Genomic DNA, 144,179 nt, shown 5'->3' with positions numbered 1-144,179 from the left:
GTTTTACCTCCCGTCACGGATCCAATCCGTGAGGGGAGGTGGAATTACTTACCTAAGGCCTTGGCGATATCCCCCGATGGGATCTTTATCCATGGATCTTTCCCCAGCTTTGGTGCATGCGCCCATTGCCAAGATGGCAGACGCAAGCACAGAAGCTGGGAGGGCCCGAGAAATTTAAAATCTCCTTGCTCCTGGCTATTAAAGGTACCCGAGAGCCTGGAACAATGTCTGAGGGCCCCAGTGAGTGGTCCCAGGTCACATGATCGCCGTTATCCAACGGATAATAGCGATCACATAATAGTTAAAAGACAGTTGAAGTTTGATGATCCGTTCAGTTTGGCCCCCCTGTGTTTACAGACAGAAGATTAGGGTAACAATGGGTAAGTTTCTGAACACTGGACAAACAGGTGGATCCATGCTGGAGTACAAATCCTCATTTTCATGTGCTGTTCTGGATTATAGTTTTCCAGCAGGTTTTGGGGTATTTTGTAGCTTCCGAATTGTATCGTGTGCACACATCATCGACCAGAATCAGACACAAATGCTGGTCTAAAACCGGGAGAGTCTCTACAATGTGTAGAGGCTCAGGCTTTTTATTATAACACATGATAACCGCCTTTAATGGGCGTGCAACAGATTACATCAGTAACATATAGGATTCTCATTTGTCGGATCATATAGAATCCCCCACCTCTCTGCCCACCCTCTACTAGCCAGGATGTGGCATGGACTCTGTCCTAGCTCCAGTCATTTCTGTGTGCGTGGCAACCCATTGTTTTGAGAGGTCTCTGTGTGGGGGGTAATATGGCTAGGAAAACACTCAGTGTTGGACAAGTATATACATATAATCCTATAACCTTTAACTCTTAGAGGCTGGTTGTGCAATTCCTATGTACTTAACTAACATTACATCACACATCCATTGTCTAGCAAATACCATGATTAGATTGTGTGTGTGTCCATTAAACTCCTCAGATCTAAAAGTCATTACAACAGCAAAATACATTTGGTTTATACAAATCGATAGACATTTTATACTAAATAATCATCATGTCTATCACAATCCCCCCTTAAAATGTCTATCCTCTAACTCTCTATCTGATTTTCACAGTTCTCTGCGCATGAGCCTATAACTGGAGCGCGTTGAAGGTTCGTTTTAGGGTCTTCAAGGGGGTGTAGGACTTGTCCACTCCTTCTGGGGATGCATCCAGCAAACTCATGGTGGGAGCGGCTTTTCCAGCATCAGTTTCACATTTCTCTCTGACACAGAGGATAACACAGCAGACTAGAACAGAAAAGGTAATCATCAGTTCACATACAACAGCGACGCCCGTCTGTGCCAGGATCCTTTACCACCCGCTCATCCATGGCGAGTGCTGGTCCCAAAAGTTAGCTCTTTTTAGTTAGTGCGGTCAGCTTCTTTAATGGCAACTGCGTCTTTACCCACGGGTCACGTGTCGTCTAGGATGTAGGTACAACAAGTCTCCCCTATCATCTTACAGACACTCCCCTTTTTAGCTAAAGTCATATCTAAGGCCATTCTACTTTAAAAAGTCATAGTCGAGGTAGGTCCTATTAGTCGACTAGTCCCTATAAGGCGTCTCTAGTATAATTTATAAACCACTGCTAATTATAAAAAACATAATTAATCCAGTCAACGTTTATTTACCATAATGATCAGGAAAATGGACTCGAATCTAGTTTTAACGTGGTCTCTATTTTTTAAAACTCGTATGTACACGTGTAGATCAAAACTACCACCAGGGGTCTCTCTTCTCGCTCTAGTATAATGTTACAATACTAGTAGCGTGCACAGGTACGCACGGCCTGGGACTCCCTAATCTTCACCCACACCAATGTCCCTCCTGGAGATAGTCCTAATGGTGAACACGTCCAGGTCGCCTCACCCTGACCCTACACTACCTAGTGACAAGACTGGAAGGAACCGCCGTACCTATGCGGAAAACAAGGATAGACCAACATGACAGGATAACCACAAAACACAGACTGAGTTGGATCGAGATAAAGTAACTAGAGATGAGCGAGCACCAAAATGCTCGGGTGCTCGTTACTCGGAACGAACTTTTCGCGATGCTCGAGGGTTTGTTTCGAATAACGAACCCCATTGAAGTCAATGGGCGACCCGAGCATTTTTGTATTTCGCCGATGCTCGCTAAGGTTTCCTTGTGTGAAAATCTGGGCAATTCAAGAAAGTGATGGGAACGACACAGCAATGGACAGGGCAGGTGAGGGGCTACATGTTGGGCTGCATCTCAAGTTCACAGGTCCCACTATTAAGCCACAATAGCGGCAAGAGTGGCCCCCCCCTCCCAAAAACTTTTACTTCTGAAAAGCCCTCATTAGCAATGCATACCTTAGCTAAGCACCACACTACCTCCAACAAAGCACAATCACTGCCTGCATGACACTCCACTGCCACTTCTCCTGGCTTACATGCTGCCCAACTGCCCCCCCTCCCCCCCACAGCGCACACCAAAGTGTCCCTGCGCAGCCTTCAGCTGCCCTCATGCCACGCCACACTCATGTCTATTTAGAAGTGCGTCTGCCATGAGGAGGAACCGCAGGCACACACTGCAGAGGGTTGGCACGGCTAGGCAGTGACCCTCTTTAAAATGGGCGGGGCGATAGCCCACAATGCTGTGCAGAAGCAATGAGAAATAGAATCCTGTGCCACCGCCATCAGGAGCTGCACACGTGGGCATAGCAATGGGGAACCTATGTGCCACACACTATTCATTCTGTCAAGGTGTCTCTGCATGCCCCAGTCAGACTGGTAATATGCACCTTAACAGTAACCGCGTTGGTGGTAATGTGGTGGTGACTGCGGACCTAGTAGCGCGGTTTTATTTTGTTGGTTTTCGGAATGTGGCCAGGATTAAGTGGGCCGTGGCGGGGGGATGGTGGGGGGGCTCTCTTGTAGTGTCGGTAAAGGTGAAATTCTTGGACTGCCACCAGATGAACCAATGCAAAGGCATTTGCCAAGAATGTTTGTTTTCCCTGTTGGAGGAGGAGGGGGATGTTTTTGAGGCACTACGTGTCCTCTACACGTGTCCGTGGTTATATGCACCTTAACAGTAACCGCGTTGCTGGTAATGTGGTGGTGACTGCGGACCTAGTAGCGCGGTTTTATTTTGTTGGTTTTCGGAATGTGGCCAGGATTAAGTGGGCCGTGGCGGGGGGATGGTGGGGGGGCTCTCTTGTAGTGTCGGTAAAGGTGAAATTCTTGGACTGCCACCAGACGAACCAATGCAAAGGCATTTGCCAAGAATGTTTGTTTTCCCTGTTGGAGGAGGAGGGGGATGTTTTTGAGGCACTACGTGTCCTCTACACGTGTCCGTGGTTATATGCACCTTAACATTAACCGCGTTGGTGGGAAATGGCCTCGCCGCCATCATGTCTTTGGGAAGCCTCTGTTTCCACACCCCAGAGACATACCATTAGCAGTGGTATAGGCAGAGCTCAGAATTCGTAACATTTCAGCCGTAGCATTAGGACAGGCCCCACTAACATATCACTAGCAGCATTATAGCGGGAGCGCAGTCTTCGTTCCATGTCAGCAATAGTAGCACTCAAGACAGGCCCCAGTAACAATTCCGAAGCAGCATTATAGCGGGAGCGCAGTCTTCGTTCCATGTCAGCAATAGTAGCACTCAAGACAGGCCCCAGTAACAATTCCGAAGCAGCATTATAGCGGGAGCGCAGTCTTCGTTCCATGTCAGCAATAGTAGCACTCAAGACAGGCCCCAGTAACAATTCCGAAGCAGCATTATAGCGGGAGCGCAGTCTTCGTTCCATGTCAGCAATAGTAGCACTCAAGACAGGCCCCAGTAACAATTCCGAAGCAGCATTATAGCGGGAGCGCAGTCTTCGTTCCATGTCAGCAATAGTAGCACTCAAGACAGGCCCCAGTAACAATTCCGAAGCAGCATTATAGCGGGAGCGCAGTCTTCGTTCCATGTCAGCAATAGTAGCACTCAAGACAGGCCCCAGTAACAATTCCGAAGCAGCATTATAGCGGGAGCGCAGTCTTCGTTCCATGTCAGCAATAGTAGCACTCAAGACAGGCCCCAGTAACAATTCCGAAGCAGCATTATAGCGGGAGCGCAGTCTTCGTGCCATGTCAGCAATAGTAGCACTCAAGACAGGCCCCAGTAACAATTCCGAAGCAGCATTATAGCGGGAGCGCAGTCTTAGTTCCATGTCAGCAATAGTAGCACTCAAGACAGGCCCCAGTAACAATTCCGAAGCAGCAGTATAGTGGGAGCGCAGTCTTAGTTCCATTTCAGTAGCTGCAGTATAGCCAAGGCCCAAGTTACATTTATGTAGCTAAAGTGTAGGCCAACCCCACACACCTTTCTGTACCATGAGTGCAGGCGAAGAACATACAAATTGCTATGATTACACTGTAGGTGAGGGCCCCAAAAAATTGGTGTACCAACAGTACTAATGTACCTCAGTAAAAATTGGCCATGCCCAACCAAGATGGCAGGTGAAACCCATTAATCGCTTTGGTTAATGTGGCTTAAGTGGTAACTAGGCCTGGAGGCAGCCCAGTTTAACGAAAAATTGGTTCAAGTTAAAGTTTCAACGCTTTTAAGAGCATTGAAACATATAAAAATTGTTTCTAAAAATTAGATGAGTGAGCCTTGTGGCCCTAAGAAAAATTGCCCGTTCAGCGTGATTACGTGAGGTTTCAGGAGGAGGAGCAGGAGGAGGAGGAGGAATATTAGACACAGATTGATGAAGCAGAAATGTCCCCGTTTTGGATGGTGAGAGAGAACGTAGCTTCCATCCGCGGGTGCAGCCTACGTATTGCTTACGTATCGCTGCTGTCCGCTGGTGGAGAAGAGAAGTCTGGGGAAATCCAGGCTTTGTTCATCTTGATGAGTGTTAGCCTGTCGGCACTGTCGGTTGACAGGCGGGTACGCTTATCTGTGATGATTCCCCCAGCCGCACTAAACACCATCTCCGACAAGACGCTAGCCGCAGGACAAGCAAGCACCTCCAGGGCATACAGCGCTAGTTCAGGCCACGTGTCCAGCTTCGACACCCAGTAGTTGTAGGGGGCAGAGGCGTCACCGAGGATGGTCGTGCGATCCGCTACGTACTCCCTCACCATCCTTTTACAGTGCTCCCGCCGACTCAGCCTTGACTGGGGAGCGGTGACACAGTCTTGCTGGGGAGCCATAAAGCTGGCCAGGCCCTTAAAGACTGTTGCACTGTCTGGGCTGTACATGCTGCTCGATCTACGCACCTCCCCTGCTACCTGGCCCTCGGTACTGCGCCTTCTGCCACTAGCGCTGTCGGATGGGAATTTTACCATCAGCTTGTCCGCCAGGGTCCTGTGGTATAGCAACACTCTCGAACCCCTTTCCTCTTCGGGAATGAGACTGGGAAGGTTCTCCTTATAGCGTGGGTCGAGCAGTGTGTACACCCAGTAATCCGTAGTGGCCAGAATGCGTTGAATGCGAGGGTCACGAGAAAGGCATCCTAACATGAAGTCAGCCATGTGTGCCAGGGTACCTGTACGCAACACATGGCTGTCCGCACTAGGAAGATCACTTTCAGGATCCTCCTCCTCCTCCTCCTCCTCCTCCTCAGGCCATACACGCTGAAATGATGACAGCCCAGCAGCATGTGTACTGTCAGCAGTGGGCCAAGCTGTCTCTTCCCCCTCCTCCTCATCCTCCTCATCCTCCTCCTCCTCCTCCTGAACGCGCTGAGATATAGACAGGAGGGTGCTCTGACTATCCAGCGACATACTGTCTTCCCCTGGCTCTGTTTCCGAGCGCAAAGCGGCTGCCTTTATGGTTTGCAGGGAATTTCTCAAGATGCATAGCAGAGGAATGGTGACGCTAATGATTGCAGCATCGCCGCTCACCACCTGGGTAGACTGATCAAAGTTTCGAAGGACCTGGCAGATGTCTGCCAATAAGGCCCACTCTTCTGAAAAGAATTGAGGAGGCTGACTCCCACTGCGCCGCCCATGTTGGAGTTGGTATTGCACTATAGCTCTACGCTGCTCATAGAGCCTAGCCAACATGTGGAGCGTAGAGTTCCACTGTGTGGGCACGTCGCACAGCAGTCGGTGCACTGGCCGATTAAAGCGATGTTGCAGGGTGCGCAGGGTGGCAGCGTCCGTGTGGGACTTGCGGAAATGTGCGCAGAGCCGGCGCACCTTTACGAGCAGGTCTGACAAGCGTGGGTAGCTTTTCAGAAAGCGCTGAACCACCAAATTAAAGACGTGGGCCAGGCATGGCACGTGCGTGAGGCTGCCGAGCTGCAGAGCCGCCACCAGGTTACGGCCGTTGTCACACACGACCATGCCCGGTTGGAGGCTCAGCGGCGCAAACCAACGGTCCGTCTGCTCTGTCAGACCCTGCAGCAATTCGTGGGCCGTGTGCCTCCTATCTCCTAAGCTGAGTAGTTTCAGCACGGCCTGCTGACGCTTGCCCACCGCTGTGCTGCCACGCCGCGCGACACCGACTGCTGGCGATGTCCTGCTGCTGCTGACACATCTAGATTGCGAGACAGAGGTTGAGGAGGAGGAGGAGGGTGCTTTAGTGAAAGAAGCATACACCGCCGCAGATACCACCACCGAGCTGGGGCCCGCAATTCTGGGGGTGGGTAGGACGTGAGCCGTCCCAGGCTCTGACTCTGTCCCAGCCTCCACTAAATTCACCCAATGTGCCGTCAGGGAGATGTAGTGGCCCTGCCCGCCTGTGCTTGTCCACGTGTCCGTAGTTAAGTGGACCTTGCCACTAACCGCATTGGTGAGGGCGCGTACAATGTTGCGGGAGACGTGGTCGTGCAGGGCTGGGACGGCACATCGGGAAAAGTAGTGGCGACTGGGAACTGAGTAGCGCGGGGCCGCCGCCGCCATCATAGCTTTGAAGGAGTCCGTTTCCACAACCCTATACGGCAGCATCTCAAGGCTGATAAATGTGGACGGTTAACGCTTGAGCGTGCGGGTGCGTGATGGCGTACTTGCGCTTGCGCTCCAACACTTGCGCTAGCGATGGCTGGACTGTGCGGTGCGAGACATTGCTGGATGGGGCCGAGGACAGCGGAGGTGAGGGTGTGGGTGCAGGCCATGAGACGGTTGTGCCTGTGTCCTGAGAGGGAGGTTGGATCTCAGTGGCAGGTTGGGGCACAGGGGGAGAGGCAGCGGTGCAAACCGGAGGCGGTGAACGGCCTTCGTCCCACCTTGTGGGGTGCTTGGCCATCATATGTCTGCGCATGCTGGTGGTGGTGAGGCTGTTGGTGGTGGCTCCCCGGCTGATCTTGGCGCGACAAAGGTTGCACACCACTGTTCGTCGGTCGTCAGGCGTCTCTGTGAAAAACTGCCAGACCTTAGAGCACCTTGGCCTCTGCAGGGTGGCATGGCGCGAGGGGGCGCTTTGGGAAACACTTGGTGGATTATTCGGTCTGGCCCTGCCTCTACCCCTGGCCACCGCACTGCCTCTTGCAACCTGCCCTGCTGCTGCCCGTGCCTCCCCCTCTGAAGACCTGTCCTGTGTAGGCGTTGCACACCAGGTGGGGTCAGTCACCTCATCGTCCTGCTGCTCTTCCTCCGAATCCTCTGTGCGCTGCTCCCTCGGACTTACTGCCCTTACTACTACCTCACTGCAAGACAACTGTGTCTCATTGTCATCGTCCTCCTCACCCACAGAAAGTTCTTGAGACAGTTGGCGGAAGTCCCCAGCCTCTTCCCCTGGACCCCGGGAACTTTCGAATGGTTGGGCATCAGTGACGATAATCTCCTCTGGTGGGAGAGGAATCACTGCTGCCCAATCTGAGCAGGGGCCCGAGAACAGTTCCTGGGAGTCTTCCCGCTCCTGAGCATGTGTCATTGTAGTGGAGTGAGGAGGCTGGGAGGAAGGAGAAGCAGCAGACAGAGGATTCGGATTTGCAGCAGTGGACGGCGCAGAACTGTGGCTGGACGATAGGTTGCTCGAAGCACTTTCTGCCATCCAGGACAGGACCTGCTCACACTGCTCATTTTCTAATAAAGGTCTCCCGCGTGGACCCATTAATTGGGCGATGAATGTGGGGGCGCCAGAAACGTGCCTCTCTCCTAATCGCGCAGCAGTCGGCTGCGACACACCTGGATCAGGAGCTCGGCCTGTGCCCACACCCTCACTTGGGCCTACGCGTCCTCGGCCACGTCCACGTCCTCTAGGCTTACCCCTACCCCTCAGCATGCTGTATTACCAGTGATTTGATTTCCCAGGCAGGAAATAAATTGGCGCAAGCCTGCAGGCCAAATATAATGTTTTCGCTTTTTTGCAAAGGGAAGGACCCACTGCGTATATTCAATGAACAAGAAGTTTAATATCTGTGGTGTGGCCCTCAAAAAGTGTCACACAACTATAGTGTAGCAGAGTTATTAACTCTAGCAGAGCAGGTATTTGCCAGTCAGGAAAGACAATGGCGCAAGCCTGCAGTAAACCGTAGCTGGTTGCGTCTGATTTTTGTACGTTGTCCACGCAGCACACACGTACACGGAGACCTTAGGACTGACACAGGCAGGCCAAATATAATTTTTTGTCCTTTTTAGCAAAGGGAAGACCCCACTGCGTATATTCAATGAACAAGAAGTTTAATATCTGTGGTGTGGCCCTCAAAAAGTGTCACACAACTATAGTGTAGCAGAGTTATTAACTCTAGCAGAGCAGGTATTTGCCAGTCAGGAAAGACAATGGCGCAAGCCTGCAGTAAACCGTAGCTGGTTGCGTCTGATTTTTGTACGTTCTCCACGCAGCACACACGTACACGGAGACCTTAGGACTGACACAGGCAGGCCAAATATAATTTTTTGTCCTTTTTAGCAAAGGGAAGACCCCACTGCGTATATTCAATGAACAAGAAGTTTAATATCTGTGGTGTGGCCCTTAAAAAGTGTCACACAACTATAGTGTAGCAGAGTTATTAACTCTAGCAGAGCAGGTATTTGCCAGTCAGGAAAGACAATGGCGCAAGCCTGCAGTAAACCGTAGCTGGTTGCGTCTGATTTTTGTACGTTCTCCACGCAGCACACACGTACACGGAGACCTTAGGACTGACACAGGCAGGCCAAATATAATTAATTGAATTCGCTTTTTTGCAAAGGGAGGGCCCCACTGCGGATATTCAATGAACAATACGTTTAATAACTGTGGTGTGGCCCTGAAAAAGTGTCACACAACTTTAGTGTAGCAGAGTTATTAACTCTGGCAGAGCAGGTATTTGCCAGTCAGGAAAGACAATGGCGCAAGCCTGCAGTAAACCGTAGCTGGTTGCGTCTGATTTTTGTACGTTGTCCACGCAGCACACACGTACACGGAGACCTTAGGACTGACACAGGCAGGCCAAATACAATTTCTTTTCCTTTTTTGCAAAGGGAAGGACCCATTGCGTATATTCAATGAACAATAACTTTTAGAACTGTAGTGTGGCCCTGAAAAAGTGTCACACAACTTTAGTGTAGCAGAGTTATTAACTCTAGCAGAGCAGGTATTTGCCAGTCAGGAAAGACAATGGCGCAAGCCTGCAGTAAACCGTAGCTGGTTGCGTCTGATTTTTGTACGTTGTCCACGCAGCACACACGTACACGGAGACCTTAGGTCTGACACAGGCAGGCCAAATATAATTTCTTTTCCTTTTTTGCAAAGGGAAGGACCCACTGCGTATATTCAATGAACAATAACTGTGTTGTGGCCCTGCCTACACAATTCTGTCCCGGTAGTATCAATGGAGGGTGCAATGCTCTGCACAGACGATTTTTAGAAGAAAAAAAATATGCAACACTGCTAACAGCAGCCAGCACAGTACTGCACACGGTTAAATTTGGCCCTAGAAAGGACCGTTGAGGTTCTTGAAGGCTACACTCACTCCTAACACTCTCCCTGCCTAAGCACCACTTCTGTCCCTAATACCGGGTGCAATGCTCTGCACTGCCGATTTTGAGAAAGAAAAAAAACAAAACACTGCTAGCAGCAGCCTGCACACAGGTAGATGTGGCCCTAAGAAGGACCTTTGGGGTTGTTGAAGCCTACACTGACTCCTAACGCTCTCCCTACAGCAGCACCAGCACGATAGTACTTTCCCTCAGCTAACTCTCAAGGCATGTGTGGCGAGCCGCGGGAGGGGCCGACTTTTATACTCGGGTGACATCTGATCACCCCAGCCACTCACAGCAGGGGGGTGGTATAGGGCTTGAACGTCACAGGGGGAAGTTGTAATGCCTTCCCTGTCTTTCAATTGGCCAGAAAAGCGCGCTAACGTCTCAGAGAGGAAACTGAAAGTAACCGGAACACAGCGTGGTGCTCGTTAAGAGTAACGAGCATCCCGAACACCCTAATATTCGCACGAATATCAAGCTCGGACGAGTACGTTCGCTCATCTCTAAAAGTAACTATTGGGGGTAACCTCATTATCCTCAATGTTGTCCGAAAGGGTGTGGAGGAGCATAAGGGCTTTACTAAGGCACACTCCCCTGTCCAATTACCCTCCAGGCGGGTCCTCTACCTCATGTCACTACAAAGCCAGTAAACGTCTCCTAAGGACTGGACCTGATTCTGTGTCCATTCCCCTCCTATCGTACCGTAGGAGGAGCAATACCCGTTGGTGAGTTCCCCAAAAATCTCCCTCCACCCTGCCTATTTGCCTGGCAGGTGTAGTTTCCAGGGTAGTCAGTAATACTCTCTCCGGTGCAAACACTTAAGTAGTTATAGAGTATTGCTTCTTCCACTTCTCACGGACAGTGTAATTAACGGAAATGTTCGTGAAGAGACTAATAAACCACTCTTCAGCATCTACAGGGAGATTTAGGGGGACCATCCCCGAGTATAGTCGGGCACTACCGCACACGCAACAGTTAGACTTGTTGCTCCTGTTAGCATTGTACCTCATCAACTCCAACCAGAGATTCTGGTCAGAGTAGCCAGTCGCTACTGTCAAGGTGTCCTCAAAGGTAGGGTCGGCTATGATCATCATGTTCGTCAAGGTCTTTATCTTACGGCGGAGGGGGTTAATTATGGGCACGGGACTAAGTGAAGGCTTCCATTCGGGTGCATCTACCATATCCCTTATTTTAAACTTCCCTAAGGGATCTGTCCTCCCGTACCGGTATGTCCCCAGCCTGTAAGTCCCTCCGTCCCATATAACCAGCTGGACTGAGCTAAATCTGGCCTGCGGTGGGATCTTGCGCCTAGACACGGGACCACAGTACAATAGTCGAAGGAATATGCGGCTACTTGAGCATTGAACGAGTTATACTAGAAGGTAACCATACCCTCATATTCTTCCGACTAAGGATTTCAGTTGCCACCCTCCTCTCTCACTAGCCCTAACCAGAGTAATGTCTTTGGCACAACTAAGACTGGTCTCCCGGATCTGAAGCTTTCTTACAGTATGAAGCATGGATCCATGTACTGTAAGTCTTTCGGCTAGTTTCACAGCTGTGGCAGTAGTCAGAATCACCTGGTAGGGGCCATCAAATCGGGGCTCAGGAGGGTGCTTCCTGGGGAACTTCTTGACGCACACCCCCCTGTGGTGGGCAAGTGCTGTTGACCGTTCACCACACGCTGTCCTGCTTCTGCTGCTCCCATATTAGTACATTTATTCTTTTCTTCCTTGCTGGCTTGTAACTGTAAAAGTCTTTAGCATATCAAAGTCCAAATTTTTGTCAATGTCCAAAGTTTTTTACCACTGACTCATGCCGTCAGTATCTTTTTCTTCTTTCTTCCACGGCTTGAGGGCCGCTGCCTTTGCTGCGCTGTCAGCGAGGGTGTCGTCTCTCGCCTCTCCAGTGTAGGAATCGGTGCGAACTCTCAACTTTGTCAGGTAGAAGTAGGGCCTCCATGCGACTCTGTACCGCTGCACCATTCTCAATTGGTTGTCCTGCTAAGGTAAAAACTGTCTGGCCTTCCATATTGGGCCGTAATCATGAGCTATGCCAAATGCATACCAGGAGTCAGTGTAAAGGGTTGCCGTCTTACCTCTCGCCACTCTACACACCTCAGTGATGGCCTTCAATTCCGCTTCTTGTACTGTGACATGCGGAGGCAGAGCTTCTGCTTCTAGGACATCTTGTTGTGTGACCACTGCATATCCGATGTGGAGTCATCAATCCTCACCCTGGTACCATCTGCAAAAAGCTCAACATATGCATTATCAACAGAGGTTCTGGTAACTGTTTGCATACCTGCAGTTTCTTACCAAATTAGTACTAAATAATCATGTTGATGTTCTATTTCACATGGCTCGGAATCTTGTTATCTTATTCCATTTATTTATTTTTTTCAAACCCAATAACTGATCTACAACACCTAGATCATCTATGACCCAGATCACCTATGCCTCCCCCCTTTTGAACCGGAATACTCAATGGAAAAAGAGTAATTGCGTTCAAACTAGTAAACCAAGAGGCACAAAAACAAGCACTTTGTAGGTCAAGGTGACATTGTATACAGCGAAGTCTGAGCGAAAATATCCTTTAGATTTTTTCCTCAGGTTGCAGTTAGCATTTTTTAACACAAGGGGGCGCAACACAAGTAAAATTTTACGTCACCCAGTGTAATAGTATTTCAGGGAATGGCCACGTTTAGCTTTTACTCCGTCGGAATATAATTGTAGCTTCAGTGTAGACTGACACCAGAATATACAAAAGACTTAAAGAAAAACTAAAGAATACGGATGAATTAACATCCTACTCTGGGCAATTCAGTCCCTCTTTCTTCACATAAAAAGTAAAATTACTTAACCAAATTGCATGAAAAAGTTTGCTGGGTGACTATAGGGAAATTATTCCATCTGTAGGAGCCTTCCATAACATCATCGGTCTGAGTATCCATTGGAGAAGCGGGCAGTGGAAAACAGAGCCCCTGGGAACATGAGAGAGCGTCCCCTGTCATGCATTCCTGGTCTCTGCCCCCCATGCATCAACTCCAATCTTCCATGCACTATAAACCAGCTTAGTCGTCTACTATGTCCTAAGCTGCATCTCCACAAAGGTTTGTTTCCCTGAACTTATCACACATCCAAAGTGGCCACATCTTGGAGTGTAACAAAGGCCGGTCAAACAAAACCTTACTTCAGACAATCATGATGTTAGCACTGGATACAGTGGCATTGGGGAATATAGGCCTCCCAAGTGCAGCAAAATGGCCGCCAGAGGCAGAAAGGGGCGGGGCTACAGATCTCCCAGGTGAGGCAAAATGGCTGCCGGAAGAAGGGACGGGGCGAGGGGCAGCAGCACTTACAGGTGAGGCAAAATGGCCGCTGGAGGAGAAAGGGGCGGGGCCAGGTCCTGTCCCGGATGGGGAGGGACCGGAAGTAACATCACACACCCTGAAAGTGAGCACATGGGGGGAAGTGCTGCAGAGTCACACTATGTGGAGTTGTAAACATTGCAAGCGCGGCCGCCATTACAGGGAGGGGCTGTAGTCAACACAAAGGCATTACATTGTTCATAAGCAATACACATACCCCACTACATGCTTTCTCCTCTTGACTCTCTTAACTACATTATACCAAAAAAACTAGCTAAAAACACCTTTCTTTCTGCTGGGCTTCCTGCTCATCTTCTGAAAACTTTCTACAGTCTATCTTATCTATCCATATTCATTTCTGCTTATCTGTCCATAACCTGACATTTCTTTCTGCAACTTTTCCTGGTCCTTCCCCATTGTTCAGTAAACTCTGCTCCCTTCCCTTCAGTACCCAAATCACAAGCTCTATGACCTTTGTCCTTGCTCACTTTGCTCCCCATTCTCTAAACAACCTGCGTCTATGCCTAACATTCTCAATCTGCTCAACTCTACGCTACCTGCTTATTCTATCCTATTCGAAGTTTCTGGACACATTAGTGTTTCTCTTGTAAAATCTGCTATCTTCAAATCCTTCCAATATAACCTCTCTTTCCCCCTCAGATTACAATGCACATTAATTCTACAAAACACAAGACAAAGGGAACAGAAAGGGTTAATTGGCAAATGCTTTCAGTCCATTCTCTTATCAGCAACCCTCCCCCCAATAATCAACACTGCACATTCTTTCTATAATACCAAACAGACGGGATTACTAGAGAATACCCACAACGGCTCAAGGTATATTTCTCATCCACCTTTATAACAGCCCACCGTCTAGTAATCCCCAAGAGGACTCCTCGTACACGATCTAGACAGGACATTTAGCTATACACAGAGACTGACGATTATTTTCAATGACCAAAACCTCAACAATATTCTGGAGACATCAGCCGTCACACCACGGCTATATTCCCGCGTATATACCTTTTCATATATGAGAACATAACACGCTCAATCATAAAAGGTAAATATGCGTATCATAAATCTTCCTAACCTCACACTAGTTTACCTAGGAGTAAATCTCTGGCACGCTCCCTCAGACTTAAACAGCCGAGTCCGCCCTTCTGACACATTAACCCTCACAGAATTTGTCTCTTGGTCTTGCATACACAATTTTTAACCGTCTCAGACATAGCAGCCACAGCATACAAAATACCCCTAGACAGGTAACATGGTGGTTTTTCGAGTGGACAGAGCTGGAGTTATTACCTGTCTTTCAGTGAAGGTCCAGTCTGGATCAGATACAGGCAGATTAGCATTTGGAAATCAACTCACATCGGTAGATTAAAATAAAGCAATCTTACCGTGTTCTGTAGATTTTGGGCCCCTGAGTTCCACGTGCTATCTGCCGGTCTCTATACGTTCCAGGCTGTGACCTCACAGATCCACTCGCGCACCCAGGGACGCCACTGTTCTGGATTATAGTTTTCTCCAGCAGGTTTTGGGGTATTTTGTAGCTTCCGAATTGTATCGTGTGCACACATCATCGACCAGAATCAGACACAAATGCTGGTCTAAAACCGGGAGAGTCTCTACAATGTGTAGAGGCTCAGGCTTTTTATTATAACACATGATAACCGCCTTTAATGGGCGTGCAACAGATTACATCAGTAACATATAGGATTCTCATTTGTCGGATCATATAGAATCCCCCACCTCTCTGCCCACCCTCTACTAGCCAGGATGTGGCATGGACTCTGTCCTAGCTCCAGTCATTTCTGTGTGCGTGGCAACCCATTGTTTTGAGAGGTCTCTGTGTGGGGGGTAATATGGCTAGGAAAACACTCAGTGTTGGACAAGTATATACATATAATCCTATAACCTTTAACTCTTAGAGGCTGGTTGTGCAATTCCTATGTACTTAACTAACATTACATCACACATCCATTGTCTAGCAAATACCATGATTAGATTGTGTGTGTGTCCATTAAACTCCTCAGATCTAAAAGTCATTACAACAGCAAAATACATTTGGTTTATACAAATCGATAGACATTTTATACTAAATAATCATCATGTCTATCACAGTGCACTATAGAAAAAAAAACTATCTTTAAGACACTATATGAACATCAATTGGTAGACACATGGAGAATCACCCATTCCTCATCTTAAGACTACGCTTTCTTTTTCCACCCCCACAATTCCTACTCTAAAATAGATGATTTCCTGGTCCAACAAGGAGAGCTTCCTCTCATCACATCAGCACATATTGATAACATATCCTTTTCCGATCATGCCCTCTCTCACTCTACTTCCCATCCCAACACACGAAGACTTGGCACTGGTGTCTTAATGAATCCCTCATACAAGAGCCAGCAATTAAAAATGAGGTACAAAATATCCTACAAGAGTACTTTAGAAACAAATCAACCTCAGAAGCTGCTCCGCTTTCAGTTCAGGAGGCTCATAAATGTGTTATTAGAGGTTCCCTCATCAGTATTGGGTCTAGAATTAAAAAGGAACGTAGCTCCCAACTTAAGGACCTTTTGGGTCGTATCCATTTCCTAGAGTCGACCTATAAGCATATCCCAGATGATCATATAGGAATCGAACTGACACAATTAAGGGATAAGGTATGCTCTTTGTATTTGACCTGCGCCAAGGGATTCCTAGCAAAATGCAGGAGACACTTTTACGAGTATAGTAATAAACCCAGTTGGACTTAGGCCTATGCATTACGAAAGGAGAGGGCCCGCTCCTACATACCACACATCTATTCCACTTCTGAACGTAGTCTCCATCTGCCGCAAGAGACCGCAGAGTCATTCAGGGACTATTATCAGAGTCTGTACAACCAGTCTTCTCTTCTCTCAGAGCAAGACTGCTCTGCTTGGAGAGCTTTAATGCGAGCCTAACTTTTAAACACAAAAAAGGAGTAAACTTAGTTATAAAAAACAACGTGCACTCATAGGATTCACCAATATATAGTAGACGTTCCCATAGATGTTTCTATTAAATGAGTGAAACTTACTTCGGAGGAGGGAATGTGATGTCCACAGAACCCCCTCCTGTTTCAGATAGCTCTATACATTATTCTGGCTCATTGGAATATCACTAGAGATATCTGAAACAGGAGGGGGTTCTGTGGACATCATATCCTCCTCCTCCGAAGTAAGTTTCACTCATTTAATAGAAACAACTATGGGAACATCTACTATATATTGGGGAATCCTTTTCATTAGACTATCCCTAGTGGAAAGGTATTTCCAATCCCTATAGTACTGTTGGTATCCAAGGTCCAAACTCGTTTTTCTGCTACAACGATTTGGTTGCTTGCAAGGCATCTCAAGCAGATAGTGCCAGAAATAAGTATTTGAAAACATGTAAATTAGAGATGAGCGAGCGTACTCGTCCGAGCTTGATACTTGTTCGAGTATGAGGGTACTCGAGATGCTCCTTACTCGAGACGAGTACCACGCGATGTTCGAGTCACTTTCATTTTCTTCCCAGAAAATTTTGCGCCATTTTCTGGCCAATAGTAACACAGGGAAGGCATTACAACTTCCTCCTGTGAAGTTCCAGCCCTATCCCACCCCCCTGCAGTGAGTGGCTGGGGAGATCAGGTGCCACCTGAGTATATAAACTGGGGCCGCCCGCGGCTCGCCACAGATACACGCTGAGAGACATTAGGGAAAGTGCCGTCTTCCTGTAGCTACTATAGGGAGAGAGTTAGGCTGTTATATTCGTCTTCAAGAACCCCAACGGTCCTTCTTAGGGCCACATCTGACTGTGTGCAGTACTGTTGAGGCTGTTTTTAGCAGTGTTGCACTTTTTTTTTTTTTGTATATCGGGCGTGCAGACCATAGCGTCCTCAGTCTGCAGTCATTGTACAGAGTATAGGGGCAGTACTGCTGAGGCAGGGACAGTAGTACAGGGAAAGAGGTATACTGGCTATATAGGCAGTGGGCTTTTTCAAAAAAATTGGGGCAAAAAATCTTTGGGCTGCCTATGACCGTGTTCAGTTTACTACATGTCTGCTGGGGGTAGTAGTCGCTCACTTATTACCCAGCTAGGTGTTACTGCAGCCTTGCGCATAATTTTTTCTGGCTGCACTGTGCTTTCAATAACCACAGTCATCCTCCAACAGGGAAATCCATATACAGGCTATATAGGCAGTGGGCTTTTTCCCAAAAATTGGGAAAAAATACTATATTTGGGCTGCCTGTGACTGTCTTCAGTTTACTGCGTGTCTGCTGGGGGTAGTAGCCGCTAATTAATACCCAGCTAAGCGTTACAGCAGGCTTGCGCATAATAGTTTCCTGGCTCTGCTGTGTTCGTGACATGATCGCCGTCATCCCGCCAGAGGGAAACAGTATACTTATATACGCTGTATACGGTGTCTGTCTGGTTTTTCACCTCACCATTTTAAACAATTGAAGCAAAATACTTAAAGGGGTTGTCCCGCGGCAGCAAGTGGGTCTATACACTTCTGTATGGCCATATTAATGCACTTTGTAATGTACATTGTGCATTAATTATGAGCCATATAGAAGTTATCAAAAGTTTTATACTTACCTGCTCCGTTGCTGGCGTCCTCGTCTCCATGGTGCCGACTAATTTTCGGCCTCCGATGGCCAAATTAGCCGCGCTTGCGCAGTCCGGGTCTACTGCTGTCTTCTATGGGGCCGCTCGTGCAGAATGCCGGCTCCGTGTAGCTCCGCCCCGTCACGTGCCGATTCCAGCCAATCAGGAGGCTGGAATCGGCAATGGACCGCACAGAAGAGCTGCGGTCCACGGAGAGAGCAGACCCCGGCGGCCATCTTCAGCAGGTGAGTATGAAGACGCCGGACCGCCGGGATTCAGGTAAGCGCTGTGCGGTTTGTTTTTTTAACCCCTGCATCGGGGTTGTCTCGCGCTGAACGGGGGGGGGGGGGGGTTAAAAAAAAAAAAAACGTTTCGGCGCGGGACAACCCCTTTAAGGCCTACCACTGGCCTTTGGCCACTTGACTGGTTCTTCGCTGTGAATTCCAGTAGCTCAGTCATACGCACCTAGGTCTCACTACAGGCTTGCGCATAATTGTTTCCTGGCTCTGCTGTGTCCGTTACATGATCGCCGTCATCCCGCCAAGGGGAAACAGTATACATATATACGCTGCATACGTTGTCTGTCTGGTTTTTCACCTCACCATTTTAAACAATTGAAGCAAAATACTTAAGGCCTACCACTGGCCTTTGGCCACTTGACTGATTCTTCGCTGTGAATTCCAGTAGCTCAGTCATACGCACCTAGGTCTCACTACAGGCTTGCGCATAATTGTTTCCTGGCTCTGCTGTGTCCATTACATGATCGCCGTCATCCCGCCAGGGGTAAACAGTATACATATATACGCTGCATATGGTGTCTGTCTGGTCTTCACCTCACCATTTTAAACAAATGAAGCAAAATACTTAAGGCCTACCACTAGCCTTTGGCCACTTGACTGGTTCTTCGCTGTGAATTCCAGTAGTTCAGTCATACGCACCTAGGTCTCACTACAGGCTTGCGCATAAGTGTTTCCTGGCTCTGCTGTGCGCTCCATAAGCGAAGTCAGCCTCCAACCACAGGCCAATAAGCGGCACATTTAATTACAGCATTCTGTATCTGCTCTACTCGGTATACACCATGCTGAGGGGTAGGGGTAGGCCTAGAGGACGTGGACACGGGCGAAGACGCGGAGGCCCAAGTCAGGGTGTGGGCACAGGCTGAGCTCCTGGTCCAGGTGTACCGCAGCCAACTGCTGCGGGATTAGGAGAGAGGCACGTTTCTGCGGTCCCCAGATTCATCTCACAATTAATGGGTCCACGCGGCAGACCTTTATTAGAAACTGAGCAGTGTGAGCAGGTCCTGTCGTGGATGGCAGAAAGTGCATCCAGCAATCTATCGACCACCCAGTCTTCTACACCGTCCACAGCTGCAACTCTGAATCCTCTGGCTGCTGCTCCTCCTTCCTCCCAGCCTCCTCACTCCATGAAAATGACACATTCTGAGGAGCAGGCAGACTCCCAGGAACTATTCTCGGGCCCCTGCCCAGATTGGGCAGCAATGGTTCCTCTCCCACCGGAGGAGTTTGTCGTAACCGATGCCCAACCTTTGGAAAGTTTCCGGGGTCCGGGGGATGAGGCTGGGGACTTCCGGCAACTGTCTCAAGAGCTTTCAGTGGGTGAGGAGGACGATGAGACACAGTTGTCTATCAGTGAGGTGGTAGTAGTAAGAGCAGTAAGTCCGAGGGAGGAGCGCACAGAGGATTTGGAGGAAGAGCAGCTGGACGATGAGGTGACTGACCCCACCTGGTTTGCTAAGCCTACTGAGGACAGGTCTTCAGAGGGGAAGGCAAGTGCAGCAGCAGGGCAGGTTGGAAGAGGCAGTGCGGTGGCCAGGGGTAGAGGCAGGGCCAGACCGAATAATCCACCGACTGTTTTCCAAAGCACCCCCTCGCGCCATGCCACTCTGCAGAGGCCGAGGTGCTCAAAGGTGTGGCAGTTTTTCACTGAGAGTGCAGACGACCGACGAACTGTGGTGTGCAAGGTTTGTCGCGCCAAGATCAGCCGGGGAGCCACCACCACCAGCCTCACCACCACCAGCATGCGCAGGCATATGATGGCCAAGCACCCCACAAGGTGGGACAAAGGCCGTTCACCGCCTCCGGTTTGCACACTGCCTCTCCCCCTGTGCCCCAACCTGCCACTAAGATCCAACCCCCCTCTCAGGACACAGGTATGACTGTCTCCCGGCCTGCACCCACACCCTCACCTCCGCTGTCCTCGGCCCCATCCAGCAATGTCTCTCAGCGCAGCGTCCACGCGTCGCTAGCGCAACTGTTTGAGCGCAAGCGCAAGTACGCCGCCACACACCGCACGCTCAAGCGTTAAACGTGCACATAGCCAAATTGATCAGCATGGAGATGCTGCCATATAGGCTTGTGGAAACGGAGGCTTTCAAAAACATGATGGCGGCGGCCTCACGCTACTCGGTTCCCAGTCGCCACTACTTTTCCCGATGTGCAGTCCCAGCCCTGCACGACCACGTCTCCAGCACCATTGTACACGCCCACACCAACGCGGTTACTGCCAAGGTCCACTTAATCCTGGCCACATTCCGAAAACCAACTAAATAAAACGGCGCTACTAGGTCTGCAGTCGCGACCACATTCCCACCAACGCGGTTACTGTTAAGGTACATATTACCAGTCTGACTGGGGCATGCACTGTGGGCCGAAGCCCACCTGTATTGTATCTGACGTTAGCTCTGCTGAGCAGGGCAGTGCAATGGGATACATTTATGTACCTCCGATGGGTTCCAGGGAGCCACCCATGCTGTGAGTCCACAGGGACTTCACATTACGGATTTGTACCTGCCAGTGTCTATGTATTAAAAACCCCGGTCAGACTGGGGCATGCAGTGTGGGCCGAAGCCCACCTGCATTTAATCTGATATTCCCTCAGCTGTGCTGGGCACTGCAATGGGATTTGTTTATGTACCGCTGGTGGGTTCCAGGGAGCCACCCATGCTTTGGCTCCACACGAACTTCACATTAGGGAGTTGTACCTGCCTGTGTCTACTTATAAAAAAAACCCAGTCTGACTGGGGCATGCAGTGTGGGCCGAAGCCTACCTGTATTTAATCTGACGTTAGCTCTGCTGTCCAGGGCACTGCAATGGGATTTGTTTATGTACCACCGGTGGGTTCCAGGGAGCCACCCATGCTTTGGGTCCACATGGACTTCACATTACGGATTTGTACCTGCCTGTGTCTATGTATTAAAAACCCCGGTCAGACTGGGGCATGCAGTGTGGGCCGAAGCCCACCTGCATTTAATCTGACGTTACCTCAGCTGTGCTGGGCAATGCAATGGGATTTATTTATGTAACACCGGTGGCTTCCTGGGACCCACCCATGCTGTCGGTCCACACGGAGTTGTACCTGCCTGTGTCTACTTATAAAGAACCCCAGTCTGACTGGGGCATGCAGTGTGGGCCGAAGCCCACCTGTATTTAATCTGACGTTAGCTCTACTATCCGGGGCACTGCATTGGGACAAACTACAGGAGCAATACAGCGCTAATGAGACGTGCACAGCTACGCAAGCATTGGAGTCCGCTGTAGGCACGCGATTGCTGAGGGTTTGTGCAGAGGCCTATGTCCTGGGTGCAGTGAAAGTCCGCTTCCAGCCTAGGATTGCTGAATCTGTGGGCCGAGGCCTATGCCATGGGCGCGGTGCAAGTCTGCCATGTTTGGCCGCTCAGATCAATTTTTTGTTCATGTCTTGGGTTTCCTAGGACCCACCTATGCTGTTGGTGCAAACTTAGTTCCCATTGCGGTGTTTGACCTGTCTGGCACAAAGGCACTGACTGACTTGGGTAGGGGGTAGAGCGCTGACGGCTTTCCCCTTGCAGTGTGGATTGAGCTATGCGACACCTTGAGAGAATGAATACTGTGTGGCACATGGATTCCCCATTGCTATGCCCACGTTTGCAGCTCCTGACGGAGGTGGCACAGGATTGGAGTTCTCCTTGCTTCTGTACAGCATTGTGGGCTATCGCCCCTCCCCTTTTAAAGAGGGTCGCTGCCTGGCCCTGCCAACCCTCTGCAGTGTGTGCCTCCGGTTCCTCCTCATGGCAGACACACTTATAAATAGACATGAGGGTGGTGTGGCTATGAGGCCAGCGTGTGGCATGAAGGCAGCTGAAGGCTGCGCAGGGACACTTTGGTGTGCGCTGTGGACACTGGGTCTTGCGGGGGGGTTGGGCAGCATGTAACCCAGGAGAAGTGGCAGCGGAGTGTCATGCAGGCAGTGATTGTGCTTTGTTGGAGGTAGTGTGGTGCTTAGCTAAGGTATGCCTTGCTAATGAGGGTTTTTCAGAAGTAAAAATTGTTGGGGGGGGCACTCTTGCCGCTATTGTGGCTTAATAGTGGGACCTGGGAACTTGAGATGCAGCCCAACATGTAGCCCCTCGCCTGCCCTATCCGTTTCTGTGTCGTTCCCATCACTTTCTTGAATTTCCAAGATTATCACAAATGAAAACCTTAGCGAGCATCGGCGATATACAAAAATGCTCGGGTCACCCATTGACTTCAATGGGGTTCGTTAGTGGAAATGAACCCTCGAGCATCACGAAAAGTTCGTCTCGAGTAACGAGCACCCGAGCATTTTGGTGCTCGCTCATCTCTAATGTAAATCTACATTGTACTTGACAAAGTTGTATTTTATTTACATTTGAAAAGACAAAGAATTTAAAAAAAAATCAGAATCATTTGAATATGCAAAACCTTTACGGAGTTATTCTGTTTAAGTGACACATGTCAGATTATCAAAATTTGGCCTGGTCATTAAGGCGCAAACAGACTTGGTAACTAAAAGGTTAACTCTCTATAACATTTATATGATCATTTGTATATACCCTAAAATAATACTAATAAAGATTCAGCTAATAAAGATTCACCACACAAAATATGAGAAAAAATAAAGTTATAGGTCTCAGAATATAGTGACAGAAACTAATTTTCTTTACTTTTTAAAAGTGGTTAAACATGCATCTTTCATATCTACAAAAAAAACCAGAAACAGCCAAATTCTCTCTTTTCTGCATTTCTTAAAGAAAACAGACTGCACATGGATGATCCATTTTTTTCTCTCCTCATTGACTTGAATGGGCGAGTCTCGTCCATAAAACCGATCAGAATGGTGAGTACAATGAGGTTTCCATGCAGTCCATGCCTTTATGAAAAAAGTCAATAGTGTATGCTGCACCATAAAAAATGGTTGCATATGCTTGCCATGTTTTTTTTGTTAAGGCATTACACATAGATAAAAACAACACTAGTATGCCGAAAGCCTCAATCGGCATTTTTCCACATAGAAATACATTATGGTTGAAAAAAGGTATAAGCAGGTTGGAAACACTCACCTTTAGTTAAAAAATGACTATTCAATTTTTGTAATTGTACTCTGTTTTTATTGAGCAACTAAATTTGTCATTTGGCCTTACAGAATGAGGAAAGCTTCAGCCTTTCTATGCATGTCATGATAGATCCACAAAGCCAAGGGAGTTCACAGCATTGCTGACCCACTGAGGTCCACAGACAGACTGGGTTTTCCTCTTGAAGTTGCACCCAGCTAACTAATTCAAAAATTTTGCTAAAGCAGAGGTAGAATCTCAAAGTGGTGGGACTGGTGAAGTATTGGCTTTGCAGACATCAGGAATGAAAAATAGTTATTTGGAGAATGATAACGCAGATTTGCAGGACTTTTGTCTTTTTTTTGTTAGTTTATTGGCTCTTTGATAAATTTGGCGATCTGATTATTGGCATTTGTTTAGTTCCATATGTCCCAAATTTTTAGAATTTTTTTTTTCAGAATTCATCAGCATTATTATTAGTAAAGAGCCTTAATTTTGCTTTCAAGTTGTCTGAGCAAAACCTGTATGCTTCGCTATGAACAGTATGCAATTAAGTGACAGCGAAAATAGAAAGTATTTTCAAATTGGTACCTAATTATAATGCAGTCAAAGTCATGAATAAATAACTTGTTCCTCTGAAGCGAGTTTGTTCTTCTATTCCTTCTGTTCACTTATGTTTAATGTTGAATAAAATGAAATATGGTTGTAAAATACCTTTTAAGAATGTTATCTAGTCCTGCTATACTCCCTGCAAATACAGTAAAGGAAATGAGGTTTACCACATGGAAGAGGATATAACTGTTAATATACACGTAAGGGCTTAAACATGTGAATAGAGTCAATGAGAGTAAATGGATTTGCAGTTTTTACTACATTAGTACAAAAATAATCTGAGCCAAAACCACCTGGACTGGCGTTGTATGAGGAGCATATGTATTGCTATATGCATGGTTTCCTACTGCATTTAGGTTACTGCGTGGCCAAACTACATATGAAGAGTGTACATAGAGTTCAAACTAAGCGGGTGGTAGGGAAGATAATCTCTGTGAATGTTTTAGGACTGCTTGATATGGTCAGTAGACTCCATGAAGATAATGTTACGGTCCTTCTCTGTTCTTCCAGAGCTCACTTGAGGCCAGTTTGACACGAGCGTAAGTGCAATTGTGCACACCTCAGTGTAAGGGTGCGGGCAGACGAGCGCATAAACGGCGCGTTTTTGCGACCAAACGTATATACGTGACCATCTGAGGCAATAATTTCGAATGTATTCGTTCACATGGGCGATTTTACGGCGCGTAAAAACGGCAATTCGAAAAAAAACGGAACATATGCGACTGAAATACGCGCCAACGCATATTCGATGGCCGAAAAGACCATTTGCAAAGTAGGAACAAACGAAAATACGCTTTCTAGCTCTGGTCGTGATCGGTGAAAAACGATCGCTCGGGCGATTATACGTTGCACTCGTGCGAACGTAAATACGCCTACGCTCGTCTGCCCGCACCCTAAAGTAGTTGCACGCTGAATAAGACTTCTTTGTGTGCGTATTGGTGTACTTTTTGTACTCGCAGGACATATTTACTTGTGTGTGGCAAACGAATACACTGATTGAAATGGCTAATTAGTTACAGATGTGTTCTTTCTCCAGCGAAATGACGCAGTGTTTCACGTATCTCCTTGTGTATTGCGCACTCATTTGCACACCTCCCATTGACTCCCATTGAGACCTTCAGTGTGCAAATACGCCGAAAAAAAATATATGTTTTTTCTTTTTCCCATGACTGTAATGCATGTGCAAAATATGGAGATTTGATTAAACCCATTGAAATCAATGATTTCTATCCTCTGCGTATTTGCGCGTGAAGTCGGCCTAACTGTGTGATGAAGAGTTCATAAACACCCTGTCATCTATACAATCCCTCTATATACAAAATATTACTATCTGCTGTTTGTGCAGGTTATATACTGTATTATAAATTGGAAACTGGATATTGCCATTCTCCTTAACATAGGTGTACCGTTAGGGATCACAGTGGCGACCCGGCCCCTGCGCCCTCCGCCACATACATATGCACATTCAGTGCATTACCAGCTGGCCGCTCTGTCTGCAGCACCACACTGATCACGCGGCAGGCAGTGTGGCCAGCCTGAGAGGAAGCAGAGAAGAGCAAGGGGGAGGAGGGAGGCAGCCACACGGGCCGGCAGGGTGTTGAGCACAATAATGATGTCATCATCGTGCTGCTCCTGCCTCCTGCTAGATGGAGACTGCGGTGTCTGCCTGTCATAATGTGTGTGTGTATGTGTATATATAATCTATGGCTGTTATAAGTTATACATCCCCCTTATATATGGTATTAAATTTCACACTTTACACACAATTAAAAACGCATCAAAAACACATGCAGTTTTTAATAGTCTATGCAGCTTCTTAATAACATTTGTGGTCTTTAAATACCGCTTGCTGGTTTCTTATGTGTTTTTCTTAATTGTGGTTCTAAAGTACAAAAACCATGAACACACCCTAGGACCGCAGTCACATGTGCGTTCAGAAAACACAGCTTGAAATCTTGCTATTTTAACCAGAATTTTGAACTCGTAGTACAGTGTTTGACAGCGCTTTTTAATGCACCCCATCATTGTGGTGGGTGAGGAGGTGCGTTAAAAAACACGAAAACACAAAAAAGAACAGACAGCTCTCAAAAATCACAGTGTTAGGAACACCGCATTTGAGCACAGGTTTGAGTAACCCCATTAAAATCAATGGGAGTGTTGTACTGCGGTTGGCACGGTGCTTGGGACGCCATACTAATAGCAGTAGAAGGTTGTGTGTGTATGAGAGTGGCCTGTGGGGCTACAAGCAAATTTTCATGTAGTGCAGGAAATGCGTCATGTTTGGAAAGATTACACCAAAGGGCTATATCATGTATGCGGCACGATGGGTAGGGAAGGGGGGGGCACTGAGCTTTTAGGTACACCCCCTGCTCCTTAATGATAGTCTGTTCCTACACACGCTGTCAGCTCTAATTGGGCTATATCAGACTATGCAGTGATACTCAGTTTTTTTATTCCTACATTTCCAAGAGGAATAGCAGAGGACGAAGGCACAATAATGTCTTATAAGAAAACATGCTTTAAGCGACCCTCAAAATTATGTCACAGGATTGGAGGGATTGGAAGATGTAGCATTCTTCCCTGCTGTCCCTCTGATCTGCCAGATCTGAGTCTCATGTTTGGGAATCCAAGATAGCGGACGTAGCCTTCGGACTGCCTAAGCGAAAGTTTGCTTTAAGAGTTATTTCACAGAGAATATAACTATACCAAAATAGAAATGTCAGGCAAGCTTTTGTTTTGGAGGGACAAGTTCTATTTTTTAATGCCACCAGGTTTGGATACGTGATGTATTGTAAAACTTTAATACGTTTTTTTGGTGGTGGTGGTGGTGGGGTGAATGGAAAAAAACTAGAAATTCAACCATTGTATTTTGGGATTTCTTTTTACGGTGTTAGCCATGCAGGAAAGAAAAGAGAAATTTGTTTTTCCGCCAACAGAACTAAGTGAGGTCTTGTTTTTCTTGGAAGAGTTGTAGTTTTTATTGGTGCCATCTTGGGGTATATGTGACTTTAGGATTACTTTGTATTATGTTTTTGGGAGCAGACAGATGAAAGTAGCAATTCTGGCATTAAAAAAAAAAATATTTTAAGTCATTCACTGAGATGAATTGCCGGGTACTGGACCAGAGGGGACAGGGAAGAATGCAGTTTGTCCATGCAGCTAACAGTACTGGAAAATATGCAGTGCTACCCTCTTACATCTAAAAAGCATTAAAAATGCCCTGTATATAAAGGTACCCTATAAGCACTGCTGGCCTTGCTGTGCAGTTCATTACCATAGAGATCATTTATTGACACCGCACAATAAGAGCAGTCTACGATTTACTTCTATCGTGTAAAGCCTACTCTTAGAGCCTTGACTTCCTCAGAAATCTTGCATCTCCTAAACATACTGAATGACTTGTGAAGCTGTCATTTCCTTCCTTTCAAGAATGTTCACATCTTATAAGTTCCACAGATCTGAGCAAACAGCATCAGATAATGCAGAAAAACATCCTTTCAGCACGCTCTCTACATACTTGTATTCACACAATTAAATATCCAGATGCATGTAACTGGTCAGTGATAAAGCTGATGGTGGTTATACTCTGATTGGGTCACCGTTACTAGTGGGGTACCACAGGGGTTGGTTTGGGGTCCTATTCTTTTCAAGATATTAATTACTGACCAGGTGGAAGGATTGTACAGTAAAATATCAATATTTGCAGATGACACAAAACTATGCTAAGATATACACAAGAGAGTATGCAAGGAGATTGCAAGAGGATCTGGATATGTTGGGGGCAGAAAAGTGGAAAATGAGGTTTAACCCCTTCATGATGCGGCCCTTTTTTTTCCATTTTCGTTTTTTCCTCCCCCCCCCCATTAAAAAAATCATAACTCCTTTATTTATCCATCGACATTGCTGTATGAGGGCTTGTTTTTTGTGGGATGAGTTGTATTTTTCAATGGTGCTATTTAATGTACCATATAATGTACTGAAAAACTTTTAAAAAATTCTAAGTGGAGTAAGATGAAATAAAAACTACATTCCACCATATTTCAGTGCGTCTTGTTTTTACGGCGCACAAACTGCAAGAAAAATGACATGATAACTTTATTCTATAGGTCGGTACGATTACTACCATACCAAACTTGTATAGTTTTTTTTTTACTATACTACTCTTTTTTTTTTCAAAGACATTTAATTTTTTTCAATTATTTTCTGCGTTCATCTTGTGCGCACAATAACTTTTTTATTTTTCCGTCGACATAGTTCAGTGAGGGCTCATTTTTTGTGGAGTATCCTGTAATTTCCGTTAGTACTAATTTGGAATACATATGACTTTTTGATCGCTTTTTATTGCATTTTCTCTGGGAGACAGGGTGACTGAAAAAGTGCATTTCTGGAGTTCTTTGCCGGGTAAATAATGCACTACTTTGATAGATCAGACTTTTACGGACGCGGTGATACCAAATATGTTTTTTTATTTTATTATTTAGACTTTTTAATTATAGATATGGCAAAAGGGGGGTGATTTAAACTTTATTACTTCTTTTTTTTACAATTAAAAAACTTTATTGCTCTTTTTTTCACTTTACTTTTAAGTCCCCCTGGGGGACTACAATATGCGATACTTTAATCGCTCCTGCATTATGATGTAATGCTATAGCATTACGTCATACTGCATTCTGACAGGCAGCCTATGAAGCCACCCCACAGGGATGGCTTGATAGGCAGTCTCTCAAGGCAGCCCTGGAGCCTTTCAGAAGGCCCCCGGCAGCCATGACACCTGCATGGCTCCCCCGATCTCACCGCGGGGGGGGGCTGTACAAGACCCCCGAACAGCGTTCGGGGGCTTTAAATGCCGCTGTCAGAATTGACAGCAGCATTTAAAGGGTTAATAGCCACGATCGGCTGATCACGGCTTTTGCCCGCAGGTGTCAGCTGTAGTAAACAGCTGACGCCCGCGCTGTATGCAGAGAAGTTGCCCCGCGACCTCTCTGCATACATACCCCGACGCTTCAGGACGTAAATGTACTTCCTGGAGCGGGAAGGGGTTAACATTAATAAATGTAAGGTTCTGTACATGTACAGAGGAGAAACATGTCACCATTACATACTAACTGGAAAACCACTGGGAAACACTGACATGGAAAAGGACTTGGGGATTTTAGTTAATTGTAAACTGCAACCAGTGTCAGGCAGCTCCTACCAAGGCAAATAGGATCATGGGGTGCGTCAAAGTGGTGTAGCGGAACAAGAACATTGTTCTTCCTCTTTAACCCCTTAACGACCAGCCCATAGTGTTTTTACGTCCTCCCGAAGTGGGCTTTATTCTCTGAGGACGTAAAAACATGTGTCCTGCAGAGAATAAAGCCCCTCGGGCTGTGGACGTGACAGCTCCATGCTGTCGGTGTCCGCAGGTAGCTGACAGCATGGAGCTGTCATCCCGGCTGTTCGGACCCCCCCCCCCCCCCGGCATTGCGATCGGCGCTATGCAATGGATAGCGCCGATCGCAAAAAAGTAAATAAAACTGCAATAAAAGTTAAAGATTCAGCTGCTCTTATGGATCGGATCCATCGGAGCAGCTGAAATTACTCACCGAGGTCCGCGGCACGGCTCCCCGCTGTCCCGATGCTTCGGGCCCCGTAGCCGTCCTTCTGCGCGCCAGGCGGCATTACGTCAGCCGCATGCGCTGTAGGTAGCCGGGAGGCAGGAGATGTCAGCGGGGACCGCGGTGAGCGGTCCCCGGTACCGCGATCGCCGTTATACAATGGATAACGGCGATTGCGGAAAAGTGTAAAAAAAGAAAAGTTTCACCTCCCCTCATGGATCGGATCCATGAGGGGAGGTGAAAATACTCACCTCAGGTCCGCCGATGTCCTCCGGCCGGTGTCGGGACCCCCCGCTAGCTTCTGCGATGTGCCGATGTGGCTCGCATGCGCAGAAGTCGGCGAGCCCGGCAAATTCAAAATCTCCCTGCACCGGCTGTTACAGATAGCCGAGTGCAGGGAGATATGACTGGGGACCGCTGTATGCGGTTTCCAGTCATATGATCACCGTTATCCATCGGAAAACGGTGATCATATAAAGTTAAAAAGTAAAAAAAAAAAAAAAAAAGTTTAAAAAGTTAAAGTTTCATCTCCCCTTACGGATCGTATCCATAAGGGGGGATGAAATTACGTACCCAAGGTCCCGGATTTGTTCCCTGGTGGGATGTTGATCGTGGACCTTACCCCAGCTTCGGCGCATGCGCCCGTCAGCATGATGGCAGACGCATGCGCAAAAGTGAAAGATTGCCCAAGAAATGTAAAATCTCCCTGCTGCTGGCTACCAAAGGTAGCCAAGAGCCTGGAGATGTCACGGGGAGCCGCGGTATGCGGTTACTGGTCACGTGATCGCCGTTATCCAATGCATAATGGCGATCACGTAAAAGTTCTTTAAAAAGTGGCAGTTTCATCTCCCCTCACTGATGCGATCGGTGGGGGGAGATGAAACATCTTCTCAAAGGCTTCCGCATTTGAATCCACATGCAATTATCCTCCATGGATCCTGCCAGCTACTGGGTATGTGCCCGCCGGCAAAACGCCGGACACATTCGCAGGAGCCGGGGAGCCCAGGAAATTTTAAATCTCCTTGCTCCCAGCGACCAACGGTCGCTGAGTGCTTGGAGCAGTGACCGGCGGCCTCGCTGAGCGGTCCCCGGTCACGTGATAAAGTAGCGAACTAACATTAGGCCGGTCACGCATGACCGGAGAGGAATTACGGGTTCTGCATGCGCTTGATCAGCGGTAATCCACGGATCAATCGCATGCATTGGATTACACAATTCCCCCCAATTAGCAGGTCGGAATTATGTAATCCACTCGCAGAAACAGAACACGGCATGCTATATTTTACCGCGGATATCTGCGACCTAGAGCTCATTGTGCTCTATGACCGCGGATATACCCGCAGCCCATATACAAACACATTGTGTACGGGCTGCGGGTACCCTGGTCATCTCTAAGCGACGGCACGGGAAATATAAACAAAAAACCGCCTGTGTGAGTAGGCAGTTATGCGCAGTACATTACGCGGCCGTACGCAGGGTCACAGCCAGGCTCACAGTTGGAATCCGCTGCGGGCCTCCGCAAGCGGATTACGCCTACGGCTACGTGAGCCCGGCGTTATTCAGATCGCTACCTGTAATACGTAATTTACAAGAAGCCCCGGGAACGCTCGCCTTCCTGCAGTTCCAGGAGCAGCTTGTTGAGCGCCTTCTCTGTGAGACCGCCGCACCGCAGCAAAATTACAAAGCCTCACAGAGCGCCACTTTTTACACCCCATACCTGCCGCTGAGGTTACGAATTACCCCCCCAAAATACATGAGAGGAGGGGGGGGATACCCGGTTTTCTTGCCCCATGTGCCCATCCCAAGCAGCCTCCGTAATTACCCCTGTCTTCGGACATAAAACGCAGTTTATATTATTACCTTTATCTAATATTTAGGGAATGCCAAAAAATGGGGATGGCGGGGGTGGGGAGGGGGGAGGGATTATTTTTAGGAAGTCAATTTTTTTTCTGTATAAGTGGGCAATGGGGCCTGGAATTTATTCAGTTCTGCCCAGAAATCCAGCGGGCATTCCCTCCATTATGGGCCTAGCCATGTGTCCTGTAAGTATATTAGGGCCACAATGGGTATGTTTCTGAACATGGGACAAACGGGGGGATCCATTTTGGGGTGAACGTCTTCATTCCTATGTACACTGTCCAAAAAAACCATTTTCTGAATTGACACAATTGCCAAAAAAATGAAAATCATAATTTTTTCCTTCTGCTTGGCTTAGATTCATTCAAAAACTGTGAAGCCAAAAAAGTCATCATACCCCTAGATAAATTCGTTATGGGATCTACTTTTCAAAATGGGGTCACTTGTGGGGGTTCTCCATCGTTTTGGTCACTCAATGGCTCTAAAAGTGGGCAATGGGGACTAAATCTCCTTCAAGCAAAATTTCTGTTCCGAAAGCCACCGGTTGCTCCTTTCATTTTGGGCCCCATTGTGCATCCAGACATAAGATTAGGGCCACAATGGGTATGTTTCTGAGCACAGGACAAAGAGGGGTATCCATTTTGGGGTGCAAGTCTTCATTCATATATGTGCGGTACAAAAAAAAACTGCTTTTGAAATGACAGAATTACCAAAAAAATGAAAATCGTAATTTTTTTCCTTCAGCTTGGCTTTAGATTTAGATTCATTCAAAAACTGTGAAGTCAAAAAAGTCATCGTACCCCTAGATAAATTCGTTAAGGGGTCTACTTTTCAAAATGGGGTCACTTGTGGGCGTTCTCCATCGTTTCAGTCACTCAATGGCTCTACAAGTGTGCAATAGGGCCTAAATCTCCTTCAAGCAAAATTTCTGTTCCGAAAGCCACCGGTTGCTCTTTTAATTTTGGGCCCCATTGTGCATACAGTCGTAAGATTAGGGCCACAATAGGTATGTTTCTGAGCACGGGACAAACAGGGGTATCCATTCTGGGGTGCAAATCCTAATTTTCATGTGTACTATAGAAAAAAGTCCTGTCTTTAAAATGACATATTTGCAAAAATCTGAAATTTTAGTTTTTCTCTTCTAAATTGCATTGACTCCTGAAAAAAAACTGTGGGGTTAAAATACTCATGACACCCCTCAGTGAATACGTTAAAGGGTGTAGTTTTTAAAATGGGGTCACTTGTGGGGGTATCTATCATTTTGACTCCTATGAGCCTTTCCAATCTTGGATTGGTGTAGGAAAACAAAGTGTTCCTCAAAATGCTGAAAAGTAATGTTACATTCGTACATCTCCTAAATGGTTAAAAAAAAACGAAAGTTTTTCCAATGTGCGCCCAAAATAAAGTACCGTATATACCGGCGTATAAGGCGACGGGGCGTATAAGACGACCCCCCAACTTTCATCTTATACGCCGGGAATACAGCGGAGCAAAAAAAAAAATCATTACTCACCTCCCCCGGCGTTCTGCGGCGCTGCTGCAGGATGTCGCTCCCTCCTGGTCCCCGGCAGAGCATTGCTTTCTGGACGCAGGGCTTGAAATCCCCGCCTCCAGAAAACACACGTGCCTTCAGCCAATCACAGCCATTCAATGATGTCATTGAATGCCTGTGATTGGCTGACGGCGTGTGTTAGCTAATCACAGTATTAGCTTTCTGGAGGCGGGGATTTCAAGCCCTGCGTCCAGAAAGCAATGCTCTGCCAGGCCAGGAGGGAGCGACAGCCTGCAGCAGCGCGGCAGAACGCCGGGGGAGGTGAGTAATGATTTGTTTTTTATTTGACACTTTCTTTTTTTGTATTACCGGCGTATAAGACGACCCCCGACTTCAGAGCAGATTTTTCGGGGTTCAAAAGTCGTCTTATACGCCGGTATATACGGTAAACGGATGGAAATATAAATCTTAGCAAAAATTTCTATATTATGTTTGCACATATTTGAGATATTGCAGTTGGAAATGTGAAAAAATGAAGATTTTTTCAAAATTTCCCAATTTTGGCGCTTTTAATAAATAAACACAAATTCTATCGGTCTTTTTTTTCCACCTAAATGAAGTACAATATGTGGCGAAAAAACAATGTCAGAATCGCTTGGATATGCAAAACCTTTCTAGTGTTTTTCCATGCTAAAGTGACACGTGTCAGATTTGCAAAATTTGGCCTGGTCATTAAGGCGCAAACAGGCTTGGTCACTAAGGGGTTAATAGTCACTGGTCAGACCATACATGGAATATTGTGGACAGTTTTGGGCACCGGTACTCAAGAAGGACATATCAGAGCCTGAGTGGGTACAAAGGCGGGCAGCTAAATTAGTAAACAAATGCACAGACTACAATACCCAGAGAGGCTATCAAAATTTGAATTATTTAGTTAACAAAAAAGATGGCTGAGGGTCGACCTAATAACTATGTATGAAAATATTAGGGGTCAAAACTGAGATCTCTCCCATCATCTATTAATACCTAGGAATGTGACTGTAGCAAGGGGGCATCCTCTACGTCCTAGAGGAAAGAAGGTTTCTACACCAACATAGAAGGGGGTTCTTTACTGTAAGAGCAGTTAGACTATAGAACACTCTGCCTGAGGATGTGGTGATGATAAATTCGATAAGAGTACAAGAGGGGCCTGATGTCTTTCTTGAGCGATGCAATATTATGTTATAATCATTAATAACTTCAGAAGGTTTGGTGATCCAGGGATTATTCTGTTTGCCAGATTGGAGTCAGGAAGGATTTTCCCCCTTAAATAGGGAAAATTGGCTTCTAACTAATTAAGGTTTTTTTGCCTTCTTCTGGATCAACAGTGGGGGTAATAGGCTGAACTGGATGGGCATATGTCTTTTTTCGGCCTTAAATACTATGATACTATGATGATGTGATATAATTCTGTGATGGTTTATTGCTGATCAGTCAATCTAATCTAAAAGGGGTTTGTACTAGAGATGAGCGAGTATACTCGCTAAGGCACATTACTCGAGTGAGTAGTACCTTAGCCGAGTATCTCCCTGTTCGTCTCTAAAGATTCGGGGGCCGGTGGGGAGCGGCGGGGAGAGCGGGGAGGAACGGAGGGGAGATCTCTCTCTCCCTCTCTCCCCCCCCCCCGCTCCCCCCTGCTCCCCGCCGCAACTCACCTGTCACTGGCACCAGCCCCCGAATCTTTAGAGACGAGCGGGGAGATACTTGGCTAAGGCACTACTCGCTCAAGTAATGTGCCTTAGCGAGTATACTCGCTCATCTCTAGTTTGTAGGTGTTATTCGATCCTAGCAGACAGTCTGGTTCAATGAAGAAACAGGGTAAATCCCCTCCTCTCTACTCTCCCAGCCTTTAGCTGTTGTGGTCCTCCATTCTATAACTGGAGGCTGGCAGGGAGCTCAGGGTTAAGATGGAGGTGAAAAGTGGTAGACATGAAGTCCTGAAACGAGTTGCAGGTGCGGAATATGGAGCCGATTATGGAAAGGCTTTACACCAGTTCAGATAAACAATGCTTTACTAAAATGTATGAGAAAGAATAATATGGCAATAACATACAGCAGTAGTATTTGGATATAGTGCAAAAAGTTTACTAACATTCTATTAACGCTTTAACTTGGTACTATGAATCAAGTGTTCTTAATATTGTGCACACACTATAGTAATATCATAGTCAATAAATGCTTTATCCTGGCCAGGGGTAAATAGCTTCAAAGATGCTGTTTGAAATATGCAGCCAATGCCCCTTGAACAAATTATTAGCACAGGACCTTTAGGGAAGTTATACAGTGATGAAGTTAAAATAATCCTTTTTAGGGGTGAAGAGCCTGGGGGATGGTACTCGAGATTACACATCACTGAAACTTGAATTTCCAGATACTGTCTCTCGATCTACCTGTTCTCGCTGGCGGTTTCCCTCCTGGTGATGACTGAGCATTTGCAGTCAGTAATCACAGATAACATTCCCATAGACAAGCGGCAGACCTCCCTCTGTCACTCGTGTTGTAACAGGTGGGTAGCACTACTCAAGGAAACCGAGTTGCGCTTCCTCTGGTACAGGGGAACGCAGCTCACCAGTAGCTGTAGGGCGGCTTACTTCCCCCTTTGTGAAGGGAGCTGCTGTGCACGGTGAGCACCACTCCATAGTCTCTACTCAGTTATCTACATCAGTTCAGTCCCATAAACAGTAAATAGAGTGATGGTTGTGCATGTGCACTATTGCTCCACTCACTCAGGGCACACAGGTACCCTCATCTCATAATCGGTAACAGTCCCTGCAGTCAGACCTCCACCAATCATATATTACCTATCCGGTGGATAGGTGATATGCTTTGATTATGGGAAAACAAATTTATTGCTGCAGTGCTTTCTTCAAGTTAACACTATATTCATTATGTTGCAGAAAAGTCATTGGATTCTCACTATGGATTGGGTGAAAAGATGTTGGACATTGTGAACAAAAAAAAAAATGACACAAAAACACATTAAAAACGCCACAAAAAAGTGAAGGAAGCCACAAAGTAGACTGTCTGAACAATCACTAAAATCCCTGACTATTTTATGTACAATAAAGCTGTAGAGCACCTTTACTAACACAAGAATTATGTTAATCTGAACACCCATTTTCTTCTTTAGAGGTTTTTGATAAACTTCTGAAGTTAGCATAGGAAGCATGACCATAGCAATCTATATTATCTTCATCCTCCATGAGTTTCCTCCTTCCTCTCATTGCCAGAACATTTCTTCCCATTTACACATTTGAAGTTAATAGCATGCTGGAGTTAGTGTGTTTCCGATTGATCACAAAAGAAGTTATCCACATGATTGTATAAGCCTGAAACATTCTGAGGTGTTACAAATGGGGTTCGGGAATGTAGGCCATTTTTACACCCTATTTTTCATTGTTATGTCGATGAAAGAGAATGTGGAAGCAACAAATTCTTCAATATCAACACTGAAAAGTTCTTATAATTTTGGCAAAAGCTTTCTTGGACTTAACAAGTGTAATGCCTGTGTTGGAACCTCAGCCTGCAAGAAGTTCTTTAAAGAAGAAATCAGGTCAGAATCATGTTGTAATATTTGACCATATCATGTTATAAAGATAGTGAGAGAGATAGATACACAGAGATAGATGGAGAGATATGAGATGTAGAGTGATAGAGATATGAGATAGAGAAAGATATGAGAGAGAGAGAGAGAGACATGAGAGATAGAAAGAGATAGCTAGACAGAGATAGATGGAGAGAGATATGAGATATAGAGTGATAGAGATATCAGATAGAGAGATATGAGAGAGATAGATAGACAGAGATAGATGGAGAGATATGATAGATATGAGAGAGATAGTTAGACAGAGATAGATGAAGAGATATGAGATATAGAGTGATAGAGATATGAGATAGAGAGAGATATGAGAGAGATAGTTAGACAGAGATAGATGAAGAGATATGAGATATAGAGTGATAGATATCAGATAGAGAGATATATGAGAGATATATGAGAGAGAGATATGGGAGAGATAGATAGAGATAGATGGAGAGATATGAGATATAGAGTGATAGAGATATGAGATATAAGAGATATGAGGGAGATAGATATAAGAAATATGCGATAGATAGATGGATAGAGAGATATGAGAGTGATAGAGATATGCGATAGATGGATAAAGAGAGATAGGTATGAGATAGATATGAGAGAGATATGAGCAAGAGAGATATAGAGAGAGAAATATGAGAGAGGTATGAGAAAGATATGAGATAGAGAAATATATGATAGATAGATAATAGATAGATAGATAGATAGATAGATAGATATGAGAGAGATAAATTGATCATTTCTGTGCTTCTTTCTCCCTTAAAATATAACTAGATAGACACAGATAAAGACAGTAATGATGACTATGGATGATAAAAGAGTAAAAATACAATACAGTACCATGATCTTCTTGTACATTATTCCTGTAATTCAGATATTGCATTTCTATGCTGCTACGCCATTATGTGCCTTATCTGTGTTTTGAAACCTCATTGTGTGTGCTACAGTTACATAACTGTTTGCATGGTACCTGAGCTGACATTCTGCTAATCAGTTTTCCACTGTACAGTACTGTGACATCACTGGGTACATTATAACTATGCTGTGATATCACTGTATATTATAGCTGTACTTTGTCATCACTCTCTGCATTATGGCGCCTTCACACTGGTGTTTTTCTTGCACTTTACTTCATGCGATTTTGCAGCGTTTTTTTAACGCAAACTTCGATAGGACTTTCTAATGTTAAAAGCACATGGCGATTTTCGTTGCGATGCGTTTTTAACATTAAAAAATGCTATTGATTTTCACAAAAAAAAAACGGCAAAATCTCTCGAGAAAAACGCCTGTGTGAAGGCGCTCTAACAACCCTGTGTTTTAGAAATAGACACACAGTACAGACCACTGACCAAGGTAACAAGGTTTTCATTTGCTGAACTCACTTGCTTCTGTTTTTCGTCATAATTAAGTAGGACTTGTGACATTTGGGGGTTCTTTAAAATCGAATATAGCAGCTTTTTGAACTCTAGAGGTTTGTGGTGCTGAGTGTGAAATAGAAACAAATGGAAAAGAAATGGCTTTATTCAGCTTTTAGTGATTGCAGCTATGAAAATATTATGGCCTTGCCCACACATGGAACACTGCCTCACTTTTTGAACTTTAACTAATTTCTAAGGGCAAATAATACTTTTATTGAGGTCCCTCCTCAGCAGTCCGGCTCTCACTAAGCTAGATCAAGTTCTTTTTGGGTTCCAAGTCCTCTTGAGTCTGATCAGCTGTGTCTCCAACTGGTCCACAGTTCCCCTGCTCCTTGCATGACAAAAGCAGGACTTCCCTGCTGAGAATTCTCTTTTTGGAGTTGGCTAAAGATTGGTGTCATAAGGTCCTCTTTCATTGCTATATTGAGTCACTCTTAAGCACCCTCTAGCTTTACACCCTTCCAAACCCAACCTCAAATTTTTCAGTTGGACCCCCTGCCAACTTATAACACTCCTAGAAGTAGATATATACCATATAACATTAAAACCACCTGCCTAATTGTATGTAGGTCCCCTTCTTGCAACCAAAACAGTTCTGACTCAAGGAGTGGGCTTCACAAGACCTTTAAATATTTCTGTGGCATCTGGTACCAAGACTTTAGCAGCAGATCCTTTAAGTCCTGTAAGTTGTGAGGTAAGACCTTCATGGATCAGGCTTGTTTTTGAAGCACAGACCACAGATGCTTGATCTAATTAGGATCTAAAGAAGGTAGTAGAAGCCAAGTTGACACCTTTAAATCTGTCATGTTCCTTAAACCATTCTTGAACTGTGTTTTACAGTGTGGCAGTTTGCATTATACTACTGAAAGAAGCTACTATCATTAGGGAATACCATTGCCATGAAGGGGTATATTGGGTCTACAAGAATGTTTAGGAGTTAAATAGAGATGAGCGAGCACCAAAATGCTCGGGTGCTCGTTACTCGGGACGAAATTATCGCGATGCTCGAGGGTTCGTTTCGAGTAACGAACCCCATTGAAGTCAATGGGCGACCCGAGCATTTTTGTATTTCGCCGATGCTCGCTAAGGTTTTCATGTGTGAAAATCTGGGCAATTCAAGAAAGTGATGGGAACGACACAGCAACGGATAGGGCAGGCGAGGGGCTACATGTTGGGCTGCATCTCAAGTTCCCAGGTCCCACTATTAAGCCACAATAGCGGCAAGAGTGCCACCCCCCCCCCTCCCAACAACTTTTACTTCTGAAAAGCCCTCATTAGCATGGCATACCTTAGCTAAGCACCACACTACCTCCAACAAAGCACAATCACTGCCTGCATGACACTCCGCTGCCACTTCTCCTGGGTTAGATGCTGCCCAACCCCCCGCCCCCGCACGACAGTGTCCACAGCGTACACCAAATTGTCCCTGCCCAGCCTTCAGCTGCCCTCATGCCACGCCACCCTCATGTCTATTTATAAGTGCGTCTGCCAGAGGAAAAGCAGGCACACACTGCAGAGGGTTGGCATGGCTAGGCAGCGACCCCCCCATAAAAGGGGCGGGCCGATAGTCCACAATGCTGTACAGAAGCAATGAGAAATCCAATCCTGTGCCACCTCCATCTGGAGCTGCACACGTGGGCATAGCAATGGGGAACCTATGTGCCACACACTATTCATTCTGTCAAGGTGTCTGCATGCCCCAGTGAGACCGCGGTTTTTTATAAATAGTCACAGGCATGTACAACTCCGCAATGGGAATTCCGTGTGCACCCACAGCATAGGTGGCTCCCTGGAACCCACCCGCTGTACATAAATGTATCCCATTGCAGTGCCCATCACAGCTGAGGTAATGTCGTGGTTAATGCAGGTGGGCTTCGGCCCAGTCAGACTGGGGTTCTTTACAAGTGGACAGATGTAGTAACAACTCCCTGTGGACCCACAGCATGGGTGGGTGCCAGGAAGCCACCGGCGGTACATAAAAATATCCCATTGCATTGCCCATCACAGCTGAGGTAATGTCGTGCTTAATACAGGTGGGCTTCGGCCCACACTGCATGCCCCAGTCTGACTGGGGTTCTTTACAAGTGGACAGATGTAGGTTAAACTCCGTGTGCACCTACAGCATGGGTGGCTCCCTGGAACCCACCGGTAGTACATAAAAATATCCCATTGCATTGCCCAACACAGCTGAGGTAGTAATGTCATGCTTAATGCAGGTGGGCTTCGGCCCACACTGCATGCCCCAGTCAGACTGGGGTTCTTTACAAGTGGACAGATGTAGTAACAACTCCCTGTAGACCTACAGCATGGGTGGCTCCCTGGAACCCACCGGTAGTACATAAAAATATCCCATTGCATTGCCCAACACAGCTGAGGTAGTAATGTCGTGCTTAATGCAGGTGGGCTTCGGCCCACACTGCACGCCCCAGTCAGACTGGGGTTCTTTACAAGTGGACAGATGTAGTAACAACTCCCTGTGGACCCACAGCATGGGTGGGTGCCAGGAAGCCACCGGCGGTACATAAAAATATCCCATTGCATTGCCCATCACAGCTGAGGTAATGTCGTGCTTAATACAGGTGGGCTTCGGCCCACACTGCATGCCCCAGTCAGACTGGTAATATGTACCTTAACAGTAACCTCGTTGGTGGTAATGTGGTGGTGACTGCGGACCTGGTAGCGCGGTTTTATGTAGTTGGTTTTCGGAATGTGGCCAGGATTAAGTGGGCCGTGGCGGGGGGATGGTGGTGGTGCTCTCTTGTTGTGTCGTTAAAGGTGAAATTCTTGGACTGCCACCAGACGGACCAATGCAAAGGTATTTGCCAAGAATGTTTTCATTGTTGGAGGAGGAGGGGGATGTTTTGGAGGCACTATGTGTCCTCTACACGTGTCCGTGGTTATATGCACCTTAACAGTAACAGCGTTGGTGGGAAATGGCCTCGCCGCCAGCATGTCTTTGTGAAGCCTCTGTTTCCACACCCCAGTGACATACCATTAGCAGCGGTATAGGCAGAGCCCAGAATTATTAACATTTCAGCGGTAGCATTAGGGACAGGCCCCACTAACATATCACTAGCAGCAGTATAGGGGGAGCGCAGTCTTAGTTCCATTTCAGTAATAGTAGCACTCAAGACAGGCCCCAGTAACATTCCCATTGCAGCAGTTTAGGGAGATAACAGTCTCTTTCACATTTCAGTACCTGCAGTATATACAAGGCCCCAGTTACATTTATGTAGCTAAAGTGTAGGCCAACCCCACACACCTTTCTGTACCATGAGTGCAGGCGAAGAACATAGAAATTACTATGATTACACTGTAGGTGAGGGCCCAAAAAAATTGGTGTACCAACAGTACTAATGTACCTCAGAAAAAATTGGCCATGCCCAACCAAGATGGCAGGTGAAACCCATTAATCGCTTTGGTTAATGTGGCTTAAGTGGTAACTAGGCCTGGAGGCAGCCCAGTTGAACGAAAAATTGGTTCAAGTTAAAGTTTCAACGCTTTTAAGAGCATTGAAACGTATAAAAATTGTTTAGAAAAATTATATGAGTGAGCCTTGTGGCCCTAAGAAAAATTGCCCGTTCGGCGTGATTACGTGAGGTTTCAGGAGGAGGAGCAGGAGGAGGAGGAGGAATATTATACACAGATTGATGAAGCAGAAATGTCCCCGTTTTGGATGGTGAGAGAGAACGATGCTTCCATCCGCGGGTGCAGCCTACGTATTGCTTAGGTATCGCTGCTGTCCGCTGGTGGAGAAGAGAAGTCTGGTGAAATCCAGGCTTTGTTCATCTTTATGAGTGTAAGCCTGTCGGCACTGTCATTTGACAGGCGGGTACGCTTATCCGTGATGATTCCCCCAGCCACACTAAACACACTCTCTGACAAGACGCTAGCCGCAGGACAAGCAAGCACCTCCAGGGCATACAGCGCGAGTTCAGGCCACGTGTCCAGCTTCAACACCCAGTAGTTGCAGGGGGCAGAGGCGTCACCGAGGACGGTGCTGCAATCGGCTACGTACTCCCTCACCATCCTTTTACAGTGCTCCCGCCAACTCAGCCTTGACTGGGGACCGGTGACACAGTCTTGCTGGGGAGCCATAAAGCTGTCAAAGGCCTTAGAGAGTGTTCCCCTGCCTGCGCTGTACATGCTGCCTGATCTCTGCGCCTCCCCTGCTACCTGGGCCGCGGAAATGCGCCTTCGGCCACTAGCGCTGTCGGATGGGAAGTTTACCATCAGTTTGTCCACCAGCGCCCTGTGGTATAGCATCATTCTCGAACCCCTTTCCTCTTCGGGAATGAGAGTGCAAAGGCTCTCCTTATACCGTGGATCGAGCAGTGTGTACACCCAGTAATCCGTAGTGGCCAGAATGCGTGTAACGCGAGGGTCACGAGAAAGGCATCCTAACATGAAGTCAGCCATGTGTGCCAGGGTACATGTACGCAACACATGGCTGTCCTCACTCGGAAGATCACTTTCAGGATCCTCCTCCTCCTCCTCCTCCTCCTCCTCTGGCCATACACGCTGAAAGGATGAGAGGCAAGCTGCATCTGTACCCTCAGCAGTGGGCCAAGCTGTCTCTTCCCCCTCCTCCTCATGCTCCTCCCCCTCCTCCTCCTCCTCCTCTGGCCATACACGCTGAAAGGATGACAGGCAAGCAGCATCTGTCCCCTCAGCAGTGGGCCAAGCTGTCTCTTCCCCCTCCTCCTCATGCTCCTCCCCCTCCTCCTCAACGCGCTGAGATATAGACATGAGGTTGCTCTGACTATCCAGTGACATACTGTCTTCCCCCGCCTCCGTTTCTGATTCCAAAGCGTCTGCCTTTATGCTTTGCAGGGAACTTCTCAAGAGGCATAGCAGAGGAATGGTGACGCTAATGATTGCAGCATCCCCGCTCACCATCTGGGTAGACTCCTCAAATTTTCCAAGGACCTGGCAGATGGCTGCCAACCAGGCCCACTCTTCTGTAAATAATTGAGGAGGCTGACTCCCACTGCGCCGCGCAAGTTGGAGTTGGTATTCCACTATAGCTCTACGCTGCTCATAGAGTCTGGCCAACATGTGGAGCGTAGAGTTCCACTGTGTGGGCACGTCGCACAGCAGTCGGTGCACTGGCAGATTAAACCGATGTTGCAGTGTCCGCAGGGTGGCAGCGTCCGTGTGGGATTTGCGGAAATGTGCGCAGAGCTGGCGCACCTTTCCGAGCAGGTATGACAAGTGGGGGTAGCTTTTCAGAAAGCGCTGAACCACCAAATTAAAGACATGGGCCAGGCATGGCACGTGCGTGAGGCTGCCGAGCTGCAGAGCCGCCACCAGGTTACGGCCGTTGTCACACACGACCATGCCTGGTTGGAGGCTCAGCGGCGCAAGCCAGCGGTCGGTCTGCTCTGTCAGACCCTGCAGCAGTTCGTGGGCCGTGTGCCTCTTATCTCCTAAGCTGAGTAGTTTCAGCACGGCCTGCTGACGCTTGGCCACCGCTGTGCTGCCACGCCGCGTGACACCGACTGCTGGCGACGTGCTGCTGCTGACACATCTTGATTGCGAGACAGAGGTTGCGTAGGAGGAGGAGGAGGGTGGTTTAGTGGAGGAAGCATACACCCCCGCAGATACCACCACCGAGCTGGGGCACGCAATTCTGGGGGTGGGTAGGACGTGAGCAGTCCCAGGCTCTGACTCTGTCCCAGCCTCCACTAAATTCACCCAATGTGCCGTCAGGGAGATATAGTGGCCCTGCCCGCCTGTGCTTGTCCACGTGTCTGTTGTTAAGTGGACCTTGGCAGTAACCGCGTTGGTGAGGGCGCGTACAATGTTGCGGGAGACGTGGTCGTGCAGGCCTGGGACGGCACATCGGGAAAAGTAGTGGCGACTGGGAACCGAGTAGCGCGCGGCCGCCGCCGCCATCATGCTTTTGAAAGCCTCCGTTTCCACAAGCCTATACGGCGGCATCTCTAGGCTGATCAATTTTGCAATGTGCACGTTTAACGCTTGAGTGTGCGGGTGCGTGGCGTCGTACTTGCGCTTGCGCTCAAACTGTGGCGCTAGCGACGTCTGGACGCTACGCTGAGAGACATTGCTGGATGGGGCCGAGGACAGCAAAGGTGAGGGTGTGGGTGCAGGCCAGGAGACGGTACTGCCTGTGTCCTCAGAGGGGGGTTGGATCTCAGTGGCAGGTTGGGGCACAGGGGGAGAGGCAGTGGTGCAAACCGGAGGCGGTGAACGGGCATCGTCCCACCTTGTGGGGTGTTTGGCCATCATATGCCTGCGCATGCTGTTGGTGGTGCCTCCCCAGCTGATCTTGGCGCGACAAAGGTTGCACACCACTGTTCGTCGGTCGTCAGGCGTCTCTGTGAAAAACTGCCACACCGTAGAGCACCTTGACCTCTGCAGGGTGGCATGGCGCGAGGGGGCGCTTTGGGAACCAGTTGGTGGATTATTCAGTCTGGCCCTGCCTCTACCCCTGGCCACCGCACTGGCTAGGCCTGTGCCCACACCCTGACTTGGGCCTCCGCGTCCTCGCCCGCGTCCACGTCCTATAGGCCTACCCCTACCCCTCAGCATGGTGTATTACCAGTGATTTGATTTCCCAGCCAGGAAATAAATTGGCGCAAGCCTGCAGGCCAAATAGAATTTTTTCCCTTTTTTTTAAAGGAAAGGCCCACTGCCTATATTTAATCAATAACACTGGACAACAAAATTGAAAAAATTGTTTGGTGCCGGGAATGTTGCAACTGATTTAGTGTATATTTGACCTTTTATTTGCAAATATGCAAACAGTTTCCCCCTATCAGCTATAGTTTCGGCGCATGCGCATGGCCAGTCATGCTGTGTCACATAGCCAATCTTATATCATACATTTAGTTTGTCCCGACCAGTAGTGAGGAATGGTTGTGTACATTTGTCGCCCGAGGTGTTGTGGGGTGTTGTAGCTATACAATCATTGTGTTCAGGGGCATACCTAAAGGCTCAGGGGCCCAGGTGCAAAAGTTCAGTTTGGACCCCTCTCTTCTTCTTAAATCGTGCTGCATACAGCTGCAAAACACATTTCCATACATGAACTAGCCCCTTGGTGTAATCTTTCCAAATATAACACATTTCCTGCGCTACATGAAAATTTATTTGTAGCCCCTTTGGCCACTCCTACACACACGCTAGAGTACTAGAATACACACACACTAGGGTACTATCTGATTGCTGACTCCTACCACACTGGTGACATCACCACAGGTCCTGGAAGCTGCTGTCCGCTTTGCCAGTGGGGGTCCATGTGAGACGGCTGTGAGGTGAATGATAGCAGCAGCTGTCCTCTCCTCTTCAGGACAACTGGGGTGATCTTAGGCTGGCATCCTTTCCTCCTTTCCCGCAGCTGCTACACACTGCTGGTGACCAGCCAGTCAAGCACTCAGCATACCCACTGCTCACCCCCGCCGGCACCCGAATCTTTTCTGCTGAGCAGACAGGTACTCGAAAAGGACGATACTCGCTCGAGTATTTTCCCTTAACGAGTATGCTCGCTCATCTCTATCAATTTCCCATTAGGCCAACAAAGCGGGTACACAAAATATCCGTGTTTTATGTGCCTCTGGGACACTAGGGCCAAACAATATTGTAGAAAAAAACACTAATTTGTACGGTATTTGTTTAATTAAATCAATTATATGTCTAATATGGAATATGGTAACAAAATTCAGTCTGTGCCTATATCACAGAAACTAGAGCTGATAGGGGAAAATGGATGGCATATTTGAAATCAGGGCACAAAATATACCTTATAACAGCTGTCAAACGCTCTGCACCAAAATATGTGTTGGCCAGTGTAATAAATGTGTTGTGGCCCTGCAGTGTGTCACAGAACTGCAGTCTTGCACTGTTATTAACTGCAGCAGAGCGGTGATTTCCCAGCCAGGAAATAAATTGGCGCAAGCCTGCAGGCCAAATAAATTTTTTTCCCTTTTTTTTTTAAGGAAAGGCCCACTGCCTATATTCAATCAATAATAAATGTGTTGTGGCCCTGCAGTGTGTCACAGAACTGCAGTCTTGCACTGTTATTAACTGCAGCAGAGCAGTGATTTCCCAGCCAGGAAATAAATTGGCGCAAGCCTGCAGGCCAAATAGAATTTTTTCCCTTTTTTTTTTAAAGGAAAGGCCCACTGCCTATATTCAATCAATAATAAATGTGTTGTGGCCCTGCAGTGTGTCACAGAACTGCAGTGTTGCACAGTTATTAACTATAGCAGAGCGGTGATTTCCCAGCCAGGAAATAAATTGGCGCAAGCCTGCTGTTAAACTTAGCTGGCTGCGTATGATTTTTTTAATGTTCTCCACCCAGCACACACGTACCCAGAACGCTGAGGACTGTCAGAGGCAGGCCAAATAGAATAGTTGCCCTTTTTTTTTAAAGGAAAGGCCCACTGACTATATTCAATCAATAATAAATGTGTTGTGTGGCCCTGCTGTGTGTCACAGAACTGCAGTGTTATTAAGTGCAGCAGAGCGGTGATTTCTCAGCCAGGAAATAAATTGGCGCAAGCCTGCTGTTAAACTTAGCTGGCTGCGTATGATTTTTTTTACGTTCTCCACCCAGCACACACGTACCCAGAACGCTGAGGACTGTCAGAGGCAGGCCAAATAAAATAGTTGCCCTTTTTTTTAAAAGGAAAGGCCCCCTGCGTATATTCAATCAATAATAAATGTGTTGTGGCCCTGCAGTGTGTCACAGAACTGCAGTGTTGCACAGTTATTAACTACAGCAGAGCGGTGATTTTCCAGCCAGGAAATAAATTGACGCAAGCCTGCTGTTAAACTTAGCTGGCTGCGTATGATTTTTTTAACGTTCTCCACCCAGCACACACGTACCCAGAACGCTGAGGACTGTCAGAGGCAGGCCAAATAAAATTTTTGCCCTTTTTTTTTTAAAGGAAAGGCCCACTGACTATATTCAATCAATAATAAATGTGTTGTGTGGCCCTGCTGTGTGTCACAGAACTGCAGTGTTATTAACTGCAGCAGAGCGGTGATTTCCCAGCCAGGAAATAAATTGGCGCAAGCCTGCTGTTAAACTTATCTGGCTGCGTATGATTTTTTTTACGTTCTCCACCCAGCACACACGTACCCAGAACGCTGAAGACTGTCAGAGGCAGGCCAAATAGAATTTTTGCCCTTTTTTTTAAAAAGGAAAGGCCCACTGACTATATTCAATCAATAATGTGTTGTGGCCCTGCTGTGTGTCACAGAACTGCAGTCTTGCACTGTTATTAACTGCAGCAGAGCGGTGATTTCCCAGCCAGGAAATAAATTGGCGCAAGCCTGCAGGCCAAATAGAATTCTGTCCCTGGAGTATTACTGCAGGGCGCAATGCTCTGCACGGCCGATTTGGAAAAAACAAAAAAATGTGCAACACTGCTAACAGCAGCCTCCACAGTACTGCACACTGTTAGATGTGGCCCTAAGAAGGACCGTTGGGGTTCTTGAAGCCTACACTAACTCCTAACACTCTCCCTGCCTAACCACCACTTCTGTCCCTGTAGTATTACTGCAGGGCGCAATGCTCTGCACGGCCGATTTGGGAAAAAAAAAAATGTGCAACACTGTTAACAGCAGCCTCCACACTACTGCACACTGTTAGATGTGGCCCTAAGAAGGACCGTTGGGGTTCTTGAAGCCTACACTAACTCCTAACGCTCTCCCTACAGCAGCTCCAACACTATAGCACTGTCCCTCAGCTATCTCACAAGGCATCTGAGGCGAGCCGCGGGAGGGGCCGAATTTACGAGTAACGAGCATCCCGAACACCCTAATATTCGCCCGAGCATCAAGCTCGGACGAGTACGTTCGCTCATCTCTAGAGTTAAAGTAACATCCACATGAGTGCTAAGACCCAAGATTTTCCATCCCGGAGCATCGCACTGCCTCTTTTGACTTTCCTTGTGCTCATAGTGATCTTGGTGCCAATTCTTTTCCAGGTATTCGCCTGCACCAATCTTGCCACATGATGTAAAAGAATATGCGATTAAACAACTCAGACCACCTTTTTTCATTGCTCCACGGTCCAGTTCTAATATTCGCATGGCAATTTTAGGCATTTTCTGTGGTGTACAGAGGGCAGCATGGGCACTCTTACCGGTCTGTGCTACACTGCACATTACAATGCAATGTGTGTTTTGACTCCCTTCTATCAGAGCCAGCAATACGTTTTTCAGCAATGTGTGCACAAGAGCTTTTTAACCCATAACCCTTGTTGCTGGTTTACTGCTTATCCCTTGGAATCATTTTGGTAGGAACTAACCACTGCATATCGGGAGCACCCCACAAGACCTGCCAAAAGGATGAAAGATAGTAGTTTCATGCTTTTTACTTTATAATATGAAACAAAGGATATTTGGGGTCATATTCGACTCTGATCTATCATTTACCCCCTACATCCAATCTCTGTCCCGAACATGTCAGCTGCACCTCAAGAACATCGCAAGAATCCGCTCTTTTCTCACTGTGGACACGCTAAAAACGCTTACTGTTGCCCTCATCCCCTCCCGCCTCGATTATTGCTACTCGTTGCTGATCGGCCTCCCCTGCACCAGATTCTACCCTCTCCAATCCATCCTGAATGCAGCAGCCAGGCTCATCTACCTGTCCAGCTGCTAGTCGGACGCCACCGCCCTGTGCCAATTACTGCACTGGCTGCCCGTTAAATACAGAATTCAATTTAAAGGGGTTGTCCCGCGCCGAAACGGTTTTTTTTTTTTTCAACCCCCCCGTTCGGCGCGAGACAACCCCGATGCAGGGACTTAAAAAAAAAACAGCACAGCGCTTACCTGAATCCCCGCGCTCCGGTGACTTCTTACTTACCGGTTGAAGATGGCCGCCGGGATCTTCTTCCTCCGTGGACCGCAGCTCTTCTGTGCGGTCCATTGCCGATTCCAGCCTCCTGATTGGCTGGAATCGGCACGTGACGGGGCGGAGCTACACGGAGCTACACGGAGCCCCATTGAGAAGATAAGAAGACCCGGACTGCGCAAGTGCGTCTAATTTGGCCATTAGACGGCGAAAATTAGACGGCAACCATGGAGACGAGGACGCCAGCAACGGAGCAGGTAAGTGAAAAACTTTTTATAACTTCTGTATGGCTCATAATTAATGCACAATGTACATTACAAAGTGCATTATTATGGCCATACAGAAGTGTATAGACCCACTTGCTGCCGCGGGACAACCCCTTTAAACTCGCTACCTTCATTCATAAAGCCCTCCACAGTGCAGCACCACCCTATATTGCCTCCCTCATCTCAATCCATCACCCAGCCCGGGCTCTCCGCTCTGCTAACGAAACCAGACTGAGCGCACCTTTAATTCGAACTTCTCATTCCCGTCTCCAAGACTTCTCCAGAGCAGCACCGGTCCTCTGGAACGCACTACCAAAGAATACCGGGGCAATCCAGGACTCGCAGAACTTCAGGCATGCTCTAAAAACGCACCTCTTCAGGGAGGCATACCGCATTCCCTAAACAAACCCCTCTGTACGCCGCCTGATAACATGCTCCAAGACCTATTGACTGCAATCCCTGTTAGCCATCATAAACCACTCCTGCAGTCATACCGATTCTGCCATCACGCGGCCAAATGTCTGACCATTGTCTGTGTATAGCATCCCTCACTCTCCACCTCGCCATACCGTGCACATCTCCAGCCCCTTTACCTTCTGTATCACCCCATTACCTGTAGTATGTAAGCTCGTTGGAGCAGGACCCGCACCCCTATTGTTTCCATCAACTGATTACTATGTAACCGTGGTTCTGTAATTTTTGTACTTTTTGTCTTACTGTATTCCCCCTGTCTATGTAAGCGCTGCGGAATATGTTGGCGCTAAACAAATAAAGATTATTATTATTATTATTATTTGTAAATTTCCCTTTATCTAAAAGACAAACAAAACGAGTTAATGGTTTATATGTGGGCAATACATTCTGCCCAGTGATATCAATAGATTTAAAAAAATGTGCATATAATAAATATTGCATGAAGATTCTTTAAAGCCAAGTTAGTATTGTCTGTTATATAGTTGACAACATCCTTAAATACTCCTTGCTATCCTCTACCCCAGTTCCATTATTTCCATGCACCATCATATCCAAAGTGTTTTTGTCTGGTGGTTAGCAAATGTGTAGCAGTAACCATGTTAACCAACTCCTCTATACAGTTCCAAATCTCCTAATGCTATTTAGACGGAACAATTATCATTCATAGTCATTCAAATGAGTGAAAGTGTGCGATCATTCCGTCTAAATGCAGCCAACGACTAAACGGTAAACGAGAAGTGTTTACTTCTCGTTGTCGCTCAGTTTCAGCCCGCATAAAAATCATTGTTGGCTCATTCACTTGTCATTGCCTTTAAACACTGATCATTCAGTGTTTCACATAGGAATGGGAAACACTGAATGAGAAGTGAACCAGAACTCAACGATTCTCAACAATGAATCTGTCTGTCTAAACAGGCTGCACGAGCACGAATGAGCTGTGATTCGATTCTCATAAATCATTCAGTGTAAAAGGAGCATAACTCAAAGCAGATTTATTACCCTGATTACTCATTTCAGTTACAACAGTCATATATGAAGTATTGCACTTCTAGCTATTATGCATTAAGTATAGGATACAAGTAAGGCCTTATTCACACGACTGTATATATGCAGCTATTAAGCTGCATGCAAAAATCGGGCAAAAATCACGACTATCTGAAGCATTGGATTCCAATGTATTCATCCAGATGAGGGATAACTAGCCCCATTTTCGGTCTCCGATTTTATACGCTGCGTCCAGAGATGGTTTTTGCCATGGTTTTAAGATACACTGGAAGCTCCCATAGACTCCTAGCTAAAGAAAAAAAAGGGAGAGAGTTTAACTGTGTCAAACGTTGGGAGAAGACAGCTGTCTCCATTTAAGCATTAGCTGTAATTCTGGGGATTTCTGTTGACTGAGGGATTTCCGCGCTGCAGCGTATTTTTTTACAGGTACGCTGTGATTGTGTGAATAAGGACTAGTACTCAAGAATTTAGACTTCCCTTAAAATATTTGTGGATAAACATTACGATTTAAAAACAACCTGGAAGCTCTTGAATAATGTATTATGCAGGAGGAGCAGGGGAAACTTTCCCTTTGATGAAGTATGGAGTCAGTGTAATATGTTACATCACAATGAAACTTAACAACATAGCAGAACAGAAACAATGTATTATATGTACATCATCATAATAGGAGAGGTCCCATAATAGTTTCTATATAAATTGACAGCACCATACTAAAGGAATATAAAAAAAAACAATTGCGAAAAAATGCCAAAGTAAAAAATATATAAATCTTTATTAATTACACATGATTAAAAACCCTAAAAAAGAGATAAATTACCACAAAGAACTACAGCCATACAAGGATCCATGTGAAGTAATAAGAAGATAGTGATATCCATACTAATATTATAAATGTTTAAGTTTCTTACCTTTTCATGCCTAAACCGCTGAAGCGATTTTGATGAAATTTGACAGGGAGATCACAGTGCAGCTTTAATTTTAAGTTGGTATCCCAGTCCCATTAATGCGTAATCTTGATGCGCCAAAACTGTGCAAGGGCACACGATTGCAAATTACACACTTGGGGTGAAATATTGTAAGAGCCATTATTATGACTGGAATACTAAAAGGAGAAAGTGTTTTAATTCTACGCATTTCGATAACACTGATGGATTTGCCTTTTCAATTCAAAAGGCTGCAATTCCTTCTAAAAATAGCATTTGCGATGTCAATCAATAAGGCTCAAGGGCAAACACTTAAGGTAGCAGGTGTACATTTAGAAAAAACCCTTTTCTCATGGGCAACTATATGTGGTGTGCTCACGTGTATACAGCCCACAAAATCTTTGTAACCTAGCAAAAGATGGCAAGACCAAAAACGTAGTGTGCATAACTGTGCTGGCAGCAGATTGCAGTTACATTACTTTCACTAACTTTTTATGTTTCAATATACAGCAAAACACAGATAAATTAAAAAAATACAAATTCCACGCAGACGAAGTTGCGGGTAACAAGTTAGTATTCCCATATAATCAAAAATGTATAAAATGCAAGTCTATATGCAGTAGGGAAAAAAGTACTTAACCCATAATAGGTATAAAGGATCCACATAGCCAAAAGCTACTCCCTGTGCATCTTGGCACCTAACCATTACATTATCTGATAGGTAATTTTTACACTCTCAGTACAGATGGAGTGTGTAATGCTATGGCTAATGTCAGTGAGCAAGGCAACTCACTAAGCTCAACATGTTCACTCTCTGAAGGAGAACCTTCGATTTGGCATCTTTCTACTCAAGGCTTTTAGGAATATTATACTGCAGTTCTTAGCCCTAGGCCCTTGTTACCAACTCCATGTTGATGAATTAAGGACTTATTACATATGGTCGCTGAATGGTAGTTGTACTTAGGGCAATTTTATTTTTGTCTCTTTCTGCAATTAAACTATGCTAGAGAAAAACAAAAGGCCAATGTTAACGATACTTTCAAAATCTAAAAGCAAGGTAATGGACCTTTTAGATTGACTGAGCTTTTGGCCCAATCCAACGTGTGCTTTTCGAAATGCATGTTGATCAGTGCTAATTTCATTTTCTTGCATCCAACTCGAGAATCGGTCTATGGGAAATAATGATTGTAAGTATGTACATCTGCCGGTTCACACGGAGAGATGTAAATGAGCATTTTTATGCTAGCTGAAACTGAACAATCAGTTGGTGAATGAGCATTTGGTCATTTGTCGACTGTTAGTTGGTCCTTTTACATGGCTTAGTTGTCAGGCGAATAAGCATATATAGAAACATTTGGGCCAAATACATGGCCCATGTAAATGGACCATAAGTGTCTGTTCACGCTGCTATACTGGCTTCTGTTTATAACTGAGCCATGACAACGATGTTAGATTTGTTCTCAAACATACAATATCCAAAAAAATGTGTTTTTTTAATGGTATAATACTGCCAAATGTCAACTTGCACACTGAAATAGTTACCAACATATGTTTTCAGTGTTATTATATATTTCTTTTGACATTTACAATGTCTCTTCTCCAATTTTGGGGACCTCTGGATACAGAGTTGTAGCTAGGTTTTCTTTCAGCAAGGTCAACATTTGAGTTTGCTGCCCTAGCTCTGCATTTTAATATCTTGGCCATTGTGTCTTGCTGGCGCTCCACCTGGCACCTTGTCAGCTGCCCCAGCTATGCCCTTGTCTAAATAATGTCACATTGTCAATGGCTACAATCGTTAATATTGTTGATATAGCTCAACTTTAAGGTATTGGAAGGCTTTCTGTATAACCCATTATCTCTAGATCCAGGAGTTACGATAGACTGATCATATAGACAGCAATAACTATATATACGGGATATGCATAATCCCCAATTCTTTAAGCTTAAAATTATATGGAAATGTCACAAACCAAATGCAGAGATTATAGTTTTATGTTTTTCTTCAGTGGCCTATTAATAATCTATGAATACTCCTACTGCTCAATTTGTTATACCACTGCACCACCCGCTGGGGGCCTTTTCTTCACAGTATCACAAAAAAACCTAAAAGTATTACATCAGATTCTGTAGAAAACTAATGATTACTGCAATTTGCTGCATGATTTAGATTACTTGTCCTCTTTTTACATTTAAATCGAAATCTGTAATAAATTTCTATCATATAATCTAAACTAATCTAATTTTAAGATACTGTAATCTTTTCTTCTAATCGCTGTTTTGTAAGTGTCTGCAAATCATTTTGACTGTGATTTTTAAAAAAAGGTAACATTGAGGCTTTTTCTACATGAAGCAGACACTGTATTCATTATAATTGCTAATCTAGGGTGCTTTTTAAAATTTACTCTTTATTCAGTTGTTTGCTTTTAAAAGTTTCAGACTTAAAGTAGTCCTATAACAGTTTTTGAAAGTACATTACTGAAGACATCATGGCTTTTAACCATTTTCTTATGTATAAACATAGCAGTCAATGCTGTTTATGAGGAGCATAATGACTACTCATTGTGAATTTATACTGTCCAATATCTTTCACATTCTTCCTACTGTAATGACAAATGAGATATTGTGGATCTTTAACCCTTTCCAATCCAATTTGTATCCTGGTTTTCCTAGGGGGCTTACTCTTTTTCTGCTGTTATACAACAGCGCTAAATGCTGACTAGAGCCAGTACTGCATGAGGTGACATGTTGGATAGGCTCTGACAGCAGAGAGGCTGGCAATATACAGTAAGAGAACCCCGACGGATGTCTTCCAACATCGGAGCCGTACAGCCTTAAATCATAACGTCTTCAGAGGTCAGACAGTGGATTGGAAAGGGTTAAGGCCTCATGTCCAGGGGCACGGACTGTTTCCAAGGGTGGAATCCTGCAGTGGTTTCCATCATTGCTCACAGCCATGAGGCCAAAAATTACATTTACTCACCTGTCTGGAGGCTGCGGGGCTCTCCTCCATCGTGGTCGTGCATGTTTTTTTTTTTTTTTTTTTTAAATCTCCTGCTCTCCCGCGGATCTGCGACACAGCCACAATGACAGCTGTCGCTGTGCCATAGATCGGACGGCTTCCATTGACTTCAATGCAAGCTGTCCCTGTGGGATCCGCAGAAAAATGGAGCATGCTGTAATTTCTTCCCGTGTGTGCGATCCATGCACCAGGAGAAAAAAAACACATCCGCATGCATTAAATTGCCCTGCGGTTGCTAATGCATCCCTATGGGCTTCTAGATTTGCGGCTCTCCCGCGCTGGAGACACTTGCGGATTTTATAATTGAAATCCGCCCATGGACATTGGGCCTTAAGGTCTTTTCTTTTAATCGCTGTGTTGTAAGTGTTTACAAGTCATCTCCACTGTGTTTTAAAAAAAAAAGTGGCTTTGAGCTTTTTTCTGCACAGAGCATATACTGCTATTTATTAGAACTGCTAATCTATGGTATTGCTCTTTACAATGTACGTTTCATTCTGGTAAAGTATGTATGCTGCAAGGACTAAATCATGTTTTGCCATTGCTTTTAAAAGTTTGAAATGAAAATTAATCCTATGACAACTTTTTAAAGTACTTTACTGAGAGACATCATAGTAGAAAACCATTTTCTAATGCATAAATATAATAATCAGTGCTCGTCATGTGGAACATTGGTACAGTCACAACTATTCCATGTGCATGTACATTGTCCTGCTTTCACCTTTACTGTATTGACAAATGAAAATCACGTGGGCACTATGGGAACTTAACCCCTTTCAGCTATAGGATGTACAGTTACGTCCTGCGGGGTCGGGGTATGTATGAAAAGAGATCTCGGGGCAACCTCTCATCATACAGCGCAAGTGTTGGCTATGTATTACAGCCGACACCCGGCGGCAATAGCAGCAATCAGCCGCACGGTTGACTGGCACTATTAACCCTTTACTCCGACCCCTGTGCAGTGACTGGCTCTTGAAATTGCAGGCGCAGTTCCCATTGAAATCAATGCAATTACAAGCACTGGCCACCACACATGCATTACAAGCACTGGCCACCTCTCTCTCTCTCTCTCTCTCTCTCTCTCTCTCTCTCTCTCTCTCTCTTTTTCTCTTTCTCTCTCTCTCTCTCTCTCTCTCTTTTTCTCTTTCTCTCTTTCTCTCTTTCTCTCTTTCTCTCTTTTTCTCTCTTTCTCTCTTTCTTTCTCTCTTTCTTTCTCTCTTTCTTTCTCTCTTTCTCTCACGGCGTGGTGCTTGCTCGAGTAACGAGCACCAAGTATGCTAATACTCGAACTAGCATCAAGCTCGGACAAGCATGTTCACTCATCTCTAATAAGGTGGCATATTGGTTTCTATATAGGTTTTCTTTAGGCCACTTTCATACGGCAGTATTTTGTATTCATATTTGTAAGCTAAGATCAGGAGGGACCCCAAAATATGGAAGAAGTGTTAATTTTTTTTTGTTGTTTCAATTTTGCAATTCCAGATAACAAAACAAACAAGTATCATGCATCTTGTAGCATCCGAGAAACAAGTTACATATCACAGAAAGTCACTAAAAGACTTACAAGCATAAATTTGGAATAAACGGCATACTGCCATGTGAAAGATACCTTATAGAGGGGGCATAGTGAGCTATTGGCCGTTCCAGACCAGATCCTGCTCCAAAGTGGGAAACTGTATATTTAATCAGGGGACAGCTCTTTTAATTACACAGATTTGCGACTAAAAAGCTGTTTGATTATTTTCAACTAATTTTGGTGTGCTGAAAATGAAAAAAAAAATCCTAGACTTCAGGATTTACCACAAAATGCTAAATTCTCTTCAAATTTAGCAATTTTTTCTCAATTTTTGGTATTTTTTTATCTTAGGGTTTTCTAACTAAATTTAAAGTCAAAATTAGTATTATTTAATTCCCATCAGTGCATTTAAGATATACAATGCCAAAAAAAACATAACTTTCAAAGAAAAGAACTTCCAGAGTGAGCTAATGGAAACCAGTAGAGATGAGCAAACGTACTCGTCCGAGCTTGATACTCGTTCGAGTATTAGCGTGTTCGGGATGCTCGTTACTCGTAACGAGTACCACGCGATGTTCGGGTTACTTTCACTTTCATCTTTGAGACGTTAGCGTGCTTTTCTGGCCAATTGAAAGACAGGGAAGGCATTACAACTTCCCCCTGCGACGTTCAAGCCCTATACCACCCCCCTGCAGTGAGTGGCTGGCGAGATCAGGTGTCACCCGAGTATAAAAATCGGCCCCTCCCGCGGCTCGCCACAGATGCATTCTGACATAGCTGAGGGAAAGTGGTATCGTGTTGGAGCTGCTATAGGGAGAGCGTTAGGTGTTATTGTAGGCTTCAAGAACCCCAACGGTCCTTCTTAGGGCCACATCTAACCGTGTGCAGTAGTGTGGAGGCTGCTTTTTGCAGTGTTGCACTTTTTCTTTTTTTTTGGTATATCGGCCGTGCAGAGCATTGCGCCCTGCAGTAATACTCCAGGGACAGAAGTGCTTAGGCAGGGAGAGCGTTAGGAGTATTTTAGGCTTCCAGAACCCCAACGGTCCTTCTTAGGGCCACATCTAACTGTGTGCAGTAGTGTGGAGGCTGCTTTTTGCAGTGTTGCACTTTTTTTTTTTTGTTATATCGGCCGTGCAGAGCATTGCGCCCTGCAGTAATACTCCAGGGACAGAAGTGTGGAGGCAGGGACAGAAGACATATTATTGATTGAATCTAGGCAGTGGGCCTTTTCTAAAAAATATTGGGCAAAAAATCTATTTGGCCTGCCTGTCACTGTGCTCAGTGTTCTGGGTCCGTGTGTGCTGGGGGTAGTAGTTCTACAAAATCATACGCAGCCAGCTAAGTGTTACAGCAGGTTTGCGCCAAATTATTTCCTGGCGTTCCGTAAGCGAAGTCAGCCTCCAACCACAGGCCAATAAGCGGCACATTTAATTACAGCGTTCTGTTTCTGCACTACTGGGAATACACCATGCTGAGGGGTAGGGGTAGGCCTAGAGGACATGGACGCGGGCGAGGACGCGGAGGCCCAAGTCAGGGTGTGGGCACAGGCCGAGCCAGTGCGGTGGCCAGGGGTAGAGGCAGGGCCAGACCGAATAATCCACCAACTGTTTCCCAAAGCGCCCCCTCGCGCCATGCCACCCTGCAGAGGTCAAGGTGCTCTACGGTGTGGCAGTTTTTCACAGAGACGCCTGACGACCGACGAACAGTGGTGTGCAACCTTTGTCGCGCCAAGATCAGCTGGGGAGGCACCACCACCAGCATGCGCAGGCATATGATGGCCAAGCACCCCACAAGGTGGGACAATGCCCGTTCACCGCCTCCGGTTTGCACCACTGCCTCTCCCCCTGTGCCCCAACCTGCCACTGAGATCCAACCCCCCTCTGAGGACACAGGCACTACCGTCTCCTGGCCTGCACCCACACCCTCACCTCCGCTGTCCTCGGCCCCATCCAGCAATGTCTCTCAGCGCAACGTCCAGATGTCGCTAGCGCCACTGTTTGAGCGCAAGCGCAAGTACGCCGCCACGCACCCGCACGCTCAAGCGTTAAACGTGCACATTGCCAAATTGATCAGCCTGGAGATGCTGCCGTATAGGCTTGTGGAAAGGGAAGCTTTCAAAAGCATGATGGCAGCGGCGGCCCCGCGCTACTCGGCTCCCAGTCGCCACTACTTTTCCCGATGTGCCGTCCCAGGCCTGCACGACCACGTCTCCCACAACATTGTACGCGCCCTCACCAACGCGGTTACTGCCAAGGTCCACTTAACAACAGACACGTGGACAAGCACAGGCGGGCAGGGCCACTATATCTCCCTGACGGCACATTGGGTGAATTTAGTTGAGGCTGGGACAGAGTCAGAGCCTGGGACCGCTCACGTCCTACCCACCCCCAGAATTGCGTGCCCCAGCTCGGTGGTGGTATCTGTGGCGGTGTATGCTTCCTCCACTAAACCACCCTCCTCCTCCTCCTACGCAACCTCTGTCTCGCAATCAAGATGTGTCAGCAGCAGCACGTCGCCAGCAGTCGGTGTCGCGCGGCGTGGCAGCACAGCGGTGGGCAAGCGTCAGCAGGCCGTGCTGAAACTACTCAGCTTAGGAGAGAAGAGGCACACGGCCCACGAACTGCTGCAGGGTCTGACAGAGCAGACCGACCGCTGGCTTGTGCCGCTGAGCCTCCAACCGGGCATGGTCGTGTGTGACAACGGCCGTAACCTGGTGGCGGCTCTGCAGCTCGGCAGCCTCACGCACGTGCCATGCCTGGCCCATGTCTTTAATTTGGTGGTTCAGCGCTTTCTGAAAAGCTACCCACACTTGTCATACCTGCTCGGAAAGGTGCGCCAGCTCTGCGCACATTTCCGCAAGTCCCACACGCACGCTGCCACCCTGCGGACACTGCAACATCGGTTTAATCTGCAACTGCACCGATTGCTGTGCGACGTGCCCACACAGTGGAACTCTACGCTCCACATGTTGGCCAGGCTCTATGAGCAGCGTAGAGCTATTGTGGAATACCAACTCCAACATGGGCAGCGTAGTGGGAGTCAGCCTCCTCAATTCTTTACAGAAGAGTGGGCCTGGTTGGCAGACATCTGCCAGGTCCTTGGAAACTTTGAGGAGTCTACCCAGATGGTGAGCGGGGATGCTGCAATCATTAGCGTCACCATTCCTCTGCTATGCCTCTTGAGAAGTTCCCTGCAAAGCATAAAGGCAGACGCTTTGGAATCGGAAACAGAGGCGGGGGAAGACAGTATGTCGCTGGATAGTCAGAGCAACCTCATGTCTATATCTCAGCGCGTTGAGGAGGAGGGGGAGGAGCATGAGGAGGAGGGGGAAGAGACAGCTTTGCCCACTGCTGAGGGGACAGATGCTGCTTGCCTGTCATCCTTTCAGCGTCTATGGCCAGAGGAGGAGGAGGAGGAGGGGGAGGAGCATGAGGAGGAGGGGGAAGAGACAGCTTGGCCCACTGCTGAGGGTACAGATGCAGCTTGCCTGTCATCCTTTCAGCGTGTATGGCCAGAGGAGGAGGAGGAAGAGGAGGAGGAGGAGGATCCTGAAAGTGATCTTCCGAGTGAGGACAGCCATGTGTTGCGAACAGGTACCCTGGCACACATGGCAGGCTTCATGTTAGGATGCCTTTCTCGTGACCCTCGCGTTACACGCATTCTGGCCACTAAGGATTACTGGGTGTACACGCTGCTCGACGCACGGTATAAGGAGAGCCTTTCCACTCTCATTCCCGAAGAGGAAAGGGGTTCGAGAATGATGCTATACCACAGGGCGCTGGTGGACAAACTGATGGTAAACTTCCCATCCGACAGCGCTAGTTGCCGAAGGCGCAGTTCCGCGGCCCAGGTAGCAGGGGAGGTGCAGAGATCAGGCAGCATGTACAGCGCAGGCAGGGGAACACTCTCTAAGGCCTTTGACAGCTTTATGGCTCCCCAGCAAGACTGTGTCACCGGTCCCCAGTCAAGGCTGAGTTGGCAGGAGCACTGTAAAAGGATGGTGAGGGAGTACGTAACCGATCGCACGACCATCCTCGGTGACGCCTCTGCCCCCTACAACTACTGGGTGTCGAAGCTGGACACGTGGCCTGAACTCGCGCTGTATGCCCTGGAGGTGCTTGCTTGTCCTGCGGCTAGCGTCTTGTCAGAGAGTGTGTTTAGTGTGGCTGGGGGAATCATCACAGATAAGCGTACCCACCTGTCAACCGACAGTGCCGACAGGCTTACACTCATCAAGATGAACAAAGCCTGGATTTCCCCAGACTTCTCTTCTCCACCAGCGGACAGCAGCGGTACCTAAACAATACGTAGGCTGCACCCGCGGATGGAAGCATCGTTCTCTATCACCATCCAAAACGGGGACCTTTTTACTTCATCTTTCTGTGTATAATATTCCTCCTCCTCCGCCTGCTCCTCCTCCTGAAACCTCACGTAATCACGCCGAACAGACAATTTTTCTTAGGCCCACAAGGCTCAGTCATATAATTTTTGTAAACAATTTTTATACGTTTCAATGCTCATTAAAGCGTTGAAACTTTCACCTCAACCAATTTTTATTTTAACTGGGCTGCCTCCAGGCCTAGTTACCAATTAAGCCACATTAACCAAAGCGATTAATGGGTTTCACCTGCCCTCTTGGTTGGGCATGGGCAATTTTTCTCAGGTACATTAGTACTGTTGGTACACCAATTTTTGGGGGCCCTCGCCTACAGTGTAATCAAATTAATTTTTAGCCCACCTGCATTACAGCTGACGTTACATCAGCTGTGTTGGGCACTGCAATGGGATATATTTATGTACCGCCGGTGGCTTCCTGGCACCCACCCATGCTGTGGGTCCACAGGGAGTTGTAACTACATGTGTCCACTTCTAAAGAACCCCAGTCTGACTGGGGCATGCAGTGTGGGCCGAAGCCCACCTGCATTAAACATGAATTTATTACCTCAGCTGTGTTGGGCACTGCAATGGGATATACTTATGTACCGCTGGTGGGTTCCAGGGAGCCACCCATGCTGTGGGTCCACAGGGAGTTGTAACTACATGTGTCCACTTCTAAAGAACCCCAGTCTGACTGGGGCATGCAGTGTGGGCCGAAGCCCACCTGCATTAAACATGAATTTATTACCTCAGCTGTGATAGGCAATGCAATGGGATATATTTATCTACCGCCGGTGGCTTCCTGGCACCCACCCATGCTGTCGGTCCACACGGAGTTGTAACTACATGTGTCCACTTCTAAAGAACCCCAGTCTGACTGGGGCATGCAGTGTGGGCCGAAGCCCACCTGCATTAAACATGACATTATTACCTCAGCTGTGATGGGCAATGCAATGGGATATATTTATGTACCGCCGGTGGGTTCCAGGGAGCCACCCATGCTGTGGGTCCACAGGGAGTTGTAACTACATGTGTCCACTTCTAAAGAACCCCAGTCTGACTGGGGCATGCAGTGTGGGCCGAAGCCCACCTGCATTAAACATGACATTATTACCTCAGCTGTGATGGGCAATGCAATGGGATATATTTATGCACCGCCGGTGGGTTCCAGGGAGCCACCCATGCTGTGGGTCCACAGGGAGTTGTAACTACATGTGTCCACTTCTAAAGAACCCCAGTCTGACTGGGGCATGCAGTGTGGGCCGAAGCCCACCTGCATTAAACATGACATTATTACCTCAGCTGTGATGGGCACTGCAATGGGATTTATTTATGTACCGCCGGTGGGTTCCAGGGAGCCACCCATGCTGTGGGTGCACACGGAATTCCCATTGCGGAGTTGTACCTGCCTGTGACTATTTATAAAAAACCGCGGTCTGACTGGGGCATGCAGACACCTTGACAGAATGAATAGTGTGTGGCACATAGGTTCCCCATTGCTATGCCCACGTGTGCAGCTCCAGATGGAGGTGGCACAGGATTGGATTTCTCATTGCTTATGTACAGCATTGTGGACTATCGCCCCGCCCCTTTTAAAGAGGGTCGCTGCCTAGCCGTGCCAACCCTCTGCAGTGTGTGCCTGCGGTTCCTCCTCATGGCAGACGCACTTATAAATAGACATGAGTGTGGCGTGGCATGAGGGCAGCTGAAGGCTGGGCAGGGACAGTTTGGTGTGCTGTGGACACTGGGTCGTGGGGGGGGTGGTTGGTCAGCATGTAACCCAGGAGAAGTGGCAGCAGAGTGTCATGCAGGCAGTGATTGTGCTTTGTTGGAGGTAGTGTGGTGTTTAGCAAAGTTATGCATTGCTAATGAGGGCTTTTCAGAAGTAAAAGTTGTTGGAAGGGGGGGGGGCCCACTCTTACCACTATTGTGGCTTAATAGTGGGACCTGGGAACTTGAGATGCAGCCCAACATGTAGCCCCTCGCCTGCCCTATCCGTTGCTGTGTCGTTCCCATCACTTTCTTGAATTGTCCAGATTTTCACAAATGAAAACCTTAGCGAGCATCGGCGATATACAAAAATGCTCGGGTCGCCCATTGACTTCAATGGGGTTCGTTACTCGAAACGAACCCTCGAGCATCGCGATAATTTCGTCCCGAGTAACGAGCACCCGAGCATTTTGGTGCTCGCTCATCTCTAGAAACCAGCATCAACATGTTGCAAGCTGACTGTGCAGGCTATGACATGCGTGGGCTTGATTCAATTTTTTTTCTTGGTTCTCCCCTGTGGTACTATTGTATCTTGACGCCACCGGAAGTATGGGTGGAGACAAGATACAGGCTGCTTGACAGGTCGGTGATGCCTCCAGGAGCTGATTGCCTGCCATGAGAAAGGTCCTAGCACACCGCAGCAATCACTCTCACCAGAGCAGACATCCCTCTTCCTTCTCCCCGTGGTGAACCGCTAGGTGGCACCTGCACTGACAGTGTGATACTGCAGCTGCTCTAGGAGTCCCCCTGCTGTGAGGCTGTGCCCTCCCATCTCCCCCGGCAAAGCCGTTGTGCTGTGACTTATGAAGCCGCAGAGCATCTCCCCTGGCCATTTGCTCCCTCACAGCTCCCTCCACAGAAATGTCTGTGCCATTGTGCTGCCTCTCAGCTCTGTCACAGACGTTGGCTCTCTGCTGCTGTAGCCACTGAGATCTCACTCCCCCGCTCAGTGTCTGCCGCTGCTGCCAGTGACGCCAGCTCTCTGCTGCTGTGGTCGCTGACAAACATAAAAAGACGGAATAACACCCATGATCTCTTCGTGTTAGCTCGTCATTCTTAAATCGTGTTTCCCCAAGTTAGTGTTATGGCTCTGCGGAAGTGTATTAATTCACCTGACAGTTGCATTTGTGGTTACCATACAGTGTTGAAGCAACAGCTGAATGTTACAGACTTTGTGAAAAAAGTATACTTCATAGTTGCTCATAGTTGGTCAAAAAATGTCCTCCGAGAAGCTTTGGTACCTCCACATAAAGTCCTTCTACCACCTCTCCACATAAAATTGAGATTGATGAAACCATTTGTGAAATCACTTCCAAGAGATGGAGAATGCTTCAAGTATTTGGCCACTTAGTTTCCAGGACTCTCAGAGGCAAAATTGAAGGAAGGTGTGTTCATTGGACCAGACATTAGAAGGCTTATAGCTGATTAAGAGTTTGTCAATACCATGATGGATTCTCAAAAAGAAGGGTAGATTTCATTTATAGAGGTCGTAGATAAATTTTTAGGCAATAAGAAAGATCCTAACTACAAAAAGATTGTCGGATGAATGCTGAAAGCATTTCAAGCTTTAGGTTGCCTGATGAGTTTGAAAGTACATTTCCTCCAATCCCACATTGACTACTTTCCTGAAAATTTGGGAGCTGTAAGTGAAGAACAAGGTGTACGATTCCACTAGGACATTAAAGAAATGGAAAGAGGATACCAGGGAAAATAGAGCATTACAATGATGGCAGACTACTGTTGAATGCTTCAGAGAGACATTCCAGATGCTACTCACAAGCGTAACTGTACCAAGAGGACCCCCACAGGGAAGAAGAAACGATTTTAGTGTGTTTTAGTATGCTCATTTCAGTTCAAAAATGATTTTCATGTAAAATTTATAATAAAAAATTAATTTTATAAGTCTATTTTCACTTATTTTGAGGTATTGCCTTATTTAACATAGATACCTGAATTGTCAGGAAACTTGATGTCCTATGACAAAACGGAGGTCATTTTCGGATTCAGTGTACCAAAAAATATAAATATTACGTGGAATAACCAAAACAGCTCTTAAAAACTTTTTTTTTGCAGACCTGTGTATTAATTAATTGATAATAGATTTTTTATGTTTAATATGCAGTGTGTAAGCAAAGTCAAGAACTTTGCAACATATATGTTTTTCATATATATTTTTCTCATTATTAAAAAACAAACTATGCCATACGTGGTGTGTGAGGATGGTTTCCCATCTGCATTGAAACCTCCAGTAGGAGGTTCTGTTGCAGATCGGGCGCTAAATACCGGAAGAAAAGAGCTGCATGCAGTGCTTTTTCTTCCGGCTAAAAGCCAGGCAGCTGAGCAAAAAGCAAACAGATTCCATTATAGTCAACTGTGTCCATTTGGTGCTGTTCGGTTCTGTCCTAAGACAGAGCTGTTTGGTAACAGGGATTCCCCTTTTCTGCTCCCGAATAGAGCAGGAAAGCAGAAACCCCAACGCAGGTGTGAAACCGTCCTAAGAAATACAATATGGTAAAAAAAAAAGTTTGGTAAGAGAAGCAATCTTCTAGATATGACACCTTCTTAGCCATTGAAAGGCATCATATCTAGAAGAATATTCCGTTTCTCTTATTGTTACATACATTATGGTAAAATGAACAGTATAATTTTTATGATGTCACAAGTTGACAATATAAAGGTTCATAAAAATGGCAAACACTAAGAATGAATTCTGTATGGACCTCTACAAGCACGCAGATATAGATATGTTCTTATAGCTAAAAACAGATTCCGGGACTCAGAAATAATACCAGCCTTCTGTTTCCAGGTTTCAGAGCTGGCTTGCTCCACATCTCCGGCTTCCCCCTCCTGATCTTCAGACTTACTCTGGGAACTATACGGATGATGGAGAAAGCTGGAGACCTGTTGAGATTTCTCGGTTGTCCAGTAAAGAGCAACATGACTTGGCCGACAAGAGGATCTGCAGCAACTTCAACAAGAGGAAAACTTGCAGCATTGAAGGGACATTAAAGAAAACAGAAAGGTTTCAAAAGTGGATGGCAGCTAAACGTTTAACCCCAGATCTGGTACAAGTGGGTGTTTGTTTCAAATTTACAGCGTGATTCAATATTAGAGAACAATGTATATAATAATAATCTTTACATAGCGCCAACATATTTTGCAGCGCTTACAAGACAGGGGAAATATATAGCTATTCTCTAATAGAATTATCCTCCTCATTGGTGGAGAGCTATGACCTTTATCTTTTTACCTACGCAGCACTATTCTCTTCTATGAGCTACGTCAGGTAAAGCACCTCAGCCCCACTGATAGATAGGGCTGAACTGCAATACTCTACTCACCCAATGGAGGAAAGTATTGCGCTAATGATTGTGAAGGGCAGTGGTAATAGGCTTGTCAAGGAATTGTTGTTTACGAAGTTACCAAAAAATACTTTTTTTATGTTTTATCCCCTGAATTGTCTTTCATGCTCCTTTTCTGTATTTCAATGCATTTCACACATCTAAGTTCAGTAAGTAGTGCAGTAGGAGAATTTCGGTATTGTGGCCGTAATAGAGACACTCAAATACTGCTGCATAATGTCTGTCTGAAACGCATAAGCTGCTTAAAGGGATTGTTTGCTTCTTCACAGACACTTCAAGGCTGGAAAACAAAGTACAGGGTGGTTTACAAGTTATAGAGTTAGGCCGCCTGCACACGGGCAGAAATCCCGCGGCGGGATTTCTGCTGCTCAAAGCCTGCATAGGATTGTGTTAACAAACGCAATCCTATGCAGACGGCCGCGGTTTGGCCGTGCGAAATCTCATGCGGCAAACAAACCGCGGCATGTCCTACTCCTGTGGTTTTAGCGCATTTTAGGCATCAGAAAGTTTGCGTCTATTAGAAGCAGTGGTTTCTTATAGAACCGTTCAGATGAAGGAATTTTAAATGCGCAAAAAGCTTGCAACTATAAAAGGTATGACATGTGTGGCTACAATGCACACATCTAAGGTCCGGGGTGCGAGAAAAGATAGGACCTGACCCATCTTTGGTGCGCGATGCGCAGGAGTTTCCGTAGACTCCTATGTGAGCTCAATACCATGCACCTCCGATCGTGTGAACGGGCAATTTCACTACTAATTCAGCTCAAGACTTCATAGCTGGAAATCACCCATTCACGCGATTTTTTTTTTGTGCAGTACAGCCATGATCTTTTCACCCTCCTATACTGCGCTAAAACCACAAGTCCTAAATGCAAGCCAACAATTGAATGACGAATGGGAATCATTCGCTTCTCGCTTGCCATTCATTTTATGCAGGCATAGAAATTATCATTGGCTCATTCACTTCTCGTTCAGTTTAAACAACGAATCTCGTTAAATGAGTTAAGGATGAATCTGCTTCTCTAAACGGGCTGCACGAGAACAAACTAGCTAGTGATGACTTCAAAGGCTCGTTTGCTTGTGCAAACAAGAATCGTACAGTCTAAAAGGAGCCTTAGGCTTCTTTCACATGAGCACATGCATTTACACGCTGGCCGCATAGTGGGCAAAAATCACGTGAAAGGAAAAAAGCCACGATCCAGTCTCAATCATACAGCTCTTTCCCACAAGCGTATATCAGCCGGCTGTTTTCACGGGCGGCCAACATAAGCTGTGATCTGATGCATTGGATTCCAATGCATCAGATCGCATGGACGTATTTCTGAGATGTTAAAGCGCCCGGCCGGCCAATATAACGCCGGGCATATTTATGCCGGGCCCAAAAGATAGTCCTAAATCTATCTTTTGGGCTGGAATATGTCGGCTACTGCATGGGAGCCCATGACAGAGGCCCGAGGTGGTAGGGAGTTTAGCAGCATGGCTGCTAATTCACTCCCTCTGCTCTCCTCCCCCCATGCAGGCTCACCTCTGCTCTCCTCCCCGCTCGTTCTTTGCAATAGGAGAGGGGTGGGCCAGGGGTGGAGCTAAGCACCGGCCCATTCCGCCTCCTACTATTGCTGGCTGCAAATAAGGGGCAGGACGTGGGTGGAGCTAATCTCTCACCCTCTCCCTGCCCCTTGTCCATAGCCATCAATAGGAGGAGGATGAACGGGACAGCGCTTAGCTCCGTCCCCGCCCCACCCCCTCCCATAGCAAGGAACGAGCGGGGAAGAGAGCAGAAGTAAGCCTGTGATGGGGAAGGAGGGGAAAGAGGTGACGGCATTGTAGTTTCGGTGCATATGGTCCAGTACCCATGCTGTCTGAACTGGTGCACAAACGTTTGATTTGTGCGCCCGTTCACCAGTTGTATCTCTCCCAATGTAGTGTATATTGGCCAGCCGTGAAAACAGCGGCCAATATACGGTTTTTGGAAAGAAGCCGTAATTTTGCGTTTGCTCGTCCATTCACACTGGCAGGTGTGGCGTATAAGCGAAAATAGATGTCGCAGCGTGGAAATCCCTGTCGGCATAACTACTTGGAATGACTTGTAATGCTTAAAGGGGTTGTCCCGCTGCAGCAAGTGGGTCTATACACTTCTGTATGGCCATATTAATGCACTTTGTAATATACATTGTGCATTAATTATGAGCCATACAGAAGTTATAAAAAGTTTTATACTTACCTGCTCCGTTGCTGGCGTCCTCGTCTCCATGGTTTCGGACTAATTTTCGGCCTCTGATGGCCAAATTAGCCGCGCTTGCGCAGTCCGGGTCTTCTGCTTTCTTCAATGGAGCCTCTCGTGCAGGATGCCGGCTCCGTGTAGCTCCGCCCCGTCACGTGCCGATTCCAGCCAATCAGGAGGCTGGAATCGGCAATGGACCGCACAGAAGAGCTGCGGTCCACGGAGGAAGAGGATCCCGGCGGCCATCTTCACCGGTAAGTATAGAAGTCACCGGAGCGCGGGGATTCAGGTAAGCGCTCCGGTAAGCTTTCTTTAGGTCCCTGCATCGGGGTTGTCTCGCGCCGAACGGGGGGGGGGGGGAGTTGAAAAAAAAAAACCCGTTTCGGCGCGGGACAACCCCTTTAACTACAGCCAGCTGCAATCTTTTACCAGTGTTGGATGCTGCTAAACGCCATATGCACTGCTAAACATAGAAGCCTATTGGAGCCTCCAGTGTATCTCGGCAAAAGATAGGGCAAGACCTAGTGTAAAAAAAAAAAATCAATCACCATTTTCAGTTGCTGATGTTCTATTTTTTCCGGCGCAATGTTTTTACACTTAAAAATTGCTCATCCGAAAGGACACATTAGAATCCAATGCTTCAGATGGTCACAATTTTTTGACGCAGCTACATTAGCTGTGTATATATGTTTTTGTAAATAAGGTCTCATGCTGCGCTTCTTCATTACAAAGACTAGTAAACGGTGAGAACTAAAGCCAGGTTTATACACCATTTATTTGTTCTGAAATTTCAGTTTTAGGCCTCGTTCACAAGAGCTCTGTTTTCATGCATTAAGGGCACGTGAGAAGAGCACTTCCATAAAAAACAATGGTTTCCTATAGAAGAGTTCACGGTAAGGAATTTTAGACGCTCTAAATACTCGCACCAATCAAAGATAGTACATGTGACTGCAAAGCTCGCATCTGAGGTCCGTGTTGCAAGAAAAGATAGGACCTAACCTATCTTTGATGCGCAATGTGCAGGAGTTTCCATAGACTTCTGTGGGAGCTGGAGTCTATGGAAACTGCTGCGCAGGAAAATGAGATTACAAATCTCATTAGAAGGATTTCTGCCGACAGAGGGAATTCCTTGCTGCTTACCGCGGGAAATTTAAAATATGCTGCCCAGAAGCACATTTTAACTGTATCGATGTAAACTTCTGTTAGTCTCCGCGGGGATGAGCGGACTCTCCAAAGGTTTTCTTAATCCCTGTGGGAAATAACAGAAGTTTACAGCAGGATATTTAAAATGTGCTTCTGCGCAGCACATTTTAAATGTCCCACTGTAAGCAGCTGGGAATTCCTCCAGCCCTGCTGCAGGGCAATTCCTCAGCAGCGGTGGGCAGTAGAGGACTCCCTCCACCTCTTTTCCCAAGGAATTTCCCTATAGCAGGAAGAAAAGGGGGGTGGTTACAGAGCTTCCCCAAGAGCGTGGGAGGAGAGGGTGGGGCTAGAGAGAGCCAGCCTCTAGCCCCACCCCCTCTTTGCTATGGGGGATCCCTGTGTGAAGCCCTATAGCCCCGTCCCTCTCTCTTGCCCTGCCCACTCTCTCTGTGCTATGGGGAATCTCCTTTGGAGATCCCCATACCAGGGATAGACAGTGGGGCTAAGGGGGATTAACCCGTAGCAGGGAAAGACAGAGCTGGGCTATGGGTTAATTCCCCATAGCCCCGCTCTCCGTCTCCCTGCTATGGGGAAGTCTCGAAACCCTGCAAGGCTTCTTCTCTTTCTCCTCCTGGAGCAGTTGCCCATTCACGCAATCTTTAGTGCAGTATAGGCGCGAGTTTTTTGCACCTATACTGCGCTAAAACCATACTCATGTGAACAAGGCCTTACAGTTACAGGGAAAAGTAAGTGAACCCATTGGAATTACCAAAACTTTTGAATTGATTACTAATAAAATATTGTTTGGTTGTGACCTATGTCACAATTATAGACAAATACAATCTAACTAACCTAATAATATACAAACTGTTGTATCATTCATGTCTTTTATTGAGCATATTGAGTAAACATCCATATTGGATTCAGAAAAGGTAAGTGAACCTCTGTTTTAATTACTTCTCCTAGAGCTAATTGGCAAAGTTTCAATGGAATGGGTAATCTCATCTCACACTTTTATGGCATATTCACAAAAGTCTGCAAAAGCATTGCTAAGGGCTTGAGTGTACGGCAATGAATGGTTAGAAAAATTATCTACGAATTGAAAAAAATTCATGCTGCAAAGATCACTCTAAGGGCTCTTTCACACGAGCGCATATTCATCCACCGTTTTCACGGTCGGTCAATATACGCTATGATCTGATGCATTGGATTCCAATGTATCAGAACGCACAACTGTATTCCTGTAACATAAAAGCGCCCGGCCGGGCCAATATCACCCGACCGTATTCCTGCAACGTAAAAGCGGCCGGCCGGGCCAATATATCCCCAGGCACTTTTACGTCGAGCCCAAAAGATAGTCCTGGAACTATCTTTCGGGACAGAATACGTCAGCCGCTGCATAGGCTCCCATGGGAGCCAATGACAGCGGCCGGAGAAGGGAGGTGGGAAGGAGTTTAGCAGTGTGACTTATTGGAGATGATTGTTGCTAAAGGGGATCTACAAGTTGACAAATTCAAGGGTTCACCTACCTTTTCTCCCTGCCCTTTGGGTGCTTATTTAACGTGCTCAATAAAAGATATGAATAATACAACATTCTTTAGTTTTTAGTTCAGTTAGATTGTGTGTGTCTATAATTGTGACTTAGATAACAATCAGACTACATTTTATTAGTAGTCAATGAAGAAATTCAGGGCATTCTGCAGGATTTGCTAATTTCTTGCAATTGTATTCATTTAGGCCGAATGCACATGGCCGAGTCGGATTCTGCATGCAGGATACTGCAGTGTAATCTGACTCTGTGCCCGGCTGGAGACCCCGGCGTACCTGTCTGAATGGTTCTTTTCTGTGTTGTGGATGTTCCGGCCGTCGCGCTGGCGCACATGGGCAGTACAGAAAATAGCGTGCCATCGCTAGACGATGACGTGGAATCCACGACATTGTGGAAGAACCGCGGGTCAGATGGCTTCCAATGACTTCAATGGAAGCTGTCCACACAGAATCCACGCTGGAATAGGACAATTGATTTCCACTCTTGAACATAGAAAAGTGATTTTTCCATAGCATGTCTATGGGCAGTATTTGCTGCGGAATCCAGAGGTGGACACCCGCTCCGGATTCTGCAATGCAAATACGCCTGTGTGGAGGAGCCCTAAAGTGTACGCATAAAAAGCACAGAGAATAGAACCCATTGATCTCACTGGGTTCGATCTCATTAACGATTCTTGTGCGTATTTGCGCACCAAAAGGCCCTATAGAAGTCTATAAAAGTTGCCCAAATATGTAATATGCTGCGCAATTCTATAAAAAATAGAATGTATCCTAATTAGGCTAAATAGCTAATATAAATAGCTAATAAATAATAGTTAAATAGATAATATATAATAGTTAAATCAGTGCAGGAGGGAGTGTCGCTCAAGCGTAGGAACAGGGCCTGCATGTGCAAAAACATACAGTACTATGCAGAGGCATAACTTAAAGCTTCTGGGCCCCAATGCAAAACCAGTAACAGGGCTCTCAACTATAACGCTTTATTCATAGCACTGGGCTCCCTATATGGAGAAGAGAGGCCTAATGGGACCCCCAAGGGTCCTGGGCCCAGGTGTAACTGTGTCCTCTGCATCCTATATAGCTGCACCCATGGCACTATGCACAGGCACACATGCAAATCAACCCTGTACACTGCACAAATACATTGCACTGAGGCAAGTATATTCTCAAATGCACTCGTCTGAAGAAGCCCTAATGCTTAGGCTACTCAATTAAATTGATATTTAATAAGTTTAATTGAAGGACCATTATAGTATGCTGCATTAGTGATTAGTGACTATTTTTTATGCTAGTTTTGTATTCTGTTGCTTAATATTTACTATATTTCTAAGGATGTGACCACAAGACACAGTTAGGCCTCATGTCCACTTGCAAATTATTATTTAAAATCTGCAGCGTTTTTTTCTGCACGCGGATCCACGCCCCATAGGGATGCATTAGACCCCCGCAGGTATTTAAATACCTGTGGATGTCATTTTTCCCTGCAGGCGCGGGTCTCGCGTGCAGGAAAAAATCCGGACCATGCTCCATTTGGTGCGGGTCTCCCGCAGGCTTCTATTGAAGCTTATGGAAGCCATCCGGATCCGCGGTAGACCTAAAATCAGAATATACTCACCTGCTGCGGGCCGTGCCTGTCTTCCCTTCTTCCCGGCCGGATCTTCTTGCTTCGGCCTGGCAGATGTGCCCGGCGCATGCGTGCGGCACGCAGCCGGCGTGCCGAGTACATCCGCCCGGCCGAAAAAAAGAAGATCCGGCCGGGAAGAAGGGAAGACACGCACGGGCCGCAGCAGGTGAGTATATTCTATTTTCAGCCCTCATGTCCGCGGGGCAGGAGAGACCCGCTGCGGATTCTCCATGGACATGAGGCCTTAGCCCTCGGCCCAAACCATGACTGCATGCAAATGTCCACACAGTTTTCTGCCAAAATGTGCAGCCATTGGTTACCACTGGTGGTTGTAGTTTGGCTGAGTGCACCATGTGATTTCACCCTCAGGACTCCGGAGTCCTTAGGTTGGAAAAATCTGGCGTATGATCTGCCACTTTTATTGCCATTTAACAAGGTCTAATTGTTAATTTGCCAATATCTACAACTTGTTGTTTTCAGAAAATTATACCTAAAATGGTATTCATGCACAAAGCAAGCAAAAAGCACAAGCAACAGCATAAACCTGGCACTATTACAGCAATACTAATAAAGGGGTCTGTGAAAGTTCTGCTGCAAGAAACGCATTCAAACTGATTGAATCAGCCATCTGTTAGATATGCATATTAGATAGTTATTGTCTGCTCTCGCTATTTTGCTGCAATTCCTGAATTCACTTTTGTAAATATTTTGATTGCTGCTATTTACATCAAATTTGCTTAGGAGTCTTATAGTAATTACAGAAGTAGCTAATGAGGACATGTGCAAAATGCAATTAACATAACTTTGAGAAACAGGAGCCTTGGATATATAACATTTCAAGTAACATTTCCTGAAAAGGCAATCTGTTTTCTTTCTCAGCAATTAGTATAAGATGCATTTGATGTGATTTGAATATGATTGAAGTATTTATTTATACAAGGATGACACATTTGTTTAAAAATAGTCAATATGTGGTATTAGTTACGATTAACATAGTGGGAGCTGTCAGCAGAAAGTGCCGTATAATCAATGTTTTAATTAATGCTCAACTTGAGATGTATTCTGTAAAACAATCCTGCATACTACTGTATGTTAAGGGGTTGGCTGGTTAAGAAAATCCATTTTCAAATAACTAATTAGAACACTCTGAATTAATGAAGCCAGAACTTGTCTCACTTCGAAGGACCTGGCATTACACAGACACCCCGTTGACTTCAGTGAGCACTATATAATACTACATATGTCCTGTGGTGGCACTGCCGTTCCCCTTTAAGAGTAGAGTTGGTTACTGAGAGTCCGATCAGTAAGACACCGCGTGATTGTCTTACTTTCAGGTGGGGAGGGGTTTCTCCTTGTGGAGACCACCTAGGAGGAGTGAGGAGACTTAAAGAGATATTCAGGTTAGAAATGCACTTTTTAAATTTAGAACCAAATCATTCAAAACAATAAAAACAAATGGGCATTTATTGTCCTCAGTCTTGGCGATCCAGCGTTGCAGCCCTGCAACTCTATCGATCTCTGTTGATATTGGAAGTCAGGCAACCACTGCCTGCCAATCAGAGGGCACGACATCACTGTTCCAAACTCTTGGCATCATGGTGCCCAGGATTTGAGCACTGATGTCAGGAGAACTGGTGGTGATGCTGTGGCCTTTGATTGGCCGGCAGCATTCATTTGACTTCGGGTGTCAACAGAAACCGGGAGCGTTGCAGGGCTGTAGCGTTGGATCGCCAAGGCTGAAGACGACAAGTACCTGTTTGTTTTACTGTTTTAAGTGATTTGACTCTAAATTTAAAGAGTGCATTTCTAACTGGATAAACCCCTTTAAAAGGCCATGGAATGTTCATCTGGGAAATTTGGTAAGCAAATCGGAGATGTTACAATCTCTTGGAAATGGCATTTATTAGAAGCTAGCTTTCCTACAAATCAATATCTGCTTTTAACATGCCTTATAAAATGACTGGGAATATAAGCCACACCACAGTCTTCTCCAGAAGGAAAAGGACAGACAGCTATTTTTGCCTCTTCTTAGGATATTGGAGGCTTCTAGCCAGCTGGGTGAGAGACCTTCTAATAGCTGGCACTGCCGAGGCATTGTAACATGCCTTATTTTTAGATATGCAAACATTAAGGAGACATCTAGTAAAACGTTGTTAGTGTTTCCTTTCTAGCTAAACTCCTAAAGTCTTTTTCCTGAGATGGTCATGTGATCTCATTCTGACCAGCTCAGATTTACTTTGGTTTGTGTATTCCCAAATTAGTCAGTTTCTCAGTAAGGAAAATATCTGTTTGATGATACTACATGGAACCTACCGGAGAAGCTCTTTAAAGGGGAACATAACCACTCCTATCACAGTTACTGCTAATGATTAGAAGCTTTTGTCACACGGTTATAATGAAGGAGATCACAGCTCATTCTCCTGACTGTATATTTATGGACTGTACCTTATTTAGGTGAATACAGAAGTTGGTGTCAGTCTTGGGATGGTAAAGGCTGTAGTTGTGATGTTATGCTGATGCATATGGAATTGGTAGCAAAGAGTAGTAAAAAGTAAAGTGGGGAGAAATCTCAGAATCAGGATGGCGCCTGATTGGTATCAACCAGGAGGCTGCATTGCATGGAAGTGTCTGTAGTATACTTAGAAGATGTTCAGAGTGTGACAGACAATCAGATGAGGAGTGCAGGGATGGAAATTTTTTTTTTCCGTCAGAGTGACCCTTTATGGCAGTTGTCCTAGCTGGACAAGTATTATCTATATACCTTTATGGTTACGTTATCACATTCATTAAGTTGCATGGATACCATGTAACACTATTTATCCCCAGCAGTGGTCACTGTATGGAAAAAGATATGGATGCCCACAGTTTCCTTGGCAATAATTGCTAATGATTGGGGATTTAGTAGTCAAAATGGCAGTGCTCAGTGATTTGCCAGGATGGCTTGCTTCTGTCTAGGTGGAGCATATAGTATGTTAGGAAAGAAGACAATGTCTATCTAGTACAGCCCCTTATTGTTGATCCAGAGCAAGGCAAAAAACAAACAGTGAGACAGAAGCCAATTTAGCCCATTTGGGGGAAAAAATTCCTTCCCGACTCATAATCAGCGGAGGTGGGTAGCGGGGGGGAGAGAGGAAGAGATCTCTCTCACTCTCTCCCCCGCAAGCTCCGCCCCCTCCCTCCCCCCCGAGCACAATTGGACAAGAATGTAGTTACTCGAGAAGAGCGAGGCTTGCTCGAGTAACTGGCTTATCCGAGTGTGCTTGCTCATCTCTACTGATTATTTAACCCCTTAGTGAGATTTTTGGCTTTTTTCCATTTAAAAAATCATAACTCCTTCATTTATCCATCGACGTTGCTGTATGAGTGCTTGTTCTTGGCAGGACGAGTTGTATTTTTCCATTGTACTATTTATTGTACCATATAATGTACTGAAAACTTTTAAAAAATTCTAAGTGGAGAGAAATAGAAAAAAATGACATTCCACCATCTTTTGTGCGTCCTGTTTCACGGCACACAAACTGCAACAAAAATGACCTGATAACTTTATTCTATGGGTCAGTATGATTACTACGAGACCAAACTTATATACTTTTTTTTTTGCTGTACTACTTGTATTTTTTTCAAAGATATTTAATTTTTTAAAATTATTTTCTGTCTCTATTTTCTGCGCACAATAAGTTTTCAATTTTTTTGATGACATAGTTATGTGAGGGCTCATTTTGTGTGGTATGTCCTGTCGTTTCCGTTGGTACCATTTGTGAATACAAACGACTTTTTGATCACTTTTTATTACATTTTTTTCTTGGACATAGGGTGACCAAAAAAGCGCATTTCTGGCGTTCTTTATTTTTTTCGGATGTCGTTAACTGTGGGGGCATAAATAATGCATTATTTTGATATATCGTGCTTTTACGGACGCAGCGATACCAAACACATATTTTGCTTTATTATTTAGATTCTTTTATTGCAAATATGGCAAAAGGTTTTTTTTTTTAACTTTTATTACTTTTATTTTTTTGTTTAATAATAGAGATGAGCGAGCACCAAAATGCTCGGCTGCTCGTTACTCGAGACGAACTTTTCGCGATGCTCGAGGGTTCGTTTCGAGTAACGAACCCCATTGAAGTCAATGGGCGACCCGAGCATTTTTGTATATCGCCGATACTCGCTATGGTTTTCATTTGTGAAAATCTGGGCAATTCAAGAAAGTGATGGGAACGACACAGAAACGGATAGGGCAGGCGAGGGGCTACATGTTGGGCTGCATCTCAAGTTCCCAGGTCCCACTATTAAGCCACAATAGCGGCAAGAGTGGCTCCCCCCTCCCAACAACTTTTACTTCTGAAAAGCCCTCATTAGCAATGCATACCTTAGCTAAGCACCACACTACCTCCAACAAAGCACAATCACTGCCTGCATGACACTCCGCTGCCACTTCTCCTGGGTTACATGCTGCCAAACACCCCCCCCCCCCACGACCCAGGGTCCACAGCGCACACCAAACTGTCCCTGCCCAGCCTTCAGCTGCCCTCATGCCACGCCACCCTCATGTCTATTTATAAGTGCGTCTGCCATGAGGAGGAACCGCAGGCACACACTGCAGAGGGTTGGCACGGCTAGGCAGCGACCTTCTTTAAAAGGGGCGGGGCAATAGCCCACAATGCTGTACAGAAGCAATGAGAAATCCAATCCTGTGCCACCTCCATCAGGAGCTGTACACGTGGGCATAGCAATGGGGAACCTATGTGCCACACACTATTCATTCTGTCAAGGTGTCTGCATGCCCCAGTCAGACCGCGATTTTTTATAAATAGTCACAGGCAGGTACAACTCCGCAATGGGAATTCCGTGTGCACCCACAGCATGGGTGGCTCCCTGGAACCCACCGGCTGTATATTAATGTATCCCATTGCAGTGCCCATCACAGCTGAGGTAACGTCCGATTAAATTCAGGTGGGCTTCGGCCCACACTGCATGCCCCAGTCAGACTGGGGTTCTTTAGAAGTAGACACATGCAGAACCAACTCCCTGTGGACCGACAGCATGGGTGGGTGCCAGGAAGCCAGCGGCGGTACATAAATATATCCCATTGCAGTGCCCAACACAGCTGAGGTAATGTCGTGCTTAATGCAGGTGGGCTTCGGCCCACACTGCATGCCCCAGTCAGACTGGGGTTCTTTAGAAGTAGACACATGCAGTTACAACTCCCTGTGGACCCACAGCATGGGTGGGTGCCAGGAAGCCACCGGCGGTACATAAATATATTCCATTGCATTGCCCATCACAGCTGAGGTAAAGTCATGTTTAATGCAGGTGGGCTTCGGCCCACACTGCATGCCCCAGTCAGACTGGGGTTCTTTAGAAGTGGACACATGCAGTTACAACTCCCTGTGGACCGACAGCATGGGTGGGTGCCAGGAAGCCACCAGCGGTACATAAATATATCCCATTGCAGTGCCCAACACAGCTGATGTAACGTCAGCTTTAATGCAGGTGGGCTAAAAATTCATTTTATTACACTGTAGGCGAGGGCCCCCAAAAATTGGTGTACCAACAGTACTAATGTACCTGAGACAAATTGCCCATGCCCAACCAAGAGGGCAGGTGAAATCCATTAATCGCTTTGGTTAATGTGGCTTAATTGGTAACTAGGCCTGGAGGCAGCCCAGTTAAAATAAAAATTGGTTGAGGTGAAAGTTTCAACGCTTTAATGAGCATTGAAATGTATAAAAATTGTTTAGAAAAATTATATGACTGAGCCTTGTGGGCCTAAGAAAAATTGCCCGTTCGGCGTGATTATGTGAGGTTTCAGGAGGAGGAGCAGGAGGAGGAGGAGGAATATTATACACAGATTGATGAAGCAAAAAGGTCCCCGTTTTTGATGGTGATAGAGAGCGATGCTTCCATCCGCGGGTGCAGCCTACGTATTGCTTAGGTATCGCTGCTGTCCGCTGGTGCAAAAAAGAAGTCTGGGGAAATCCAGGCTTTGTTCATCTTGATGAGTGTAAGCCTGTCGGCACTGTCGGTTGACAGGTGGGTACGCTTATCCGTGATGATTCCCCCAGCCACACTAAACACACTCTCTGACAAGACGCTAGCCGCAGGACAAGCAAGCACCTCCAGGGCATACAGCGCGAGTTCAGGCCACGTGTCCAGCTTTGACACCCAGTAGTTGTAGGGGGCAGAGGCGTCACCGAGGACGGTCGTGCGATCGGCTACGTACTCTCTCACCATCCTTTTACAGTGCTCCCGCCAACTCAGCCTCGACTGGGGACCGGTGACACAGTCTTGCTGGGGAGCCAGAAAGCTGGCAAAGGCCTTGGAGAATGGTCCCCTGCCTGCGCTGTACATGCTGCCTGATCTCTGCGCCTCCCCTGCTACCTGGCCCGCGGAAATGCGCCTTCGGCCACTAGCGCTGTCGGATGGGAAGTTTACCATCAGTTTGTCCACCAGCGCCCTGTGGTATAGCATCATTCTCGAACCCCTTTCTTCTTCGGGAATGAGAGTGGAAAGGTTCTCCTTATACCGTGGGTCGAGCAGTGTGTACACCCAGTAATCCATAGTGGCCAGAATGCGTGTAACGCGAGGATCACGAGAAAGGCAACCTAACATGAAGTCAGCCATGTGTGCCAGGGTACCTGTACGCAACACATGGCTGTCCTCACTCGGAAGATCACTTTCAGGATCCTCCTCCTCCTCCTCCTCCTCCTCCTCTAGCCATACACGCTGAAAGGATGACAGGCAAGCAGCATGTGTACCCTCAGCAGTGGGCCAAGCTGTCTCTTCCCCCTCCTCCTCATGCTCCTCCCCCTCCGCCTCCTCCTCTGGCCATACACACTGAAAGGATGACAGGCAAGCAGCATGTGTACCCTCAGCAGTGGGCCAAGCTGTCTCTTCCCCCTCCTCCTCATCTTCCTCCTCCTCCTCCTCACCACGCTGAGATATAGACAGGAGGGTGCTCTGACTATCCAGCGACATACTGTCTTCCCCCGCCTCCGTTTCCGAGTGCAAAGCGTCTGCCTTTATGCTTTGCAGGGAACTTCTCAAGAGGCATAGCAGAGGAATGGTGACGCTAATGATTGCAGCATCCCCGCTCAGCATCTAGGTAGACTCCTCAAAGTTTCCAAGGACCTGGCAGATGTCTGCCAACCAGGCCCACTCTTCTGTAAATAATTGAGGAGGCTGACTCCCACTACGCCACCCATGTTGGAGTTGGTATTCCGCAATAGCTCTACGCTGCTCATAGAGCCTGGCCAACATGTGGAGCGTAGAGTTCCACTGTGTCGGCACGTCGCACAGCAATCGGTGCACTGGCAGATGAAACCGATGTTGCAGTGTCCGCAGGGTGGCAGCGTCCGTCTTGGAGTTGCGGAAATGTGCGCTGACCCGGCGCACCTTTCCGAGAAGGTATGACAAGTGTGGGTAGCTTTTCAGAAAGCGCTGAACCACCAAATTAAAGACATGGGCCAGGCATGGCACGTGCGTGAGGCTGCCGAGCTGCAGAGCCGCCACAAGGTTACGGCCGTTGTCACACACGACCATGCCCGGTTGGAGGCTCAGCGGCGCAAGCCAGCGGTCGGTCTGCTCTGTCAGACCCTGCAGCAGTTCATGGGCCGTCTGACTCTTCTCTCCTAAGCTGAGTAGTTTCAGCACGGCCTGCTGACGCTTGCCCACCGCTGTGCTGCCATGCCGCGCGACACTGACTGCTGGCGACGTGCTGCTGCTGACACATCTTGATTGCGAGACAGAGGTTGCGTAGAAGGAGGGGGAGGGTGGTTTAGTGGAGGAAGCATACACCGCCGCAGATACCACCACCGAGCTGGGGCACGCAATTCGGGGGGTGGGTAGGACGTGAGTGGTCCCAGGCTCTGACTCTATCCCAGCCTGCACTAAATTCACCCAATGTGCCGTCAGGGAGATATAGTGGCCCTGCCCGCCTGTGCTTGTCCACGTGTCTGTTGTTAAGTGGACCTTGGCAGTAACCACGTTGGTGAGGGTGCGTGCAATGTTGCGGGAGACATGGTCGTGCAGGGCTGGGACGGCACATCGGGAAAAGTAGTGGCGACTGGGAACCGAGTAGCGCGGGGCCGCCGCCGCCATCATGCTTTTGAAAGCCTCCGTTTCCACAAGCCTATACGGCAGCATCTCCAGGCTGATCAATTTGGCAATGTGCACGTTTAACGCTTGAGCGTGCGGGTACGTGGCGGCGTACTTGCGCTCGCGCTCAAACAGTGGCGCTAGCGACGTCTGGACGCTGCGCTGAGAGACAGTGCTGGATGGGGCCGAGGACAGCGGAGGTGAGGGTGTGGGTGCAGGCCAGGAGACGGTAGTGCCTGTGTCCTCAGAGGGGGGTTGGATCTCAGTGGCAGGTTGGGGCACAGAGGGAGAGGCAGTGGTGCAAACCAGAGGCGGTGAACGGCCTTCGTCCCACCTTGTGGGGTGCTTGGCCATCATATGCCTGTGCATGCTGGTGGTGGTGCCTCCCCAGCTGATCTTGGCGCGACAAAGGTTGCACACCACTGTTCGTTGGTCGTCAGGCGTCTCTGTGAAAAACTGCCACACCGTTGAGCACCTTGACCTCTGCAGGGTGGCATGGCGCGAGGGGGCGCTTTGGGAAACTGTTGGTGGATTATTCGGTCTGGCCCTGCCTCTACCCCGGGCCACCGCACTGGCTCGGCCTGTGCCCACACCCTGACTTGGGCCTCCGCGTCCTCGCCCGCGTCCACGTCCTATAGGCCTACCCCTACCCCTCAGCATGGTGTATTACCAGTAGTGCAGAAACAGAACGCTGTAATTAAATGTGCCGCTTATTGGCCTGTGGTTGGAGGCTGACTTCGCTTACGGAACGCCAGGAAATAATTTTGCGCAAGCCTGCTGTAACACTTAGCTGGCTGCGTATAAATTAGGAGGACTACTACACCCAGCAGAGACCCAGAACACTGAGGACAGTCACAGGCAGCCCAAATAGATTTTTTTCCCCAAATGTTTTTGCAAAGGCCCACTGCCTATATTCAATCAATATATCTCTTCTCCTCTGCGTCACCACTTCTGTCCCTGGAGTATGTCAAAGAACTGCAGAGTGTTGCACTGTGGACTGCAATACAGCGGTGATTTAACAGCGCAGACAGAGCCAGGAAATAATTTTGCGCAAGCCTGCTGTAACACTTAGCTGGCTGCGTATGAATTTGGAGAGCTACTACACCCAGCAGAGACCCAGAACACTGAGGACAGTCACAGGCAGCCCAAATAGATTTTTTTCCCCAAATGTTTTTGCAAAGGCCCACTGCCTATATTCAATCAATATGTCTTCTGTCCCTGCCTAAGCGCTTCTGGCCCTGGAGTATGTCAAAGAACTGCTGAGTGTTGCACTGTGGACTGCAATACAGCGGTGATTTAACAGCCCAGACAGAGCCAGGAAATAATTTTGCGCAAGCCTGCTGTAACACTTAGCTGGCTGCGTATGAATTTGGAGAACTACTACACCCAGCAGAGACCCAGAACACTGAGGACAGTCACAGGCAGCCCAAATAGATTTTTTTCCCCAAATGTTTTTGCAAAGGCCCACTGCCTATATTCAATCAATATGTCTTCTGTCCCTGCCTAAGCGCTTCTGGCCCTGGAGTATTACTGCAGAGCGCAATGCTCTGCCCGGCCGATATACCAAAAAAAAAAAAGTGCAACACTGCAAAAAGCAGCCTCCACAGTACTGCACACGGTAAGATGTGGCCCTAAGAAGGACCGTTGGGGTTCTTGAAGCCTAAAATACTCCTAACACTCTCCCTATAGCAGCTCCACCAAGATAGCACTTTCCCTAAAGTATGTCAGAACGCATCTGTGGCGAGCCGCGGGAGGGGCCGATTTTTATACTCGGGTGACACCTGATCTCGCCAGCCACTCACTGCAGGGGGTTGGTATAGGGCTTGAACGTCGCAGGGGGAAGTTGTAATGCCTTCCCTGTCTTTCTATTGGCCAGAAAAGCGCGCTAACGTCTCAGAGATGAAAGTGAAAGTAACTCGAACATCGCGTGGTGCTCGCCTCTAGTAACGAGCATCTCGAACACGCTAATACTCGAACGAGTATCAAGCTCGGACGAGTACGTTCGCTCATCTGTATTTAATAATTAATAAAACTTTATTGTTTTTATTTTTAGACTTTCTTTCAGTCCCCAGGGGGGACAACAACCAGCAATTCTTTAATCACTCCTGCAGTATGATGTAATGCCATAGCATTATATCATACTGCATTCTGACAGGCAGCCTACCAAGCCACCGCACGGGGACGGCTTGATGGGCAGCCGGCCAAGACAGCCATGGGGCCTAGCGGCGCTATCTCCCTCCATACACATCCTACAATGGTTGCTTGTCTGGTTGACTTGCAGAGACCCAGAAAGTTGGGTACCAGTCACTCCAAAATCTAAGCCTTCTCCTTTCCTTTGCCTGCACGTGACATACCCTTAACCGTCTTTTTTCCAGGGTGAATAATTCTAATTTTGGTAGCCTCTCTGGGTATTCCAGTCCTCCCATTCTGTTTATTAATTTTGTTGCCCTTCTTTGAACCCCCTCAAGCACTGCAACATCTTTCCTGAGTATCGGTGTCCAGAACTGTACACAGTATTCCATGTGAGGCCTGACAAGTGCCTTATATGCCTTAACCCTAAACCTCTTTTAATGCACCCCAATACTTTGCAGCAGCTTACTGTCATTGATTGCTCCAGTTAAGTCTATAGTCAACTAGTACCCCCAGGTCTTTTTCCCTCTCACTTTTCCCTAGCAGTACCCCATTAAGTGCATATTAATGACATCTGTTTCTCCTACCCATGTACGTAACCTTACATTTATCAATATTGAACTTCATTTGCCATTTTTTTACCCAAGCCCCCAGCTTATCAATTTGTAGCCATACATAGTCCTCCTTTGTATTAATTATCTTGCATAATTTTGTATGCAAATATTGATATTTTACTGTGCAGCCCCTCTATCAGGTCATTGATAAATATATTGAGCAGAATGGGGCCCAATACTGAACCCTGTGGCACCCCACAAGCAATAGTGGCCCAAGCAACCCCTACAAGGTTTTTTTCTGTACTTGTGATCAAGGTTATGTTTATATTTGCATAGGGAATTAACATAGTACTTGTATTCTAGTTATCACCATATATACTTATATATTCTGTATATTTATGATTGCAAGCATAATGTGCAGTTTGAGGTGCTTATCTTTGCTAACAGGCTTGTTCTACTTTCTATGTGCATAATCTTATCTAGAGAAATCAGGTAGCATCCTGTGGAAGTGGTTGCGCATAAACCACAGCAGTAAGACATAGGTCTGGGTTTCACTTACAGGTTATAACTGAATTCTAATTTATCTTTCCAAGAACCGTAGTAATACCCTGCCCTGTGCTTTCCTGAAAGCCCAAGGAAATACACATCTTTTTTTGTCTTCAAGCATTCACCAATGTTTTCCGTTTAGCAAAAATTAAAGTGAACTACTCGTGTTGAACACACCGCTCTACCGGATGGCTTGCCATTGAGGAGCTGAGCAGATCTGCTAATATACCAATGTAATTATTCATGCACAGTCCTTCAGATTCAGTAATGAATAATTTATTTATTTAGCTTTTCCGTCATACTTGCATGTTGCTGCTTAGTAAAAACAAATCTGGCCTTCAGGTAGCAACGCCAGTTCGACACACTTCTTTATAGCTGTGAAATTATCAGTCACGTACTTTAGAAACGGAGTACAATTATAGGGCTCAGTCACATGGGCGCATCGGCCCTCGTACACCGGCGCCGATGCGCCCGTGTGACTGAGCCGTTACTGCAGAAAGAAGACGGCCGTACCTGAAGACGGATGTCTCTCTGCAGCGCTGATGAAAGAACACATGACCGGCAATGAAGCTGGTCACATGTTCTTTCCTCCGGCGCTGCAGAGAGACGTCCGTCTTCAGGTACGGCCGTCTGCTACCTGCAGTAACACGGGCGCCGATGCGCCCGTGTGACTGAGCCCATATATATACTAAGAAGGGCTGTAGAAATAAAAGGGTTTTTCCAGGACTTTAAAAACTATGGACTCTTTTGAGGGTATATTTTTTGTTTACTTAACTCCTTTAGGACCAGGCTGTTTTGTGCCTTAAGGACAAGGCAGGCACTTTTTAGAGATTTTACCCATGTGGTGATTTTACTGCTCTATTTTTTTCCTTTTAATTTTTAATATCTTTTTCACTTACTTTTTTCCCCCATTTTTTATTGGGGGTAAAAAGCTAAAAAAAAATGATTTTTTTTAACATTTCTAGTTTGTGTTTTTTTAATTAGTATATTTATATTAAAATAAAGTTTGGGAACGGGTTTCTCTATTTGTTTTGGACGTTTTGATATATAATATGTATGGTTTTGGTTTACAGGGCACATACGGCGACGGTTTTGGTTGGCGTCGGCTTTGGGTTATTTTCTTTTTTATATATATAGACTAGCTGATATACCCGGCTTTGCCCGAGTTAATTTGGTACTGGTGTTTATCTGGTGTTCTCACGGAAAATCTTATGAAGTCGTGGTTACTTTAGAGTACAAATAAATTCAGATAAGATAGATTTAATAGTTTAATGGGAAATACATTTTTTTCAAGATTCACAATTTTATTGTAAATTATCACGGTTGGCCAATTTTTCAAAAACGCCTGTCTATTACCTGAAGTTAAAGGCCTAAAGGTAGCGTATGTGCCAAAAAGAGCTTTTCTAGGCTTTATATGTTTTGGGGGGAAAAAACTCTCATAAATCATATTTCTTGCTGATTTTCAGTGCATAGAAGATATTTTTTCATTACATACAGGCCAGTTAGATTCTTTCAGTGTATAGGCAGATAGAAGAGAGATTTTCCTCAGACTGTATGTAAAAATTTCCCTCCACAAAATGTCCACCTCTCACACACTGCTCATAACGCACAGATCAGATAGATTCCTCTCAGTGTATAGGCAGATAGGAGAGAGATTTAACTCAGACTGTATGTGAAAATGTCACTACACAGAATGTGCCCCCTCTCACATGCTGCTCATATCACACTGATCAGATAGATTCCTCTCAGTGTATAGGCAGATAGGAGAGAGATTTATCTCAGACTGTATGTGAAAATGTCACCCCACAGAATGTCCACCTCTCACACGCTGCTCATAACACACAGATCAGATAGATTCCTCTCAGTGTATAGGCAGATAGGAGAGAGATTTATCTCAGACTGTATGTGAAAATGTCACCCCACAGAATGTCCACCTCTCACACTCTGCTCATTTTTTACCCTGAAAAGTAACGCCCTTTTTTATTCAAATTGCCTATCCAGACTGAAGGTTGCAGCCCCCCATTATACTTAAAGGCATATTCCATCCCAGCAGTCCATGTCCACTTCCTTTTGTACTTTACAGCCTTTCAATACATACGACAGTCAGTTTTATTCCTGTCAGTATATACTCATATTTCTAAATGCGTTTTGTTTTGCCGAGAAGATAACTGTCTCATATATTGCAGGGTACAGATATGTTATTAGTCACATAACATAGGAATGGTCATGCCAAATTTCACGTTTGTGCAGTACAGGTGTGTGTTATTAGTTACATTACATAGGGGGTCACTTACTTTTATGCATAGAATTGAATTATCAAGTTGCAACCCTTTAAATTTCCAATATTTAATACACAAAGAATGGTCCTGGCAAATTTCACATTGGTGCAGTAAAAATTTGTGTAATTATTTGTTGCATCGGGAAGTGAGAGAATTAGATTACGTACGTAAAATTTGGATGCTAATTCTTTTGCGCTTAGAATTGAATAATTGAGTTGGGACTAGAGATGAGCGAGCGTACTCGGAAAAGCACTACTCGCTCGAGTAATTTGCTTTATCCGAGTATCGCTGTGCTTGTCCCTGAAGATTCGGGTGCCGCTGCGGCTGACAGGTGAGTCGCAGCGGGGAGCAGGGGAGAGCGGGCGGGAGAGAGGGAGAGAAAGATCTTACCTCCGTTCCTCCCCGCTCTCCCCTGCAGCTCCCCGCTCCGTGCCGGCACCCGAATCTTCAGACCCGAGCACAGCGATACTCGGATAAAGCAAATTACTCGAGCGAGTAGTGCTTTTCCGAGTACGCTCGCTCATCTTTAGTTGGGACCCATTAGCTTTTTCTATTTATGACATAACCAATGCTTGTGCCAAACTTCAAGTTTCTATGACATCGGAAAGTGAGAGAATTAGATTACGTACGTAAAATTTGGACGCTAATTCTTTTGCGCTTAGAATTGAATAATCGAGTTGGGACCCATTAACTTTTCCTATTTATGACATAATCTATGCTTGTGCCAAAGTTGGAGAATTAGTGGTGAGTCAGTGAGTGAGTGAGTCAGTCAGTCAGTGAGGGCTTTCGTCTTTATATATATAGATTATTGTTGTATTCTGTAATTTTTATTTAATTGTGTATGGAATTATGTTTGTTACTATGTATGTCCCTCAATGGCGTCATATTAGACCTCTGGGGGACATTCACTTTTTTTTTTATTATTTGCCACTTTTCCACTGTAGCTGGGACATCCATAGGAGCCCCAGTTACAGGGGAAAACATCCCCTGTAGTGACATTAGTCTCTGGCAGAGCTGGACAGGGTTTAATATGACCCTCCAGCTCTGCTGTAGCAGGAAACCCCGGCGGTCACATGACCTCCCGACTCTCAGAGTGGAAGACACCTTCATTGAGCACTGTGTACTTGGGGAAGCAGAAGGCAGAAGGGTTAAAAAACCCTCCTGCCTTCTCCTCTAGGTTATCAGCTGTCACTAACAGCTGATAACCCGTCCTGCCACTGATTGATTGCAGAGACAGGGGCTAAAAATCATATTTGCACATTTTGGCTTTTTCCACTTCTATATATCACTATTAGAGATGAGCGAACGTACTCGTCCGAGCTTGATGCTCGGGCGAATATTAGGGTGTTCGGGATGTTCGTTATTCGTAACGAACACCACACGATGTTCGGATGTTCGGGTTACTTTAACTTTCTTCCCTGAGAAATCTTTTCTATATGCGCTCAATGGGGCCGGCGGCAGCAGCGCCAACCCCATTGAGAACATATAGAAGACAAATCCTTCTTCTCTGCCACAGCTGTAACAGCTGTGACAGAGAAGAACGATGTTTGCCCATTGAATTCAATGGAACCGGCAATACAGCCGACTCCACTGAATGCAATGGGCTGCCGGCGATCGCGGGATGAATTGTCGGAAAGGGGTTAAATATATAAGCCCTTTCCTGCAATTCATCCAGAAATGTGTAAAAATAAAAAATATATATATATACTCACCTGGTGCCGGCAGACGGAGTTCAGCGCGGCAGGCTGCAGTTCTCCTGAACTGCTCTGAACAGCTGTGAGTAGTATTCAGCAGCCGGGGATTTAAAATCCCCGCCTGCTGAATAAGATGCCTCTGAATGGTCACAGCCTGACCAATCAGAGGCCAGCCCTCACTCACACCCATTCATGAATGGGTGTTCGCTCTCCTGCCCCTGAGCCAATCAGAGGCAGCCCTCACTCACCCATTCATGAATTCATGAATGGGTGTGAGTGAGGGCTGGCCTCTGATTGGTCAGGCTGTGACCATTCAGAGGCATCTTATTCAGCAGGCGGGGATTTTAAATCCCCGGCTGCTGAATACTACTCACAGCTGTTCAGAGCAGTTCAGGAGAACTGCAGCCTGCCGCGCTGAACTCCGTCTGCCGGCACCAGGTGAGTATATATATATTTTTTATTTTTACACATTTCTGGATGAATTGCAGGAAAGGGCTTATATATTTAACCCCTTTCCGACAATTCATCCCGCGATCGCCGGCAGCCCATTGCATTCAGTGGAGTCGGCTGTATTGACGGCTCCATTGAATTCAATGGGCTAACATCGTTCTTCTCTGCCACAGCTGTTACAGCTGTGGCAGAGGAGAACTTGCTGTGTCGTTCCCATCATTTTCTTGAATTGCCAAGATTTTCACACATGAAAACCTTAGCGAGCATCGGCGAAATACAAAAATGTTCCGGTCGCCCATTGACTTCAATGGGGTTCGTTATTCGAAACGAACACCTGAACATCGCGGGAAGTTCGTTTCGAATAACGCGAACCCGAACATTTTGGTGTTCGCTCATCTTTAATCACTATATACACTTCCGATTTGTCAGCGAGCTCCATGATAACTTAAGCCCCATTTAAACAGAATGATTATTATTCAGAAAATCATTCAAATGAACTAAAGTGAAAGATACATTCAGCTAAAAAAGCAAACAACTGAATAATGAACAAGAGTCATGAGGTTCTCGCTCGTCATTATGTTTCAGCCGGCATAACAATCATTGCCGACTCTGGCACTTCTTGTGCCGTTTAAACACTGATCGCTCACTGTTTCACATAGAAATGTGAAACACTAAACAATAAGTGCCCGAGGCCTGTATGATTTTCAACAAGAATTGTGCAGTCTAAACAGGCTGCCTGAGCGCGAACGAGCTTCTGATGATGTCACGAGCTCATTCCGTTGGGCAAACGAGAATCATGAGATTCTCGACCCATGTGAACCAGTGATTAGTTTTCAGCCATCATCCCTCCTCTTCTGAACTTTCTTATCAACTACAGTAATTTATGACCACCGCAAAGTTTATCTGGACTATCTTTGTCTGCTGCATTCATTTCAATGCTCGACTATCTCCATAACACATTAGCACAGTCCTTTGTAAACGTATAAATAACCGTTTTCTTCCCAATGCCAGATGTAGGGCTTGGAACTGCAAGGCAGTGTGTCTTACCAACTACTGTCTCTATTCTGTCAATTGTATCATCCAGAAAATAAGAAATTATAAAAGGTCAAGCTCTCGTGGTGTGTGAGATGCAAAAAAAATGTGGGTAGGAAGATAGAATGTTTAACTTACTTTCTATGAGGGGTCTGCTTGTGCCAGCGGGCCTCCTCAGGTATATAGGTTCACCTCTATAAAGTCACAGACTGGACACAGGTCTGGTTGTAGAGTATTTACACTCCAAGCTTCTTCATTCCATCATTCAGGACGATGCAGGTTAAACAGGAAATGCATGCCACGCGTTTCAGAGATCTTATAACACAAAGTCACTTCCTTTTTCAAGCATAGGCATTGACAGTATGAAGGCTTATTTGAAGTGAGGAAGACCGGAAGTGCGAGTGTATGTTTGCACTGGTGGCCGAATTCACACATCGGTTTATGCACACAATTACGCACGTCTGCTGGAAGAATATGGTCACACACTGTAAGTGGTTTGGGTTACGCAATCACGGTCTCACACACAACTAGCAAATGAACATGTCAACTGGCTATAGCGCACTCGTGCTCAGACGGGGCCAATATTATGAAACAGTGAAGAAGTTTATATGCATATGATAAAGGAGAGCGTTGCATTAAGTATAAACATAACTAAAATCATACATAGAGATATAAGAGGCATATAAGTGAAGATACTAATGTTGTAACCAAATGAAAAGGAAGTCTAAAATGCTTCTAAAAAAGATCATAAAGAAGGGCCGGAGCGGTCGACGGCGCCGCGGAGCACTGAGGCATCCGTAAAGCACCCCCCTGACAGGAGAGACATCGGGGACGAGTACGCGGTGCCGCGGCTGCCGCCGCCATCTTGCGGGACGGAGCCAGCCGCCCGGCAATAACTTGGGCCTGGGGCGCCTCTCTCCACATAAAGAGGGGACCGGACGCCAGGCAAAGCAGCTGGAACACCGGCAGCTACAGCAATACAGGTGGCAGACCCGCACTACAACTACCACCTGGTCAATTGGACCTGACGGTGAGGGATCAGAGACCCCCTGCCTGGAGGAAAAAAGTGACGCCAGCGGCAGCAATCAGATAAGTGCACTGAGGGGGAAGGGGAATAAGGGAACAGTAACTGCTATACCCTATATAAACAGGACGCTGGAGAGTGGGACCCCCCCTCCCCCCGCAATAACTAAGGGAAAAGGCCAGAGAAGCAACCCCAGAGCACCCCCCTAAATAAAGGAGGAAGAGGTGCGTAAGGCCTGCAAGAGACCACCATTACTGGCCACAAAGAACAGGGCAGACACCACATACAGAAGCCCTGCACTGAGTACATTGGTGAATTCAACACTATAAAACATAGGTAAACAACCTAATACGTCCCTAAATACCTCCGACAGAACAACATGGGGCCTACTAGACAGAATGCTGCAGCAGATAAATTAAAGGCATTTGTCAGGAGCGAAAACCGTAGAGATGCAGGCTCTGACTCTGCGTCGTCGGCTCCGGGGGGCTCATCCCCTCCGACAAAGAACACCAATCCAAACCTAACAGAAGGGACAGTTCAAACCCTACAGCAATTATCCGAACAGCTACTGACAGCAATCCAGACATCCACGACTACTCTCACCAGTAAAATTGATGAAGTTAAAATGGATGTCAGTCTCCTTAGACAAGACCTTCAAAATTTGAGAGAAAGAGTTACAGCTACAGAAGATAGAATATCTACATTAGACGACACCGTCCCCCCAATGTCCGCCGCAATAAGAGATCTTACGCAGAAAGCTGACTTCTGGAGACAGAAAGCGGACGACCTTGAAAATCGTTCACGACGCAATAATTTGCGCATAGTTGGCCTCCCAGAAAGAACCGAGGGACAGAGACCGGAAGAATTCTTAGAGAAATGACTCCGCGAACTTCTTCCCAATGCAGAACTATCACAGGTCTTCGTTATTGAACGGGCTCACTGAGTACCAATGAAGCCACCCATACCCGGTGCCCCACCCAGACCGCTGCTGGCAAAGTTACTTAATTCCCGTGATAGGGATAATATTCTGCAAGCCGCCAGAAAAGGAGGACCCTTACGCCATGATAATGCCACAGTGTCCATCTTTCCGGACTTCTCGGCAGACCTCCAAAAGCAAAGAGCCTCGTTCTTCAACATCAAAAGGCAACTTAGAGAATTGCAGCTCCCGTACTCTATGATGTACCCAGCGCGACTACGAGTGATCGACGGAGATCGCACCCGCTTCTTCTCATCACCATCCGAGGCAGAAGAATGGTTGATCGCCAGACGACGGCCAGAAAGACTGTAATGTATACAAAACCTAACCATTATCTCTGCCTCCCCTTTAGGTGACGGGACTCTCATGCCAAATATAAAGGACCCATCAAGGCCGCTTAATTGTGCTGCAAGCTGTTAGCCTGGGGGGGAACAACCCCCTCCAGGGTACCCCTGGCAATAACCGCCCAGGGTTCACCTCTCTTCCCCCCCCCCTTCCCCCCCCCCCCCCAGACTTACTTCCCCCCTTCCGCCTCTCCGGAAGGGAGTCCACCTAAGCAAAACGCAATATGACATGGTCGGTTTACACCACTGTACCAAAAACCAAGCAAAACCACAAGCATAGCGACGATGGAGCTATGCTAAGTTGGTTACCCCGAGTTAAAGTTAGCCGCGAATACTAACGCAACGAGGTTATAGTCAGTATTCAAAACCTGTTTAGCTACAAGTTGTTGTAAGAGTTATAAGTTGGTAGTACGCTACCATAATGTTTCTAGAATGCATACATCGGATGTTCAATGTGTTTTCTATAAATGTACTAAAGTGCGATTGCATGACAGGTAATGAAGATGTAGTGGAGCGTGATGGGGGGTTTCCTGGTGGGCGGAATGACATAAACAATTCATCCGGACCCAATTACACCATCCTTACTGATGGCTGAGATAACTTTTGTGTCCTGGAACGTCAGAGGCATGGGATCCCCCAGGAAGCGAGTCATGATAAATTCTTTAATACGCTCCTGGCGACCGCATATGTTGTGCCTCCAGGAGACCCACCTCACGCCCGAAACTTTTAAATGCCTGCTAAAGCCATGGGTTCAGTGGTCAGCACATTCACATCACACGTCATACTCCAGGGGGGTGTCCCTATAGATAGAAAGATCCATCAGATGGGAGGTAGAACAGCTAAAAAAAGACCCAGAGGGTAGATACATCTTCGTAAGAGCCAAAATAAACAACGATCCATATGTACTCCTATGCTACTATAACCCACCAACAACGTCAACAGCCCTCCTGGCAGAGGGCATACAATTTGCCTCATTTACACCAGATGTAACGACTATTTGTATGGGAGACATGAATATGGTTATGGACCCACACCTGGACAGATTTGGGGGTGGTGCTCGGGGAGCGGGGGACGGGGGCCTGACCCGTCTGGCCTCTATGATCTCGGTGGTGGGATGGCTGGACCTATGGCGAACATTCCACCCCCACCAACAGGAGTTTTCTTGTCGGGCAGCGCATAATCATGCACTGAGCCGAATAGATTATATATTTGCATCCCCCTTGTTGCTTACAAAAATAGAGTCCATAGAATTCCTCCCAAGACAAGAGGGGTCTCAGACCACTCACCGATCTGCATGGTTCTTAAAAAACCAGGCCCCCCTGCAGTTAGGAGGCAACGGATACACCCGTTCTGGCTTTCACTGCTCGGCCCAAATGACCGAATAATAGACCAAATTCAGATATACTACGAAGCACATGAGGAGAGCCGAGATAGGACGCTGGTGTGGGAAGCCTTTAAGCCATACCTCAGAGGCTGCTTTAAATCCTCAATCTCCTTTATTAAAAAAACCGCAGCTAAAGAGGAGGAACAGTTGGCGCAACAATGCCAACAACTAGAAAAAGAATTTATAGCCCATCCCTCAAACGATAAAAGAGATAAATGGCTACAAGTAGGTAGGGAGTATTTGTTACACTTGAAAGAGAAGGCTCAGAGGAGGCTATTCTTCACCCGCCAGTCCTTTTTTGAGCTAGGTAATCAGTCCAGTAAATTGCTGGCATATATGGCCCGACAAGAGACCACTTCCCCGGCTATATTGAGGATTAAATCAGTCGAGGGCACAATACTCACAGATCCCCAAGAAATACTAGAAAGATTTCAACAATTCTACCAAGACCTATATCAGTCCCAGATTAATTACACACCAGCAGAGCTAGAGAACTACCTAACTAACATAACATTCCCAGTAATACAGCAAACACACAAAGTTCTACTAGACGGCCCTATCACAATAGAAGAAATAGGGGAGGCAATGGAGGGCATGGCAAAGAATAAGACCCCGGGCACGGACGGTATACCAGTGGAAGTCTATCTACAGTACAGAGAGGAAATAACACCACAATTGCTCTCACTGTATGAGGATATACTTGAGAAAGGACGCCTCCCAGAGTCGATGCTGGAGGCTAATATAGTCCTTATACTAAAGCCTGAAAAGAATCCGGAGGAGTGTGGGTCGTATAGACCTATCTCCCTCTTAAATACAGACTATAAAATCCTCGCCAAAATACTAGCTTTCAGGCTGAATCAAGCAATTAAAGATATCATACACCCAGACCAATCCGGATTTATCCCAGGCATGTCCACGTCAGACAACATTAGAAGGGCGCAGGTGATCACGCAGGTGGGACGGAGATGGAGAGAAAGTTGGGCCCTGGCCTCATTGGATGTTGCCAAAGCCTTTGACTCAGTGGAGTGGCCATATTTGATGGAGGTCCTGCGAAAATTTGGATTCGGGGAGCCATTCATCAGGTGGGTCTCTATACTGTATACTGCGCCGACGGCGAGAGTGGTGGCGAACGGCATGATCTCCGCCTCCCTCCCACTTCGCAGGGGGACCCGACAAGGCTGCCCACTTTCCCCCCTTTTATTCGCCATTGCTATAGAACCCCTAGCACTAAAAATTAGACAACACACACAATATAGGGGGATCCGGATTGGCCCCAGAGAAGACAAGATAGGATTATATGCGGACGATATAATACTCTACATGTCGGAACCCCATAGTACCCTGCCCCTGGCCATCTCCCAGATAGACGAATTCGGGAATTTTTCAGGCCTACGTATTAACTGGCAGAAATCCACCCTCATGCCGCTGAGAGAAGAGGAGTGGAGAGTGGGAGAGATGTACCACAATCTGCAAATTGTCCCCCAATTTAAATATTTGGGGGTCCACATCACCCGGGACCATACTCAAAGCTTTAAACTAAACATTGCGCCCCTAACAGCAACCCTACAACAAAAACTAAAAGCCTGGAGCTCCCTGCCACTTTCTGTGGCAGGAAGAATAAATCTTATTAAAATGATAATTCTTCCCAAATATCTATACCGACTAGAGCATGCAGAAATAACTGTCACACAAAAATTCTTTAAGACAACTAACTCATTGATAACTTCGTTTGTTTAGGGGAAGGCCAGAGCCAAACTCCGTATGGAAACCCTACAAAAGCCCAAGGAGCTGGCGGGGATGGCGCTGCCGGACTTCAAAAAATACTACCTGGCAGGGCAGGTCAGATATATACGCTACTGGCTGTCGGGCGCCCCTCTCCCGAACTCCGAGCACCACCTGATGTACTTCCTCTCGGAGGCATCCCTCTGGATCATCCTGGAAAAACCAGGGCTGTTGACGAAACCAATGCTCCCTATACACAGGCTCGCGGTAAGCGTTTGGAGAGCATGTAGGAAACTGGCGGGGCAGGAGGACACGCCCCTGGAGACCCCCCTATGGAACAACAGAGCATTGCCACATCTATTGAACCTCCCAGACAGACAATTTTGGCTAAATGTGGGAATCACCACACTGGAACACCTATACATTGACGGGGTACTAGTCTCCTTTGAGCAATTGCAGCTAATATACCAGGTACCTAGAACAGGATTTTTTAGATACCTGCAACTCAGGCACGCACTGACAGCACAATTCCCAGAACCCAGGAGACCCTTCTCCACATACCCATTAATAGGTATACTGCGCACACAGGGCCCTAAGGGCCTAATTTCAAAGTTATATACCCACCTGTTATACTCCAAGATCCCCAGTGCGCAAATGGTGGTACTGGAGAAATGGAGGGAACTCATTCCAACACTGACTAACGAGGACTGGGAGACCGCAATGGCCATCTATACCAGGGTCTCACCAGCCGCGAACAACAAACTGACCCAGTTGTATATCCTGCACCAATGTTACCTAACACCCACTAGACTACATAAAATGAACAGATCAGTGACTAGTCAGTGTCACCGATGTCGCGCAGCAAACGCAAACTTTAACCATCTAATATGGGGGTGCCCGATAGTATACAAATATTGGGAGGAGGTCACAGAATTCCTGACCCAACTGATGGGAATACCAGTGCCGCTGGATCCGGCGATGTGTCTGCTGGGGATTATGGATGAGGAACAATGGCAACATTATGACAAAATATTCCTTACTAAAGTATTATTCTATGCCCGCAAAGTCATAGCGCTAAGATGGATGGACAGGCGCCCTCCGACTGTTACAAAATGGCAGAGTATTATCAATACCATCCTACCGTACGAAAAAATAGTGTATAAAAACAGGAAATACCCTGAAAAGTTCGACAGAGTATGGGGGATTTGGTGCGGGACAACAAACACAAACTTCACGCAAGAAATGTTCCAAAACTTATTGAGACAGAGCACACCCAGGCTTGGCAGGTAAAATGAGCAATGCTGATACGAACACTACAGATGTATGTACTGAGATATGCTGAATAAACATAGAAGAAATGTAACGTACTTGTGTACCGAACACCGATACCAAAGAACTCTCTGATGTATGTAAAGTTACTTTTAATCGTTAGTGTATGTAATGCACACTGTTTTAACAATTGTTTATTCATGTAATGTACAAAAAAATATGCTGCTTAATAAAACGAGTTTAAAAAAAAAAGATCATAAAAAATGATTATAAAAGATGACATGAGAAATGATAAAGGAGGTAGTATAAATGGTCTTTTAGTGGCTTACGGAAAAAAATGCATATTGGTAAATAAAATGTACAGAAAAAGTTAAAATATAATAAATTTATATATATATATATATATATATAATATATATATATACATATATACAAATCTAATATCAAATAAAATATAATAACAAATATACCTGAATGAGGTAAAAAGTAACACAATGAGAGAAAATGGAATGGATAGGAACCAGGAGGAACTTTGTATTACGGTTAAAATTGGAAGTATTAGAGAGGCTGGATATCTTTCAATCCACAAAAGAATTTCAAACCCAGTACAATGACAAACTTAGAGACCTACTCTGGTATGAAACATACATGTCCCTCCCATCCTACTTAAATAAACTGACATCGAGACTTTATAAAGCCTTACTACAAAACTCTGCTCCCAATAAACCATGGTACCTTAAAGAATGGGAGAGAGACTTGAAGACCACTTATTCCAGAGAGGACACTGTCAAAGTACTTACCAATTTCCACAGATTTAGTCGATGTGTCCGCATCCAGAAAGACTCCTTTAAACTTCTTATAAGATGGTATAAGACACCTGCCAGCCTAGTTAAAATGGGTATCATGATGTCAGACTGCTATTGGCGTTGTGGCCTTAATAATGGCTCTCTGCTACACATCTGGTGGGAATGCCCGATGATTACACCTTACTGGTCACTTGTAATAGAACATATCAATAAAATATGCTCAACACTCATCAAATTATCCCCAGTAAATATCTCCTGTAGAAATCCTCAGCCAACCTACACCCCTCTAACAAAAACCTACCAATGTCCCTGCTGTCTGCTGCTAAACTCCTAATCCCGCTTATGTTGCGCAAATCTGAAGCACCATCTCTGTCCCAATGGGCAGAGAAGGTTTCACAACTGTGTCGCTTTAAAGAAATTGCAAACTGGGAAAATGATACAAGACACAAAATTTTAAACATTTGGAAACCCTGGTACAAATGCATCACTTCAAACAATATCAGCTTTTGACCATGAACCTCACCTCATACGATTTATGAAGTCATATATTCCCACATCCTCCAGTCCTCCTTAGGAGATCACTCCAATGTATTTGGAGAATTCAGATAATTATCTCATTGACCACATAACAGCGACAGACTCATTTAGATGCAACAGCATTATTGGGTTACGTTATTACTAGAGTTGAGCGAACGTACTCTGTCAAGCTTGATGCTCGTTCGAGTATTAGCGTACTCGATGGTGAGAGAGAGACAGAGAAGAAAAAAGCTCGTCACCCGGCGTCCCACATACAAAAATGCTCGAGTCTCCCATTGTAGTCAATGGGGTTCGTTACTCGAGTAGAGCTCTTGAATTTTACAAAAAGCTTGACTCGAATAATGCGTACCCAAGCATTTGGGTGCTCGCTCATCTCTAGTTATTACTTTATTTATATTTTGATTTCTGTTTATTCTTTAAGAAAAATATTAATATTGCAGGAAAGTGTAGACCTCTTGTGTGCTTAAAAATTACAAATATATTTGCAATTTTTTTGTTAACAAGTCACTAAATTTATAACTTCTGATAGGGACCTGCGTGTCCCATTTTATGTTGCCTCTTCCAGGTCTTTCAAACTGAAGTTTTATAACCTGCATTGCCAATTTGAGATGTACTCAATAAAATAGGATTGATTAATAATAAAATTGGAATTAATAAAAATATTAGAATTATTCAGTTTAATGGAAATAAAAAAAATAGATATTTTCCAGGGTCTCATTTATTGTTCAAAATATTTTATTGAGGTTTTAAGGTACATTAACAATAAATCAAAAACCTTTCACAATATTTAACATTAATGAAATTTTGTGAAAATAATATTTTGTGACCAGAAAAAAAAGGAGAAAGGAAAAAGAGAGGAGAGAAGGAGATAAAAAAAAAGATGAGAAGAGTAAACCAGATTGCTTTTTCTATTTTGCATGGAATGAACTGTCCAGATAAGCTACTGTCTCCTTATATAGATTCTCCTAACTAGTTTGGTCAGAACAAGAACCCACTATTGTGGTACGATATCAGAAAAACAAGAGAAAGAGGAAGAAAGATATTACAGATAGAGAAAGGGCAGGGGGAGATAAAGGGATAATAGGCGAGAGGGGTGGGGAGTGTCAATGGTGGCACTTAACACAGCTCTCGCATGAGGGCATTATGGATAATGAGAGTAGTGGGGTTATACCAAAACAGCGCCTGACTGGAGCCAGAGCTTCAGATCTCTCAAGTCACGGAAGAGTATCCAAGCTGACCAGATCGGATAGACTTTCTCCCTTTTGTTCTTGTTGTGAGGAGCGATTTCTTCCATTTGAGCTATGAGGTCCATAGTTTCAAACCATAAGATCCTCATGGGTGGTGAGGGGGACCTCCATAGTTTTGTAATTGTTTGATACATGCCTATAAGGAATAATTTGAGTAGATTTTTTTTGCCTTTTTTGCCATGGGCCCAGGGAACATGGATAACAGGGCTGCCTCTGGTGTCAGGACCACTGAGTCTCTGAAGATTGCATTGTGGAGGTTAGTTATTTCGCGACAGAGGGGGGAAATCAGAGGCCAGTCCCACCAAATATGAAGGAGACTTCTTTTTCCCTAAGAACAACGCCAGCAGGTGTCTGAGGTCTGAGGGTACATCTTGGCTAATGTTGTGGGAGTTCTGTACCATTGAGTTAGTGTCTTGTAATTGGTTTCTTGGAATTTAATGAGATTGTGAGGGAGTGAGTTAGTGTAAAGGACTTGGTCCATTCCTCTTCTGGGAAGGATTTCCTAATCTCCCTTTCCTAATTCTCCACATATCTCACCGTCTCGTTATAGGTTTATGCTGACAATAGGAGGTGATATATTGCTGAGACCCCCAATGCAATGGGTGCAGAGGACATACAATGTTGCTCAAACCGAGAGAGGTGAGACAGGAAGAGATTCAAGAGTCCCCAGGACTGGATAAAATGTCTAATCTGTAAGTAGTGGAACCATGCTCCAGGACAGGCGCTTCTGTCTCCCAGAATCTAACTTATAGGGCGAACTCCCATAGTGGTAATGATGTCCCTGATCTGTAAAGGAGAGAAAGCCCCTCCTGATGGAAAGGAGGATCCTGCAAGAAGTGGGGGGAAATCCAGGTTTACCGTCAAAGGGGTAAGGGGACCCATCTAGAAACCAATCCGAAACAGGCGGCAAAGCAACTTCAAATGTCCAGACGCTGATTCAGAAAAGGAGACATCAGGGGTATTTTGTGGGATACAGCAGGTGGAAGCCAGAATAAGCCTGCTAGTTGTGTAACAGCGCACTGGTACTCAAGCTCAACCCAGAGCTTGGATGATCTATTGTGTAGAATGTCCAAGATGCAGTTGCTTATAGAAGCCTTGTGGTAGAGGGAGAAGTTTGGGAGTCCCACTCCTCTGTCTCTTTTCTGCCGTATAAGAGTCTTAAATCGCATCCGAGGCCTAGATCCTCCCCATACAAAGTCAAGAGACATTTGGCGGATCTTATCAAAGTAGGATTTGGATATCTTCAATGGCAAGGTCGTAAACAGATACAATATTTTTGGAAGTGAGTCCATTTTTAAGGTACTGATTCTCCCAAACCACGAAAGGGTAAGGGGTCGCCACTTTTTAAGATCTCTCTAGGTTAGCAAGCACCGTTTTATAGTTTAGGTTCAAAAGGTTATTAGGATCACTGGGGAGGTTAATCCCTAGATATTTAATATGGTCATCTTTCCACTTTAATTTAACCCCTTAACGACCAGCCCATAGTGTTTTTACGTCCTCCCGAAGTGGGCTTTATTCTCTGAGGACGTAAAAACATGTGTCCTGCAGAGAATAAAGCCCCTCGGGCTCTGGACGTGACAGCTCCATGCTGTCGGTGTCCGCAGGTAGCTGACAGCATGGAGCTGTCATCCCGGGCTGTATGGACCCTCCCCCCCCCCCCCCGACTTTGCAATCGGCGCTATCCAATGGATAGGAGGCTTCCGCATTTGAATCCAGATGCGATTATTCTCCATGGACCCTTCCGGCTACTGCGCATGCGCCTGCCGGCAAAATGCCAGACACATTCGCAGGAGCTGGGGAGCCCAGGAAATTTTAAATTTCCTTGCTCCCAGCGACCAACGGTCGCTGAGTGCTTGGAGCAGTGACCGGCGGCCTCGTTGAGCGGTCCCCGGTCACGTGATAAAGTAGCGATCTAACATTAGGCCGGTCACACATGACCGGAGAGGAATTATGGGTTCTGCATGCGCTTGATCAGCGGTAATCCACGGATCAATCGCATGCATTGGGTTACACAATTCCCCCCAATTAGTGGGTCGGAATTACGTAATCCACTCGCAGAAACAGAACACGGCATGCTATATTTTACCGCGGATATCCGCGACCTAGAGCCCATTGTGCTCTATGACAGCGGATATACCCGCAGCCCATGTGCAAACACATTGTGAATCGGCTGCGGGTACCCGGGTCATCTCTAAGCGACGGCGCGGGAAATATAAACAAACAACGGTGTACTGCGCATGACTGCCTGTGTGAGTACGCAGTTATGCGCAGTACATTACGTGGCCGTATGCAGGGTCACGGCCAGCTCACAGATGGGATCCGCTGCGGGCCTCCGCAAGCAGATTCCACATACAGCCGTGTGAGCCCGGCATTATTCAGACAGCTACCTGTAATCCGTAATTTACAAGAAGCCCCGGGAACGCTCGCCTTCATGCAGTTCCAGGAGCACCTTGTTGAGCGCCTTCTGTGTGAGACCGCTGCACCGCAGCAAGATTACAAAGCCTCACAGAGCGCCACTTTTTACATCCCATACCTGCCGCTGAGGTTACGAAATACCCCCAAAAAGCATGAGAGGAGGTGGGATACACGGTTTTCTTGCCCCATGTGCCCAACCCAACCAGCCTCCGTAATTACCCCTGTCTTCGGACATAAAACGCAGTTTATATTATTACCTTTATCTAATATTTAGGGAATGCCAAAAAATGGGGGGGTAGGGGGGATTATTTTTAGGAAGTCAATTTTTTTTCCGTATAGGTGGGCAACGGGGCCTGGAATTTATTCAGTTCTGCCCTGAAATCCAGCGGGCATTCCCTCCATTATGGGCCTAGCATGTGTCCTGTAAGTAGATTAGGGCCACAATGGGTATGTTTATGAACACAGGACAAACGGGGGTATCCATTTTGTGGTGAATGTCTTCATTCCTATGTACACTGGACAAAAAAAACTGTTTTTAAATTGACACAATTGCCAAAAAAATGAAAATCCTAATTTTTTCCTTCTGCTTGGCTTAGATTCATTCAAAAACTGGGAAGTCAAAAAAGTCATTGTACCCCTAGATAAATTCGTTAAGGGGTCTACTTTTCAAAATGGGGTCACTTGTGGGGGTTCTCCATCGTTTTGGTCACTCAATAGCTCTACAATTGGGCAATGGGGACTAAATCTCCTTCAAGCAAAATTTCTGTTCCTAAAGCCACCGATTGCTCCTTTCATTTTGGGCCACATTGTGCATACAGACGTAATACTACGACCACAATGGGTATGTTTCTGAGCACAGAACAAACGGGGGTATCCATTTTGGGGTGCAAGTCTTCATTTATATATGTGTTGTACAAAAAAAACTGCTTTTGAAATGACAGAATTACCAAAAAAATGAAAATTGTTATTTTTTTCCTTCGGCTTGGCGTAGATTCATTCAAAAACTGTGAAGTCAAAAAAAGTAATCCTACCCCGAGATAAATTCGTTAAGAGGTCTACTTTTCAAAATGGGGTCACTTGTGGGGGTTCTCCATCGTTTTGGTCACTCAATGGCTCTACAAGTGTGCAATAGGGCCTAAATCTCCTTCAAGCAAAATTTCTGTTCCGAAAGCCACCGGTTGCTCCATTCATTTTGGGCCCCATTGTGCATCCAGACATATGATTAGGGCCACAATGGGTATGTTTCTGAAAACAGGACAAACGGGGGTATCCCTTTGGGGGTGCAAGTCTTCATTCATATATGTGCTGTACAAAAAAAAATGTTTTTAAAATGACAGAATTACCAAAAAAATGAAAATCGTAATTTTTTTCCTTCGGCTTGGCTTAGATTCATTTAAAAACTGTGAAGTCAAAAAAGTCATCGTACCCCTAGATAAATTCGTTAAGGGGTCTACTTTTCAAAATGGGGTCACTTGTGGGCGTTCTCCATCGTTTTGGTGACTCAATGGCTCTACAAGTGTGCAATAGAGCCTAAATCTCCTTCAATCAAAATTTCTGTTCCGAAAGCCACCGGTTGCTCCCTTCATTTTGGGCCCCATTGTGCATACAGACGTAATACTAGGGCCACACTGGGTATGTTTCTGAGCACGGGACAAACAGGGGTATCCATTCTGGGGTGCAAATCCTCATTTTCATGTGTACTATAGAAAAAATTCCTGTCTTTAAAATGACATATTTGCAAAAATATGAAATTTTTGTTTTTCTCTTCTAAATTGCATTGACTCCTAAAAAAACTGTGGGGTTAAAATACTCATGACACCCCTCAGTGAATACGATAAGGGGTGTAGTTTTTAAAATGGGGTCATTTGTGGGTGTATCCATCATTTTGACTCCTATGAGCCTTTCCAATCTTGGCTTGGTGTAGGAAAACAAAGTGTTCCTCAAAATATTGAAAAGTAATGTTAAATTTGTACGTCTCCTAAATGGTTAAAAAAAAACGAAAGTTTTTCCAATGTGTGCCCAAAATAAAGTAAACGGATGGAAATATAAATCTTAGCAAAAATTTCTATATTATGTTTGTTTGCACATATTTGAGATATTGTAGTTGGAAATGTGAAAAAATGACGATTTTTTCAAAAGTTTCCCAATTTTGGCGCTTTTCATAAATAAACACAAATTCTATCGGTCTTTTTTTTCCACCTAGATGAAGTACAACATGTGGCGAAAAAAACAATTTCAGAATCGCTTGGATATGCAAAACCTTTCTGGTGTTTTTCCATGCTAAATTGACACGTGCAAAATTTGGCCTGGTCATTAAGGCGCAAACAGGCTTGGTCAGTAAGGGGTTAAAGGAAGCTCCCAGTGCTGAGGCTTCAGTTGGCAGAATAGTTATGTTAAGGATCTCTGATTTGTGGGTGTTAATTTTAAAATTGCTGATTATACCAAAATGTTTAAACTCAGTCAAAGCTACTGGAAGGGCAACTCTCGGGTTTGTAAGGTATAGTAGGAGATCATCTGCAAACAGCCAGGGCCTCATTTAGACTTTTATCTGACAGGGTGTCCAAATGAAGACCCAGTACATTTCTTTAGTGTGCAATTTGCTAAACTCTCCATATGGAATTTACTCAAATGGCGTAAAACGCATAAGAAAGCGCCTTAATTACAGTGACTGAAAAACTGACATGAGATACTATGATGTGAGAAACCATTCATTCAAGCAGTGCTTGTTGACTCTGATTCATAAGGCATTTATTGAGTCAAAGAATCCTAGAATATTACATACAGTTGGAAGGGACCTCGAGGGTCATCGGGTCCAACCCGGTGCTCAGTGGAGGATTCACTAAATCATCCCAGACAGATATTTGTCCAGTCTTTGTTTGAACACTTCCATTGAATGAGAACTCACCACTTCCCGTGGTAACCTGTTCCACTCATTGATCATCCTCACTGTCAGAAAGTTTTTCTAATATCTAATCTGTGTCTCCTCCCTCTCAGTTTCATCCCATTGCTTCTAGTCTTCCCTTGTGCAAATGAGAATAGGACTGATCCCTCTGCACTGTGACAACCCTTCAGATATTTGTAGAAAGCTAGTAAGTCTCCTTTCACCCTTCTTTTTTGCATGCTAAACATTCCCAGATCCTTTAACCATTCTTCATAGGACATGACTTGCAGACCGCTCACCATCTTGACAACTCTTCTTTGAACTCCAGTTTGTTTATGTGTTTTTTTTAAAGTGGGGTGCCCAGAACTGGACATAGTATTCCAGATCAGGTCTGACTAAGGAAGAGTAGAGGGGGATAATTACCTCACATGATCTAGACTCTATGCTTCTCTTAATACATCCCAGAATTGTGTTTGCCCTTTTGGCTGCTGCATCACATTGTTGACTCATGTTCAGTCTATGATCTATTAGTATACCCAAGTCTTTTTCACATGTGCTGCTGCTTAGTTCAATTCCTTCCATTCTGTATATGCTTTCTTCATTTTTCTTGCCAAGATGTAGGACTTTGCATTTCTCCTTCTTGAATACCATTCTGTGAGTCGCTGCCCACTGTGCAAGCTTTTTTAGATCTTTTTTGAATACTCTCTCTTCCCTAGTCTTAGCTATCCCTCCTAGCTTTGTGTCGAAAGCAAATTTGATCCGTTTCCCATCAATTCCCTCCTCCAAATCATTTATAAAAATGTTGAACTACACTGGGCCTAGGACAGAGCCTTGTGGTACCCTACTTGAAAAATTCTTCCACTTGGATGTGCAGCCATTTATGACTGCTCAGCCAGTTGTGAATCCACCTAACAGTTGCCTTGTCAATCCCATATTTGATCATTTTTTCAATAAGTATGGCTCGGATTTGTAAGGCATTCTCCATCAATAAAAGTCATTCCAAAACCTACTCAAAGATTACCCAGTTTTACAAACTGACACTATTCACCCCCCCCCCCCCCCAAAAAAAAAAAAAGAGCAAACGTAGAAGGAGGGGAAAGCAAGGGGGGCAACGCCATAAAGAAAATGTAAACAAAACATTCCTCAGAAACAATAATGAACAATGAGGAAGCTATGTAATATGGCATCTTCAACCTTTCTGACTACATTTAAAAAAAAAAAAGAAGTGGAGATTCTGAGCAAAGGCTAATCCCTTAAAGGGGTTGTCCCGAGGCAGCAAGTGGGTCTGTACACTTCTGCATGGCCATAATAATGCACTTTGTAATGTACATTGTGCATTAATTATGAGCCATGCAGAAGTTATAAAAAGTTTTATACTTACCTGTTCCGTTGCTGGCGTCCTCGTCTCCATGGTGCCGACTAATTTTCGCCCTCCGATGGCCAAATTAGCCGCGCTTGCGCAGTCTGGGTCTTCTGCAGTCTTCTATGGGGCTCCGTGTAGCTCCGTGTAGCTCCGCCCCGTCACGTGCCGATTCCAGCCAATCAGGAGGCTGGAATCGGCAGTGGACCGCACAGAAGAGCTGCGGTCCACGGAGGAAGAGGCCATCTTCAGCGGTGAGTAGAGAAGTCACCGGAGCGCGGGGATTCAGGTAAGCGCTCCGGTGAGCTTTCTTTACCTCCCTGCATCGGGGTTGTCTCGCGCCGAACGGGGGGGGGGTTGAAAAAAAAAAAAACCCGTTTCGGCGCGGGACAACCCCTTTAACCCCTCTGGCAGCTCAAACCTTTTTGAACTATTTGTTGATCTCAACTGTTCTATTAGAAAATTAACTTTATGCAGACATTTTGCCATGAAGAATCTCAAGGACTTCTCTACCCAAGCCACAACAAATAACCCTACACAACTATCTATCAGGGACACTGAAGTGGAGGATGTGCTGAATCTAATATTGGAGGTTTTAGGTTTGTGACAAGAGGCTCCTCTAAGTAATTTTTATCCAGTTGAACACAAAGGACCCTTTATTAAGACTCTCTATGGCAACCTGATGCATGTTTTTAAAATTTTAAACTGAGAGAAATGTGGGACATCACATAATCTGAATGGAGATTAGAAACTAACCCTAACAAACCTGTCTGACAACTGCAATATTGTAAAAAATACTGACAAAGGAAGGGGGGCATAGTGAATATGAACAGTGACTCTTAAGACTTAAAGGCACAGAGAATAATGGGAGAGAGAGGGTATTGCACAAAACTCCATGTTAACCCAATCCAAAATATAAAAACGTCACTGTTACATTTGATTGATGATGCTTTTATGAAAATAAAACTAAAGTTAGTTTCACACCAGGGTTTTGCTTTCCTATTTGGGCAACAGGAAAGGAGAATCCCTGTGCTGAATAGCTCCATCATAGTACGGAACTGAACAGCCTCAAACGGACCCCATCAGCTATAAGTAGTACAGTAGTTATACTTAGCATCTGTTAAACTTCTGTATAATAGTCAGGAAGACAAACTTGCATTTAAAATGAAGGTAAAACACACCCAACATCACACATCGTGAAATGTGCAATATAAATAGACCCCAGCTCTCCAGGGTATCTGCAGGAAAATGGTGGAACACGTAGTGCTATTGTAACACAGCCAATGGGAATATGATTTATCCAAAAGTACATCACAGTCTCTTTGTTTTTGCTTAGTTTGAGTCCACCATGTACAAGAAGAGCGCCAGCTGGCAAGCCTAAATATTTAGGACATCCAATATTTCCTAAAGCAGGGGATAAACACATAATTCATTCTTCTATTATGGAAGTTTTAAAACAATTTCCATTTTTCTGTAATTTATGGATTTATAGACATTTTTTTTTTTAATAGAAAAACTTTAAAATCCAAATCGTATTGTAACTTTCCAGCTATAGTTTGGGCATTTGCCATATTAAACGTAAAGTACCTGGAATTCTAAACAAGTCAAAGCAAATCATCCAGGAACATTCCTGTAGATCTTGTGGGAGACATTTTTGAGTTAATTCATGTGCAGTGTTATTAAGTATCTGAATAAGTGTCAGGGGATTATGGGAAGCTGTGCAGCTCCATAGTAACTGACCATAAACAAACCCTGTGTATATTCTGATCGGGCAGGCATATATTACTCCTTTCCATATGGCTACGTTTCTTTCCAAACCATACAGTTACAATCAAATGTATTTAATTCCTATTGCAAATTAAGTTTATTTGCCAAATTTACAAACTTTCAGCAGTTTGAAAAAGGCCAATCAAACAACAACAATTTGAATAGCCCAACACAACTAACATAACAAGTGGTTTCTTTAAATGTAACAAAAAATGCCACTTTTAATGACTACGGCAACCTCAGAATTACTCTTGAGTAAGACAAACATCTTGAGTACTTAGTATAGCACCCTTTTGGTATTATAAGTTGTTGTAAATGTGATGCATAGCCAGACACCAGCTTCTCAGAGTGTTCCTGAGGTATCTTAGCACATTCCTCAAGGTCAATGGCATCCAGTTCATTAATAACTGCAATGGCATTACATCATACTGCAGAGCAAACAAAGCATCGCAAGTTTTACTAATTGTTTAAAAAAAAGTTATAAAATTAAAAAAAAACACTCTTTTGCCATATTTATAATAACATAATCTAAATAATAAAACCAAAAATACATGTTTGTATCGCTGCGTCCATAAAAGTACCATCTATCAACTTAATGCATTATTTACCCTGCACGGTGAATGTCGTCTGAAAAAACTAAATAAATAAAGAGCACCAGAAATGCGCTTTTTTGGTCACACTGTCTCCACGAAAGAATGCAACAAAAACCGATCAAAAAGTCGTATGTATTCTAAAATGATTCCAAGGCAAACTACAGGAAATGTTGCCAAAAATGAGCCCTTGCACAACTACGTTGACGGAAAAGTAAAGTTATTGCACTCAGAAGATGTTGGCAGAGAATAATTGAAAAAAATTAAATATCTTTGAAAAAAAATACACGTAGTACAGCAGAAAAAAAACTATATAAGTTTGGTATTATAGTAATTATACTGACCCATAGAATAAAGCTATCATATCATTGTTGTTGCAGTTTGTGCACAGTAGAAACAAGATGCACCGAAAGATCGCGGAATTTCATTTTTTTTCCATTTTTCACTGCTTAGAATATTTTTTACATTTTTCAGTACATTACATGGTACATTAAATAGTAACCTTAAAAAATACAACTCGTCCTGCAAAAAAACAAGCCCTCATACAGCGAAGTCGATGGATAAATTAAGGAGTTAAGATTTTTTTAAAAGGGGGGAGGAAAAAAACGAAAATAAGGGGTGAAAATGCATGCTGACTAGAGATAAGCGAGCACCAAAATGCTCGGGTGCTCGTTACTCAAGACGAACTTTTCGCGATGCTCGAGGGTTCGTTTCGAGTAACAAACCCCATTGAAGTCAATGGGCGACCCGAGCATTTTTGTATATCGCCGATGCTCGCTAAGGTTTTCGTTTGTGAAAATCTGGGCAATTCAAGAAAGTGATGGGAACGACACAGCAACGGATAGGGCAGGCGAGGGGCTACATGTTGGGCTGCATCTCAAGTTCACAGGTCCCACTATTAAGCCACAATAGCGGCAAGAGTGGGCCCCCCCCCCAACAACTTTTACTTCTGAAAAGCCCTCATTAGCAATGGATACCTTAGCTAAGCACCACACTACCTCCAACAAAGCACAATCACTGCCTGCATGACACTCCGCTGCCACTTCTCCTGGGTTACATGCTGCCCAAACCGCCCCCCCCCCCCCGCACGACCCAGTGTCCACAGCGCACACCAAACTGTCCATGTGCAGCCTTCAGCTGCCCCCATGCCACACCACCCTCATGTCTATTTATAAGTGCGTCTGCCATGAGGAGGAACCGCAGGCACACACTGCAGAGGGTTGGCACGGCTAGGCAGCGACCCTCTTTAAAAGGGGCGGGGCGATAGCCCACAATGCTGTACAGAAGCAATGAGAAATCCAATCCTGTGCCACCTCCATCTGGAGCTGGACACATGGGCATAGCAATGGGGAACCTATGTGCCACACACTATTCATTCTGTCAAGGTGTCTGCATGCCCCAGTCAGACCGCGTTTTTTTTATAAATAGTCACAGGCAGGTACAACTCCGCAATGGGAATTCCGTGTGCACCCACAGTATGGGTGGCTCCCTGGAACACACCGGCTGTACATAAATGTATCCCATTGCAGTGCCCTGGACAGCAGAGCTAACGTCAGATGAAATGCAGGTGGGCTTCGGCCCACACTTCATGCCCCAGTCAGACTGGGGTTCTTTAGAAGTGGACAGATGCATTTACAACTCCGTGTGGACCCACAGCATGGGTGGCTCCCTGGAACCCACCGGCGGTACATAAAAATATCCCATTGCATTGCCCATCACAGCTGAGGTAATAATGTCATGTTTAATGCAGGTGGGCTTCGGCCCACACTGCATGCCCCAGTCAGACTGGGGTTCTTTAGAAGTGGACACATGTAGTTACAACTCCGTGTGGACCCACAGCATGGGTGGGTGCCAGGAAGCCACCGGCGGTACATAAAAATATCCCATTGCATTGCCCATCACAGCTGAGGTAATAATGTCATGTTTAATGCAGGTGGGCTTCGGCCCACACTGCATGCCCCAGTCAGACTGGGGTTCTTTAGAAGTGGACAGATGCATTTACAACTCCCTGTGGACCCACAGCATGGGTGGCTCCCTGGAACCCACCGGCGGTACATAAAAATATCCCATTGCATTGCCCATCACAGCTGAGGTAATAATGTCATGTTTAATGCAGGTGGGCTTCGGCCCACACTGCATGCCCCAGTCAGACTGGGGTTCTTTAGAAGTGGACACATGTAGTTACAACTCCGTGTGGACCCACAGCATGGGTGGCTCCCTGGAACCCACCAGCGGTACATAAAAATATCCCATTGCATTGTCCATCACAGCTGAGGTAATAATGTCATGTTTAATGCAGGTGGGCTTCGGCCCACACTGCATGCCCCAGTCAGACTGGGGTTCTTTAGAAGTGGACAGATGCATTTACAACTCCCTGTGGACCCACAGCATGGGTGGGTGCCAGGAAGCCACCGGCGGTACATAAATATATCCCATTGCAGTGCCCAACACAGCTGATGTAACGTCAGCTATAATGCAGGTGGGCTAAAAATTAATTTGATTACACTGTAGGCGGGGCCCCCAAAAATTGGTGTATCAACAGTACTAATGTAACTCTGAAAAATTGCCCATGCCCAACCAAGAGGGCAGGTGAAACCCATTAATCGCTTTGGTTAATGTGGCTTAATTGGTAACTAGGCCAGGAGGCAGCCCAGTTAAAATAAAAATTGGTTGAGGTGAAAGTTTCAACGCTTTAATGAGCATTGAAACGTATAAAAATTGTTTAGAAAAATTATATGACTGAGCCTTGTGGGCCTAAGAAAAATTGCCCGTTCGGCGTGATTATGTGAGGTTTCAGGAGGAGGAGCAGGAGGAGGAGGAGGAATATTATACACAGATTGATGAAGCAAAAAGGTCCCCGTTTTTGATGGGGATAGAGAACGATGCTTCCATCCGCGGGTGCAGCCTACGTATTGCTTAGGTATCGCTGCTGTCCGCTGGTGGAGAAGAGAAGTCTGGGAAAATCCAGGCTTTGTTCATCTTGATGAGTGTTAGCCTGTCGGCACTGTCGGTTGACAGGCGGGTACGCTTATCTGTGATGATTCCCCCAGCCGCACTAAACACCCTCTCTGACAAGACACTAGCCGCAGGACAAGCAAGCACCTCCAGCGCATACAACGCGAGTTCAGGCCACGTGTCCAGCTTCGACACCCAGTAGTTGTAGGGGGCAGAGGCGTCACGGAGGACGGTCATGCGATCGGCTAGGTACTCCCTCACCATCCGTTTACAGTGCTCCCGCCGACTCAGCCGTGACTGGGGAGCGGTGACACAGTCTTGCTGGGGAGCCATGAAGCTGTCAAGGGCCTTAAAGAGTGTTGCCCTGCCTGTGCTGTACATGCTGCCTGATCTCCACGCCTCCCCTGCTACCTGGCCCTCGGAACTGCGCCTTCGGCCAATAGCGCTGTCGTATGGGAATTTTACCATCAGTTTGTCCGCCAGGGTCCTGTGGTATAGCAACACTCTCGAACCCCTTTCCTCTTCGGGTATGAGAGTGGAAAGGTTCTCCTTATACCGTGGGTCAAGCAGTGTGTACACCCAGTAATCCGTAGTGGCCAGAATGCGTGTAACGCGAGGGTCACGAGAAAGGCATCCTAACAGGAAGTCAGCCATGTGTGCCAGGGTACCTGTACGCAACACATGGCTGTCCTCATTAGGAAGATCACTTTCAGGATCCTCCTCCTCCTCCTCAGGCCATACACGCTGAAAGGATGACAGGCCAGCAGCATGTGTACCCTCACCAGTGGGCCAAGCTGTCTCTTCCCCCTCCTCCTCATCTTCCTCCTCATCCTCCTCCTCACCGCGCTGAGATATAGACAGGAGGGTGCTCTGACTATCCAGCGACATACTGTCTTCCCCCGGCTCTGTTTCCGAGCGCAAAGCGTCTGCCTTTATGCTTTGCAGGGAACTTCTCAAGAGGCATAGCAGAGGAATGGTGACGCTAATGATTGCAGCATCGCCGCTCACCACCTGGGTAGACTCCTCAAACTTTCCAAGGACCTGGCAGATGTCTGCCAACCAGGCCCACTCTTCTGAAAAGAATTGAGGAGGCTGACTCCCACTGCGCCGCCCATGTTGGAGTTGGTATTCCACTATAGCTCTACGCTGCTCATAGAGCCTGGCCAACATGTGGAGCGTAGAGTTCCACCGTGTGGGCACATCGCACAGCAGTCGGTGCACTGGCAGATTAAACCGATGTTGCAGGGTGCGCAGGGTGGCAGCGTTCGTGTGGGACTTGCGGAAATGTGCGCAGAGCCGGCGCACCTTTCCGAGCAGGTCTGACAAGCGTGGGTAGCTTTTCAGAAAGCGCTGAACCACCAAATTAAAGACGTGGGCCAGGCATGGCACGTGCGTGAGGCTGCCGAGCTGCAGAGCCGCCACCAGGTTACGGCCGTTGTCACACGCGACCATGCCCGGTTGGAGGCTCAGTGGCGCAAGCCAGCGTTCGGTCTGCTCTGTCAGACCCTGCAGCAGTTCGTGGGCCGTGTGCCTCTTATCTCCTAAGCTGAGTAGTTTCAGCACGGCCTGCTGACGCTTGCCCACCGCTGTGCTGCCACGCCGCGCGACACCGACTGCTGGCGACGTGCTGCTGCTGCTGACACATCTTGATTGCGAGACAGAGGTTGCGTTGGAGGAGGAGGAGGGTGCTTTAGTGGAGGAAGCATACACCGCCGCAGATACCACCACCGAGCTGTGGCCCACAATTCTGGGGGTGGGTAGGACGTGAGCGGTCCCAGGCTCTGACTCTGTCCCAGCCTCCACTAAATTCACCCAATGTGCCGTCAGGGAGATATAGTGGCCCTGCCCGCCTGTGCTTGTCCACGTGTCCGTTGTTAAGTGGACCTTGGCAGTAACCGCGTTGGTGAGGGCGCGTACAATGTTGCGGGAGACGTGGTCGTGCAGGTCTGGGACGGCACATCAGGAAAAATAGTGGCGACTGGGAACTGAGTAGCGCGGGGCCGCCGCCGCCATCATATTTTTGAAGGACTCCGTTTCCACAACCCTATACGGCAGCATCTCCAGGCTGATAAATTTGACTACGTGCACGTTTAACGCTTGAGCGTGCGGGTGCGTGGCGGCGTACTTGCGCTTGCGCTCAAACACTTGCGCTAGCGACGTCTGGACGCTGCGCTGACAGACATTGCTGGATGGGGCCGGGGACAGCGGAGGTGAGGGTGTGGGTGCAGGCCAGGAGACGGTAGTGCCTGTGTCCTGAGAGGGGGGTTGGATCTCAGTGGCAGGTTGGGGCACAGGGAGAGAGGCAGCGGTGCAAACCGGAGGCGGTGAACGGCCTTCGTCCCACCTTGTGGGGTGCTTGGCCATCATATGTCTGCGCATGCTGGTGGTGGTGAGGCTGGTGGTGCTGGCTCCCCAGCTGATCTTGGCGCGACAAAGGTTGCACACCACTGTTCGTCGGTCGTCTGCACTCTCAGTGAAAAACTGCCAGACCTTTGAGCACCTCGGCCTCTGCAGGGTGGCATGGCGCGAGGGGGCGCTTTGGGAAACAGTTGGTGGTTTATTCGGTCTGGCCCTGCCTCTACCCCTGGACACCGCACTGCCTCTTGCAACCTGCCCTGCTGCTGCCCTTGCCTCCCCCTCTGAAGACCTGTCCTCAGTAGGCGTAGCAAACCAGGTGGGGTCAGTCACCTCATTGTCCTGCTGCTCTTCCTCTGAATCCTCGGTGCGCTCCTCCCTCGGACTTACTGCCCTTACTACTACCTCACTGATAGACAACTGTGTCTCATCGTCATCGGCCTCCTCACCCACTGAAAGGTCTTGAGACAGTTGCCGGAAGTCCCCAGCCTCATCCCCCGGACCCCGGGAACTTTCCAATGGTTGGGCATCAGTCACGATAAACTCATCTGGTGGGAGAGGAACCACTGCTGCCCAATCTGAGCAAGGGCCCGAGAACAGTTCCTGGGAGTCTGCCCGCTCCTCAGAATGTCTCATTTTCATGGAGTGAGGAGGCTGGGAGGAAGGAGGAGCAGCAGCCAGAGGATTCTAAGTTGCAGCAGTGGACGGCGCAGAACTGTGGGTGGACGATAGGTTGCTGGAAGCACTTTCTGCCATCCACGACAGGACCTGCTCACACTGCTCATTTTCTAATAAAGGTCTACCGCGTGGACCCATTAAATGTGCGATGAATGTGGGCACGCCAGAAATGTGCCTCTCTCCTAATCCCGCAGCAGTCGGCTGCGATAGACCTGGATCAGGAGCTCGGCCTGTGCCCACACCCGGACTAGGGCCTCCGCGTCCTCGGCCGCGCCCACGTCCTCTAGGCCTACCCCTACCCCTCAGCATGCTGTATTACCAGTAATGCAGAAACAGAACGCTGTAATTAAATGTGCCACTTATTGGCCTGTGGTTGGAGGCTGAGTTCGCTTACGGAACGCCAGGAAATAATTTGGCGCAAGCCTGCTGTAACACTTAGCTGGCTGCGTATGATTTTGTAGAACTACTACACCCAGCACACACAGACCCAGAACACTGAGCACAGTGACAGGCAGGCCAAATAGATTTTTTGCCCAATATATTTTAGAAAAGGCCCACTGCCTATATTCAATCAATAATATATGTCTTCTGTCCCTGCCTCCACACTTCTGTCCCTGGAGTGTGTCACAGAACTGCAGAGTGTTGCACTTGTAACTGCAACACAGCAGTGATTTCAGAGCCCAGACAGAGCCAGGAAATAATTTGGCGCAAGCCTGCTATAACACTTAGCTGGCTGCGTATGATTTTGTAGAACTACTACACCCAGCACACACAGACCCAGAACACTGAGCACAGTGACAGGCAGGCCAAATAGATTTTTTTGCCCAATATTTTTTAGAAAAGGCCCACTGCCTATATTCAATCAATAATATATGTCTTCTGTCCCTGCCTCCACACTTCTGTCCCTAGAGTGTGTCACAGAACTGCAGAGTGTTGCACTGTTAACTGCAACACAGCAGTGATTTCAGAGCCCAGACAGAGCCAGGAAATAATTTGGCGCAAGCCTGCTGTAACACTTAGCTGGCTGCGTATGATTTTGTAGAACTACTACACCCAGCACACACAGACCCAGAGCACTGAGCACAGTGACAGGCAGGCCAAATAGATTTTTTTGCCCAATATTTTTTAGAAAAGGCCCACTGCCTATATTCAATCAATAATATATGTCTTCTGTCCCTGCCTCCACACTTCTGTCCCTAGAGTGTGTCACAGAACTGCAGAGTGTTGCACTGTTAACTGCAACACAGCAGTGATTTCAGAGCCCAGACAGAGCCAGGAAATAATTTGGCGCAAGCCTGCTATAACACTTAGCTGGCTGCGTATGATTTTGTAGAACTACTACACCCAGCACACACAGACCCAGAACACTGAGCACAGTGACAGGCAGGCCAAATAGATTTTTTGCCCAATATATTTTAGAAAAGGCCCACTGCCTATATTCAATCAATAATATATGTCTTCTGTCCCTGCCTCCACACTTCTGTCCCTGGAGTGTGTCACAGAACTGCAGAGTGTTGCACTTGTAACTGCAACACAGCAGTGATTTCAGAGCCCAGACAGAGCCAGGAAATAATTTGGCGCAAGCCTGCTATAACACTTAGCTGGCTGCGTATGATTTTGTAGAACTACTACACCCAGCACACACAGACCCAGAACACTGAGCACAGTGACAGGCAGGCCAAATAGATTTTTTTGCCCAATATTTTTTAGAAAAGGCCCACTGCCTATATTCAATCAATAATATATGTCTTCTGTCCCTGCCTCCACACTTCTGTCCCTAGAGTGTGTCACAGAACTGCAGAGTGTTGCACTGTTAACTGCAACACAGCAGTGATTTCAGAGCCCAGACAGAGCCAGGAAATAATTTGGCGCAAGCCTGCTGTAACACTTAGCTGGCTGCGTATGATTTTGTAGAACTACTACACCCAGCACACACAGACCCAGAGCACTGAGCACAGTGACAGGCAGGCCAAATAGATTTTTTTGCCCAATATTTTTTAGAAAAGGCCCACTGCCTATATTCAATCAATAATATATGTCTTCTGTCCCTGCCTCCACACTTCTGTCCCTGGAGTATTACTGCAGGGCGCAATGCTCTGCACGGCCGATATACCAAAAAAAAAATGTGCAACACTGCAAAAAGCAGCCTCCACACTACTGCACACGGTTAGATGTGGCCCTAAGAAGGACCGTTGGGGTTCTTGAAGCCTACAATAACTCCTAACACTCTCCCTACAGCAGCTCCAACACGATAGCACTTTCCCTCAGCTATGTCACAACGCATCTGTGGCGAGCCGCGGGAGGGGCCGATTTTTATACTCGGGTGACACCTGATCTCGCCAGCCACTCACTGCAGGGGGGTGGTATAGGGCTTGAATGTCGCAGGGGGAAGTTGTAATGCCTTCCCTGTCTTTCAATTGGCCAGAAAAGCGCGCTAACGTCTCAGAGATGAAAGTGAAAGTAACCCGAACATCGCGTGGTGCTCGTTACGAGTAACGAGCATCTCGAACACGCTAATACTCGAACGAGTATCAAGCTCGGACGAGTACGTTCGCTCATCTCTAATGCTGACATATTTTTCGCCCAGGAAATACATTTCATAAAAGATAAACATCCTAAATGCTTACATCACAAATTCCCACATATTTTCCTTGCTCCTAAGCCTGATAAGAAAAATGGGAGTATTAATTGCAATCAATAATTCAGTATCTTTTTCCCATTAGAACCTTTATATAGACCCTCTGGGTCATTTCATGATTCTTGTATGCAAAATTAATAATGTCCCTTTACTTCAATGAACATATATTTTCTGCATAAGTGACAAGCTAGATTTCTTTCACATGTTTAAGGGCTCAGTCACACGGGTGCATCGGCGCCTGTGTTACTGCAGCTTGCAGACGGCCGAACCTGAAGACGGACGTCTCTCTGCAGCGCCGGGAGGAAGAACATGTGATCGGCTCCATTGCCGGTCATGTGTTCTTTCTTCAGCGCTGGAGAGAGACGTCCGTCTTCAGGTACGCCTGTCTTCTAACAGTCAGTCACACGGGCGCATCGGCGCCGGTGTACGGGTGCCAATGCGCCCGTGTGACTGAGCCCTTAAAAGATACTGCTAAAATTTGAAAGGGCACCTTGATAATTGGGGATTTTAATTCAGCCTCGGACCAATCCCTAGATTCTTCTTCCAGATCTAGACTTCACTCCTGCTATATAAAAAATGAAAAAGATTTAGCTCACCTCTTCTCTTCCCAGCGACATTCAGATCACTTCAGCAAAGCCCTTCATTAGACCAGCTTCACTGCCCAGTCTTATGGTATGCAAAAAATATTCACAAAGAAAGGAGCTAGTTTGTGTGAAAAATTCTTTTGCCCTCCTCTGGATCAACTAGGGGTTGAAACAGGCTGAACTAGATGGACATTGTTTTCATTCAGCCTAACATACTATGTTACTAAGTTGTAGGAAATTAGATCAGAACCATCACTTGGGTTGATCATGCCCCACTATCATTGTTATTACACAGGAGGTTTTCTCATTCCCTTTTTTGCCCTAGAGACTTAGTGAGTGCATACTTTTACATCCAGAATACAAATCTAATCTGAAAACCAAATTACAAATGTTTTTTACCATTAACTTCCTAGCGTCTTCTCAGTGTTGAATGCTCATAAAGCTTATGGGAGGCTTGTTTATAAAATATTGTTCATGGGTTAAAAGCAAAAGAAAGGAGTAGTTAACTCTCCTGACCTCCCAAATCAATATCATTGATTCATTAAATAAAGCTAACCCCACGACTCAAAGAACTGAAGAAATATTTAAATTGCGTGCAAAACTCCAGCGCCTTCTGGCTGTAAAACATGATTTAACTTTCCAAAGAATGAATGTGCAATTTTATGCTCATAACAATCATACTAGGGCGCTATTGGCTAAACAACTTAAAAATCTAAAATCTAAACAAAGGATTAGACATCTCTTAGGATTTGATGGTCATAATATTATTATTTACCCCCAAGAAATTTCCAGTACAATTTCCTCATATTATTCTTCTCATTATAATATGAGAAAATACATTAAATACGGACCAACCTCAGCTGAAAGAAAACTCAAGCTTCCTTCTGATCTATAATCTTCCTTGCCTATCACCTGACAAATTAGCCTTCTTTCCGGATCGATCTCTATGTTTGAAGTCCAAAAGACCATTAAAATGTTAAAGCCCTTCGAATCCTCGTGCCCAGATGGATTTTCAAATGATTACTATAAAAAATATTCTTCTCTCCTGTCCCCCTTTTTGGTATCGGTATTAAATGCAGCAATGAATAACTGCACCTTTCGTTCAGAAATGTTAGAAGCCCTAATTGTCACTGTGCCTAAAATTGCCAAAGTAGCCACTTCTCCAGCTAATTTCCGTCTTATCACTTTACCGAACAATGATATTAAAATTTATGCTAAGATCCTTAAAAATAGACTTTTTTCCATTCCCCAACACTGGTAGCTGCAGACCAAGTAGGATTTATTTCACAGAGCAAGCCCCCAATGGGACTTGTAGGTTCCTAAATCTTATTAGAACCACTGAGCTCAATTGTATTAGTTTTAGCCTTAGATGCAGAAAAACCATTTTGACCAGATCCACTGGGGATATTTAGAAGCTCTTTGGAAAAATGTGTTTTTTCAGGCCCCATTAAATCTGCGATTCTGTCATTGTACTCGGTGCCATCTGCAAGGATTTTTACATCTGGATGCATCTCCTCTCTATTTACCATTTCCAATTACACTCAGCCAATTACAGATAGTGCTTAGCTATTCAAGATAGTGCTATTCATTCATGAATAGCTAAGCACTATCTGTAATTGGCTGAGTGCTCAGCCAATAACTAAGCACTAGCTGTTATTGGCTGAGCGCTCAGCCAATCAGCACAGACCTTTCAGGAGGCGGGGATTTTTAAATCCCTGCCTGCTGAAAGTGCTGGATAGCAGTGTCGGGGAGCCAGCCGGAGGATGCGTGTGAGCGGCGGAGAGGTGAGTACTTCTTTTTTTTTACTTTTTTAACCACTTATTTATGATTTTCAGGGAAGGGCTTATATTTCAAGCCCTTCCCAGAAAATCATACTGCAGGGTTTGCAAAAAACCACTTCTTTCAATGGGACCGGCAGCAGCGCCGATCCCATTGAAAGCAATGGGATAGCATGCTGCACTTCTGCCACAGCTGTCACAGCTGTGGAAGAAGTCCGCGGTATTCTCCATATCTTTTCAATGGGGCTAGCGCTGCTGCCGCTGGCCCCATTGACGATACTGGCGATATCCCGGCGTCATCCCGTTTTTTTTCTCGCACTTTGAGGCGAGAGTTTTCACTTGCTCTCGCAGCGCAATGGAGAAAAAAACTCCAGTGGGTGTCCGCCCTTAATTAGAGCCAGTGAAAAATAACTCATCCCACCAAAAAAAAGCACCCATGTAGCTGTGTAACAGGGAAAATAAAAGAGCCATGGTTTTTAAAAGTGGGAAGGAAAAAAGAAAATGAGAAAACAAAAAAGGGCTGCAGTGGGAATGGATTAATAGTGGCATTTTGTGTTGAATTTGGAGAAACCACTTAGTTTTGTTGAACTATTTACATTGTTATTTTTTAAAATTGTAAATAGCTGAAAGTTTACAAGTTTTCAAATAAACCTAATTTGCAATGGGGTTTAATCATTGTTGCAACTTTACATCATCATGTCAGTTAAAGTTCACTGTGGTGTCACCCTATTATTTGCACAATGTAAGACTACCTACACATGGGCAAGCGCGATATCAGTCTGAGAAACTCTGCCTAAGGGCTTTTGTACACAAGCGTATATCAGCTAGCATTTTCACGACCGGTCGATATACGCTTCCATCTAAGCAGTTCCCCCTTCCCTCCCCCTCACCGGCTTTCTGCCTCTCTCCTCCCCTCCGAGTTGTTTGCAATGGGAGTGGGTGGGATGTCGGCAAAGGTAAACTTAGCTCCGCCCCATCCAGCCCCCTCCCATTGCAAACACCAGAGTGGAGGAAAGAGGTAGAGAGGCGGTGAGGGGGAGGTAAGGAGGGAACTGCTGAGATGGAAGCTTATATCAGCCGGCCGTGAAAACACCGGCCGATATACGCTCGTGTAAATAAGCCCTAAATCCTGAAAAAAAAATCCTTTCATACTTGATATGATTTCATATTTTGATATGATTGTACCAGAAAATATTTAACTTTCAGTTAGATTTTAACTTCCAATATTACCTGCTAATATTTGGCCTCATTCAAATGAATGTGTGCATTTCAGCACGCAATACAGCGTGCAAAGCTCGACTGTATTGTACACTCCATTATATGAATGTGAGTTTTTCCTTAAAAAGTTCAAGCTGAGTAAAAGGCTGTGCATTTTTAGTACAGAAAGTCCACACAGAATATCTGCAGCATTTACAGTGCCAGCCATGTGGATGAGATTTGAACAAATCTAATTCACATACTTTAAAAAAAAATTCATGTAGAATTGGTAATTGTTTGCTGCCGATGTCATTACAAATTTGAAATACATGGTGAATCCACAGCATTTCCTATGCAAAATCCATAGTAAAACATGCAACATTTAGTACACTTTTTGACACTGTGAAATCGCTGCAGAAAATCCACATTTATCAGATATTTTGTCAGGCACCTATGATATATATATATATGATATATCCTGCAGATATGTCATGAATGCTTAGGATGGGAAATCTTTTTAAGTACATTTCTTGTGGAATCTGTGGTTCCCAAGCTGTAAGGCTAAATTCACACCTTGAAGATTTGATGGGAATTTTTGCACGGGTTCTATTTCAAAATTCTCATCAAATCTGCTAACATTCTGCATCCAGTCCAAGTGAATTTATACCTCATTCGTATGCTCCAGCAAAATATCTGTAGAAAAATTCCTGGGTATAAGTAGATGATGGGAGAGATCTTTGTATTGTCCACCGATATATTTATACTTAGCTGTCTTTTCTCTAAACTAAATAACCCCAATTTTGATAACCTCTCTGGGTATTATAGTCTGCCAATTCCACTTATTAATTTAGTTGCCCGTCTTCCTGAGTACTGATGCCCAAAACTGTACACAATATTCTATTTGATTTGTAGAGGAAGAACAATGTTCTCGTCATGCGCCCTTAGACCTCTTTGGATGCATCCCATGATTCTATTTGCATTGGTAGCAGCTGCCTGACACTGGTTGAGTTTACAGTTAACTAAAATCCCCAAATCCTTTGCTATGTCAGTTTTACCCAGTGGTTTCCCATTTAGTGTGTAATGGTGACATGTATTTCCCCCATACATGTGCAGAACCTTACATTTATCAGTGTTGAACCCCATTTGTCCATTTTCTGCCCAAACTTCCAGCTTATCCAGATCTGTTTGAAACCATATACTGTCCTTTCTTGTGTTAATTACTTTATATAGTTTTGGATCATCTGCAAATATTGCTATTTTACTGTACAATCCTTTCACAATTTCATTAATAAATATATTAAAAAGAATAAAAAAAATAGGGCCCAATACTGACCTCTGTGGTACCCCCTGGTAATGGCGACCCAATCAAAGTAGGAACCATTAATAACAATTCTCTATTTTCTATCATTGAGCAAGCTACTTATATACTTATACATATTCTCATCCAAACAAAGTACTCTAATTTTATATACCAACCTTTTATGCAGCACAGTATTAAATGCTTTGGAAAAGTTCAGATATACAAAATCCAATGACTCTTCCTGATCCAGTCTAGAACTTACCTCCTTGAAGAAGCTGATCAGATTGGTTTGGCAGGAGTGACCCCTCAGAAACCCATGCTGATATGGAGACATGCAGCTAGTTTCATTGAGTTACTCCAGCATAGCATCTCTTAGAAATTCCTCAAATATTTTGCCCCAATAGAATTAGACTTACCGACCTGTAGTTACTAGGTCTTTTTCTAAAATATAAGAAGCAATAGTCTGTCTATCAAATTACTTAGTTCCTCTACAACCTGGGGGTGTGTGTTATTGGGACACAACAATTTGTCTGTTTTAATCTTTTTAAGGTAGTTCTGCACTTATCACTCTGCTTTTCACCTGACATTTCATTTTCCTGAGTGAATACACTGGTGTGAAAACTATTTAATAGATTTGCTTTCTACTCCTCACCCTCTACAATTTTTCCCTCATTCCTTTTTACAGGGTCAACACTTTACTTTTGTAGTTATATTTCGTTATATTTTTACTATTTATATAGTTGAAGAACAGTTTAGCCTTAATCAAGTTATTACACTTTGTCGATGTGTCTGTCTTCTATCTTTAACTTTGCTGCTTTTATTTGTTTTTTACGTGATTTAATTTTTTTTTCTTATAGCTTTTTAGTGCTTTTCTACTGTCTTCTTGTTTTATTTTCGTTGCTCATTTCCCCATCTACATCTGTATTGAGCCATATTGGTTTTCTTCTAATCTTACCCCTTTTATTCCTGTAAGGTATGAAATGCTCCTGTAAGGTACTACAATTAGTATCTAACATGGTTTTAACCCCTTAGTGACGGAGCTTTTTTGCTTTTTTCCATTTTTGTTTTTTCCTACTCCCTTTTAAAAAATCGTAGCTCCTTAATTTATCCATAGCCGTCGCTGTATGTGGGCTTGTTTTTTGCGGGATGAGTTGTATTTTTCAATGGCATCATTTATTGTACCATATAATTTACTAAAAAACTTTTTAAAAATTCTTAGCGGAGAGAAATGGAAAAAAAATGACATTCCACCATCTTTCGGTGCATCCTGTTTCTACAGCATACAAATTGCAACAAAAACGACCTGATATTTTTATTCTATGGGTCAGTACGATTGCTACGATACCAAACTTGTATAGTATTTTTTTTGCTGTAGTACTTTTTTTTTTTTTTTTAAGATATTTAATTTTTTTCAATTATTTTCTGCGGAAATTTTGTGCGCGCAATACCTTTTTTATTTTTTCGTCGACGTAGTTGAGCAAGGGTTCATTTTTTGCGGGATGTCCTGAAGTTTCCGATAGTATCAATTTGGAATACATATGACTTTTTGATCGCTTTTTATTGCGTTTTTTCTGGGAGACAGGGTAACTAAAAAAGTGTATTTCTGGCGTTCTTTATTTTTTTTTTTTCAGACGACGTTCACCGTGCGGGAAAAATAATGCACTACTTTGATAGATCGGACTTTTTTAATAATGGATATGGCAAAAGGGGGGTGATTTAAACTTTTATAACTTTTTTTTTTTTTAACAATTAAAAAAACTTTATTGATTATTTTTTTTACATTACTTTGAAGTCCCCCTGGGGGACTTTAACATGCGATGCTTTGATCGCTCCTGCAGTATGACGTAATGCTATAGCATTACATCATACTGCTTTTTTACAGGCAGTCTTTCAAGACACCCTGTGTGGATAGCTTGATAGGCAGTCTGCTAAGGCAGCCCTGGGGCCATTCATTAGGCCCCCGGCTGCCATGACACCTGCACAGCTCCCCCAATCTCACCGCGGGGGGGCGGTCGTGCGGGAGCCCGAACAGCGTTCGGGGGATTTAAATGCCGCTGTCAGAATTGACAGCGGCATTTAAAGGGTTAATAGCCGCGATCGGCCGAACGGCCAAGCGCAGCTATTGCCCGCGGGTGTCAGCTGTAATAAACAGCTGATGCCCGCGCTGTATGGAGGGAGATAGCGCCGCTACCTCCCTCCATACACGTCCCGCAACAGCAGGGCGTAGTTTTACGATAGGGCTGTCACTAAGGGGTTAAAGATTTCCTTTGTACTGTCTATATTCTTATTTTTGAGGACATTGTCCCAATCAATAAAGCTCAGGGCATCTCTACAGTGATTGAACTTTGCCTTTCCAAAGTTTAGTAGTTTTTTTGTGGCTCTGACACAAAACACCCTATTGAAAGGCAAGTAGAAATGTATTATATTATGGTCACTATTTCATACGTGCCCCCCAATCTGCATCTCTGTTATTCTGTCAGGTCTGTTGGTTAATATTAAGTCCAAATTTGCTGTTCATCTAGTTGGGTTCTGCACCAGTTGGAAAAGGTAGTTATCTTTAGTAGAGATGAGCGAGCACCAAAATGCTCGTTACTCGGGACGAAATTATCGCGATGCTTGAGGGTTCGTTTCGAGTAACGAACCCCATTGAAGTCAATGGGCGACTCGAGCATTTTTGGATATCGCCGATGCTCGCTAAGGTTTCCATTTGTAAAAATCTGGGCAATTCAAGAAAGTGATGGGAACGACACAGCAACGGATAGGGCAGGCGAGGGGCTACATGTTGGGCTGCATCTCAAGTTCCCAGGTCCCACTATTAAGCCACAATAGCGGCAAGAGTGGGTCCCCTCCCTCCCAACAACTTTTACTTCTGAAAAGCCCTCATTTACAATGCATACCTTAGCTAAGCACAACACTACCTCCAACAAAGCACAATCACTGCCTGCATGACACTTCACTGCCACTTCTCCTGGGTTACATGCTGCCAAACTCCCCCCCCCCCCCCCGCACGACGCAGTGTCCACAGCGCACACCAAAGTGTCCCTGCGCAGCCTTCAGCTGCCCTCATGCCACACCACCCTCATGTCTATTTATAAGTGCGTCTGCCATGAGGAGGAACCGCAGGCACACACTGCAGAGGGTTGGCACGGCTAGGCAGCGACCCTCTTTAAAAGGGGCGGGGCGATAGCCCACAATGCTGTACAGAAGCAATGAGAAATATAATCCTGTGCCACCGCCATCAGGAGCTGCACACGTGGGCATAGCAATGGGGAACCTATGTGCCACACACTATTCATTCTGTCAAGGAGTCTGCATGCCCCAGTCAGACTGCGTTTTTTTATAAATAGTCACAGGCAGGTACAACTCCGCAATGGGAATTCCGTGTGCACCCACAGCATGGGTGGCTCCCTGGAACCCACCCGCTGTACATAAATGTATCCCATTGCAGTGCCCTGGACAGCAGAGCTAACGTCAGATTAAATGCAGATGGGCTTCGGCCCAAACTGCATACCCCAGTCAGGCTCGAGTTTTTTATAAGTATACACAGGCACGTACATCTCCCTAATGGGAAGTCCATGTGGACCGACAGCATTGGTGGGTCCCTGGAAGCCACTGGCGGTACATAAATATATCCCATTGCAGTGCCCAGCACAGCTGATGTAACCTCAGCTTTAATGCAGGTGGGCAAAAAATTAATTGGATTACACTGTAGGCGAGGGCCCAAAAAAATTGGTGTACCAACAGTACTAATGTACCTCAGAAAAATTGCCCATGCCCAACCAAGAGGGCAGGTGAAACCCATTAATCGCTTTGGTTAATGTGGCTTAATTGGTAACTAGGCCTGGAGGCAGCCCAGTTAAAATAAAAATTGGTTCAGGTGCAAGTTTCAACGCTTTAATGAGCATTGAAACATATAAAAATTGTTTACAAAACTTATATGACTGAGCCTTGTGGGCCTAAGAAAAATTGCCCGTTCAGCGTGATCACGTCAGGTTTCAGGAGGAGGAGCAGGAGGAGGAGGATGAATAGAATACACAAATTGATGAAGCAAAAAGGTCCCCGTTTTTGATGGTGATAGAGAACGATGCTTCCATCCGCGGGTGCAGCCTACGTATTGCTTAGGTATCGCTGCTGTCCGCTGGTGGAGAAGAGAAGTCTGGGGAAATCCAGGCTTTGTTCATCTTGATGAGTGTAAGCCTGTCGGCACTGTCGGTTGACAGGCGGGTACGCTTATCCGTGATGATTCCCCCAGCCGCACTAAACACCCTCTCTGACAAGACGCTAGCCGCAGGACAAGCAAGCACCTCCAGGGCATACAGCGTGAGTTCAGGCCACGTGTCCAGCTTCGACACCCAGTAGTTGTAGGGGGCAGAGGCGTCACCGAGGACGGTCGTGCGATCGGCTACGTACTCCCTCACCATCCTTTTACAGTGCTCCCGCCAACTCGGCCTTGACTGGGGAGCGGTGACACAGTCTTGCTGGGGAGCCATAAACCTGGCAAAGGCCTTGGAGAATGTTCCCCTGCCTGCGCTGTACATGCTGCCTGATCTCTGCGCCTCCTCTGCTACCTGGCCCTCGGAACTGCACCTTCTGCCACTAGCGCTGTCGGATGGGAATGTTACCATCAGTTTGTCCGCCAGGGTCCTGCGGTATAGCATCACTCTCGAACCCCTTTCCTCTTCGGGTATGAGAGTGGAATGGTTCTACTTATACCGTGGGTCGAGCAGTGTGTACACCCAGTAATCCGTAGTGGCCAGAATGCGTGTAACGCGAGGGTCTCAAGAAAGGCATCCTAACATGAAGTCAGCCATGTGTGCCAGGGTACCTGTATGCAACACATGGCTGTTCTCACTAGGAAGATCACTTTCAGGATCCTCCTCCTCCTCCTCAGGCCATACACGCTGAAAGGATGACAGGCAAGCAGCATGGGTATCCTCAGCAGTGGGCCAAGCTGTCTCTTCCCCCTCCTCCTCATGCTCCTCCCCCTCCTCCTCAATGCGCTGAGATATAGACATGAGGGTGCTCTGACTATCCAGCGACATACTGTCTTCCCCCGCCTCCGTTTCCGAGTGCAAAGCGTCTGCCTTTATGCTTTGCAGGGAACTTCTCAAGAGGTATAGCAGAGGAATGGTGACGCTAATGATTGCAGCATCTCCGCTCACCATCTGGGTAGACTCCTCAAAGTTTCCAAGGACCTGGCAGATGGCTGCCAACCAGGCCCACTCTTCTGTAAAGAATTGAGGAGGCTGACTCCCACTACGCCGCCCATGTTGGTGTTGGTATTCCACTATAGCTCTACGCTGCTCATAGAGCCTGGCCAACATGTGGAGCGTAGAGTTCCACCGTGTGGGCACGTCGCACAGCAGTCGGTGCACTGGCAGATTAAACCGATGTTGCAGGGTCCGCAGGGTGGCAGCGTCCGTGTGGGACTTGCGGAAATGTGCGCTGACCCGGCGTACCTTTCCGAGCAGGTCTGACAAGTGTGGGTAGCTTTTCAGAAAGCGCTGAACCACCAAATTAAAGACATGGGCCAGGCATGGCACGTGCGTGAGGCTGCCGAGCTGCAGAGCCGCCACCAGGTTACGGCCGTTGTCACACACGACCATGCCCGGTTGGAGGCTCAGCGGCAAAAGCCAGCGGTCGGTCTGCTCTGTCAGACCCTGCAGCAGTTCGTGGGCCATGTGCCTCTTCTCTCCTAAGCTGAGTAGTTTCAGCACGGCCTGCTGACGCTTGCCCACCGCTGTGCTGCCACGCCGCGCGACACTGACTGCTGGCGACGTGCTGCTGCTGCTGACACATCTTGATTGCGAGACAGAGGTTGTGTTGGAGGAGGAGGAGGGTGGTTTAGTGGAGGAAGCATACACCGCCGCAGATACCAGCACCGAGCTGTGGCCCGCAATTCTGGGGGTGGGTAGGACGTGAGCGGTCCCAGGCTCTGACTCTGTCCCAGCCTCCACTAAATTCACCCAATGTGCCGTCAGGGAGATATAGTGGCCCTGCCCGCCTGTGCTTGTCCACGTGTCCGTTGTTAAGTGGACCTTGGCAGTAACCGCGTTGGTGAGGGCACGTACATTGTTGCGGGAGATGTGGTCGTGCAGGGCTGGGACAGCACATCGGGAAAAGTAGTGGCGACTGGGAACCGAGTAGCGCGGGGCCGCCGACGCCATCATGCTTTTGAAAGCCTTCGTTTCCACAAGCCTATACTGCAGCATCTCCAGGCTGATCAATTTGGCTATGTGCACGTTTAACGCTTGAGCGTGCGGGTGTGTGGCGGCGTACTTGCGCTCAAACAGTTGCGCTAGCGACGTCTGGACGCTGCGCTGAGAGACATTGCTGGATGGGGCCGAGGACAGCGGAGGTGAGAGTGTGGGTGCAGGCCGGTAGGCACTCGTGCCTGTGTCCTCAGTGGGGGGTTGGATCTCAGTGGCAGGTTGAGGCACAGGGGGAGAGGCAGTGGTGCAAACCGGAGGCGGTGAACGGCCTTCGTCCCACCTTGTGGGGTGCTTGGCCATCATATGCCTGCGCATGCTGGTGGTGGTGGCTCCCCAGCTGATCTTGGCGCGACAAAGGTTGCACACTACTGTTCGTCGGTCGTCAGGCGTCTCTGTGAAAAACTGCCACACCTTAGAGCACCTTGGCCTCTGCAGGGTGGCATGGCGCGAGGGGGCGCTTTGGGAAACAGTTGGTGGATTATTCGGTCTGGCCCTGCCTCTACCCCTGGCCACCGCACTGGCTCAGCCTGTGCCCACACCCTGACTTGGGCCTCCGCGTCCTCGCCCGCGTCCACGTCCTCTAGGCCTACCCCTACCCCTCAGCATGCTGTATTACCAGTAGTGCAGAAACAGAACGCTGTAATTAAATGTGCCGCTTATTGGCCTGTGGTTGGAGGCTGACTTCGCTTACGGAACGCACAGCAGAGCCAGGAAAGAATTTTGCGCAAGCCTGCTGTAACACTTAGCTGGCTGCGTATGAATTAGGACAATTACACCCAGCAGAGACCCAGTACACTGAGGACGGTCACAGGCAGCCCAAATAGATTTTTTTCCCCAAATGTTTTTGGAAAGGCCCACTGCCTATATACACTAAATATGTCTTCTGTCCCTGCCTCACCACTACTGGCCCTGCACTATGTAAAATTACTGCAGACTGTTTCACTGTGGACAGGAATACAGCGGTGATGTAACAGGCAACACAGAGCCAGGAAAGAATTTTGCGCAAGCCTGCTGTAACACTTAGCTGGCTGCGTATGAATTAGGACAACTACCCCCAGCAGAGACCCAGTACACTGAGGATGGTCACAGGCAGCCCAAATAGATTTTTTTTCCCAAATGTTTTTGGAAAGGCCCACTGCCTATATACACTAAATATGTCTTCTGTCCCTGCCTCACCACTACTGGCCCTGGACAATGTAAAATAACTGCAGGACGCAATGCTCTGCACGGCCGATATACAAAAAAAAAAAAAAGTGCAACACTGCAAAAAGCAGCCTCCACACTACTGCACAGGGTTAGATGTGGCCCTAAGAAGGACCGTTGGGGTTCTTGAAGCCTAAAATAACTCCTAACACTCTCCCTATAGCAACTCCAGCAAGACAGCACTTTCCCTGAACTATGTCAGAATGCATCTGTGCCGAGCCGCGGGAGGGGCCGATTTATATACTCGGGTGACACCTGATCTCGCCAGCCACTCACTGCAGGGGGGTGGTATAGGGCTTGAACGTCGCAGGGGGAAGTTGTAATGCCTTCCCTGTCTTTCTATTGGCCAGAAAAGCGCGCTAACGTCTCAGAGATGAAAGTGAAAGTAACTCGAACATCGCGTGGTACTCGTCTCGAGTAACGAGCATCTCGAACACGCTAATACTCAAACGAGTATCAAGCTCGAACGAGTACGTTCGCTCATCTCTAATCTTTAGTTACTGACAAAAATTCATTTCCTTGAGATCAGCAGTTTTCAGTTTCCCAGATTAAGTCCGCCAAATTAATTACCTCATTGTGATTTGCCTTAGTAATCCATTTTCAGTGGCTTCTGTTATATTTGGTGGACTATGGCAAATCCCCATAAAAATGTTATTATTTTTCCATCTACGTATTTCTAGCCATAGAGCATCCATATATTCATATTCATTTCACTCACATATATCTTCACAGAGTGTGGGCTTTAAACAGGACTTTACATAAACACAAATCTCTTCCCTTTTCCATTCTTTTTATCCCTTCTGAACAAACTATAAGTTTGTAAATTAACCACACAGTCAAAGCTTTCATCCAACCAGGTCTCAGTTATTCCTACTATGTCATAGTTCTCCTCAGATATTATTACTTCCAACCTTGTCAACCTTGTTGGTCAGACTTGTAGCATTAGTCACCATACAGTATAGAGGTTTTTTGTTATTTTTTATTTTAAGTGTATCACTATTAACTGTTCTGCCAGTTCTAACTGTACTAAACGCTACAATTTTTACTACTTAGTCTCAGACCACTGTCTATACTATCTTCCTTTCTTTCTCTCTAGTTGCCCTCCCCCCAGTCCCTAGTTTAAACATTCCTCCAACCTTCTAGCCATCTTCTTCCTCAGCACAGCTACACTCTCCCTGCTAAGATGGAGCCCATCCCTACAGTAGAACCTGTAGCCAACAGCAAAGTTGGCTTAGTTTTCCAAGAACCCAAATCTCTCCTTCCTACACCAACTCTTGAGCACTTGCTTACCTCCCCAATCTCCCACTGCCTTTCTATCTGTGTGGCATGTGATACAGGTAGTACTTCAGAAAATACTACTTTGGAGGTCCTTGCCCTAAGTTTTTATCCTGAAATTGTTTTTAATGACCTTCCATCTACCTCTAACTTTGTCATCAGTGCCAATGTGCACCATGACTGCTCGATCCTCACCAGCCTCCCCTCCCAGTAATTTGTCACCTTGATCCGTGATGTGTCGAACTGAAGCACCAGGAAGACCACTCACTGTTCAACAATCCCATTTTTCATGGAAGATTGTCCTGTCTGTCCCCATAATAATTGAGCCTCCCCTACTACTAGGACCTGTCTTGCCTTCCCTGTACTCCTATTCCTCTTCTAACTGGAGCAGACATTCCCTGGCCAGAGAGGGTATGTCATGCTGAAGTAGTGCTAACTCTGCAATGGTATTCCTCCCATCTGCCAACTTTGCAAACTTGTTGTAGCATGGCAGTTCAGGACTAGCCTCATTGGAACTATTTACTCTACCCCCCCCCCTTATAACTGTCATCTAGCTAGCTGCCTGATCATCTTGCACTCCCATGCTACCATCTACCCCCACATCTGCCCTGAGTGTCTGCCAATGAGCAGCAAACACTTTCCATGTTGTCAATAGATCTCAATATTGTCTGGACTTCCAAAAATGCTCACATCTTGTACAGCAGTATGCATCCTCAAACAGCTGCTGAGACTGCTTACATGTCACAAGATGTACACTGGACAGCATTGTCAATCATGGAACACAATCTAAATGGGGATGGCACAGATCAAAATTAAGTAAATGAAAAATAACATTAGACACGTAACGCCCATCTAAAGTATCTGAATCTAAAGTCACCCACACTTAAAACAAACTGTACTTTAAATCAAACCACCTTCACAAGCTCAAACGTTCCTAGTTTTGTTTGCGTTAGATAGCTCTCAGCAGCAGTAATCCCTCCAATGAATCCTATTTCATTTGCATACCAAATTTCCCAGAGAAGCATTGCATGAACTTTCAGCACAGAGCTGAATATGCCCTTTTTACTAAGTATGCACACTAGACAGACATTTATTTCTCAACTGAAATTAATGGGAAATGGCATTGTGACTTCTCCAATAGTGTAAAAGAGGGTGTTTTCATTTATACAAGGTAATGACTTAATCACTTTGCAACATTCATGACACAGATAAATTGTATAGAGGTTTAAAAATAGGAAATTTTATTGAAAAAGGTGAAATACTGTGAATTTTCACACATTTCTAAGTCAGTTTGTTAATTTGGAATGGAAATTGTTCATGCCTAACAGCGAAAAAATGTGTTGCTATCAGTCAGAGAGCAAGTATTGCTATCTGCTGAGATGAACTGTTATTTTACAGGGCGCAGCATAAATACAATTTATATGTTAAATGTTTTAAAGGTGAGATTCCAGTAACCCAATATATAAAGTTACTTATTCGACTTCAAAGTAAAACCAACCAAATGAGAGCATATGAGTATTCTACTAGTAATATTTTATTATTATATTTATGTATGTCTACTAGGAAAACTATATATGCAGGGGCGGTCTGAGATGAGAAAAAGATCTGTTTTTGCCTTTAAAGAGCGCTACTTTTGTCTATTGGATATGTCTGGTATTGCAGTTCAAAGTAATATTTAATTGAATGGATGGCAATACTAGGCACAGTCCATGAAAAGCCTATAACAAAGAAGGTTTTGGGAAAGACTTTCCTAATCTCACAGGACCAGATCAGACCTTGTCCTGTTGGTGCCACTAAATTCATCAGTCGTGCATTGAGATATAATGTGGTCAGGTGCACAAAGCCTTTACGAGGTTGGCTCAATAACAATATCAGCTATCCACAGGATAGGTAATAAATATATGATCTCTAGGGGTCTGACTGCGAGGGCCTCCACTGATCACTAGAATATGGATCCCGAGTCCCCAATGTGAATGATGCCGTGGTGGTCATAGATGTGCACTACCACTCCATTCATTATTTATGGGACTTAAAGAGATACCTAAGTGCTGCCCTGCCTCCTCAATGAAAAATTGCAAATTATGACACTTGCTGTATTCATGCTATAATCTGTGACTTTAGCACGTTTACAAAGGGGTGAAACAAGTTGACAGGGCCACCATTGCTCCTGTAGATTTACTATCATTTACGTCAGAAATTGGCATAAATCATAAGTGCAAATCTAAACATAGTCATAATAATGTCTGCCGCATGGGCAGCTAAAGATATGCAAACTTTATTAGAATGTGTGCACCTCTTAAACTAAAATATATTGGAGTAAAATGCACCAAATTACTAAGACTGACATACAAAGTCTACAAAGGTTTCTCCCCATGTGTTTTTCATGACAATATAAATCTTTTTTAGCAACTCCCATAACACGGTGGAATTGTAATGTACTTATGTTTAAACTGAAATTCCATCATTCATTACTAGCAATTTCCTAATACATACAATTACCTTGATTGTTCCATTCATATAGAAGATATTTCAAAAACAGTGCCACTCTTGTCCATGGGTGGTGACCAGTATTGCAGCTCAGACCCACTCATCTGAATAGTGAAAGGCTGCAACACCAGACATCGCTCAAGAACAAGAGTGGCACTATTTCTGGAAAATAAACAGGCCCCTTTTTCTAATCCCAGCTAACCTTTCCAAGGGGAAGCTTCACATACACATAAGATAAAATTCAGCCGACCATCATCTGAAAATTTTACAAGATGGCTGATGGCAGACTTCTGGCTACTGAAAATGTAGTCCACCCAGTTGGGAAATTTCCACCGAGGCTAGCCAAAAAATACAAGTTTATAGCATAATTGGGCAAGCCCTGTGTGGTTTTTTTTATAAACTAGTTCTTGGATTGGTCAATTTTTTTTTGCATGTTGCTGGTGGAATCATTTGAAAAAAATGACCACAAGGTCGATCATTATCTCAGGTGCATGGTCTTTTTTAGGGTCTATTCATATTGAATTTGCACTATACGAGCCGCAAGTTTTCCTAACATGTAAGCTCGATGGGCCTAACAGAGACCAAAAGAGTGTTTTTTGGCATCCGCTGTGTACAGTTTGTATCAATGTATGGAAAAGCTCAACCTGCTGTGTTATCTTATGGAATGGTTCACTGTAAAAAGTCATATATAGCGCAGCATGCATTATTTATACTTGAAGCCTAAGGCTGACAACTATATATCATACAGTAGCATATGTACAGGTTCTACAGATGGGTATGACTGTATGTTGGGTGGTTTTTCTGGCGTATGTGCCGACCATGCAATGGGTACACATATTGGTCAATAAAATGATGATCTAGTCACATGATTATTTCTAGATTGTAAATAATCTGATTAAGATTGTTTTTCTTCTATTATTATATATTTATATATTTCTTGCTGATCTGTATTTTCTAGGGTCTACCAGTTCAATTTCTTCGCTGCCCCTCGCAACGACTTTTAGATCGAATCGTACGGCGCTATTGTGAAGTGTTTGATGCTGGTAGCGTCTACATGACCCATCTGACAGATAAGGACAGATTGAGATTGCTATATACACTCTCAGTCAATATATACCCAATTGTTTTGCAGGTAAGTTTTAACTATTTTTTAGTTATCAAAATAAGGTCATTTATACTAGATTGTGTTCACTAGGCTGTATGTGAGAGACAGTTTGCAAATGTTTGCACTCAATACTGATAGGCTGCCACTCAACTTTTTGCGCTAGAGGGTGCTGTGTTGAATGATAAAGGTACAATTTATAATGAATTTTAACATAAGAACAGTATTTTTTAATCTAAGTGTAAAATGTTTTGCACTAGAGATGAGCGAGTATACTCGCTAAAGGCAATTGCTCGAGCGAGCATTGCCTTTAGCGAGTATCTCCCCCGCTCGAGACTGCAGGTTCAGGTGCCGGCGCGGGGGAGCGGTGAGTAGCGGCTGTCAGCAGGAGGGAGCGGGGGGGAGAGAGGGAGAGAGAGATCTCCCCTCCGTTCTGCCCCACTCTCCTCCGCAGCTCCATGCCCGCTGCCGGCACCCGAACCTGCAGTCTCGAGCGGGGAGATACTCGCTAAAGGCAATGCTCGCTCGAGCAATTGCCTTCAGCGATTATACTCGCTCATCTATATTTTGCACCAATTCGTTAAATAAATTTCACATTTAAATCTGTTATGTAGTCAGAGTTAAAGAAGATGTCTGGTTTAAAACTATTCAGGTCTCTATTATTTGGGACCTGTATCTAATAATTAGAATGAAGTACCTGCAAAGAGGGTTTCTCTGTCTGGAGGACCCAGCCTGTCTATGGGACACATCTAATTAAAAAGGGATTGCAAAAAGCAGATGTTTTTAAATTAAAGGGATTGTCTCACCAAATCAATGCATCTTAGCCTGGGTTCCCACGGGATGCTTTCCCAGCGGAAATCTCTGCAAAAAACTGTGAGATTTCCACAGAATAAGCGCATCTCCAAACCCGCGACACTTAGCCACAGGTTTTGGAGCGGCTGCACTGCATGCTTTTCCATTGCGGCCGGCTCTCCCATAGAAAGGAGTGGGGCCGCAATGGAAAAAAAAAGAATGGTCATGCTGCGTCCCGGGAAGCCACACCGCAGCGCCGGCTAATGCCGGATTTGCCGCGATGGATTGTCTGCCTCGTGTGGACAAGATTTTTGACAAATCTCGTCCACATGTCTGGCTAATCTGGGGACTAGCAGCCACAGGCGGACTTTCCACAGGGAAATTCCGCTGCAAATCCACCCTGTGTGAACCCAGCCTTAAAGTTTAAGCAGCAGAGGATGCACTATGCATCTCCATCTCATTTATTTCAATGGGACCACCAGAGACAGCCTAGCGCTTCAACTCAGCTATCTCCTAGTGAAGTGAATGGAGCAGTGCTGCACATATGCGTCCTTTACTGCCCACACATCAAGGCGCACTAGGGCTGCATTCTTGATATTGGCTGTGGTAAAACAACTAATAATCCCAGCTGCAGCTACACTAGGGGGGCTTAAGACATACAGAGTTATGTAGCTCGTATAGGGGTTTTCTCATGAAGAGAAACCCAGCTCATGTATGGACATCATAAAGGACACTTGTCCAATCTGGCTCCCTGTCCAGATTAGCCCACAAAAAGTCATTCTGTATGAGCAGCAAATGGTCTGTTGGACTCAAGCCATTCTAGTGCCAACCAACCAACTTGGCTTGGACCAGAACCAGTGTGGTTGGCAGCTGACCCCGATGGACAGAGGTACTGGAGCAAGGCACTGTGAAACAGATAGACCTATAAGCAGGGACTAGAGCTAAGATACATCTAGTGCAAGCTAGGACAGAAGACACAAACGTGGCAATATAAAATGGGAAAATTCGCCCTAGGCTAAAAGGAAAAATGGGAAGACCCCTGCCTAGAAGTGAGGTAGGCTTCCTGACAAGAACTGTCCCGTGGTCTTCACATCAGGACTAACTCTCCCTGTTAAGGCACAGGAGAGGTGTACTGAACAGAGGACACACCACAGTACACACTAAACACAGAAGAGGACTGACTTGCCACAGAGACGAGAATGATGTAAAGACTGGGAGGAGATGAACAAACGCAAACAGACAAAATCACAAAGCAAAGAACATGCTGTACTATCAGAAACAGAGACCAAGTTGAGTGACTTACACAACACACACCAACACTGTGGCAATGAGGAGGGATTCTCAGCTCAGCTAAGTAGAGAGCCAATTGCCCATAACCTACAGCTGAGCTGGGAGCACTGGAGAAAATAACCTCTACATTGTTGGAGAGAAGTGTGCAGCAGTTCAAGTTACAGAGGAGACAGGACGATGCCTCCGTCTGCCAGAATCAGCAGGAAGCAGGCAAGTCTGAGAAGCGAGCCTAATACCTAGAGATACAAATAAAACCAATTGTCTCAATGACTGTTGTGTAGTACCAACCCCCCCTACAGTGGCTGTGGCACCAGCTGGCAAAACCAGCTGTTTGCCATGGGTGCCAGATATGGGACCCAGGGCTTTCAGCTGATAGTTTTAGAAATTCTGAACTTTCTAAAGATGCACATGAGTGAGAAGTACAAAAAATGAAGCCGCACCACTGGTGAAAAAGAAATGAGAAATATATAGGAACAAACTTACCTGGTGTGGTGGTGGTGCCCCCACAATTGCAGGATGTACCACCACACCTAACAGCCTCGATGGCCTTACATATACACCTCAATGGATGAGGAGAGTTCCCGTCTGGTACAGACATCCACTATAGGGAGCATCAATCACAGCTGTCCATTCAAACCAATAGTCCGGAGTCAGCAGGGCTGAGATAATGAAAATACAAAGGCTTTCTGCCTTTGCATTCAAGGACAATTCTCTGTAGAGTAATCAATAACAAGCGGGCCCGTCAACTTCCTATATCAAGAAGTGCAATGATCCACATGGGTGATCCAGAGGACAGGAATGCACAATTTGGATGAACCATTATTGTTAGATTTTATTTAGAAGTGCATACCAACAACTACTTGTGGGGATAAAGTAATAAAATGTAATATAAAATTAAATGGACTCAAAAACAATCAAAATAATGAGAGAAAAACAAGGAAATGTTCTAACATGTTTCGGAGGTTTAGGATGAAGTACTCCCCCTTTCTCCAGAGTAGAAGGGAGTTGACGAAGGAATGCCCACCACCGACGCACCTCCCTGGTAAAGTACGATTTCCAGTGTTCCTTATTCTGTTATTGGTTACTGTACGGAGGATTGTCCTCGAATGCTTTCTGCCTTGTTTTGTTATTATCTCAACCCTTTCTTAAGATGTACAGTAGACTCCTCTTACAAAAGACCCCATTGTTGTTCATATTTACACTACAGTTTTTTTTCCATTTATCGATACATGCAGAAAACGAGATTAAAGTTTATTCTTCATATACAATACTGAGCTTATAAGATGCAATACTTTAATATACAACTATTGCTTTATGAGGGCACAAGGGGGATACTACTTTGACAGCTTTGAGGCTCACACACACATATCTTAGAGGTAAGTATGATGGTGCTCATAAGTAGCTTTCCTACCTGGGGACAATACATTGCCTCGTGGAGACACTATAGAGAGTCACACTCAATATACATGCAGGTGACGATGATGTGTGTAAGGTCAGTGACACAGGGGTGAATTCCAGCTACATTTATGTATCCATAACACGGATTAGTGTCCCGGCCTAACTGTGAGTCTCCGAACCTGAACTCCGAGCATCAGAGGAATCATAGGAAAAAAGGCTGCTGGAATACACTTGTGTGTCGAGCCTAAGGTGTACATCAACATTTAACCCTTTTCAATCCACTGTCTGACGTCTGAAGACATTCTGATTGAAGGCTGTACAGCTCCGATGTCGGTAGACATCTGTCAGGGTATTCTTCTGTATATTACTGGTCGCTCTGTTGTCGAGGGCCTCTCCAGCATGTCCCATACCGCAGTACTGGCTCTAGCCAGCAGACGGCGCCATTGTATAATGGCAGAAAGAGAAAGTCCCCTAGGAAACCCTGTATCCAAAATTGGATTGCAATGGGTTAAAGTGTAGGGATTTCTTCTGCGCTAGTACAGACCACCTGCAAGTAGTGGAGGCTACATTTCTCTGCCTAAAAAGATTTATAAGCATTTGTAAATAATGAGCAAATTAGAGCATTCACTTATTTTGCTGTATAGGCATGACTAATACAGTTCGCCTTCTACAGTATTTATTTCCTATTTCCTATACGGTGCCAACATATTCCACAGCTCATCATTGACATCAGTGGCTGGCCACATTAGGACTGAAAATCTAATTTCCTTATCTTGGTCACACATATGAAACAATTTTAGCCAATCTCTATGTCTTTGGTCAGATTTAAACCCAGCATCCAATTGCTGCAAGACAATATTGCTAACCTTTGAGTTGCCATGTTGACTGTGTGAAATATAATGTATGTCACGTTTGATGCATTTGTTTACTGTTCTTTTAGATCTTTCCAAGAGCAGAGGGATGGCCCTTTTCAAAGTATTTAGGCTCGTGTGGGCGGTTGTTTGTGAGCACAAGTACTGATGCATTGGCATCCTTCAATATCTCTGGTTCAGATATGGCAGCGGATCTGGCATATCAGCTTCTCCAAATTATTCAAAACTTAAGCACCAATGACTTGAACTATTTTTTTTATTTCACATCTATTGATGGTGCAACTTTTGGAATCTTTCATGATGGTCGCTTATTTATAAGAGACACAAGCAAAATGGGAATTATTGACAAACAGCAAGGTAAGTACACACAGTCGCTGAAAATGTCATTTCTTATGAATCAGGACAGTCATGGCCACTTTATACATAGAACAAATGGCACAACTGCACTTGTAAGCGTTGTATTGAGGTGGTGATATAGGTAGGCTGGGTTTTGGATTGCAGATGTAGAAGATTGGGAGGGGCATCTGAGGCTGGTACCCTTAGGGACCTTTCATACAGCACGGAATTATGCCACAGGGTACAGTCAAATCCGCAGCTGCAGAATTCCACAGCAAAGTCTGTGTTGTGCGACCTGTTCCAGGGTATGCCTGTGGCTCGTAATCTGGGTAGCATCGCAGGCGCTATATGGACGCAGCTTTGGGTGGTGGTGGAAGCACACATGGTATGTCTGCACTGAATCCATCAATGTGATAAAATGGCCATGAGAAGAGTCTTTTGATATCATTGATTATTGTCAAGTAGTCTATCATGTCCAGTTTTCCAAGATTCTGGATCTAGCAGAAATGTACAAATAATGGACTTTAATTACACTACAGTCGTTTTAGTTGAACATGTTATAATATAGAAGTCCTAGTATGCTGAAACAATTAAAATCGACTCATTCTAAAAACTGCCAAAAATTGGGTATTTTGCAAGAATAAAGGTAGAAGCCTAAGCATCAGGTAAGAAGATGTTAAGGCCTCATGTCCATAGGGAAAATCAAGTCTGCCGTGGATTCTTTATGCAGAAGACATGAGGCCTAAAAATAGGAATTTACTTACCTGTCCGGACGCTGCCGGATCTTCTTTCTTCGGCCCGGCGGATGTGCTCGGCACGCACTCTTTTTTTTTTTTTAACTCCTGCTCTCCCGCGCTCCATTGCCGGAGAGCAGGAATTCAGCTGCGAGGGTGCCGCAGATCCGGACGGCTTCCATAGGCTTTAATAGAAGCCTGCGGGAGACCTGCACTAAAATGGAGCATGCTGCGGGTGTATTCCCGCACACGCAATCCACGCCTCAAGGGAAAATGACACCTGCAGGTATTTAATTACCTGCAGATGTCCAATGCATCCCTATGGGGCGCGGATTATGCGTGCGGGTGACCCGCTGCGGGTCTGTCCCCGTGGACATGAAGCCTTAGTGGTAGGAAAGATCTGACAATATCATAAGATCAGTGACTCCCAACTGGGGTGCTGCTTACACAGCTGATTTTTAGAAATATTGTGTTCCCTATCACCTCTGAAGTCTTTGCTCTCTCGGCGCCAACTTCACTGGCACCTGGTGGCCATTGGTGGGCAGCATGGCTGGTCAGGTGATTTTCAAGTGGCCAGGGGTGCTCGCTCACTAGACGACACTGGGTGCCTGTAATATTGGAGGAAAAATCATATGTCGTAGTAGCCATGTGTCGTGACACGCCCCTAGCCATGTCTCATGACCACGCACCCTTTTTAATAGGGGTGCACCACAGTAAAAAAAAATTCACACAGGTTCCCCAAGGCTGAAAAGTTTGGGAAACACTGCACTAGATGGATAATTTGAACTTTGTTTGAGTTCTAGGATCTCACTTATTTAATGCCAATCACAATCTGGATGGGTCCAATGGAGCTAGGTTATATAGTATATACAATTTACTAATTACATTAAAGGGATTAACAACATAGTTTTTTTCCCCCAGAAAAAGCACAGCTTTTGTTCATTGGCTATGTCTGGTATTGCAGCTCACTTATATGTGGATGAGCTACAATACCAAGCAAACATATTTTTCTAAACTTATACAACCCTTTAATGGTGGATTTTTGATACTTCCAATTCTGTGCAATTTATTTAGCTCTTTTGCTTGCAGCTGATGTGTTTACAGTTAACATCATCGCTTTTTAATTGCAGAAAAATCAATGTATGAAAAGAAAACCGAAGAAACTGATATTTTCAGCTGTCTGTCATCTGATTGTCCGCCAACACTTTCATCTTGTGCCAATATTACTGAGAAACAGAATGTTATACTGATATGTAAGGATCTTCTCCCTTATTTAATAGCAGGGAAATTTCCTGATTCCACCCAGGAGAGCATTGATAAGCTTCTTAAAGACTGCTCCAAAAACATCACTAATGACCTAGAGGCACGGACGTTTATTAATGAACTAATGGAAATCTTGAGGCCTTGGAGAACATGTGATTCTAGATTTGCATATAGATATCCAGATTGTAAATATAACAGACTGATAGCATGATAATGTTAGTAATAAAGTGATGCCTTAAAAGGGGTTTTCTAGGTAAATACTATTGATGACCTATCCCTAAGATAGGTCATCAATAGTTAATTGGTTGGGGTCCACCACTCGGAATCCCGGCTGATCAGATGTAAACATGACAACACACAGCGGTACAGAGCGGAAGCAGTTGGCTCTGACCCTTGTATAGTGGCTGCCGCTCGTAATTACCGGAACAGCTCTCATTAAAATCAGTAGAAGCTGTGCTGTAATTATCAGTGCTGGCCACTATATAGGGGTGGAAGCTAACTGCTTCCGCTCTGTACCCCTGTGTTCTGTGGTGCTGATCAATTATTGTCCATCAATTGTATTGAGATGTCCACTTCCAAATTGTGTTGTACACAAATAGAATATGCTTTGTTTCCTCCTGATTGTGTCACCAAATATAATACACTTTGATTAAAGTTTTTTCCACTATTTCTATCTATATGCTCTAAAATATTGTGCCATTTACTTCTAGAATATATCTGTACTAGCTGATATACCTGGCTTCACACGAATCAATTACACAGGTGTTTACTTGTTTGCACAGAAAATTTTAGGTTCAAATAAATTTTATTAAACATTTTCAAATTAAGTGTACAATATCATGAATGTAACAAGGATTTTCCGAGGAGGGGGAGTGGGGGGAGAGAGGGTAGGTCTGGGGGATAAGAGGGGGGAAGATTAGTCGTGACTTATATTGTCCAATAGAAGTGGGTGAGTGGGGCTATGGAATTGTCCTTTGGGTCTGTTTCATTTGTTCTGTAGGTCAACCAGTTCACTGTCCTGAGCAAGGCTCGAACTCCATGTCCATTGGAATCACTTTCTGCACAGAAAATTTTCATGAAGTCATGGTTACTTCAGAGGAACTGAGGAATAAAATACGTATACAGAGGAGCGTTAGATTATACTCAGACTACATGTACCTATGTCCCTCTGCAGAATGTGCCACCCTTCCCACTCTCCTCACTTTTTTACCCTTAAAGGTAATATCCCCTTTTATGCAAATGTAACCCCAGACTGGAGGTTGCAGCCCCATCTTAGCCTTAAAGTAATGCTCCATTCCTGCAGTCCATGACTGCTTCCTTATGCATTTCACAGACTTTCAGTATATTCTCCTCAGTATATACACATAGAGGTAAATTAGATTGTTCTCAGTATAAACACATAGAGGTCAGTTAGATTCTCCTCAGTATATACACATGGAGGTGAGGTAGATTCTCCTCAGTATATATACACAGAGGTCTGTTAGATTGCTGTGCAAAATTTCACGCTTGTCTAACATCGGGAAGTTACATTACTTAGGCGTGCACTTACTTTTGCAATTAGCTGTGAATAATCGAGTTGTGACCCCTTTACTTTTCCTATTTAGGACCTAAAGAATGGTCGTGCCAAATTTCATGTTTGTACGACACCGGCAATATATATATATACATATATATGAGGATGTTTTTGTATTTTGATCAATTATATAACTCTGACTTCATGCGACTGCCACTAGAGGCATTTAACTGTATTTGCATTTATACAGATAGCCTCTAACTCTATAGGAGCTCTATAAATCCATGAGTGATGGCTGTACTGCAGGTAGCTAGTATTAACCCATTAAGGACCAAGCGCTGTAAATATACGGCGCTTGGTCCTGTGTTTTAATCCCGGCTAATAGCAGAAATACAGCGCCGGATTAAAGCCTCTGCTCCTGCAATCCAAAACTATCAAAACTATACAAATTATATATCAATTATGATGATGATTTATCCGTTCAGTCGTTGTCGACTTTCGGTCACTTTGTGGATCAGCATACGCCATGCTTCCCTGTCTTTGCCTGCTTCCTTGATAGATTGTCCACAGCCATGTTCGTGTCAAGCTGGATTGTGTCTAGCCAGTGTAGTGGCCCGAAGTAGGGGCCCTCACAGCACTTATGTGACTAATCTCATGCAGTGTGTATTGTCTGTGTATATTGTTACCTGTTGCAATCTATGTGTATTGGCCTAGCCAGGTAATTTACAGGTCATTGTCTGGTGTCCGTATTGTCTAACGTGTCTGTCAGTATATCAATCACCCTAACCCACTTGGTGTCCTGTCAATTACCCCCCTTTAGCTAGCCCTGGGATTAGGTGCTGTAACTTCCATTAGCTCAGGATTGGTTGAGGAAAAAGGGAAGAAGAAGAAAGAAACGTAAGGAGAAAAAGGGGAGAGGAGGAAAAGGAGTGAGCCTCGGGGAAAGTCAGGCCCCAGAAGTAGCACGTTAGGTCTGAGCTCAAAATCCAATTGGAGCTCATGTCAGGTCCAGCGTGCCCCCAAGCTGGATCGTTTCAAGCAGCGCCTGGGCAAATGCAAGTTGTGCGACTGGCCGTAGGAAAGTCTTTTTCCATCCTACGAGATGGTATCTGAGTAAGGGCAGATCCTGCGCAACTGGAAGGAAAATAGGCCTTGTTATCGTGAGTGATCCGCAAATCCTGTGTAATCAGAATTCAGTCTGCTCTACGGCAAGGCCCGCCAGTTCCACTACAAATAACCGCTCAGGGCGACGACTATCTAACTTAGACTGGCCACGTTATCTACTCGCAGAGGGAGAGATGAATAGAGAGAGTTAAGGAATCAAAGACTTGTTATAGGACTGTGTAAAGTGCTGTTGGAGTTTCTACTGTCTGAAAGAAGTGTTCTGTGTATGTAATCTTCATCACCCTACAAGAGATAGTAAAACTGTGTGCCTCCGGTTTTGCAAAGATTATTTGGCTTGGACTCTTTATTCGCTAACAACATTCATTTCAGAAGCACTGGCGTCACATGACAATTGTTCTAACAACCTTTTCCTTTTGGGTAATCCGCCTGCTGCGCGAGCCCCAGTTCAAGGTAGGGTACCCACCATCATGACACAAGCTGGAGATCCCACTTAAGCTACCACTGCTGATTCCAGGTCGTTGCACCAACGTGTTCTTTGGCGTCCTCTTCTTCCAGAACCACTGACTGTGCTGAGCATTAATGTTGTTTCCAGAGAATTGGCTCATATGACATGACCAAAGTATGAAAGGCGTGTCACTTTCTAGTGATACTTTTGGTCTGACACTGTTTTGCCAAGTTGAAAGGCAACAAGCTCAGATACGGCTTTAAAGAAGGACAGATAGGTTGATGCAACTCAATTTTATTAATAAGATCATGATGATAATTGAACAAAATTGTCTAAAATAGGTGATAATTAAACTAAGTTACATGAAATAGATGATATGGCATACACTTTTACAATATTTCTTAAGCAAAGGTTAAGTATTGCATCACCAAGAGATATACATGAACACATTCACCTTACCTAGGAATATACTCACATCATGAACATATCATCTGTCTTGGAACATTAACTGCAGGAAGAAGCAGAGAAAGACAGAGTGCCCCTGGGAACTACACCTGAGAGAGTGTCCCTGCTTGTCTTCTGCATCCAGATGTTTGCTGCACGAAGCGCCAAGCTGGTATACAGCCGAGCGCTCCGTGCCGGGTATGGAGAACAGAGCTGGACCGCTCTGTTCCTCATACTCAGCCAGTGATCAGGGACCAGGATACAGCTGAAACAATAGTATCAGCTGTATACCACTGTGAATCCCTGATAAGGCTCATCGTCATCTTTTATCATGCTGGAAGACGACGATGAGCGACGGCATAACGAAAACTGCACAAGTCAGTGCAGTTACACACGATTATTGCTCAAAAGACGACATTTGAGCGAATTTTGAGCGATACTCATTGTGTTTAAATGGGCCTTAAGACACAAGATGGTGGACTACAAATAGCCACTTTTATACATTTTCACCACAGACACGGTCTTGGATCTCCTTATTTGTGACCATCTCTGCCCATGGTATGCACAGCATACGCCACCAGCACCGCAGCTCAAAGGCCTCAATCCTTTTTCTAATAGAAGAGTCCAGCAGCACAGTAGCTATCAATCTCAAACTCGGTGTATCTAGGAGAGCCAGAAGGTGATACACGCTCAAAGTGGATCCCGACTCCCTAGATCCAAAGAGACAATATCCAAGCAAATAGAGGTGGAGCAGCATGTCAGGAAATCTTTAAAAAGTAAATTGCACCATGAGGTGCTTTCTTTATTGAATCTCCATAAAAGCAGAAGCGACGTTTCGGCCCTGTAGTGAGCCTTTGCCCTTGTCAATCCTTTTTCTGTCTACTTTCTTGAGTGTCCAGCTTTCGGATTGAAATGTAGTTCTTGGGAAAATGATTGCATTGTTTATTCGGATGTTTATTGTAATGCTGATGTCTTGGCTCTTCCATATCTTCGCCATTCCTTGCATTGCACTATGGCCAAGGCTGTTTGTTCATTTGATTTCAGGCGCCAATTCACCACTGCGGCCGATCTTGGATCCAAGGAAAGTGAAATCTTTGACTGATATAATTTCGTCATTGTCGAATGTTATGCGTAGTACAACATTGCTTGCTGTTGTCAGCAGCTTTGTT

General features: G+C 45.8%; 1 protein-coding gene across 1 annotated transcript; it reads left to right on the top strand.

Moving 5' to 3' along the window:
* The first annotated feature begins 36,130 nt into the window (after positions 1–36,130).
* DIPK2B (divergent protein kinase domain 2B) lies at positions 36,131–140,286 on the top strand. Its single transcript, XM_066599992.1, has 5 exons — positions 36,131–36,401; positions 64,839–65,103; positions 132,655–132,828; positions 137,219–137,507; positions 139,351–140,286. The coding sequence occupies exons 1-5, from the start codon at positions 36,202–36,204 to the stop codon at positions 139,692–139,694; spliced, it is 1,272 nt and encodes a 423-aa protein (XP_066456089.1). The 5' UTR covers positions 36,131–36,201; the 3' UTR covers positions 139,695–140,286.
* The last annotated feature ends 3,893 nt before the right edge of the window (positions 140,287–144,179 follow it).

The sequence above is a fragment of the Eleutherodactylus coqui genome, chromosome 4 (assembly GCF_035609145.1).
Source record: "Eleutherodactylus coqui strain aEleCoq1 chromosome 4, aEleCoq1.hap1, whole genome shotgun sequence".
Taxonomy (NCBI): Eukaryota; Metazoa; Chordata; class Amphibia; order Anura; family Eleutherodactylidae; genus Eleutherodactylus; species Eleutherodactylus coqui.
The sequence above is the reverse complement of the archived record's forward strand: the minus strand, read 5'-3'. Positions and strand labels throughout refer to the sequence as shown.

Bases quoted from the DNA above. Each gene is read 5' to 3' on its own strand.
- DIPK2B (XM_066599992.1), top strand. From the start codon at position 36,202: ATGGGGTTCGGGAATGTAGGCCATTTTTACACCCTATTTTTCATTGTT. The intron at 65,104-132,654 runs GTGGGTGTTTGT...TGTATTTTCTAG, and splicing joins TAACCCCAGATCTGGTACAA to GGTCTACCAGTTCAATTTCT. The intron at 132,829-137,218 runs GTAAGTTTTAAC...CTGTTCTTTTAG, and splicing joins TATACCCAATTGTTTTGCAG to ATCTTTCCAAGAGCAGAGGG.